Genomic DNA, 121,896 nt, shown 5'->3' with positions numbered 1-121,896 from the left:
CTAGAAGAATGAACAAAGAATAGCGATTACATATTTGGGCATGGGAACAGTTGTTGGGGAAGAGAGTCCTTTTACTGTATACCTTTTAATGCTCTCTGATGGATGAACCATATATACATACCGCTTAATTTTTTTTTAATTGATGAAAATCAGACAAACCTCTGATTAAGAAGCCTAGCAACTTTTGACATATTGAGAAGACAGCAGGAAGGGCTGAAAGATTTACCTGCCCACAAATTCCCACTGCTAGTGGACCAGAGCCTACCCCCATCCTGAGATGCCATCCTTCTCATAGAGGATTATCTCCTCAAAGTCTTTCCCAATATTACTGGGAGGTCTATTGCCCACAGTGCTTGCAACATAAAAAACATTTTTTTTTTATTATTGGAAGTCTGCAAAAAGCATTTTGACTATTTCCTCATTTTGGCCATGAACATTTTATACTTAAATGAAATCCTAAAGCCAATTTACAATTACTATATGATAAAAATTTGAGTAATGATTGAGCACACCTGCTTCAAAGCCAGAACACCTGGGTTCAAATCTCAGTTGTTCACTTATTAGTTGCTTACTTGCTGGAGGTTATTAGCATCTAAATAATTTGGGGGGAAGGCAATTAAGCACCTAAGGGTCCATGCGAAGATGGAAGATCGCAGGCTTACACACCAGCCTGTGCAAAAGCAATATAATCGAGCTGTTACGAAACGTTAAAATTCTTCTAGCACTCACATTAGAAAAAGTAAAAAGAAACAATGAAACTAATGTTTATTTCAAGATATCAAAAATATTACCACTTCAACATGTAATCAATAATTAGATGTTTTACATTCTTTTTTTGGTAAAGAACACACACATCTGAGTTTAACTAACACACCTCAAACTGCACTAGCCATATTTTAAGAGCTCAGTAGCCACAAGGGCTGGTGGCTGCCCGCATTGACTAGTGCGGCCCTAGCCAGTGTCTAGCACATAGTAGGTACTAAATGCTAATTCCCGTGAGCAGAAGCAGCATGGTCGCTGTTACCATACCTCCTGGATTTAACCTATCAGGTGAGTCCCCTAGAAGAGATGTCTACATTTTGAAAAAAATTAACGGGATTTTCTTGAAGCCGGTCACTTAGCCTCCATATTTTAGTTCACAGCTACGGTAGACGGTTACAACCTATGCAAATGAACAATTTACCTAAGTGGGGCCATTGCCCCCATCTCAGTATCTGGTTATCCCAGTTCCGGGGTGTCGGGGGTGGGCTCTCCTGTCTCCCCAAATACGGAAGCCGCTGCATCACTAACGCGTGGGAAAAGCAGGCGAGTGGGACGGTACTTTAAAAAGGGGAGGGAAGTGGGAAAAGGACGCCAAGCCCTGCGGGGAACAATTAGGGCCGTGGGGCAGGGCCGCGTTTTAGGGGGCGATGGGTGCCAGCAAGGGCAACAATGGGGGCGGGCGAATTCCGAGGCAGGAGGGTCTGCGGAGCAAAGCGAGCGTCCGCCCCCGCGGCGCGCGGGCCCTCGAAGGTCGCCGAGGCGCGGGGCCGCGGCGGGACGCCCCGGGCCCGGCACGGCGCTGGGCCGCAAACGCCGCCCTGGCCTCCGCCGCCGCGTCCGCTGTCTCCCGGCTCCTGAGTGGCTGGGGGGCCGGCGTTAACCTTTCACCGCCGCGCCCTGTCCAATCACAGGCTCGCTCTCATGCCCGTGCGGGACGAGCGGAGCGTGCGGACGCGCAGGGGCGGCGCGGGCGCCGGCGGGATTCTCCAAGCGGCCGTGCGCCGTTGCCGCGGGCCGTGGGCGGGCCGCGAGCGCGCCGGGCGCTGCGCAGTCTCCGCAGGCGCGGGCGGGAGGGGCCGAGGCGGAGGCGCGGCGCGGCGCAGGCTGCTCCAGGCCCAGGTGAATGGAGTAACCTGACAGCGGGGACGAGGCGACGGCGAGCGGGAGGAAATGGCGGCGGCGGCGGCGGCGCCGGGCGGCACCAGGAGGCCTGGGCTGTGACGCGCGCGCCGGAGCGGGGTCCGATGGTTCTCGAAGGCCCGCGGCGCCCCGTGCTGCAGGTGAGGCGGGCTCCCGCGGAGCCGCTTTGTGTCCGGGGCGGGCCCGGCCCCGCGTGGGCGCCCCGGCCCTGGGCCCGCGCTCCGGCCTGGCGCGCGGCGGCCGGATGGCGGGGCCGCGCCTGGCCCCGGGCGGCGCGGCCTGCGCGGCCGGCGTCCCCCCCGCCGGGCTCTGCGCCCCGACCCCGGCGCCCCTCCCGGGTCGCCGCTCCGGAGGGACTGCGTGCGTTCGCCCCGGCGCCGGATGGGGACGCGGGCGCCGCCGCCCGCGGAGGGGAGCGCGTCCTCACCGCTCGGCCCGGCCGGCCGCGAGCAGGGCTTTGACAGGTCCGCTCACGCGCGCGGCGGGCTGCGCGTCGGCTGCGGCGTCGGGGGAGCATCCTGGGGACCCGCGGCGGTGGCGCTCCCTGCGCTGGGCCTCCGTGGACACCTTCGCAAGGGCCGGGAGGGAAGGAAGCCGCTGTTGGCAGGAAAGCGCGAGCCTTAGGGGGCCCGCCCGGGGAGGATTGTTCGTGTGTGTTGGCAGGTGACCAGGTCTGGGTCCCAGGGGGCGGGTGGCCGAGGCCATCTTTCCGCCCCTCCCCTCCCCTCCCATGTTGTGTGCCAGAACATCTGGACCGTGCAAGGAGCCTTTCTCCGTGCTTTTTAACCTTTGGGACATCAGTGTTATGTTTTAAGGTAGCAGATGTAGATGATTTTAATTAAGTTATGTAGATGATTTGGAAAAGCTAAGCTGCTTTGCCCACAATGCAGAGCTCTAACCGCTTAATGTATCTTTAATAGCCTGAAGATTTGGGGAGTCCTTGGTCTATAGTGTTGTCAGTGCTTTTGTGAAGAAGTCATGTTTAAGAGGGACGCGTTACTGATCGTATAAGTCTAAGTGCTCTTATGACTAGCGCAGTTTAAAACGTTCATCTGATTAAAGAATATTCCTTTGAAGTCTGCTTCTTGAGGTGCAGCAACCGAGTGGAAAAGTGCAGAAGTTAGGAGTTAAGTAACTTAGAAAATATATGTGTATATATTTTAATGTGTTTTAATAAGAGGTTAAGTGGAAAACTGTATTGGTGCAAACATTAAACTTTTAAATAAAAATACCCATCTTAACCAAGAGCTCCAATAATTTACAGGATGGATGATGGTACAGCATTTTGGATGCGGCTGCTAGTGAATAGTCATTTTGTATTACTAATATCTTTAGGAACTAGGTTCTGGAATAATCAGTTTATTTTGCCAAGTGCCTTTAAAACTAGTTGCCTGTGGCACATGAATATTAAATGTAATATGTGCCATGTACATACAGATATGTAATTATTTTCAAAACAATATTAGGCCATCTTTTACAAAACTTATTCTGTAGTTTAGAAATACTAAAGATTGCTCTTAATATAGTCATTTTAAGTATTTAGATGATAACGGTTTATGGACTTATTTGTTGCATCAAAATGCTATTTTAAGAAAAGATGTATTAGTCACATTTTATTTGGGGAGAAAAGTCTCTTTCTGCAATTATTTTAATAAGGCCTTGCTTTATTTTTTACCCTACCGTATCATTATTAAAGGTTAACAGTCCAGTCTTCTGCATAAAAGTCTGTCTTGTATGTGTGAATTGTATAGTGAGGTTGTTTTGCCATCGCTGAGTTTTATTGTCTTGGTTTTAGAAAATGTTTTATTTTGATGTGGCTCATGATTTTATTTGATAGTGATTTTGTGGTGGTATCTGGTGGGTAGTACTCTTAGTGTAGAGCCACCTTCTAGGAAGGATGACTTTTATGGCATTGAGATATTTATTCCCTGCTACTGACATGTGAGATACTTGTTTCATTTGAGAAAGTAAATACTTCATTGATATTCTCTCACTTGTGATCTTAAGATCCTGTGGTCATTACTTGTGGTAAAGGAGAAAAGAGAAACATTTATTAATAAGAAGTGTCTTCTTATGTGCCAAGATGTTTCAGGTATATATATATATATATATATTTATTCTCCTTTCATCTGCACTGTGACCCTGTCCTTATAGATAGTGTTCTTATTTTACATGCAAGGAGACTAAGACTCAGAGACTGTTGCCCTGAGGTTGTGAGTGGTGGAGCCAGGACCTTCACGGTGTGATTTCAGAGTCCTTGCATGTGGGCTCTTTTCCTTGTGTGGCATTGCTGTTCCAAGTAGGTGTTTGGGAAAAAACCTGTATTACTTGTAGGTAAGTTGTTTCTTAATACTTGTTGAATGAATGAAACTCTGTCTAGCCTTAAATGTTCAGCTGACTTCTAATTATCTTACTATTTCATATTTTTTTCTCTTTTGTGGGCATATACATAACAAAATTGATCAGTTTAACCATTTTTAAGTGTACAGTTTTGTGGCATTAAGTGCACTCATTATTTTGCAAGGATCACCACCATCCATCTCCAGAACTTTTTCCTCTTCCTCAACTGCAATTCTGTATCCATTAAACTCTAAATCCCATTCTGCCCTCCTCCCAGCCCCAGGCAACCATCATCCTACTTCTTTCTGTGACTCTGACTACTCTTGGACTCTCATGTAAGTGGAATCATACAATATTTGTCCTTTTGTGACTGGCATATTTTGCTTGGCATAACATCTTCAGGGTTCATTGATTCAGGATTCATTCATGTTGTAGCATGTGTCAGGAGTGTCTTCCTTTTTAAGGCTGAACTTTTTAAGTTCATTGTGTATGTATGCACCACATTTATGTATGCAGTCTTTTGTAGATGGACACCTGGGTTGCTTCTACCTTTTGGCTTTGTGAATAATGCTGCTAGGAACATAGGTGTACCAATACCTGTTTGTTTGAGTCCCAGCTTTCACTTCTTTTGGGTATATGGCCAGAAGTCATCAGATTGTTTCTGGATCATCAAAACACTAGACTCAGAAGTTATTGCAATAAGACAGTTATACTTTCCTACAAACAGTTCCCTCTTTGTCAGTTAAAGACTTCTCCTCTCCTCCTGAGGCCCAGGATTGACTCCTTTTTATAAGTTCTTATCAGAGTCTGGCAATTGGATATTCAAATAACAATTTACTCAATCCATCACGGAGCTGTGTCATGCTCATTTCGATGCCAGGAGGATATGGGTAAGGTCTGTGTTTAACTTGTATAAATATTAAGTTGGAGCCGAGTGATTTACCTTGTTTACCTTGTGCTCTGCTTTTTGGACATTCAGTAGTTTAGCTCATTCTGAAAGCGCAGTGAATGTATGTTTTATTATTTTGTCTGCTTTGAGAAAGGATTTGGGATTGTCTTAAAATAATAGATATTGGAGAGGACTGTGAAAATGGTAAAGGTCGATGGAGGGAATTAGATGAGAAGCTTAGGGCAAGGATAGCTCAGCCATCTGCATGTAACTAAAGGGTTTTTTTTTTTTAATTTATTAGTCAAAGCAAAAGTACAAATTATATTTGGCATTGATTAATGGAAGGAAGTATACCAATTAATCAGGAGCAGGCTTTTGTATGAAGAATAGATAATTGAATTCTTACGTGAATGACATTAACAATGCATAGAGAAAATGTTTTACACTTTACAAGTGATAGAGAAACATTTTTCACATGCCATTTTAGAAAAACTGGATAAAAGCCTCAGGCATAATAGACAAGCTTTAATATATGTGTACATTGTTCTGGTAATTTGATTTATTAGAGTTTAGTTAATTTATCATTCAGATCACGTCCCCGAAATATAACTTGTCACAGGCTTTTGACAATTGCCAAATGACAGTTCATCCATTCACAAATTAACTATTTTCTCGACAATATAAGATTTCCCAATTTCTCTCTGTCCATCTTAGGAATGTGCGTTGGCCTAAAAGTAGGACCGTTTGTGTGGTGGTGTATACTCAGTGAATGAAGACAGAGAGAAAGTGTTACCGTTGACCCTTGAATGATGAGGGGGTTAAGGGGCACTGACACCTGCTTAGTCAGAATCTGTATAACTTGACTCCCCCAAAACTTAGGTTGTCCCTCTTTATCCACAGAGGTCTGGTTCCAGGACCCCCGTGAATACCAAAATCCCTGGATGCTCAGGTTCCCTATATAAAATGGCATAGGTCAGTGCATACAGCAGGCTCTCCGCATCTGTGGACTCCCAGCCATGGATCGAAAACCGTACAGGTATTTACTGAAAAAAATGCACGTATAAACGGACCCGGGTTGTTTGAGGCTCACCTGTACTTTTGAGGTGTACCTGATGAAATTGAAATTTTCAGTCCTGTAGGAAGACCTTTGTTAAAATAAATTCTTGGTACAAAACGGCTTTCCTATTTATCTAAAACTGTCAGAGAACTGTTAGTTCTCCTTTAATATGCAAAATTGCTATGCATTTTACATAAGTGACTAAGAAGATGCCTCAAGAAAACATTACCCAAGGATGTCAATAAGATGAGAAGTAAGACATGAGAGACTTAAATTTTGGTCTTAGCGATTTGATTTTTGAGGCTCAGAGTGACATTAAATGCGTTAAGGTTTATAGAATAGTAAAGATGGAACAGAACAGTGGCTAGCGTGCAGAAGGAGCTCACATTTGTTCAGTGAATAAATGAGTTTATTTACCTTTTGAAGTTCTTAGAAGCTAACACAGGTTTATGGGGAATAACATTGCTTATACATTAAGCTTTTAAAAAGTTCATAACTTTTGATTTTGGACAAACGTGCCTGGTTCTTCTCCATTTTTGAGATACATTTGATTAGCTGCATAGAAACATTGTGGACTAAGAGACGTTGAAAAAACTTCATAGAAGAAAAAACTACTTTAAAAATTGGGAGTTTTACTGGTATGGTAGGCTTTCTCAACAACCCCTGACACTGATGGTTGGGGTTGTTCTTTTTTAGGTGACAGCTCAATATGTACAATGAAGTAGGGATTTGGAAAATAGATTTGCAAATTCTTTGGGGGATTAGAAGATGTCAGTAAAGCATAATGAGAGGAGGATTTCAGTTTAAAAACTGATCTTGATGTAGAAAGTGTCTTCGATGAAGGGGTTAGGTCAGTAACTCTACTTGAAGAGAGAAAAAGGCAGTAGAATTGCCTGCTTTTTTGAGATTCTAGGATTTCTGGCGTCTCTGTTGGTGGCCACTTAGGAGGGCAAGGGCAAGTGGTGACCCCAAAGGCGGGAGTGGCCTCTCTGCCTCTGAGCTGTCCCGCTACATGGCCATCACTCACTGGTGGCTCCAGTTAGTGGTATTTTAAGCTTTTTTAACTTTGCAAAATTAAATATTAGTATTTTATTATAGCATTATAGGGATGTTTAAGTTGTCGAATAAGTTGAGTTTAAGTTGATGAGTAAGTTGTTGGCGTCGGAGAGACCAGGGTTCAAATTCAGATTCCTCAGTTTATAGCTGAGGAACGTGGGTATATGGCAGCCACCCTGAGTCTCAGCTTCATCGTTGGTAAACGGGTCATGATTTAGTATCTACTTCTGGAGGCTGTGAGAAAAAGTGAATTCCTGAAGCTCTTAGCCAAATTCTGACACATAGCTATTATTTGATAAAATTTAGTTGACATTTGAGATTTAAATATGTATGTTAGAGAAAATTATGCTATATTCTTGATGTGACTAGATTATATTATCCCCTCAGTCATTAATATTTAGATGTATATCCAGTACATGTATAATGGAGATGTAAAGGAAACGAGGGCTTCGAGAGCAGTATTCCACAGACAGGTTTTCTATATTGAGAATTGTCTATACTAGATCAAATAGTTCAACTATTTTAGTGATGCCAAGTGTAATAGTGCCTTAAATATTGCTGACTTTCCCTAAATAACCATTATTCTTCTGTCTTGCATGAATGAATGCATCATCTTTGAATCTATATTTTGAACCAGCCTAAACTTTTTATATATGTGTTACATAGACTTGATGTGGGCCAATGGTTTTTGCTCTTGGAGGCTTCTGATTTGATTGATGACAGATATAAATCTTATACCCAGAATAATGTGCGTATTTATAATCTTGTGTAAAATTATAGTAGCTACAGTGACTTCGCCTGAACACTATCCATAGATGCTTGATTTAGGCTGTGTCTACACATAGAAAGACAAGTAATAGTTAACCAAGGGACAACAGCAGAATTCCAGATGATCGAGGGAGGCCTGGGTTCCCCGTGATTGGCGAAACTGACTGAATAGTGCAAAATAATGAGTGGCTAAGAAACCTGTGTGTTCCAGTTTGGTTTTACTTCTGAATAAGTAGCTGCATTTTAAGGGAAGGTCACTTTGGCTTTTCTAGACTTAGATTTAATTTTTCTCACTAGTAAAGTGAGAACATTCACCAGTCCTCAGGATCTCTTACAGTCAGTCATCTTCGAGGCACCCGTGTAATGCAGGTCCCTCTCCATCCAAGCTGCGAATCTGAAGTAAAGGCGAGGCGTGGAAAAGAGAGACTGCGTTCGCCGAGCGTGAAGGTCTGGGAATGAAAGGACGTGATGGGGGTGTGAGGTGTTCCGAGGAGGAGCCGTGGGGTGAAAAGTGGGGCGCAGGCTTACCAAGTCAGGTCGGATTTCGCCTCGAATGAATGGGCGGCAGACTCTTGCAGAGACAGTTGAGTTCCTTCATTTTCCATCTCTGCGTCTGGTACAGGTCAGTGAATGTTAACGCGTGAGAATCTGACAAACTGTGTAACGCTTTCTGCCTGATCCGAATGGCGAAGTACAGGTAACCCATGAGAGGCCCTGGCACTGTTAATGAGAAAAGTGTCTAACAGGAACCCTGGTGTTTTAATTTTGAAAGCTTTTATTTTGTATATAACTGTATTGAGATTACCTATCCTTTTTACCTAAACAGCGAAAACTTTATATGTACCTACTAAATATAAACTTAATGATTTATTAACCTTAGATCAAATATAATTTTGGGTGTTTTAAGGACCATGCATAATTTTGTTGATAAAAAAAATATGAACAAGTGATAGAACAACCTAAATTAGGCATTTAAATGCAGTATATAAATAGAACTGGCATTAAGGCGAGCTTTAATTTCTACACACTACTATATTATCTTAAAGGGAGTAATTCTTTATTGCTTATATAACACATAGACTTTAGTTCCTAACACTTCAATAAAATATGTGAAATAAGGCATCGCCAAAAGGTGCTTTCCATTTTGGATATGTTTGTAAAACCTTTCCATTGACATGTGAGCAGGATTCTGAAGGAGAAAATTGTTTTTACACTCAATCTTTGTAAACCTGTAACTTTTCCCGTTTCTGAAAATTAGGGGAATTCCAGACATTTTTTTACTTAGGCGCTGGGTTGGCCCATAGTTTGGCCAAGAGTAGGAAAAGAAATAGTTTTCTTATAGCCCCTTCAGCATATGCACACACATATCCACATACAGTACACATGCACTTACACACGTATGTATGAATATATGAACTCTGTGTCTGGCCTCAGCAACAAATGCTCTGGCAAAGTGCTTACCCACACTGCCTATCTTGAGTGGAGAAAAAGGGACACAGTATGTTGTATTTTCTATAATATAGTTTGTTTCGCTAAGTCAATCCCCTTTGTGATAGCAATCTCTCCTAAGGTAGCACTTTTCACTAGAAGTCCAGATGTAGTGTTTCTGTAAGCAGGAAGTCTTGTTTAGTCTTCAGCTGAATGGAATAAAGATGCTGGAAAAAGCGGTGAGTCATATAGTCAGTTCCTGTGTATTTATTGAGCACCTATGTTCCTAGACTAGAGAGGTCTCACAAAATGCCAGTGGGCAGGGCTGATTTCAGTTGCTAAAGTTTTACAATTAAAACAATATTTACTTAGATGAAGGTTCAGTTAAAAATAAAATATTCAGTTATTTCGCTTTCGTTTATGTGAAATTGGGTCCCCCTTTTTCAACCCCTTGGGGAGATCAAAAGGAGCGTATCAGGATGCAGCTCGTTTTGACTGGCAGACCAGTGTAAATAGACACCTCCTTTGAGATCATAGTGAATTGTATGTTGTGGAAATAAAAGTTTGGAGTCAGATACAACTTTAGGTAGAATTCCACTTCTTCCACTTATTAGTCAAACGGCCGGGGATAAGTTATTTCGAATTCCTGTAAAATGGAGATACTTGTCTTAGTGTTGTTTTGAGGATAACATTAAACCAGATAATGGAAATGACGTGCTCAAAAAAAGTAAAATTTCTCCCTTCCCCTCTTACTCTGGGAGCTTTTGGTATTTCATACTCACCATGGTAAATGAAGATTTTTTTTTGCATTGTGTTAAGGATTGTTTTCTTTTTAAAAAATCTTTAAATGAAATCAGTTTCTCTTGACATACAGGAAAGTGCATAAATCACAAGAATATACCCAGCGAACAACCTGTAAGCACGTGCCAGCTCAGGGAACAGATGTGCCCAGTGCTTTAATACTTTTTTAAATTACATTATTAATTACAGTTGACATTCAATATTATTTTCGACTCTGCCATCTTAATTCTGCCCAGTATTTTATAAGCTCCTCTCAATGCTCCCTCCCACCCTCCAGCCCCGCCAAAAGGGGAAACCCCATACCAACTTTCTCTTATTTTTAACTTATAATGAAAATCATACAGTATGATTTTGTGTTGGAGTTTTGTGTTAGGTTTCTTTCACTTAACATTTTTAGTTTGTGAGATTTCATGTTGAATCGTCTAGTATTCTGTTATATGAATATATCAGTATTGTATTTTGTTGATGGGTGTTAGGCTCGTTTTCAGTTCTGGTTATTATGAACAGTGCAGTTTCGGGCATTGTTCATGTTTTTCTGGTGAATATACGCACATATTTCAGTTGGCCATACACTTAGGAATGGAATCACTTGGGATATAGGGTATGTGTACATTCAGCTACAGCAGATACTTCCAGATTTACAGTTCTACCAACAGTGTATGAAAATTCTCTAAGCTCCACATTCTCACCCACACTCGATATCGTCTGTCTTCATGTTAACTAATCTGATGGGTGTGTGGTAGTAGCTCATTGCGGTTTAATTTGTATTACTCTAATTTTTTAAGTTTGTTGGCCATTTTGATATCCTGTGCTGTGAAATCCTTTTTGCCTACTTTCTATTCGCTTGTCCACCTTTTTCTTATTGATCTGTAGGTGTTTATCTCCCACTCTGGCTTATCTTAACTCTCTTAAATCATTTAATAAACAGTTCTAATTTTAATGTAATCCAGTTTGTCAATTTTTTTTTGTTTTATAATTAGTGCTTTTTACATCTTGTCTAAGAAATTTCTGCTCACCCCAAGAACATGAAGGTATTCTCCTGTGTTCTTTTCCTAATAACTTTTTCGTTTGATTTTGTACATTTATAGATCTGTAATCTGACTGGCACTGATTTTTGTGTGTGATGTGAGGCAGGAGTCAGGATTTACTGTTCCCATCTGGACACACGGTTAACCCAGCTTGTGTTTGGAAGGGCCGTACTTTTCCCTACTTTCCTGCAGTATTGTTTTTGCCATTAACTGACCATATATGTCTGGGTCTGTTTTCATATTTTATTCTGTTTTGTTGTTTTTTCTCGTGCCAGCACCTAATTATTGTAGCTTTGTACTAAGTCATAATAAATCGATTGATTTTTTTGTGGGGGAGGGTTAAGCCATCTTTGCATTCCTTGTGACAAACCACAACCGGTCATGATGCGTTTTCCTTTTTATATATTCCTGGACTTGGTCGCTACTGTTTTGTTCAGGATTTTTACGTTTTTTGTTTGAGAGCTAGGTCTGTAATTTTATTTTCCTGTAATGTCCTTGTCAGGTTTTGGTGTCAGGTTTTGCGGGTCTCGTGGGAAAAGTTGAGAAGTATTCTCTCATTTCTGTCTTCCTGAAGAGTTTGCTTTTTTAAATGGCAGTTATTCTTTATTTAGAAGAATTCACTAGTGAAGCATAATTTTTAATAATCTGTTTAAAAGCTATAGGCCTCTTTAAATATTTTTTTCTTTGGATGTTAACTTTGGTAAATCATGCTTTTTCAAGGAATTTGTCCACCTCTTTTAAAGTATTTCCTTGAGTGGCCACTAAGAAGTAATTGATACTAAAAATAACCACATTAATTTTGCTCCACTTGAAAAAAATTACAGCTTTTTAAGAGATCATTAAGTAATATAAAGAATACTCTGTTGTGGTACAGGGAGGAATAGACAATGGTAAATGCTACTTAAATTAGGTTTTTTACATTTGTAGAAGTTAGGCACAAGTGTGATTTATGTGGAAAAGTTAATTCCGTGAAAACTAATGATATTCAAAAGCTATTGGTATGTGAAATCTAATTAGATTGGAAGCTAAATTTTTAATCTTTGACCAAAATTCACTTTGGATTAATCCAACTAGTGAATTGTAATTTAACATATTCTTTATTATTCTTTGAAGGAGTTTTCCTAAGTAATAGTAAAAATAAAAATAAGTATAAAATAGAAGTATCTTAACATTTTGGGAGAGGGACAGTCAATATTCAAATGGCCTCAGTGATTGAGGAGCAGTTACCCAGGGGATGGGAAGTGCAGAGGCTTTGGGATAAGCAAGAGCGTGGTGGCGGTTCTCAGAAATCCTGTGACTGGGAAGAGGTGGATGCAGGCACATGCGTAGTAAGGATTTTGGATTTTATCCTAAGTGCCAAGGGAATCCATTGATGGGTTCGAGCCAGCTTGCTGTACTGGTTTGATTCATTATTTTTCTCAGACCTAGAGTTACATGGTAATTTGAGCTCTATTAGTACTCTTGTTTTTAATCTCTTTTTTTTTCTGAGACTGATGCTCATTCATAGTCCTTGGCAAGAGGTTGAGTCTGGCTAATAACAAATATGAACTTGTGCTTTTAGTATTGCATCCTGTGTGTATCACATTGTATGTCTGCCACTCCGACAGTTACTTACTAAGTCCCTTAGGGTGCCAGACTTTAATCTCTGTGATAAGGTGTAAGCAGATGTGGAAAATTCTAAAGTACGCATTGCGTGTCCTAGTGGCTTTGCTCATGTTCAGGCAGTAGAGGATGTTAACAACACACTAGCTTGCAGGATATGGTGGCTGCCAGCTTTGCCCTTGAGTCCAGTACGGGTTCTTCCCTATTTTTTTTTTAAGAGGGGTAGAAATATTCTGCAGTTGTAGTTTTGGTTCTTGCTCCTTGTCCCATTCTTCGTAGTCCCAAAATTTGGTAGCAAAGTAGCGTGCTCTCATTGACCTTCACGCCGAGGCGCTCAGAGAACGTGCTTTTGTAAGACTCCTGCAGTGTCTCAGCTCCCTCCAAGACATGCAGTTCTTTTTGCTACACCAAACATCCTACCTGTTTTTTAGTGATTTGCATATTTGACGTGGTTAATGAGTTTACATGTATGTGTTGTGGTTTATGCAGGGGAGCAAAAGGAGCCTGGGGTGACAGCTTTGTAGGTCCCTTTATAGAAATGAGGTTGACCCTGGAAGGTGAGGCCGTTAGCCCCAGGGCTCACCAATGGATTGGGTCCCCACTCCGACTTTGCGCCTGCCCCCTTTTCTGTCTCATACAGATTCATTCTGTAATGTATGTAATTGGCTTTAATTGTAACACAGTTAACCAAGATAAGGGTCGTTACCCTAGGAGGCAGCATTTATTCTCATGTTTCTGCTTTTTTGAAACATTTCCAGAATTCCTGTAATGGAGAGTTTAATATTTTTTTTTAAAAAAAATTTATATTTAGCAGTAGCAAATCTTCATCTTTTTAGATTAGTTTAATTTTTAGAACAACCAAAAATTCCCTTGGCAGCTAAGTGTGGCTCTCCCAAGTGCAAATGGGAGGTAGGCAGGCAAGGCTAGAGAATTGGAGCTAGAGATGGGGTCACCCACCATCCTGGTTCTTCCTGAGTTGGGGTACATACATGGGTGGTTCCTGTGACGGACTTTCAGTGCACTATAACAGGGACAGGTCCAGGCAAGCCAGTGTGAGCAGAGGCAATGTTTGTAACCAGGAAAAGGAATGTCTTCTCTAAAGGAAAGAGTAAAGCCTGAAGTTTCTTCTTTGTCGTGTTCAGATGTTCTTGTCCTGGGCCTGGCTGCGGAGTGAGTTGTTTGGGCCTGCGTTAACTCGGCGAGCAGGAAGCCGGCACTCCGAGGCTCAGACCCCTGTAGAGCTGTACATACGGCCCTCTGTGATCTGCGTAGCTCCTGCTTCTCGCCAGTGCATGGTTCCGCCGTTCCGCGGCCCAGCGCTCCAGACCGCCGCGCTTCCCTCCGCCCGACTGCACGGTGTTCGTTGGTGTCGTACCGCTGGCACACGGGCTGTCTCCTCGCCCCACCGTGCCCTGTACTGTCCCCTCCCTGACTGACTCAGTCTACACAACCGACCTCTAGTCCGGTTCTCACTTTCTCCGGAGTAGATTTGCATTAGGGATGTCTTTCTCACTAAGCATTTGTCGAATGAATGAATAAGTGGCAGGAAGTAAAACAAAGGTTTTTAAGTGGGGAAAGCCAACTTCAATATTACTTTTTATACGACTCTTAAGTAAAATTGGGTAAGTTCCATTTTTCTGTATTCTACTGATAGCCAAACACATATTATTGGTATTTAGTGGCATTTTGTTTCCAACTTTGTTTCAAAGTATTTTAAGCTTATGAATAGAATTCCCTACATTTACCAATAGTTAACATGTGCCATGTTTGCATTCTTTTGCTTTCTGCATATCTTTTTTTTTTTTTTTCTGAAAAAATTTTTTAAGTAAGTTGCAGGCATCATACTCTTCACTACCAAATATTCGAGGTGTATTTTCTAAGAACAGAAACATTCTTGTACAGAACCACATTATAGTTATTACTGTCAGGGAATTTAACATCGACAATGATATTTAAATTTCACCTGAGTTCTTATGGGGGAAGGGAAAAACTTTTCTTCTGTATTCTAGTTCAGTGGAAGGGGACCGAATTAAACTGACAAAGGACAGGTTACCGAGGAATGGGTCACTGGAGGAAGTGAAAACCCACAGAAGTGTTTAGGCCTGAGAGCTCGTATAGTGTTCTATTGAAGGGCGATAGATCGTGGAGAAGTGACAAGACAAAGGAAAGGAGTTTGGGCTTCTGGGTGGCAAACCCGTGCGGGAAACTAACGGAAGGTAAGAACGGCTTCTTCCAGTCAGGTTTGTGTGAGCAGAGTCAGGTCAGGTGGGGTCTCCAGGGATAGGCGCCATCTCCTCTTCCCAGCTGGAGCGGGCGAGGGGACATCTTCACAAAGGGAAATTGTGGCCTGCCTTTAGGCAGAAAGGGGGAGGGCAGAGAATTCCCCCTGTGTTTGCTTCAGCTCAGAAATTATCTTTATGCCCAGTGGCATGTTTCGAGGTGGTGTGTGCTGCTCCTTCTCCATTCCAGGGATTTCCTTTTTAGCAGCTTTCCTTCCTTAATACAGGAGTCAGTCCAGGAGCGAGCAGTATGTTTAGTTGTCATGTCTCTTGACTTTTAATCTGATGGTTTCTCAGCTTTAACCTTTAATGATACTGACATTTTTGAAGAGCACGAGCTAGTTGTTTTGTAAATAAATCTCAGGTTTGGTTTTCATGTTTACTCTTGGTTAGATTCAGGTTTTATACTTTTGGCAGGAAAACTGTATAAATGGTATCTCACTTCATCATATTAGGAGGTACATGTTGTCACTTTGTCCCAACATTGATGATGTTAAAACTTTGTCACTTGGATTAAGTTAAAGTGGTATTTATCAGGTTTTTCCAATGAAAAATTTCACTTTTTGTTTGAATTAGTAGATGATCTTTGCAGAAATACTTTGAGACTTAGCATCCGTAAATAATTCTTGCCTCAGTTTTACTAATGTGATGGTTAAAAATGGTGATTTTTTTTTGTCATTCCCTCTACATTTATTAGCTGACATTGAATAGCATTTTATCTGGATTTTAAACCTAGTAAAATTCCCTTTCTAAAATAAAAAATTAATGAGAAGTATTATTTGAGCCTTTAGGTTTGCCCAGTTGTCCTTGAAACATTAGTTTTAAGTTGCTAAAACATTTTCAGGGTTAGTGTTGTCGACTGAAAAATATCGGTGTTCTGTCACCAAAAACCATTTATTTAGGAAAAAGAAAGGATTGCAACCCAGAGCATGGAGACATGGAGCAGTTAGCACCATAGAGTTTTACTATAAACAGAGCTCTTTGGGTAGGTGTTCTCCCCTCTCTCGTGATTATGCAGAGTGCAGAGCTTCTGTAAGCCCTAGCTCCTCCCATTGACCTTGCTGATTGATGATGTTTGCTTAAAGTTCCAGTTGGTCTTTGTAGGGAGCAGGGGTCAAGGATGGGGCGTTAAACGTGTTAAAATCATTTGGATTGTTTAAAGTCTTTAATAGGTAGGAAATAACTATATTGAATTTTTTCTTTGACCTATAAAAACATACATTAATTTAAGTTTAGATAAATAAGGTTTATTTTCATCATAGAATTAATTAATGAAAATTATTGATATTTCCAGCTTTTCTTGAATTTAGTGTAAGTCAAGTATGAAATTATCTTTCATTTCAAAAATCTTACACTTTTTGGGCTGGCAGCAGGGGATAGCAATAGCAATTACATCTGATAAGAGACAGAAGTTATAATTAAGCCCTGATTTGGATGATATAGATAGCCCATGGATGCTGGACAGACCAGAGTCAAGTGATAGAGGTTTTTAGGGGAAGCTTGGGGTGGTGAGTGGAGGTGGGCCCCAGGAGGAGGAGCTCATCTGCGAAGGCTGGGACACACTTACTTGTCGCATGGAGAGAAGGTAACATGAGTTGTTGCTCATAGCGCACACAGCTTGGAAATTCTAATAGGTTTGCTTTCCGGAGTCAACAGCGATTAAACTTCCATCACACTCAGCAGGCAAGTCTGTTAGGCTCACTTTGTTTCAGGACCGACCTCTCTTTAGTATTAAAATGTCCAGGTTATAGTGTATTAAAATCATTTGACGTAGAAAATATGTCTTCCTCTTCATCATGGGCGGTCCTCGTGGATGTAAAAGATAGAAGGTAGTCATGAATTGAGTAAAATTCTAGTGCTTGTTGAACAATGTTTTTGAGTCATGGACAAACTTGGAATCAGACATTAACTTTAAAACTCACCTTGAAAGCTAGTGGCATAGTAAAGTATTTACCTTTCTTGAAACAAAACTGCCGGGGTAAATGTCATTATAGGTAACTTGAAGGGGAGGGGCGGGTCTTGGTGCCAATTTGATGAGTTGGAGCATTGTCTTCTTAAGTATTCCAAGTAAGTGGGCCATTGGCTGGCAGCCTAGAGATAATTTTTATATGGAGATTTTGATGGGTGGGTGGAATTTGTTAAAATGGTATTTGACCTGCATTCAACTTCAGTTTTGGATAAATCTAATTTTAGGCATAATTACATTGAAATGTAAACATAATATGTTTATGTTTCAGATTTAGAGAAACCCAGAAATTTGCTTGCTTCATAGAGTAGTGCAGGAAAAGAAACTAGTGAATTTGTGGTTTAAGTTATAGAAGCTGGGGTAAAATTTGCCACATTTAGTGGCTTAAGAAGGGAGGTTTTTTTTTTTCCCTTCAGTACCTAAAACAGAATTATATCTTTACTATTGTCTTTAGACAATTCTCAGTTTGAAAGTTTGTCTTCCAGTTCTAAAAATAAAGTGTTCAAATTGTAGGGAATTTTAAAATGCAAAGAAGTTTTAAGGAAAAAGAAATTGCTTGTGCTAGTAACCCCATTCTCACTTTTTGAATGTATTTTCTCTCCATTCCTATTCCCTCTCTCCCTCTTTTTTTTTTTTTAGTGTTTAACTTGAAGACATAATCATGATCTTATTGTCAATAAAAATGTTATGTTTTCATTGAACGCCATAACTTAAGCATTTTCATTCATTATAAACTCATCATTTTTAATGGCTCATTTGAATTGCATCATGTAAAATGAACTATGGTTTACCAAACCATTCCCTCATTTCGTGTTAGACATTTAGATTTTAGGGGTGAGTGTAAGAGGGGCATTTTTTGCTGTTGTAAATGGTAGTGTTGAAGGGAACATTTCTGTTCAAAGTGTTTTTTTGTGTGTATGTGTTGTATGCTAGATTCAGATGCAGTGATTTCTAAATAATAATGACATATGACAAGTAAAAAATGCAACTGTTTCTCTTGTACTGTACATTTAACTATCTAAAGATACCAGTGTTTAAATTTGAAGTTATTATCCTGTTTCTCTTTGGTCTCTAAGTATTTGGTTTGACCATAGTCTTTTCATAATCTATATTGACCAAGTAGGATTTGATAAACCTCTGAAGTATTTATTTTATATACTGTAGAAGTTTTGGATATTTCCTATTTTTTTTGAAATTTTATATTTTTAAAATTTGTCCATTTTGTGATGATGACAATGATTTATTGCACATCTGTGGATTGTTTTATTGCCTAAGAAACAGTTAAGTGAATTAATGTTTACACTGATGTCCTAGGAACCAAATAGCATATAGTATTTTGATTTTTTCTTTTAAAGAGAACTAGTGGACACAAAGTATTTAGTTACATTATATATTATGTACCATGTTTTGTAATTTACTGTTTTTATCCTACTGTAATTTTGTAGTGACTGGGCAGTTTGGAGTTTGTGGGTTTTCATGTTTAAGTGGTTAAAATACTGTATGAAATCTTGTGCACTTTAAATTTATATGAGAATGCATTTTCCATACTGAATTTTAGGGTAATAAAACATTTCAGGCTTTCTTTAAGGAATTCCTTACAGCCTTAAGAATTGTTTGAAAACATGGGTCTAGATAGAGTTGGTAATTTATTTTTTTTTAAACTACCATTTAGCGAGCATTTTCTGTGTTGCAGAAGCACTTTTTCTTTGCTAGGCCGGCATGTATACATGACTGTATTTAATCCTCGTCATTGTCAGGAAACCACCTTAGAGAGAGGTAGTAAATCTGATAAACCCCCGTCTGTCTGACACTGGACCCTTTGCTGGCATTCACATGATTTTAAATGAAAGATACTTCATTCACTTGGCTTTCCACGTGGCCAGTGGCCTTGGTCAGTGCCCCTCCCACAGCAGAGGCCTCTCTGCGGGGAGGGGGGGCTGCGAAGGCGGGGGGCGCTAAGAGGTGAGAGCGGCAGCTCACTGAGGAAGTAACAGTTGAGACTTTCTCCTTTAACTTAAATTTAGAAAAGGAACTTGGATCCTTTCGATGTGCAGATTTCTTGTTACTGTAGCTGAGTGTTCGCCCACTTAGCTCTATCTTCGCTTTAGAACGCCTTTCCCCAGTAGAGTTGGCCAGCATGGTTTAGGGTTTCTCTAGTATTTAAGTTCCAAAAAAAGGAATTTCATTATTTGGCATGACTACTACTTGAGAATTGGACTGTTTTTTTAAGCCAATGTTGGGGAAATATAATTAAAAATAAAATCTCCTCCCACCCCAGAAACTCTCCACAAAGGTAGAAGGAAAGAAAACAGTTCTGTCATTGAGAAGACATTGAACCCACACGTGCTGTGCATCTCAGGCTAGCCACTGAAGAGACCGCAAAGACAGGAAGAAATCTCGTAGCTAAGTGGTTACCACCCATTACATCCCTGTTTTCCAGATAAAATTGCTAATTTTCTTGTATCTTTGTGGTTAGAGATAGGTTTTGCAGTTTGGAGTCTAGTGACAAAGTAGGCCCATCTCTTCCTAGGAAACGTGCAGATTGGACGTAATCTTTCTTATTACATCTCAGAGATGGCGCTCAGGTCCTTAGGGAAATATTCCTGAGATGGGAGATGTGGGAGGTTTCTGTAGCTTTATAGAGATGCACATCGGTCCGAAAGGGCTGAGAAGGAATTCTGTAAGGAGTAGGGAAGGAGGCTCTTCCAATTGTTTTCAACTGGCAGAGCTAAACCTTTTATTTTTAATTTGCCCTTATACCAAAACCATATAAACCAAATAAAGCTTGTTACTTTGTATTTGGAGCCAAGGGTGCCTTTAGCTGTTTAGGCTGGTTGGACTTTAAGTAATGCCTCGGATGCCATAGCATACTTTTATGTTAAACAAAAAATTTTAACTTCCATGGCTGAAGTCTTTTTAAAAGAAAGGGCTTGTTAGGCCATTGTTAGCAAAAAAGAAGACGAGTCTTGGGGCTTGGAGTTTAAGGCACCGGAGGCAGGGCCAGGCCAAAAGGACAGTGTGCCTTTGTCCAGGGCAGCATGGTCCTGGGGTTTTACAGGCATTTGCACATGTCACGCCGGGGGAGAAAGATGTAGCCGCCCCGAAGGAGTTTGCGTTAGCGGGTGGGAGAAGGTGAAACGCTGCTCCGGGGAGAGCGGCGCCCCGAGCCCGCGGGGAAGGGCTTGCTTCCGGGGACGGGTTGCGGGTTGCGGGCCGGGCGGGGAAGTTCATGAGTAAGTAAGAAGCGGAGGCTCCTGGGGTTCAAAGGCGCCTGGCTGTGTTCTCTCTTTAGAATAATCGGGGAAATAGCCAAGTGGAAATGAATCCGAAATTCCAACATACACTGAGGAGTGTGAGCCGTCTTTTGTCAGCTGGCTCACAGCTATTAACACGCTAACTTTTCTTTCTGTCTTTCACTCTTTAGCCACCGTCGTCTTAATTTAGAACATCTCAGAATTCTTTTTCTTTGTCCATTACTATGAGCTCAAAGCTCTTCAGACTTTTTTTAGTTTTATATGTTAGCTTACAGAAGTACTTTTGGCCCTGTTTTAATGTCACACTGTTCATGTTTTTTTTCTATTTTTTAATGCACTATGGGACTTTACAGTGGTTTGTGGCTTCATACAGGTAGAAATGGAATCAGGACAGTAATATTTGTAGAAATAGTGTCAGAATTTGAGATACATTTACAATAAAATGAATGAGTTGGAAGTTTTCTGTTACCACTTTTGAAAATGTGCACCAGGAAGCTCTGGATGCCTTTGGACTTCAGAAGAGTTAAGCTAAGTCTGTCGTTACACAAACCTTTGTGTGAAAGGGTACAGTGGGTTGCCGGCCGAGATGCTAATGTGGATTAAGTCTGTTGGTTTATACTGTCTCTTGACATATTGTCTGGTATATAGTGTGTCTTGTTCAGAGTTATCTTAAAAGGGCCTATGAAACAGGAGTTTGCACGTTTGGAATTTTAAGTCATAGTCATCAATTAAAACTAGCAAATGTGACCTGTTGGCTCTGTATCATGAATGTAAAAATGAGTTGTCATTGTACTTGGCATATTAACTTTCTAATGTATCTATACTGAATTGTCTTAGGGAAGTAATTTGGACAAGAGCAATAATTTTGAGTGGAGTTGAAATGAATTTTAAAGGATTATCAGCTTATTTTGGTTATGGTGCTTCTAGAAAAGAGGTGAATATGAATTAGAAAATATGTAAATTGTGATGTCCATGCATTGAATTTACATCTTACTCGGTGGCAATACAGGATGGCACTGAGGCAGCGTTAGAAAACACAAACTGACGAACTGGGAGGTAGGGAGATACTTACACGCTCATGTAAGGCATGATGCTGACTCAATATAATGTTCACGTATTTCTAAAGCCAGATTTTACTGGGGGGAAATGGTAATTTACTGCCGAGAATTCTCCCTTATGTCTATTGGATTGTACTAACAACTTAAATTTTTTCAATTGTATTAGAACATAATAAATGCAAATTTTAAACAGCAACTCTTTCAAACACATCCTGCTTTCCTGACTCCCCCAAAATAAATTATTTAATCAGGGACCTTATTCCGATAAGTAAATATGAAAATTTTGTTAAGTAGGAAATTTCTTAAAGTTGGTTTTTAAAAATGAGTTGTATGTTCTAAAATATTCTCTCTGTTGCTTTTAGGTTACCTAGGGTATGAATTAATACAGACTTGGGAACTGAAAGAACTTAGAATCAGCATTTTGAGGTAAATATGGACATACTTAAATAGCGTTAAGGTTTCCCCATTCTGCTTTAACTTACTGGCAAAAAGATCTGTGTGTGCAATGAGAAAGTTTAAGCTCCACAGAAATGTCCCTGGAACAACTAGACTGGACTTAGATAAGTGAAGACAGACCGCTGTCAGTTTGTCCTTCCCGCGCTTGTGCTAGTCCAGGCCTCGCAGTCAGTCAATGAGTGTAAATGAAACTGGGGTCACATCTAACAGAAACCGACGTTTGTTGATTAAAGTAAGCTTTTCAGCTCATTACTTCCTTAGTTTTTGATTTATAATCTCTTCTAGAACCACCCCTAAATTAAAAATTTCCCATAATAGTAACATTGTCGAACTGTGTTCCTGAATTCTTTTATTCATAAATGAATTCTATAAGAATTTATGGTGTGGATTTAACTGTTCTTTGAGTTTTTGTTTTTTAATTTCATTTTGAGAAATTGGAATTGTTCATACATTTTATATATGTATTGAAGACTTATTACCAGGTGATTTGGAGTTGTCAGCCAAGTTACCTTTTCTGGTGACCTCCATTATTTCTTTGTATATGTGAATTTAGGAAATAACACATACTTATACTTTTATTTTTATATTTCTTCATTATAGTCACTATAGGATTTATTTGCTTCGTTTCATTTCCTTGTATTTATTTTGAAGTCTTTTCTGAACTTTTCTCTTTTTCTTTCCCCCAGATCGCTGGGAGTTAGGCGTGTTATTGCTGTAGTTCATTCTCTTGTTCTTTGTTTTAGAATAACACTAAGGATCCTAAAATAACCCAAATGTCTTTTGTTTAAAATTTCATACAAAAATAATCGTCTTTTTTTTTTTTTAATTCTTCATATCAGTAGGACTCTTATAGGTGTGTTTATATTCAGTTTAAAGGAATCTTAAAATTGGCTATTTTTGCATTTATTTTTAGAGCAGAAGCTTGGGCATGCTGTGATTTTCCAATAAACTGCTATCACAATGTCAAAATGCAGTTCAGACAACAGCAACACAGAGATCTCAAACATTGAAACGGTAAATCAGTGATTTATCCTATGTGGAAAGAGGAAAATAATTTATTCATGTCTTTTATTAGGTTATATCTAAGTGAATAATATATAGAAGATATGAAACAACTTCACCAATTTGATGAGTGTAAATTGGCCAGAAATTTAAAATCTATGATTGAAAAACAGCCAGGTGGTTACTGTTGACGCTGCTAAAGCAGTTAACTATAGTCAGTTCATCTGTGAGGCTAGAACAATTACGTACCAGCAGGGATTCAGGGCTTGTCATTAAGGCCAAGTTAAGGGGAAAAAAATCTATTTCAACATGTGAAAGAGAGTAAAAATTTGCAAAATTACAGGTTTTTCTGTTTTCACATTATTGGATTACTTCAACGTCGAAGTTTTAAATCTTGGATTTGCTTTCCCTAAATAGGAAGTGTATTACTGGGGCTAGCTAGCCACTGTATACCAAATGAATGAAAATTCATTTAAACATTATGACCTTATGGAAAATAAAATCGGGAGAGTTAAATCGCTGTCCTCAATTCCTTGCAGATCCTCCCTCCGCACCCCCTTTCAAGGCGTGTAGAAGTGGAGCGGGTGTGGATTTCCAAACCAAATAGAAATATCTTTTGAACTGCCTATGATTCTGTTCTGTACGTTATTGTGTGGACATTCATGAATCTCTGATTCAGTTCATCAAATATTTATTTAACCGCACATATGGTACATTGCACCAGAAATTTAAGAGCTGCAGAGGATAAGAGAAATATCTTGTTCTTGGTATGTGCATGTATCTCTTTGTGACTGTCTGCAATCTGATATAAATTATGAAAGGCAGAGGCTGTTTGAAGAGTTTTACGTCACTCACGTGAGCATCGTTTGCATTCTACAAATCTGCATTGTATGTCTGCCATGTCCTGGGTGTGGTTTGGTTCAGTGGGTGACACAGATATGTGGGGGACATACAGCTCTGATACCAAAGGAACTCTTAGTCTAGTTGGTCGTGTTTATTTTTAAAACTATTTGGAAATAATTTCAACCTTATAGAAAAGTTGCAAGAATAAGAACAGGACGAAGAATTCATGCTTTACCCGTTTTGCCCCATTTGCTTTATCGTTTGCACACACACACTCTGTATGTCTACATGTGGTTTCCTTTTCTGAACCATTTGAGAATAAGTTGCGTACATCATGGCCCTCTACCCCTGAGTACTTTAGTGTATGCTTCCTAAGCACGAGGCCGTTCTCTTGCATAGCCTGCAGTCACACTGCAGTTATCAACGTCAGTGGATTTAACAGTGCTGCTTTCTACAGTTTTATCAGCGGTCTTCATAATGTCCTTTGTGGCGTTGTTCTGTTGTGTAGGACCCAGTCTGAGATGACTTTCTGCATTTAGTTGTCATGTCTCTCTATAGTATTCTTTAATCTGGAACATTTTCATCGTTTTTTTTTGTATTTTGTGATATATTTTTGAAGAATGCAGTCCTCCCTTTTAGAAAATAGAACATTCTTCTCATTTGTTAGCTTTTTTTCTGGAGTTATTAATATTACTAATGTCAGCTGTATGAGAAGTGGTGACATGGTGACAGGGAGAAGGAGGGTGCCGCTGGTTCCCGGCTGTTCCTGGTCTCTGGAGGTGGAGGAAAGTGTATTGGGGGATTTACGCTGTTGCTTGCTTCTCATTTTTTCCCATCCACCACCAGGATTTAGAATGATTTCCCATTACCTTCTGCTATATCTGTGGTTGGTCTTGGATTAGCATTTGGGTTGGGTGAAAAGTAAGGGGTCAGGGTTAAGGATAAATAATCCTAGACAGGCAGCAGCCTGGGGTAAGGAAGGCAAAGTATGGAAGGATCCTGACCCATGAATGGCAGCCAGTTGGAACATGCCTGTGGATCTCAGCCATGGGCCTTTAGAGTGACTTGTCAGATCTCAGGAAATCGGATCAAGTAGGTTTTCATTTTGAGTTCCTGGCAACTGTGTTGAGTAGAAAGCTTTGGCGGTGAACCTGAGCGTGTGTGTGCATCCTGTGGGTCTGCAGAATTGAGAAAAGTGAATGCTTAGTGTGGGGTGAAAGGAACGGCTGTTGGGGCTGCGGTTCACTGGGGAACCAGCAGATTGTCTCTTTGATCCAGGGAAAATAATGACTTGGTAGTTTTTCGTAATGTACTCCGGAAGACTTTGCTTGCCATCTTCCTCTGAGCAGCGTGATGAGAATGGTTGTACGGTCTGGTCCACAGATGTGCCTCTCTTCCTGAGGTCCTGGGCTCCTGCAGCCACTTGCCCTGGTACCACTTACTTGAGATCGCATGTACATTAGCTGGATGGTGAATTCTGGTCAGCCGAATTAATCTCCGAAATCAGAATTTGGTATTATGCCTATGCATGAAAGAGGACTGCACTTGAGACTTCTGATTGGATTAGATGCAATAGCTTAAGTCAGTGTGTTGTACCATGGTTATAAATTTCATGTGTCAGGAGATTCAGAGATTTTGCCGTCAAGGAACAAAGAGCAGTATTCTTCCTTTCCAGTTTCGTAGAGCAGCAACGGGGAACACTCCACAGTAGTCTAGGGAGAAAAGGCCATTCTGCGGGGCGTGTGCATTCTGCACAGTCAGGAAAGTCAGTCATGGGCTTTCGCATAGAGACTTGAAACCTTAACCCCCTACCTGCAGTTGAAGAATTTTAGAAAGACCCAGTATTGTTTTGTTGTTTTACATAATGACATTTATCTTTGAGAAAGAGTACATGACATGCAGAAGGGTGCTTAGATGCCATGCAAAGCTATCGCAGAATGGCGTGCTTGGTTTTCATTTATCTAGGATATGTATAATGTAAAGAGACATGCTGAAATAGTGGATCATCTCTACTCAGTTGTTAATTGAAAAAAAAAAAGACCCGTGTTTTTGGTCTTTTGATAAAAACGACTAAATGGTGGCAGACATTTGAGCCTTTCCTGTGTGCAGGCGCAATGCTCAGTGCCTCCTGCACATTTTCTCATTTTATCAATAATAACAGCTTTTACAAATAATATTTGAAATATATATTTACATTTTATATACATATATTTTAAAAGGCACCATGCAATACATATTTTCTTTTAAAGGCATATTATGCACGTGGTTCTGTGTCAGTAAATATAGATGTATATTATCTTAATGGAGTCAGAGTATTCTCTTATATAGCCATATAATAATTTACTTAGCTAACTTTTTATTAAGACATTTGTGATTTCTTATTCTTGTACTTAACATCTTTGTTCAGTTGTCTGATTCTTTTAGACAAGTTTCTGGGTGTAGGGTTGCTGGGTTGGAGAGTATAGAATGCTTGACTTTTAAAACGATCCCTTTAGATCAAGAAAAAGCTAAAACAGTTATAGGAAGAGTTTGAAAAGGCCCAGAGGAATGATGTTCTGATGTTTCTCTTGTTTCTGTGCTTTCTTTTGTTTTTAACCCTGCATGGTTGTGTAATGGTTATTCTTTTTCCCTTTTGTAGTAAGCTGTGCTAGAACAAAAATGCAATGAAAGAAACACTGGATGAATGAAAAGCCCTGCTTTGCAACCCCTCAGCATGGCAGGCCTGCAGCTCATGACCCCTGCTTCCTCACCAATGGGTCCTTTCTTTGGACTGCCATGGCAACAAGAAGCAATTCATGATAACATTTATACGCCAAGAAAATATCAGGTACTAATGAGACCACTAATACTGGAGCATTTTTACTAAAATGGAATAAATTAGCATATAGTTGACACAACTTATAAAACTCATTTACCTTTTCAAGCTTTCCTCTCTGATTAACTTTCTCATTCCAATACCTGTGTTGTTACTAGTCCTTTTCTTTGCTAACATCTGCTGGGTAATTGGTTGGTAGTCTTATTTGTGAAGTTCCTTATTTTTCCCCTCTGGAAACCTCACTGTTCCTTAGTCCCCATTTGGCTGTGTCTGTCCTCATGAGCTGGGTCGGAATTGAGATCTTTGGAACACCATGAACTGGCAGAACCACGGGTATTGGAAATTTAGTCATTCACGTAGTCTAAAGAAGTATTCTGTCCGTGCAAAAAACATTCTTAAAGAAATGGTAGATGCGTTTTGACATATGGGTCCACAGCAAAGCTAAGTAAAACAGGAATTTTAATGCCTCTGATTATCATATAAAGATGTAGAAAGTAAATTTTTTTGGCAAATTTATGGAAGATTTTAGAAAACAGTGAAATTTCCTGCAAAACAATCCAGTTTTCTAACTTTTGTGCTCAGCTGAGAAGTGTGTAATCGCCCTTTCTACTGTATTTCCAGGTTGAACTGCTCGAAGCAGCTCTGGACCATAATACCATAGTCTGTCTGAACACTGGCTCAGGGAAGACGTTCATTGCAGTGCTACTCACTAAAGAGCTGTCCTATCAGATCAGGGGCGACGTCAGCAGACTCGGGAAAAGGACGGTGTTCTTGGTCAACTCTGGTAATACAAAATTATTTTATCAGGTTGCGTGGAGGAAACTGGATGTGATTTTATGGTTAAGCAGATTTTCTCTTTGGTCATTAGGTTATATTATCGAAAGCGTAGAGAGTTTGACCAATAATGTTCCTGTTGAAACTCTGATAGAAATAGGAATCTTGTCTTATTTCTTTATTAGATTTCTCTTAAATGTCAGCCATTTTGTTTCACAGGTGTTAAACTTCAGTTTTCTCTTAAATGTAATTGCATTTAATTCTGATTCTGCATTTCTAGTGAATGGATTACTTTCGGAACATAATCTAAGTTGCTGCCGTTATTTTTATTTTCGATGTTTAGCTTTACAAAATATGTCAAAATGTGCTTGATTATGAGACATGCAACTTTAATATATGATTATGCAATCTTAATTGTAGAAAGAAAGTTAGGTGCTTCTTAATAGTTAGATATTCAGTAAGTTTAAAATACTTTTTGTTTTGTTTTGTTTTTTGGGTTTTTTTTTTTTTTTTTGCTGTGTGTGTGGGATTATATATTAAAAATAAAAAGTGTAAAATGTGAACCTGAGCTGTAAGGTTGCTAACATAACCATGTCGCTCCTCTCCTTTTTTTTAGATTGTCTCAGCATGCGATGCTCTCATGTGCTTTAAGTACTCATTAGACTGTCTTGTTTCTTGCTGAAACGATCTGATTTTATTGAAGAAAACAGGAGGGCTGGATCTGGAGTAGTTACCATTCCAGCCTAGAAGTTATATTCTTAGGTTGGGAAAAATCAGCTCTAAAGAAGGAAGGTGATATAGGGTTCTCTGAAGTGAATGACAGAAGGCAGGGTGGTGAGTCTCATAAGTACATTTTGGAGGATGTAACCTTGGAAATGTGATTTTAAGTGGACTATCTAAAAAATAGGTGGTTAGGTATAACATTTAAAAGTAAGGATTTCCGTAACTGTCTTAATTACTAGTAGTCCTGAGAGCCATCTAGGTAAGATCCCTCATTTACATGGAGTTTATATTTGTAATCAGCAAACCAGGTTGCTCAACAAGTGTCAGCTGTCAGAACTCATTCAGATCTCAAGGTTGGGGAATACTCAAACCTAGAAGTAAATGCATCTTGGACAAAGGAGAAATGGAACCAAGAGTTTGCTAAGCACCAGGTAAGACTTGTAGAGAAATTTGACACTATAAATCCCTACAAGTCCTTGACTTGGTTTGTGAGATGACCTGTAGCCTTGGTTGTCTGAGTTAGGCTTGAAAACTGCGTTCCTGTGAGTCAGCCACCTAAAACTAGCCCTTCGGCACTTTTTCTCACTGTGAGTCTCATCCAAAACCACACAAATTGCTAATTTGTGTTGCTCTCACTTCATAGACAAAAAACAGCTTTATCGTGTGGTTTTCTTGCTTGAAAAGCACAAATTCCTATTACGTATTTCCAACTGACAGATGACCATCTGCTTTCAGAAAATTTACTCTTGGGTTAAGTGTCTTGAAACTGGAGGAGTTTCTCGGTCGAGGTCTTTGGCGGAGACCTCCTCCAGCTTGACGTTGCCACGTCGCCCGCATGCGCTGAGGCCCGCGTGTGCTGGTGTCGGCGGGTGCGCAGTGGGGACGAGGCGCTTTCCAGCCGAATTTAAGCAGTCTGTAATCTCCTAGAATGTCTCACATGTGGGTTTAAGCCCTTTAAAAAGCGCTTAAATGTTCACAGAATGATAAGTATAAAAAGAACATTTAGCATGTATCATCGTCCGGAGAAACTTGTCAGTTCAACAGAAAAAAGCGAAACAGTGTGAATTGTTTTGTGATTTGCTTAAATTGACATGTGTCGTCAGTCAAAATATGACTGTAGGAACCTGAAAACCTGAAGTAAATTTAATACATTTATCATAAATACATTGTCTCCATTATTGAGAATTTTTTCTCTTAGTCTTTTTCATGTTTTTCTAGTTCTACTTCTTGGCTCCAAACTGTGAGCTTCCATACATTTAGAATTTTTGTTTTAATTTTGGTTAATGGATTTCTTAGTCCTCACCTACAATACAGTGGCTTAAGTAATCTCCTTTCATATAAGTGTATCGGGCAGGTAAATGGCACGTTTGTATACCGATGTTGATTTTATTATAGGTTCTCGTTATGACGTGCTATGTCGCCTTGAATGTTTTGAGAAATGGTTACTTATCACTGTCAGACATTAACCTTTTGGTGTTTGATGAGTGTCATCTTGCAATCCTAGACCACCCCTACCGAGAAATTATGAAGGTAAGTTTTTAGATTTTACCAGGCTTAATAACTCAGGCTGAATTTCTGAGTATATAAGCAGTGTTTTTATATATCAGAAGCAATAATTTTAGTAAACTTGTAATAAAATTTTAAACAGTATAAATAAATGAATTACATAACCTGCTTTAGCATATTTAAATATGCCTTTTTGATAAGTATCTTTTAAACAAACTACAATAATTCCATAAGTAATATTTTTAGTATTCTTCAGTCTTTTTGACATGTTTTATTTTAATACGATGATGTCTTTCGTTAGGGCCTTGCAAATGGAATTTCTTACTGTCAGTATCTTCTGTTGTTATGTTAGCTCTGTGAAAATTGTCCATCATGCCCTCGTATTTTGGGACTAACAGCTTCCATTTTAAATGGGAAATGCGATCCAGAGGAATTGGAAGAAAAGATTCAGAAACTGGAGAAAATTCTCAAGAGTAATGCTGAAACCGCAACTGACTTGGTGGTCTTAGACAGGTATGCACGTGAGATGACTTGGCTTTAATGAGATTGGCTGTAACTAATTTTAAGCCTTCAGTGTCTTTCATAGTGCCTTGCAGAGAGCACCTGTTTGACCAAATGGCGGTTAAAGGGAATTCGCTAGACTGACAGTTCTTTTGCAAGGCAGTTGCCTGCAAATGCAAAGATCTGACTGTTTCCACAGAGAGTGGTAGATGGGGGTGTTTCTGCCTTAAGAGACAATATTGCATAAATGTTGGCCTTTCATATTTGCTGATTTTGACAAGGACTGCGAGCTTGGACAGTAAACTTGTGTCCTTTTCTGTCAATGTATTTTGTTCTGACCTAAATGTGTCCCACATGATAGTTTGAAAGAATGTTTAGAGAATTCAGTATTTTACAGTATGCTCTCATATAATTGGAAACACCCCGTAGTTTTAAAAATGGGCGTGAATGTCTTAGAAAGATATTTATGATTTCTAGATTTGTCTCTTTTTGAGGAGGTTGCTATTTTGAGTTTCATTAAAATACACATACACACACCTTTTTTGATTTAAGCTGATGGAAGGAAGCCCGTATAAGTTAGATTTTTAAATAAATATAACTAATTTAATTCATATTAAAATGCCTTTATAGATATAGTCTTAAATAAGGCTACAGATTACCAAGTGGTGGTTCTTGAAACAGATCATAAATAGAGAAGACTGATATCTCAAGGTATGGAGTTAAACATGGGTTTGAATACTGGCTCTACTAGTTATAAGCTGTGTGACTTGAAGTGAGTCATGTACTGTCCCCAAACTTGTAAAATGGCACTGACAGTAGTTTCAGGGGCTTTTTAGATAATTAGTTGCATTGAGACATGAAAACACCTTGTAGTGTGCCTGTCATTTAGTAGAATTTGGGAAGAGTTGTCTTTGTAGAATGAGAGGAAAAGCTAATGCTTCAGGTTTGTGGAACTTAGGTGTCCAGAATGCCCTAGGAAATACAGACATTGCGACCATCGGAACATGCCATTTCTGACTTCCCTGGGCCAAAGCTTCAGCGATGGTGCAGTAGGAGGCCATCCGTCAGCTTTTATCTGGCCTGAGTTAGATCGGCAGGCCTGGCCTGCCGCCATCTTCAGGAGGAACAGGGGATCAGAGCATTTAAGTAAAGCTGATGAGTAATCTGTTGAATTTGACATTGCCTACTTCTCCCGGTGTGACTCTGGTTAAGTATAGATTCTGGTTGAGAATAATGAAAACTATAGTATTTCAGTATGTCTTACTGTAGTCTCCTTAATTCATCATTATATGTGTTTTTAGAATATTATGTGCTGTTCTCGTCATCTTTATGAAAGATCCAAGGAGTGATACGTAATTAATTGAAAGTTTGGGGGAGCTTTCCTTATGAGGATATGTTAAAAACACATTAAAAACAAAATTGACATTTGCAAATGTTAAAAGTCTCAAATAGTATGGAAATGGATAAATAACGATAACACTTTGCCCTGTAACGTACAAATCCCTTTCTGCTTCAGGGAAGTGATCATCATTCAGTTTCTTGAGTATTTGGACCAACATTGTTCCTAAGGGGCACAAGATGAAAGTCTAAACCTAAAACACAAAATAAGTAACCTGGGATAATGATGAAATCACAAAATTCGCAAAGTGCTTTGACTGTCAGCCTCCTCAGTCGTTCATGCCTCGAGCCCTACCAGGCCCACACAGCGTGAGCACAAGGGGATGTGGCGCAGGCTCATCGCGAGCCCGCCTGTCATCCCACGGAGGCGGACAGACTTGGCTGCGGGCCCTTTCTGTTTTGGTTTAGACACGTAATGGATCATTTGCTGTAGTGAATTGATCACGTATCAACAACTTTTGTTTCCGATGTTTAAGATACACTTCTCAGCCTTGTGAGATCGTGGTAGACTGTGGACCATTTATGGACAGAAGTGGGCTTTATGAAAGGCTGCTCATAGAATTAGAAGAAGCACTTAATTTTGTCAGTGACTGTAACATTTCTGTTCATTCAAAAGAAAGAGATTCTACTTTAATTTCTAAACAGGTAAGCATATACCAAGTAAGTAAAGGAAGTATAATAAAAGGCTTCTGTTTATTTTTAGTATTGAAATGAAAATATGTTTCTAATGAGGTTATTTTCTACACATTGTAGTTTAAGACCTTCTTGTCTCTTTGGACATTTTTCATTGAACATATACTGGATGAAATTTACTATTACCTGACAGACATTTCTGTTAAGTATAGCCCTCCCTGATTTAAGAGGTGAGGATTCATGTCACGGGTATTTAAATAAAAGGAGTGAGTCCAATTTTTTAATTTCTTGGTCAGAATCGGTTAGTTCTTAAACCCTTGTGCTAAACGAATTCTGCTATTTCCTTGTGCATAAGTGGACATGAGCCTGTCATTCCTAAGTGGGATCCAGCTTGGGGAAGAGATTCTTAGGGTAGTGGTTCTCACACATGTGGATCCCAGACTAGCACCCATGGAAGCTGCTGATGTGCAGGTTACATGTCTCACCCTTGACCCACTGGGGTGGGGTCCACCCGAGAGATTTGACGAGCCTTCCAGTTTTCCTGATGTATTAAAGCTCGAAAACCATTGTCCTAGGACTTTATAACCATCTGTGAATATTAGCACTGAACCTGCGTCTTCATTTCACTCCTGCTGATTTTTCCCGAAGCTGCAGTGCCCAGGCTCTTCTCAGGCCCTGAATTTTCAATAAGCCCATGTTCAGCTCTATCTTTGACTTGTCTTAGAGGATTCCTTAGCTATAGCCTCTCTGGATTCACATTCTGCTCTGAGCTCGGGTTGTAAGGTGTGGCTCTGGGCATAAACAAGTTAAGGGAAAATTGTCTTGCTCTTCGATACTAAAAATAAAATGACTGTGCCATATAATTCCTTGCATAGTTACCTGGAAGTAAATGACTCATTGTACTTCTCACTAACCACAGATCTAAAATTCCCTTGTATTAACTTTATACAATTGTATTTTTTATTTGTATTATTTGATAATTTTTGCTGGGGAAAATGAGAGGATAGTTTGTTTTGGATATATATATATATATAGTGAGCTTGAAAAAACCACTAGCCACTCCTCCAAACCTGGAGCATTAACCCCAGTGTTCATATTAGTGAGGTAAGTTTATTTTGGAGGAGCAGACTGAAGGCACTGTAAACCCCAGTTAAACCCCATAGGAAAATGCTGCCTGGTTGTTTAGCATTCGGCTCTCTGTCTTTGTCCGTAGATACTGTCAGACTGTCGTGCAGTGTTGGTAGTTCTGGGACCCTGGTGTGCAGATAAAGTCGCTGGAATGATGGTAAGAGAACTGCAGAAGTACATCAAGCACGAACAGGAGGAGCTGCACAGGAAATTCCTATTGTTTACAGACACTTTCCTACGGAAAATACATGCACTATGTGAAGAGCACTTCTCACCTGCCTCACTTGACCTGAAATTTGTAACTCCTAAAGTAATAAAACTGCTTGAAATCCTACGCAAATATAAACCGTATGAGCGACAACAGTTTGAGAGCGTGGAGTGGTACAATAATAGGAATCAGGATAATTATGTGTCTTGGAGTGATTCTGAGGATGATGATGAGGATGAAGAAATTGAAGAAAAGGAGAAGCCAGAGACAAATTTTCCTTCTCCATTTACCAATATTTTATGTGGAATTATTTTTGTGGAAAGAAGATACACAGCAGTTGTCTTAAACAGGTAAATCTCTAAGATCAGCGTTTTCCCTGCAGTAGAACGAGGCCGCTCTTTGTTCTGCGACGGGTGCGGTCGTGGCCTTGAGCGCTAGCGGGAGAGCGCGTAATGCCCTTCGCTTGGCGCCGCCGCAGGGCAGTGCCATGCACCGACCGGGAGGGCTGCCTGTGTACAGTGGCTTTCCCAAAAGGCGAGATTCGACATGGCCGACTCTTTTTTCCTAAAGGATGCTAAACTATTCTAATCCCTCTAAAAGAGAGAGCAAGTACAGAAAATTAAAGCATTCTTTGTTTTAAATTCACTTAATTGATTCAGTTCAGATATTTGTAATCTGTGATGATGCGCTAGGCATTGTGTTAAGCGTTCCCTACCAGGCCTTTTCCTGAAAGGAATCTCTAAATAAATTTTATCTGAGTATTATCGTGGCTAATTTTTTTTGTTAGCCTTTTCTCTTAACAAATGTTGATTCAGGTTTGCAGGTGTGCATTGGAAGAAGTTTACAACAACTAGATTTGCAGTACAGTTTTCTGAATCAGGAGAGAATAAAAATATTAGGGGAGGATTTGGAGGACGTTGACAAAGGTGACAGTGAGTCCAGCTTAGGCTGTGGGTTCCCACTCGTACCCACTTCTTCAGCAGAAGTGCATGTTTCCTGAACGCAGGCCTAGCCAAGGAGCTCCGCTTCAAGTTCGTGTCAAATGGTCACCTAACGTCTACTTTTTCGGGTTTGTGGATAGGTGCTCTGTTATTTATAAGGGCCAAAAACAGGGTTCTTATTTTGCACTTCAGACAATCTGCTTTTCTACAAGATCCATTAATTGGCCAGAGTTGATCCCTAAGAGCCTTTTGTGCAAGTAGTGATCTCTGAGGAGAAATTAAGCTTTGTTTCCTGAGGTAATTTGGGATTTTTTTTTTCTAAACTGCTTCTGACTGGTTTGGGGTTTTTGAAAACTTACTTGAGTAACGAGAAATTGGACTCTGGGGTCGTCATCTGGTGGTTTTCAGTCTGGTAATTTTCATAGTCATTGGGCCTGATCTTTGTGATGAATACAAAGTAAAATAACTTTAGGTAGTGAATTACACTGAAATCAGAAGTTTAAGCTTGGGAAGGGACTTCACTGACTCTCTAATCCAAGCCACTTATTTTTATAAAAAAGAGAAAGGGCCCCAGGAGGAAAAGCGATTTGCTGTGAGTTAAATTGCTAGTCAGTGGCAGAGACAATTCACGAATCCTGATACCTTACCTCCTGGTCTCCAGCTCTGGCTGCAGTCACAAGGCCCCTGGGCCTCGCAACACCGAGCCTGGCCCTGCGGTGGGAAGGCCGCCAGGAGCCGAGGCCGCCAGGAGCCAGGCCCGCGAGAGCATGGTGGGCGGTGGGGTGTTCCTCAGGGCCGGGGAAAGGCTCGTCAGTGGTCAGAGGAGGCGAATGTTCTAACCCTGGTTCTAGACATACTCCCTGCCTCCTCACAGGGTGGTTTAAGAATTAAATACACTTTCTAGGGCTCAGAAAGAAGAAATGGGGGTGTATTTTCTTTCTTGCCTCTGTCCTCTACCTACGTTGTTAAATGTGCCAGTTTTCATTGGAGGAATTTTAGTCTGAAAAGGTTTATTGAAAATCAGTTACTTCTTATATTGACTTTGAGGATCAGATTAATTGTGATCAACTTTCATAAAATGTGGCTGGAATTTAGTGTGGATGATGAATCAAGAGTGACTTGAGGGCTGACTTTATGGGCAGCTAATTAAATATACGATAGAGGTCTTGTTTCAGTAAGCTTTTTAATGAGCTTAGAAAGACTTCCTGGAATCCAGATTCTTTCCTTCCATCAATTTAATGGGAGGAAAAAACCCTTCTTCAGTGAACAGTTTTCATGGGAGTGTAAGCTATTGTAACACTGGGCAGTTTTCTGCTCTCCTGATTAAGAAAATAAATCATAGCCACATCTGTATGCAATGTAGGTGTGTGTACAGTCTTATGTTCACAGTTTTCCTTTTGCCATGTGTATATAGGGCTTTGTGGTGTATAGTTTATATATGTTTTTAAATTTCACAGCACTCCATGAGGGGGGAAGGTAGATAGATATTTTTACTCTTTTATAAATGAGGAAACTAAGACTCAGTTTGCTACCCTCCCGAAATAACACCGATGCCAAGTGGCAGAAAATGGCCTTCACGCTCCAGGTCTGGTGCTCTTTTCACTGTGTGATTTACTAACCTTGTGTGATCTTGGCATTGAAAAACCTCGGTTCACATCCTCTCCCTTGCCCTCTGCCATTTTCCTAGTAACGTTTTGTTTACAGAAACGTTGGGAAGATAGTACGGAGCTGCCCATCACCCCACCTGCTTCCCCCATCTCTTATGTTATTAAAATCTTACATTATCGTGGTACGTTTGTCATGACCAAGAAACTTAACATTGGTGTGTTACTATTAACTACACTCCAGACTTTATTTGAACACACCGGTTTTCCCATTAATGTCCTCTTTTTGACCCAAGGTACCATATTGCATTTTAGTTGTTATGGCTCCCTAATCTCCTTTGTTCTAGTTTCTCAGGCTCTCCCTGGTTTTGGTGACCTTGACCGTCTTGGTCAAGGTCAGACGTTTTGTAGAATGCGTCTCCATGTGAGCTTGTCTGATGTTTTTCTCAGGATTAGACTGGGCTTTTAGGGTTTGGAAGAGTACCTAGAGATCACGTGCCCTTGTCACATCATGGTACCAACGTGAAGTGTCACTGGTGATGTTAAACGTTATCAAATGGTTATGAAGTGTTTGCCAGCTTCCTCCACTGTAAAGTTATTATTCTGCCCTTTCCTACTTTATTCTTTGGAAGCCAGTATCAAGTCTGGTTTATCCTGGGAGGAAGGGAATAACCTTTCTTCTTGAAGAGGGCTGTGTCTGCGTATCCTATTGGGTTTTTCTGTAAGGAAAACAGGTCTCTTTTGTCCTGTTTACCTATTTATTTGTATTTATTGAATTATGTTCTTTTATCTGTGTGGACTCATGTTTGTTTATTTTGTACTTTGAGTTACAGTCTCACACTAGGTCATGTATTTTGTTGCTTAGATCGGTCCGCCTTGGGCCCTGGCGGGGGGCGGGGGAGATGCTCTTCAGCACGTCCCTTTGACATGCCCTCATCCTTTTGTCTTTGCATCACTCCCTTACTTTCTGGCACTACACGATGCTCCCGGCCCTTCTTTTTTCTCTGCTCCAGCTGTAGAATCGGCCACTTCTCCAAGGAGCTCTGGTTCCTTTTAGTTCTACCCACTTTTTAGATGTATATTTTGTGAGTTACTTTTTAAAGCCTCAGCATCTTCCTTCGTAAAATAGTAATAGCTTCCTCTCCTGTTGGATTGCTAATAAGTGACGTGTGTGTAAAAAATGATTCTTACCACATGACATAAAGGGGGTGCTAATTTCTTACGTTCTTTATGCATTTATTTGGGGAAGATAGCATCAGTGTGTTATAACTATGATAGCTGTTTTTTTCGGGGTAAAGTCATAAAGGAATTACATTCGATTTTCTCACTAATAAGCAAGTACAAGGAGTAAGATATTGGTGATAACGTGTGTCAGTACCTGGTAGATGTTTCAAGTGATACGTGTGTATCTTTGAAGATTTTCCCCCTCATGGTTGTCTGTGTAAATTCGCACATTTAGTCAAATCACAGTGTTCAATAGTGCGTCTACTAGTTTTTGGAATATAGCATACATATTTCCTGGTTTCAGCCATGCTATTTCCAATATAATTGGGGAGACAGTGCGCATATACATACAGTGCAGGTTGTGGGCCCGTGCCAGCTGTGACGAGTTAGGTACAGAGATTGAGGGGAAGCACCCCGAAACTCTTTTGTTTTGACAGTTATGTCTGCTGAATATAATACAACAGTAATGCTTTATAAGTTTCATTTTGTTAGTAGTTAATTTTCTTCGAAGTTTACAAAAATATTAATCTATGGTGGGTTCGAAATTAGGAAAGAAAACCAGTTCTTCACTGCAGATGGTCTCAGAAGTTCTGTGTGCCTAGGGAGCAGCTAGCTGATCAGTTTTCTTGTAGAGCAACTCAGGTAAAATCTGGTGTTGAGAGTCAAAAGAAACAGACTTTGTCTTAGCAGTTCTGTGGTACCATGAAACTACAGGCTGTCTGTGTGACTCACTGGTGAGCTCCCTGTTTTGTTTTTCCAGAAGCCTGGAGCTTTGTCAAGGGCACGTGATGAAGCATCTCTTAGAGAAAATTTTTGTCTAAACGTTGTCAGCCTCTCTCTCTCTCTCTCTCTCTCTATATATATATATATAGCATTTAATTATTGCTTATAAGGGATTTTGTTTGTAAATGTGCATGTTGTCTATTCTGTTCTTTGCAGTATGGATGTGAGTTTCATTAAGGAGAAATAAATTTAGTGTTTGCATTTCTCAGTTAATTGAAGTCTGCCAGATTGATCATTTTGGCAAAGTAAAATACATTCTTTGCCTAATTAGGAGTAACTTTAAATGCATTTCCTTTTTCATTTTTATTGCATGTAAATTGATGCTTATTTATACAAACTAAAATTTGGAAGTACATATTTCTAAGATAACTTCATATTTTAGATTTTGGGGCATGCTGTTTGTTTGCATGTAACGTTGTTTTCTGTTACTGACGTAAGTTTATTGTAATGACGAAACAAAACTTGGAACATATGAAGGAAGTTTCTGATTCTGAACATTTCAAGTACTTGAATTATAGACAGGCCCTCAGACTAACGTGGACATGCCCGGTTCTGCCGATGCAGAAGCAGGAAGATACTTTTGATAGCCACTCAGGGTTTCTTCTAGCTCTTTGATATTAGTCTGTTTCGTGTATTCAGAAGAAGAAAAGAATGGTTTGACTTAAAAATGCAGCTTTCTATTAGGAATTTATGCTATGTTGTACGACTTCAGAAGAACCGTATGGAATCACTTACATCAGGTGTGGAACCATTTATCCTGTGTGCTGAGTTTTTGAATGTGGATGTTTCCAAAATAGCTGTAATGGCAGCACTCACTGTTAACCTTCCGTCCCGGGTAACGTGATCTCATCCTGTAGCTCTTTTCCATTTCTTAGCCAGAAGGCCAGCCCCGGGGTACGGGCATTCTGGCTAACGCAGAGGAGAGGCCAGGAGAGGGACCAGAGTCCGGAGTCTTTCTCTTTCATGATGGGATGGGATGGGGTGGGGTCTGGCGTTGCTGTGCCCAGGTCCGTCTTCTGTTATGCAGAACAGTGGTCAGTGCCTGGGAACAGGAGGTGCTGGGAATAAAGGTGCTTATCAGCAGATGCAGGTGTTTCTGCTCTGGGGCTCCACTTCCGGCGACACGGTGTTGGGGTGAGACTGGAAAAACTAACCAGGCTTCTCAGGACGCACAGCTGGAACTCTCGTTACACGCGGAGGGGGTGGGTTTCCTTCGCTGTGGAAACTCTCCCCTGGACGTCAGGGTGTTTGGTGTGTATTCTGCATGGGCATGGCCATAGCGACATGGGCATGGCTGCAGCCACAGGCCGCATTTCTACTGCGTCACCACTGCCGGATTAGAAAGTTTGCGGTACTGTGACCATTCAGTCGTCATTGTAAAGAAACCCTGTACTTGGCGTTATCAGTATTTGGTCCACAGTTCTACTCAGTGAAGAGTGGCGTGATTTCTGTCTAAGCTAGTTGAAAAAAAATACTAAGATCATTTTGTTAGGTATGTTGGCAAAAAAAACCCATATATTTCCATTTTAAGGGAGACCTTACAAACAAAGGCTTAAATTATTTTTCCCTCAGCAATGCTTAACTTCTAAATGTATATAATTTTCCTAGATTGATAAAGGAAGCTGGCAAACAGGATCCAGAGCTGGCTTACATCAGCAGCAATTTTATAACTGGACATGGCATCGGCAAGAATCAGCCTCGTAACAAACAGATGGAAGCAGAATTCCGAAAACAGGAAGAGGTAACTTAAGTTAGAATAATTGTAAAATGACCACTTTCAGGACATAGGCACATAAAGTGTGCCTGTTGGAACTCCCTTTCTTCAGAGTTCCTCAGCATTTTCTTGTAATATAGAGTACTTGTTCACAATTAGAGCAGCTGTCTCCTGAGACGTAGCTCTGTAGTGATTCGTAAGTACAGAATTAGAATAGTTGTCTGGTGAATCAATTTTGTGTCTTAACTGCTATCAGCCATTTCATTTTCCTTTATTGGACTGACGGCACATAACTGCATTTTACAGAGAAACTCAGCATGTGTAACTCCTGTAACTCCTGTTGACTCCTTAGGATTCTGAAGCAACAGACTGAAAGTTTTTCACAGAAAGTGTTTTGTTTTCCATATAGATTTTAGCTTAATTTTTTTCATGCTTTTAAAGATTTTAATATAGGAAACAGCATTGTAAATATGCAAAAACAATATAGTGTTTAAGCTTGCAAACCAAAACTGTTTTTTAACTGTTATTTAACATAAAAGTAGCAGAATAATTCACATTGACGTCATTTTCTACATCGTAGCTTTTTGATAATATTCCAGCTTTGGGAATACCAGTAGACAGAGCTGTTAGATATGCCTAAAAACTCAGCTCACTCCATTATTTAACCTGTCCTGGATTGTGATACAATATTATTTTCAATCTAGTGTGAAAAACGTTGTCACTTCGTTAATTTGTTCTGATTTCTTAAATTGAAGATTCCTAAGATTCCAGGAAATAAGTGAAGCCTTGCTTATAATTCCAATTCCAAGTGATTTAGGGATTTTAGTGAAATAATTTTGACATTTTTGGAGGGATGTTGCTCCGTCTCCCAGACCTTAGCTACCTCTTTGGAGGGCGGGAGCGTCACAGGACTCCAGAAGTGTATTCCTTTGTCACCGTGCTGACTGGATTCCTTCGTGGTCGGTGAGGAGGCCAGCCCCTCGGCCCTGCAGGCTCCCTGGGGTTTGTAGGGGGCACTTCCGTAAAGTCGAAAGGCACTTTGCTTTTTCAAGTCCCGTGTGGTTGAAAACAGTCATTAACTCGTCATTTCTTCGGCCATGGGTTCATGCACCTCGAGTTTTGTTCAGTGTCGTCTTCCTAATCTTAAAGATGTAGCTTGCTCGGAGCACGTGTCGCCAACAGTTGTCACTTATTTTTACTACGTTATTTTCCTTGGTAATGTTCTTAGAATTGCTTTTTTTTGGTGGATTCTTTTCAGGTGCTTAGGAAATTTCGAGCACATGAGACTAACCTGCTTATTGCAACAAGTATTGTGGAAGAGGGTGTTGATATACCAAAATGCAACTTGGTGGTTCGTTTTGATTTGCCCACAGAGTATCGATCCTATGTTCAATCTAAGGGAAGAGCAAGGGCACCGATCTCTAATTATATAATGTTAGCAGATACAGACAAAATAAAAAGTTTTGAAGAAGACCTGAAAACGTACAAAGCTATCGAAAAGGTAGGATCCAAAAATTAATAGGATATTCTTAAGTTATTTTTTATGTGCATATAAATAGATAAAAACAGTCTGTCTACAGAGAATAGTCTTAGTAGGAGTGTGCAGTGTACACATTATGAGAAAGTCAAACATAATTACAGAGAGCCAGCAGTGCTTTACGGAGTGTTTGAAAGCTCACACTAAAAATAGCAATGAAAGTAGCTGGATGGATAATTGGGGAAGAAGACCTGGAAAGTGTAGTGTGGACAGTGAAGTAACAGTTGATTGAGTCGTAGAGTGATTTGGGAGTGGTGACATAGCTTCTGTACTCATGAAAGACAGTGTGTGCGTGTGCGTGCGCGTGCATGTGCGCGTGCGTGCACGTGCAGTACAGTGTAAACCCTTATACCTGTGTGATGAGCGTCTCTGCATGATTGAGCTGGGAGGAATGCACCGGGAGAAACTTTCTGAGCAGATAACTTCGGGGTACTGAAGTGTGTTTAGGAGAGAGAGGTCTCACATCAGGGGAACCTTTTCTGTAGGTGCAGAGGAAGGCAGCCAACATGTGGCAGAGGAGGCATTTGTTCTCATCATAAATTCTGTTTTATCAAATGTTCAGATCTTAAGAAACAAATGTTCCAAGTCAGTTGATACTGCTGAGACTGAGATTGAGCCCGTCGTGGATGATGACGATGTTTTCCCTCCATACGTGTTGCGGCCTGATGATGGTGGTCCACGAGTCACAATCAACACAGCCATCGGACACATTAATAGGTATGGCCTGAACGCATTTGCTTGGAAAGCCCGTGAGCATTGCAGTGCTTAATCTAGATCTGTAAGTATTATATTGCTGTATACCTTTTGCAAACAATCACCAACTTTCCATTTATAGCTTGTAATAGTTCGATGTGAGAAAAAAGTTGCTTTTTCTATTCATTCTTCTTTTTGGTCAAAAGGCAAAAAACAGAATTATGCAATAGTAAATGTTTAGTTCTCATTGACAAGACTGACGTAATGAAAGTGTGCTTATTTTAATTATTTTTAATTTAATTTTACAATACTCACTCATATTTTTCTGAAATTTGAAATTTGGTTTTGTGCTGTGAATGTTGGGGAATGTTGAATTTTCCATCAGCAGTGATTTAAGATTGCGATAAATTACCTTATATTTTTGAGTTTGTTCTGATTCGTTTCACCCTGAGTTGGTGATAACACTTCCAAGAACTAAGGAAGGCAGAAACGTACCTGGCTTACGTTCGCATTAGGGTGAATTGCATGCAGGGGCAAAATAAAGGAGCAGCAAGCATAAGGTTTTATTTTCAACTTTTAATTTTGAAGCAGTTTCAAACTTTAAGATGTTGCAAGAATACTACAGAGAACTCCCATACACTCTTCACCAAGAGACTCATTCACGTTTCACGAGAGGGTCCTTCTGTAGAGCAAGAATCCAGTCCAGGATTGCGGGTCGTCTCCATTTTCCCGTCACCTCTAGTCTCCTTCAGCCGGGAAGCAGTCTCCAGTCTTTCCTCGACCTTATCGATTGTGACTCTTTCAGCAGAGTGCAGGCTAGTCATTTCGTAGTCTGTCTCTCAGTCTGGGTTCATGCGCTGCTTCTCATGATTAGACCCAGGTTGTGCATTCTGGGGCCAGCACTCCGCAGAGGTGGTGCTGCGTTCTCATTTCATTTCATCAGGCCCCCTCGCTGTCGATTCGTGCTCTTGCTGGTGGTGGTGGCTTGGGTCGCTTGGTAGGCCTGCCAGCTCTGTCTCCTACAAAGTGACCTTTCTCCCTTTACAATTAGTGATTGATTTTCTGGGGAGATACTTTGAAAGTAAAATTTGTTTCTCTTCCCAGTTTTACCCATTACTTTTAAGTATCCATTGGTGTTTCTTGCCTGAATTGATTTTTCTTGTGGTAACTGCAGAATGGTGATTTTCTAATTCCATTTCTCTTTCTGCATTTATTAGTTGGAGTTCTACTGTAAGGAAGAGTTTTTGCTTTTTTTCCATTTATTTTTTCATTCAGTGTGAACTAATGGACTCATGGGTTATATAATCTATTACTATCATTTGTTATTTATTTTGATGTTAAAATTATCTCAAATTTGGCCAGCAGGAGCCCTTTCAAGCTAGCTTCTGTGTCTTCTTTAACATGTCACCATGGTTCTTTGAATACTTCCTTATTTGTGACCTACCAAAATGTTCTAGACTCAGCTCATGTTTTCCTGCCCCAGCCTAGAGATTGGCTGTTTCTCCAAAGGGCTCTGGTTCCTTTTAGTGAGAATGAGCGATCTTTAAAAACCCTTAGGTAAACTCATTGGCATTGAATATCGCTGCTGCCAAGCTCCTTAGCAGGTAGAGCTAGAACGTGTATTTTTGCTTATGCACATGGATATTCACATACATGTTTATATCTGTATTTATTTCTGTATCTGAATACCTATCTATCTGACATTTCCTGTTTTTAGTATGACACGGGAGGGTTCATTCTAGCTTTCGTCTTTTCCCATCTTTGATCCTGACTTCTTCGGTAATGAGAAACATGATTCCCATTGTTTTCCAGATAATTTTGCGTCCATTTTCCCAGTATGTAGCCGCTCCACAGGGCCGCCACCATGCGTGGGCGCCCTGAGTGCCCAGGCCCTGCCCTTGCAGGGCTGCTGCCCGGTCCAGCGCCGCCCTCCTGCCCCGGCAGCCTCCTTAACGTGGCCTCGCCTGGCTGCAGCAGTCGCCCGTGCCGCCGCTGCGCGGTCCTGTCCTCGCGTCCTCTGCCCGCGCTGGGCCGGCCTTCACCCTCTGCCACCTGCCTCGCACAGGCCCCCGTCGTGGCCGGCCAGTGTAAGGTTGTTCAGGAGCAAGCGCTAGCTTCGTGGTCCCTTAACGGGCTCAGGACAACATTTTCTACACTATCGAGTGTGGTAGCACTCAGCATGTGGCTAGTTAAATTCACATTTCAATTTTAATTAAAATTAAATAAAAGGAAATTTTGTTCCGTGGCTGCCCTCGCCACATTTCAGGCGCCCGGTGGCCGTGCCGGTGGACAGGCGCAGGCAGAACATTGTCGCACAGAGTCCTTCTGTCTTACTGGAAGCTCGAAGCCACGGAGGTGACACTCCACGTGTAAATGCCAGTGCGGTGGCGGGGAGCAGTGACAGAAATCAGGCTTCGAGATGTGAATGTTAATACGGTGGTTTTCATTGGTTTCTCACTTGTGGATTCAGCGTCGGAATTTCTTGTTCTTCACAGATACTGTGCTAGATTACCAAGTGATCCCTTCACTCATCTGGCCCCGAAATGCAGAACCCGAGAGCTGCCTGATGGTACATTTTATTCAACTCTCTATCTGCCAATTAACTCACCTCTTCGAGCCTCTATTGTTGTAAGTTTAGAAAAAAAAATGATTGTGCCTTTAATTTGTCATTAATGTGTTTTCTTTTTTTTCAGCTTCTCCAAGCCTATGCAATTTATAGGTAATCTGGCTTTAAATCTACTAAGTAGATTTACGAATCTCTTTTGTAGTCAACTACACACACGTTCAGATCTTTGGTAGACTGTGTAACTTACAGACTCCGGAGCGGAGTAGCTGACCTCTGAAGTGTCCTTTCCGATCTTATCAGTGCGAATGTTTCTGACAGAATGATTCAGCTGTGGCTTAGATACTGTAGTGACACAGAATTCGTGAAATAGAGTTGGGCTGCTCTGGTTATTTTGTTGTCGACTTGACAATCTGCCTTTGTGTAACTGCTGTCCCCGGTCCCAGTGCTGATTTCCAGATATTCCAAGAGGATCGATCACTGTATGTGAGCAGCGGTTCTGAGCTGTTAACGTGTGTGTTACAGTCACATCCTGATGTCGTTTCATTTTTGGTTACATATTTGTAGATTAGTGAAAATAAGGTCATTAAAGTCTTACTGAACTTTAAATTCACCAATACTGACAAATCTTAGTTATAACTTACTTAGTTTTTTACTGGGCCAGATTTTTAGAGATGGCTGTCTCACATACAGAGAGATTAGGATTTTTAAAAACTTGCTGACATTTTTCAAAATAAAGAACTTTGCTCTGGTAAATTTTAACTCTGAAGGTATTGGGGCAGTGCTTTCATAGCTGTTTCGGGTGTTAACGTAGCTATGTGCGTATATGATGAAAATGGTTTTTTTACTTTCAGGGTCCACCGATGAGCTGTACACGGCTAGCTGAAAGAGTTGTAGCGCTCATTTGTTGTGAAAAACTGCACAAAATTGGTAAGTGTTTGACAAGCATGTGCAAATAAAAATGAAGTTAGAAACATTGTAAAAGAAGCATATCAAGGACTTTAGAGGTCTCCCTGGACTTCGTGGCGCTGTGAACCGGCTGCCCTTGCCATGTGGCCTGGACCGGCGGGGCGGGGCTGGGCTGTGCGCTGCGCAGCTCCGTGTGCGGCTCGTACCTGAGCTGCAGCGGCTGGTTTTTCGCTGTCTCTTCTGAGGCCTTTGAATACATAAAGGTTTTTCTCGTACTGTTGAATCACGACTGTGTTAATATATCAGTCTCAATCTATATAGTGTAAAATTAACCCTTTTTTTTTTTTGAAATGGGGAGACTTGTTTTCCATGGTATTTGTAAAGCGATGGTTTTTATTTTTGAAACTTAGAACAAGAGTTTGTAATTCTGCTCACGCTGAATAAGGGAATGCCAACATAGACTTTTCCTTAGGTATCACATCTGGTTACTTTTTTACGGTTAAAGGTAAAGATTGCTTCCTAACAGCACTGTTCTGTATTATTTACAAATTAATTTGGCAAATTTTGGATTGTATATGTTAATTCTCCTTAAATCTCTTAGGGGAACTGGATGATCACTTGATGCCCGTTGGGAAAGAAACCGTCAAATATGAAGAAGAGCTTGACCTGCACGATGAGGAAGAGACGAGTGTCCCAGGCAGACCGGGCTCCACGAAACGCAGGCAGTGCTACCCCAAAGCAGTGAGTATCGGTTAGAACTGCGTCAGTGCTGGGCCTTTCTGACTTTGTTTCCTGCCGCCGCACATCCAGATGCCTCGGCTTGCCTTCCAAGCCCCTGCGTTTGGCCCACCCCGTGGACCTCGCGCGTTTCCCCACTGACGACCCCTCACACCGGCCCCTTCACTCTCCATCCTGCACTGTGCTCTCTCTCCCACTTCAGACGCCACCTTTGTTCTTCTTCTCAAGGGGTTCTTGGCCTCATCTTTCAGATTCTGTCCAGAATGGGTTTATCCCATTTAGAGAGACCTCTGTTTCATTCATTGTAGTGGTAAGAGTCTTGCTTTACTTCCATTTGGGGCTAAGACAAAAGAGGATTTGTATGCTAAAATAGGCAAGCGAAAAGATGCCTGATCAAAGTGAGGGGTGCACTGGCAGGTATGAGGACACTTGTTTGTCAGGAGTTAAGATGTGGCGTGCTCGGAGTCAGAATCAGGATTTCAGCGTGCGGTGTCTAGTGCGATCTGTGGCATGCTAGCAGGTTTCGTGCATTAAAATAACCTCAAGAGCAGCTTCCGGTTACAGCCGTCCTGGGCTTACTTAATTAAAAGGTGTAACATGTTTACCTCTGAAAACCCTAAGCAAAAGCAAAATTTTGCTATGTACTTTCATCTTAGCCTAAATGCATCACCCTTTTATTTTATTTTTGTAGTTTTATTGAGGTTTTACTTTAAAAATATTTGCGTAGCGAAGCAGTTTCAAGATTGAGAATCTTGTCAGTTATTCAGAAATCATGAATGTTACCCATTTTCTTGAAATGGTGGTTTCCCTCATACCCTGATGAAATTAAGAGGTCCTATAAATGTACTCTGACATATACCCCGAAGATGACTGGACTAATTTCATGTGACAAATGTTACTACTAAGTGTTTGAGAATCATGGCACTGCCTTACATCCTATTTAATTACTAGGTATATTCTGTGTTATTGGAGACTCTATTAATTATAACCATCTCTAAGCCATCATTTTCCTGCCTTTTAACTATAATCATTTATATCATTGAGTCTCAGAAACTGAAGGATTCTATTGGGCGGGGTTGTATGAATATTGAAAGTTTAGAAACAATTTCAGATTAGGTTCCGATTCACCCATATAATGAGGTAGCCATTAAAAATGATGATACTGATTCATATCAACCCTGAAGGATATTCTTATTTTCTATTCACATAGAAATTGGAGAGAAAAATCAAGCTGCGACACAGTCTTTGAGGTTCCGTTTGTAATGAATAACGTGTGTGTGTATGTTTATATACTTTGATACCTAGGAAAACGTCTAGAAGATGATACAGTATTTCAAAATGTTAATAAAGGTTATCTGAGTGATAGTATCATGTGGGCTTTTTAAAAATTCACCTGCCTTTATTTCATATTTTATGGTGAGTAAAGACTCAGGGAAGAAACGAGTTCTCAAGTCAAAAGAAATAGATCAAATGAGTAGTATTTTTTTTTAAATAAAAAAGACCCTACAGTGTTTGTTTTGTATAATTTTAGCGTTAGCCGTATAGTCAGCAGTGCATGTAAGGTAGGCAAACGTGGGCCACCTTGCATCCCAGACCTGAGGCGTGCTTACTCTCTAGCAGGTTAAGTAACTAGGAGGTCCTGTGCCTTGGCTACCCTTTTAGCTTTTCCTCATCAGCATTTGGTGAAGCCAGGAATAAGTTTGTTTCTTCGCCAGCATCTGGAAAAGAGGCCATTAGACTTGAGCTTGATGCTGTATTGTTCTTCCCAATTCTAGATTCCAGAATGTCTGAGGAATAGCTACCCTAGACCCGATCAGCCCTGTTACCTGTATGTGATAGGGATGGTTCTCACGACACCGCTGCCTGATGAGCTCAACTTCAGAAGGCGGAAGCTTTATCCCCCCGAGGATACCACGCGATGCTTCGGAATACTGACAGCCAAACCCATACCTCAGGTGAGACTCTCCAGGGTAACGATTTCTATCAAAAATACGTCATCTTTTTAAAAAGGAAAAACTGTTTAAGAGTAACTGCCTTTTGTTACCTCGGTGTGTTTAATACTAAAAAATCTAGATATCTTTTCTCTGATAGGAAGTGTCATTCCTCTTTTGAATTTAAATATTTGTGAAGGAATAAACGACCTGTTAACTTTGGGGTGCTTTTTCTTTTTGCTAAGATTCCGCACTTTCCCGTGTACACTCGCTCTGGAGAGGTGACCATATCTATTGAGCTGAAGAAGTCTGGTTTCACGTTGTCTCTGCAAATGCTCGAGTTGATCACAAGACTCCACCAGTATATATTCTCACATATTCTTCGCCTTGAAAAACCTGCACTAGAGTTTAAACCCACAGACGCTGATTCGGCTTACTGTGTTCTACCTCTGAATGTTGGTAAGAAGGAGCTGACTCTAAGGCATTCACTTATACTAGCCAAAAATTGCAAGTTTTACTGGACAATTAGCTTATTGCATATACTACAGAAATCTGTTACTTTGATAACTCTAAATTAGACACATATAAATATATAGCTCAAGTGAGAATCTTGTCTGTGTTATTTTATTATAAGCTGAAGTCTTTTTCTTTCTTAAGTTAATGACTCCAGCACTTTGGACATTGACTTTAAGTTTATGGAAGATATTGAGAAATCTGAAGCTCGCATAGGCATTCCCAGTACCAAGTATTCAAAAGAAACACCCTTTGTTTTTAAATTGGAAGATTACCAGGATGCAGTGATCATTCCAAGGTAGGCATTTAAGTGGACAGCAAAGTGGCGGTGATACTTTGTTTCAAAAGATTCACTTGTTCACATGGAAACGTGGGTGGGCTTGATTTTGACATGGATGCTACTACTAGGAAATTTAGGTCTCACTTCCTGGTGGACCCGTTCTCGCCAATTTACATCCTTAAAAATGAAACCTAAACTCTGGGTGAAGAAGGTATGTTTACTTGGTGAAGATTAGATAATCTGAATGGTATTAATAAACTTTCTTCTTAAAATCTTCATCCTTTTAATCCCAAAGTCTTCTAGAATTTAATCATAAATATTTCCTTTCTTAAAATTTTTATTTGTAATAATGTTACTAAGTGCAAAGAAAATAGTAAATCAGAATGCTTTTCTTCTTATTTTGTAAAAATTTAGAGGATGGAGATTTTTAGCAATAAAATTCAGTAAAGGCACTTTTCAAAGAATTAGAGTACTAGCTATAATATAGTTTTTCTCTGATTTTTTGTTTTTGTACCTCAAAGCTGTATTTTAAATGTTAGCTATCGTCAAACCATCAGAATTTTAAGTTGTACAGTAGTACATTTCATGTGACAAGTGTCTTTTATGTTTAGCATGAGTACATTACTCAATTTGGGTATTGGAAGTTTTCCATAATGTTTATATTGATGAAATTAGTAGGTCCTTAAAGGTGCCGTTTGCTTTCATGTGTTATCAAAGTATAGATGTTTAGACTCGTCAGTAGAGCAGGATAATAGGAAAGTAGGGGAGAAAAGGGAGTTGGTCCATTTTTACTTGATACAAATAGAGTTCTCATTTCAAATCCACTTGAAACATACTATTCAGAATTGAAGTTTTTGTTAATGTTATTTATTTTTAACCGTTTTCTTACTTGAAAATCGTAATGTGCATTTCTGTATTAAAAACAGTCGTGTTTTGAGAATAGTTAATTTAAACAAAGTCACTGATTATTTTTCTTTTTTTAGGTACCGAAATTTCGATCAGCCTCATCGATTTTATGTAGCTGATGTGTACACTGATCTTACCCCACTGAGTAAATTTCCTTCCCCTGAGTATGAAACTTTTGCAGAATATTATAAAACAAAGTATAACCTTGACCTGACCAATCTCAACCAGCCTCTGCTGGATGTGGACCACACATCTTCAAGGTAAGGCATTTCCGAAATGACATTTCAGCTTCACTTGAGGCATTCTCCCAGAGGTCAGGAGGCACCTGCAGAGGTTCTCGGTCCGTACCACCCACCCGTAAGCTGGGCAGGCAGGACAGCCTCTGCACATGGGACTGCTGGGTGTGGCCCCGGGTCCTGTAGTCTGGATGAGGTCTTCAGGTGCTGTGTAGGCCTGCCAACGTTGGCTAGTCACTGCAAGACTGTGCTCGTTTTTGTCTGTTTGATAAAATTATTTTGCAATTTTTATAGACTTAATCTTTTGACACCTCGCCATTTGAATCAGAAGGGGAAAGCTCTTCCTCTGAGCAGTGCTGAAAAGAGGAAAGCCAAATGGGAAAGTCTGCAGAACAAACAGGTAATGAGTTAAAGTCCTTAGCATAACTTACTATTTGGAGAGACAAATTTGCAGTTTCTATTAGCGAGTGAACTGACTGGCTTGCGAATATTTTGGAAATATCCCAACCCATAGGTTTTGTTTTGGTTTAACTAATATTATGTGTTGACTTTTATTTGAATGTCTTTTTGGTCAGTATGAGAGGTTTGGCTTTTATATTTGGTCCATTGATACAATTATATCATGAAATAATCCTTATAAATCCTAAGATAAATCCCATTTGGCCTTCAAGGATTATTTTAAAATATTCTTTAATTTATTTTTTAATTTTTCAACTACAGTTGAGCTTCTGTATTATATTAGTTTCAGGTGTACAGCATAGTGGTTAGACATTTATATACCGTATAAAGTGAGCCTCCCACCAAGTCTAGTTACCCCCTTGACACCAGACGTAGTTATTATAATATTGCCTAGATTCCTTATGCTGTATTTTACATCCCCGTGACTGTTTTGTAACTGCCAATTTATACTTCTTAATCCTGTCCCCTGTTTTACCCCTCATCCCTGCCGCCCTCTCATGTGGCAATCTTTAGTATCATATCGTTTTTTTGTCTCTGGAGCAAATATCAACATTTGGATTATTGATACAATTATATCATGAAATCATCCTTAATAAATTCCTAGGATAAATTACACTTGGCCCTACAGGATTCTTTTTGTAAATTAAAAAAAAAAAAAAGATTTGCTAGCACTTATGTTTATCTTTATTTCTTAGTCAAATTGATTTTAAATTTGTTTTTCATACTTTTGTGTGTTTATATTTGTTCACATTTTTTCGTATTCAAAGATACTGGTTCCAGAACTCTGTGCTATACATCCAATTCCAGCATCACTGTGGAGAAAAGCAGTCTGTCTCCCCAGCATCCTGTATCGCCTTCACTGCCTTTTGACTGCAGAGGAGCTGAGAGCCCAGACAGCCAGCGATGCTGGCGTGGGAGTCAGATCACTTCCTGTGGATTTTAGGTATGCCTGTGCTGTCTGCCGGAATGCGGGCCATGAAATCTGAAATCCTATTTGCAAAAGAACCAAATTAAGTTCAACTTTTAATTTTATATAAAATGGTTCTTAAAAGATTAATAAGAAAACACGGGTGTCTAATACATGAAATAAGTGCACCCTTCGATTCCTAAGTGAAAGTCGGTGTATTGGGGTCTTCGAGGCCTGTGCTCTTGTGAAGTTACAAAGGGAGATGAGATGCTAACGACAAAAATAGCCCTCCTTCCCTCCGTGGTGGCAGTTGAAGTGAAAATGAAAACAGTCTTTTGTTACTGTGCTGACATTCTGAGACTGCTTCGTCTTATAAAACTCAATTCATATTCAAAAGCAATTGCCTCAGTACATTCTTGGTCTTCATTATTTTCTTCCCACTAGTAAAATCTCCACATTCTAAGGAAGTTTTTGGTTTAACTACTCAAATTAATTTTGGTTATCCAATTGGCACAAGACCAAGATGGTTCTAGAGACTGAGGAACTTTAAAATATAATAGTAAGAATTGTTAGCCCCTCTTTCAAGTGCAGAAGCTCAGGCACAGAGAGGTAATGCAGATTGTCCAGCGTTACCCAGCTAGTTAACCGTAACGTAGCCCTGCAGGCCAGCCGCAGGCATCGTGACCTCACCAGCCCACCGCCCCCCAGGCCGGGGTTAAAGCAGTGCAGCGAACCGCGTCCCCTTCACGGTGCAGACGTCCAGTGACGTTGATTTCGGAATCAACTCGTTTTTCTTCTAAAGCACTAGTATATTTGTGTGGCTCTTTATTTTTCATTCAAATTGCTCTTGTTCTAAGCCTCGCCCTTTTGAAGGACCTGATGAAATTTATAAAAATGTCTTCGCAGATACCCTAACTTAGACTTCGGGTGGAAAAAATCTATCGACAGCAAATCTTTCATCTCAATTGCTAACTCCTCTTCAGCAGAAAATGATCATTACTGTAAGCACAGCACAATTGTAGTCCCTGAAAATGCTGCACATCAAGGTGCTAATCGAACCTCCTCTCTAGAAAATCATGACCAAATGTCTGTGAACTGCAGAATGTTATTCAATGAGTCACCTGGTAAGCTCCCAATTGAAGTTTCAACAGATCTGACAGCAATTAATGGTCTTTCTTACAATAGAAACCTTGCCAATGGCAGTTATGATCTAGCTAACAGAGACTTTTGCCAAGGAAATCAGCTGAATTACTACAAGCAGGAAATACCTGTACAACCAACTACCTCATATCCCATTCAGAATTTATACAATTATGAGAACCAGCCCAAGCCCAGCGATGAATGTACTCTACTGAGTAATAAATACCTTGATGGAAATGCTAACAAATCTACCTCAGATGGAAGCCCCGTGACGGCCGCGATGCCCGGCACTGCAGAGGCCGTGCCCGCGCTCGAGGACGGGGCGGGTTCGAAGCAGAGCCCTTCTCCCGGGCGCTCCTCGCGGACTCTCGGCCCGAATCCTGGGCTTATTCTTCAGGCCTTGACCCTTTCAAATGCTAGTGATGGGTTCAACCTGGAGCGGCTCGAGATGCTTGGCGACTCCTTTTTAAAGCATGCCATCACCACCTACCTGTTTTGCACTTACCCCGATGCTCACGAGGGCCGCCTTTCGTATATGAGAAGCAAAAAGGTGAGAAGCAATTCTTGTATTTTGAGTGGTTAGAGTAATTGTAAGTGCTCGGCTCTTTCAGAGGACGAGGAAAGTAGCAGCCGCAGGTGTGCGGCACCGGGCACGCGCAGCCAAAGCCTGCGGCACATCCACCCAGTGCTTGGCACGAATCTGGTTTTCACTGATGAAGCGCCCAGGTTTTGGGGGCTCACTGATCTGTATGTGTCTTATTTATTGATAGAAATTTAGTTCACATACAACTGTTTGTGAGGGCGCGTGCCCCTGCTAGATCCTGAGGATGATGTAATTGAGCAGCGTGGTTATTCCAGGAGCTTGTGCTTGAATTTAGTTGCGTTAAACGTTTATTTGGGAGGGTACTTTTTCGGCGTTTGGGGCGAAAGCCGGAGGAGCTCCGTCTGCAAGGTTTTCGAGGTGGGCGGGGACAAGCAGCGCCTGTCCCTCGCTCCGTGACTGACCGAGGAAGCAGAGCTTCCCAGACCGGAGGAAGGGCGTGTTCCCCAAGTCAGAGTGGGACAGAGGTCTAAGGAAGAAAAGTAATGGCAGTAAAATGTTGAAACGATAAGAGAGGTGTCACAAGGCAACATGGACTTGCTTGACAAATGACATACAAAGCCTCCGATCACCCTAAGCACTCAGAGGGAGTGCCACGTGTAATCAGGGAAGGCGGTGACAGAAGAGGTGCGTTTACAGTGCGCAAATAAAACCGGCGGCGGCAGCGCGTGGTGGCGCCCCGGATCAGAGGTGGCAGCAGTCGGCGTGTGGAATGACTTGCGGAAAGACGCGGACAGGCAGGTGGGCAGAAGCTCTGCCGTGAGGCTCTTCAGTGCCAGGCCGGGCACTTTAGGCATAAGGGTCCGTTCGTGTTGGTAAAGGAGTCGTTTTAAATGGTCGGTCTGGGAGCAGAATGCAGCGTGAGTTGAAAAGCAAAACCAAACCTCTCTGAGCAGTCAGTTGGGTGTTTGAAGAAGCCTAAGCCCAGGCAGAAAATGGGATAGAGCCGGAGTTCTGGGAGTGAGGAGAGCGCTGGGGTAAGTGATACTTCAGAGGAAATAATCATTTTAGCCCAACTTACAAAATGCTTACTCTAGCCAGACACTACCCTTTTTCTAATTTCATAGATGGGCGTACCGGGGCAGGAGAGGCTAATTTGCCCACGGTCACGTGGCCCGCAGGTGGCAGACCTAGCTCTCCCCCGTTGCGCTGACCTCTGGGATGTTACTCCGGCAGCACCAGGCAACGCTTTGGGAGGTGGAAACGTTGTGCAGATGGGAGGACCGCCGAGAGAATCCAGTTACGCGAAGCCGTCCGGCTTGTCCAGGGGGGTCAGGGCTGTGTCTGAGGCCGGAGCCCGGACCCTGCACCATCTTTTCTGCCTCCCGGGGTGGGTGGGAGACAGGCTGGTGATGCAGTGGTGACAGCCACACAATCTGGGGGGTTGGCGCAGTGACAGTGCTGCTGTGAGGTGTGCACAGAGGTGTAGGAATCAGGGTTGGAGCTGGGTTTTTAGACCTCGTGGAACATGAAGTGGAATGTTTGGGGAAACGTTCAGGTGACTGAGAATTTACGACTCACATGCAGTTTGGGGCGGGGGGTGGGGAGTAGTCATGAATGATGGTCGAAGCTCGCTGAATGAATGAGATTTCCTAGGGTGGTTGCAGAAAGACAGCATCAGAGGCTAAGAACTGGCAGGAAGTACCAGTATGTATACTCTGTTAGGTAAGAAGGACATTTCTATTTTGAAAATCCATCGTCTGCTCAGAAAGCTTCGATTCCTGTTTCCCTGCAGAAACCCTCCCCCAGCCTAGAGGTGCAGGCCCAGTGCGCACACCCCAGGCCCGCGTGTGCCCCCCGCGGGGGGGGGGGCCGCAGCCTCCTCCGTGCGGGCGCAGGGCCCCTCGCGTCCACGGCCGGCGATCCTTCTCCGAGCTCTCCCTCCTGTCTACCTGCTGGATTCCTCCCGTCCGGCGTGGAGCCTCACGTCAGCCCTCACTTAGTTCAGCCCTCCTCCGTCCCGCCATCGTCTGTCGCCTCCGCCTGTGATCTCCGCCCCCGTGGAGTCCCTGTTGCACTTTACTGAGCCTCTCAGTGGCCTCTGCGCTGTTGTGTTCTCATCGCGTGGGCAGGACACGGGCGTCCGTTTGCGTGCTGTGTCGGGCCGCGTGGGAAAGCCGGTTGGCACGCAGCGCGCGCGCACCCCTCCCCTTCCCGGCCGAGCGCGGTGCAGGGACCGCCGCCCTGTCTTGCGCTCCGTCGGGTGCCTGAGCCAGCGCTTTCCGTGGCGGGCCCTCTTTCCGTGGTGTTGAATTAACACGGGAAAAAGGCGCATGAGGTTCTTAAATAAAAAGAAACCCAGATTTTAGAAAATGGAAATGAGATAGTTCTAGACTCTAGTTTCCAAGTAAAAACAAGACAGAAATGCAATGATTTGAGTAAATTAGGAGATGGAGGCTTTAGAAAAACAGACCCAGAGGGTTTTATTGATGCGAATAAAAATGGAGGTTTTTTTAATTGCATTTTGCTCTATTTGAAAATGATTGAATGAAAATATCTCGAAGTACCATCCAAAACAAGGGAATAACATTTGAGAAAACAGTACAATTGAAATCATATTTCTGCCTAAGTTCTAGGAATACAGAATTATTTTAGCTATGTTTTGTGCCCATTTCCACTTTATAGCTTAAGTTTATGGAGTCTGCCCCCTTTATTTCTATGGGACATCTTGGGCTTTCTACAGCGGTCCCCAGAACTGGTGCTCCTAGGAGAATCTGACCCTGATGACCTGAGGCGGAGCCGAGGCCGTGGTGGCAGCGTGCAGAGCAGCCGCAGGTGCAGATGTGACTTCGGGGGCTGCCTGCCACTCACCTCCTGTTGTGCGGCCCATTCCTAACGGGCCTGGGTTAGGGACCCCTGTTCTATACGGATTCTTTTCTCTGGTAGTCCCAATTAGCAGTTTGCATTTCATATCATATTGTACTTTCAAAAGACTGAAATTTTCTCAACTGTTTCTTCTGACTTCATAAGGAATTTGCATATTTATATACATTTTTCTGATATGCATTTAATATTCAGAAATATTCATCTAAGTACACTAAAGGGTATAGAATACATGGGAAATTTAATGTTTCCTCTAGTGACAAGAGAGAAAAACAATACAGTTTTTATTACTGATGACCAGTCATAGTAATTTGAAGAACATTTATGTAAAATATGTTAATATGCATGGTATGAATTCCAGCAGTGGCCATTCATAGTTAGTGTCTTACACATTTTTTTCTGCTCAAGGTCAGCAACTGTAATTTGTACCGGCTTGGGAAGAAGAAGGGGTTGCCCAGCCGCATGGTGGTGTCGATATTCGATCCCCCCGTGAATTGGCTTCCTCCTGGTTATGTAGTAAATCAAGACAAAAGTAACACAGATAAATGGGAAAAAGACGAAATGGTAAGTTTTTGGTAGCTGGAAATTTTTATTTTTTGATGAGGGGGAGAATTTTCTATTATTTGTTACTTTTCCCTGGTATGTTTATGATAGAGTAGATATTCAATATATTGAATTAGTAACTGTAAATAGACTATCTTGTCATTGCATTTAGAAACAATGTTGCAATTTTGATGGAGGACAATTTCTATTATCTTCCTTTGCCAGAGGCAGAAGAGTATCTGATGTTGTGACTCAAAAAAGAGAAAAAGCAAAACCCTAAAATGTTTCACTGGCCTGTTCTGTGTTATAATTCATCATAGCTCCTTAGCTCTGTGTGTAATGAAATGACTTCAGTAACCTGTGATCTCCAAGTAAGCTGAGTCTGCCCGTGAGATAATGAAATTTCAGTAAAATCTTGCTTTTTCAGCTAAGAGTGTTCTTTTCTCTTATGAAAGAATAAATAAATAAATCTCCATATGTAAAGGTTGTAGTTTTCTGGAAATAGTTCACATCTGGCAGATGATTTCAAAAGACGGAATGTTAGCTGCAGCTGCTGCACGTTGTCTTGTCGTGGGGCCACCAGAGGGCACCGTGGAGGCCCTTGGAGCCGAGCCGTGAGGGCAGGCCGTCCAGTTGGCTGCAGAACTCTGGTGTCTCTTCCAAAGGGAGAGGCAGTTTCATTTTGCGGACTTTCTTTTTTTTTTTTTTTTTTTTTTTTTTTTTTTTTTTTTTTTTTTTTTGCGTTAATGATAAACTGCCTCGTTGTTGCTTCATTTTTACTTCGGGCCAACAATGAGAATGCCGTTTCTCTCACAGGTTATATTTTTTAAATATACATGCTCTTCTTTCTGACACGTACATCCTAGACATCTTTCTTAAGTGTTTCCAGTTCGTGTGCTCCGTGACTCTTTTTTGATTTTTATCTCTTTATTGAATATATTTTTAAATCATGCAGTATTCGACTAATTGCAGTAGTTAAACTTGTGGAAAAGCTTTAGAATATTTTAATGCAATCTGAATTTGAAAAAATCACATTGTTATTAATTTAGAAATAGAACCTTAAAAGGAAATGTGTAGATTTTGAGAACTTTAGAGAAAATATTGCATTTCTAGAAAAAACATTCCAGTCACAATTATCTTGCCTTGTAAATACTGTTTCTTAATATGATTGGCTCTTAAAATTAGCATAAACGACATTGGCATGCCCTTTTGATTAAAAAAAAATTTTTTTTTTAAGATAGAACAGAAAATTCTTATTTTCCTTGATGTTTCAGGTGACCTGGCACTTTGGTTCTTGGAATACATTAAAAATACTGTTTATATATTTACTGACTAATTTATTCTTATTGAAATAGGCCCTTACATGACATTGAAAAGCATGTTTGTCCCATTCCTGTTCTCCTTCCCCTGCTCCTCAGCAAACACGTTTTAGTGAAACCTTTGCATGGAAATGCGGACGGTGGTAATAACTCAGAAGGTCCACTAGAATTGTAAGAGAAGAGTCTCATGCTGGTGTTTCGTTTTTTGGGTTTTTTTTAAGAGCTTGAAGTGCTCTTGGAAACCATTTAGTGAGGTGGAATCCCACTATTTTGCAGATAAGAAACTGAAACCTAGAGGCTTAAAGAACTTTGCCCAAGATCACACAGTTTATTTGTGATAAAACCCAATCCTTTGCATATTTTTTGTGCTCTGCCAGTTGTAGCTTATGTTAGCATCTTACTAACGGTATATAAGGATTCTTTCAAATTAAAATATTGTCTGATTTTTTTTTTAATTGCAATTTGACTTTTTTTTTCTTGAGGACCAAACAATAGTCAAAAACAGCTCGTGTTACCTTGGCAAAGTGTAGGGTTTTTAACAGGAAATAGTTCCTAGAGGTCTGTCTACTGCTGTAGTTTCTTTTGGTGTTCTTCCTTATTCTTGAAAAAGCTTTATAAACTTTTTTCTTAAAAAAAATTTAGGTAGTTATATGGTTTGGTTCATTGTGCTTCTTTTCAAACAAATAAACTATTTGCATCTCTTTTGAATCTGGCTTAAAATGAAAATATTTGCGGTATTTGAAAAGTGCTCGACAAAGTTTGAAAACTCTTTATGTCAGAATGCTCTGGAAAGTTGTCAGCTGTCATAATTAAAGCACACTCTCCTGTCTTTTCCCCAAAATAAAGTCTTGTTTTTTTGCATTTTAAAAAAAATTTTATTGCGCAACAGAAATTTGGCATCTTGCTAGCATTGCAGAAAAGTTAGATCATTCCTGAATCTTGGCCTATTATTAAGGTTGTCATTCACAAATAAGCTTTTGCCAAAGAAATTGGAATTAGCAAGGATCTTCTGACAGAAATTGGATTGTTGTGTTTCATGTTAGTCTAAATTTTCTTCTATTTTTGTCAGTTATGCTATAATCTGTTACCCTGATTACCGTAGCTCAGTGGAGGGGAAAAGCATAATTTCTCAAATTCATAGCTTGAACTAAGTTTAGTTCAGTGACCACTTTTAGTTTTCAAGCAAAGCAATTTAGTTTTACATCGCAGCAAATGTACTTTGATTTGAAGTAGAAATAGGGACAAAAACCTTGTGAAACTTTTGCACGTTTTTAATGTTATAGAGATTTAAAATATAATTTTATCTGTTTTCTTCTTATACTCTTAATTGCAAAGGTAATGCTTTTTCTACATCTGGAATTGAATTTTATTAATTTGAAAACCTTTTTAAGACGTTGTAAGGCTTTGTCAGTGAAATCGAAGGGGCCCGTGCATGAGTGCTTTCATTGTGTGTCCTGCCAGGTAGAGTTCTCAGCCGAGGTTTCTTGCCGTGTGGACATTAACTTTATATCCACGTGTAAAATCCTTAACGTAAAGCTTCGTGCTGGATAAAAGGTCATTTTATAACTTAGAAAATGAGCATTCAAAGAACATGTTTTACTTTGTTTATATGATTAAATAACTTATTTTATGTTAATTGAAAACAAATGGCCATGATTTTAAAGTTGCCTTTTAGTATTTGTGGTTGTCATTTGAAATTATCCATAACCCTTGCTTTTATTGAGTCTCAGCCCCTTTTAAAAACAGCGGCTATGTCTCCCCTTCTTCCCCGTTCCCCTCGCGGCAGACAAAAGACTGCATGCTGGCCAACGGCAGACTGGACGACGACTTGGAGGAGGAGGAGGAGGAGGGCCTGACGTGGAGGGCCCCGAAGGAGGACACCGAGTACGAGGACGACTTCCTGGAGTACGACCAGGAGCACATCAAGTTCATAGACAACATGCTGATGGGGTCGGGAGCCTTCGTCAAGAAAATCTCTCTCTCTCCTTTTTCAACCACCGATTCTGCATATGAATGGAAAATGCCCAAAAAATCCTCCTTAGGTAGCATGCCGTTCTCAGCGGATTTTGAGGATTTTGACTATAGCTCTTGGGATGCGATGTGCTATCTGGACCCCAGCAAGGCCGTGGAGGAGGACGACTTCGTGGTGGGGTTCTGGAATCCGTCCGAGGAGAGCTGCGGCGTCGACGCGGGGAAGCAGTCCATTTCCTACGACCTGCACACCGAGCAGTGCATCGCCGACAAGAGCATCGCCGACTGCGTGGAGGCGCTGCTGGGCTGCTACCTGACCAGCTGCGGCGAGCGGGCTGCCCAGCTCTTCCTCTGCTCGCTGGGGCTGAAGGTGCTCCCGGTCGTTAAAAGGACTGATCGCGAAAAGGCCACATGCCCGACACGGGAGAGTTTCAGCAGCCAACAAAAGAGCCTTTCAGGGAGCCGGGCTGCCGCCTGTGCAGCCAGCTCCCGCGCGTCTGTGTTTAAAGACTTGGAATATGGTTGTTTGAAGATCCCACCGCGATGCATGTTTGATCATCCAGATGCAGATAAAACGCTGAATCACCTGATATCGGGTTTCGAGAATTTCGAAAAGAAAATCAACTACAGATTCAAGAACAAGGCTTACCTTCTGCAGGCTTTTACACACGCCTCCTACCACTACAATACTATTACTGGTAAGCAGCCCCACGGCCAGCTCGTTTCTCTGAGAATGAGACCATGTGTTAATCGCATTATTTGGGCCTTGTAAAAAAAATGATCTGTGCACGTACAGACTTAGCGCTTGGTATGCAGGGCGGGGGAGGAAGCAACAGGAAAATGAAAGAAGCCTTTATTGGGAGCAGGCACGGCCCCTAACCTTGCTGGGCGGGAGGGAGGATGGCCGTGTCCTACACGCGCCTGTGTGTCATTTCACGTGCTGCGTGGTCAGAGGGATTCGAGCCCTCGCGTTTTGTTGCGCTTTTCCTGTTCTGTCCACCCCACTCTCTCCGATGCCTGTTCAGCGCTGCCGCCTTCGGTTCTCGATTTATGTGTATATTCTGGATGTAATTCCACATCTTTTTGTGGTTCTTCCTGAACAAAAAGACCCCTCTCTTAAGGCCTTTTTAAATCTAAAGGTGAACAGATCCTAAGAAACCATTTCAGAGAAGGCGTCCCTGTCCTTGCTCTGAGTCTGCCACCGCCTGCTTTGCATCGTGCTCGGTTTCTTCCCCTTCTTTATTTCACAGGCTCCCGACCCATTAGATTAGAAGGAAGAACACGGGCCTAAAAATGAAAGTCAGCTTCAGCCTGTGAACCATAAAGTCTACATATCATTCTATCAGAGTAACAAGTACTCGAGTCCAGAATGCCAAAGCAAAGCATAAAGTTTATTTAAGAACAACATTGTAGGTTAAGTTGGTCTGAAAAATGTAAAGCCAAAAAGTGAAAAATGATCTAACGCTGGATAGAAAGACGCTGGTGAAAGCAGAACCTCTTTTTCTTGGTGGCGAAGCAACAAGGCAGGGTTTTCTTCTGCACTCCGCAGGGGCGGGAGCCGGGCTCCAGCAGCCCAGCACCCTGCCTCCCAACTCCCTGGGACGAGTCACTGTCCCGGCCTCAGTCTCCTCACTCGAGCGGACTCTCTTCACTGAGAAGGTCGAGGTGCTGGTTAGTACCGATAACTTCTCACATTCGGACAGCTGACCGCTTTCGCCTAAGGTCTCTGCGGCCTTTTTTCTCGGTCTCTTGGTTTGTGCCAAATTCAGCATTTCTAGTCCAGGTTGAGAAGAGGGTCCTCCCGTGCTGCCAGCCGGGAGTGACGAGGCAGGGCCTCACTCACGCGTCCCGGCGTGGGTGCGGCAGTGTGCGCTGAGGCAGCGAAGCGGAAGGCGCGTGCGCAGGGTGCGACAGAGACTTCAGGGCGGTGACCAGCACCTGCTCGGCCAGCACAGCGCCAGAGGAGCAGGGTTCGCTGATAATAGCATCATCTGGGAAAGGTGTTCCCTTAACAAGCACGAGTCTTAGGGCCACTTAGAGATTTTAGGACCCCAGTTATATGTAAGAAATGTGCTTAATTTGACATTAAAATTTAATTGCCAGAGGCTTCCGTAATGTCATATAGGCAAACATGTCAGGTAATTTTGTCATCGAGGACCGTATGTGAACATGAACCCAAGTAAAGGTCACTTAGCGGCCCTGGGGGTCAGACGTCTGTATCGGCGACTGTGAGGGAGCCACGTCCCGTTCCTGCCTGACTCGTGGCTGTGCTTCTCCCTCTCCGCGCCCAGATTGTTACCAGCGCTTAGAATTCCTGGGGGATGCGATTTTGGACTACCTCATAACCAAGCACCTTTACGAAGACCCGCGGCAGCACTCCCCAGGGGTCCTGACGGACCTGCGGTCTGCTCTGGTCAACAACACCATCTTCGCGTCGCTGGCGGTGAAGTACGACTACCACAAGTACTTCAAAGCGGTGTCCCCCGAGCTCTTCCACGTCATCGACGACTTCGTGCAGTTTCAGCTTGAGAAGAACGAAATGCAAGGGATGGATTCCGAGGTTAGTGCTGCTGAAAAACGCGTTAGCATGAGCGTTGGCAGTAAGCCACCCGACTCGGCCGTCGGCAGCTGCAGACTTCAGGCTGCACAGCTGTCCAGAGGGACAGCAGGGGTCAGGGCCGGAGGTCAGGGCCACGGTGCCCAGCAGCGGCACCACGGGCCCTGGGAGGGCCGGGGGCTGAGCCGCAGGCTCCGGGTGGGCCTTTTAAACTTGACCGTCCCTGTGTGGCACGTGTGGCCATGTGCGGGAGGAGAAGGAGCCCAACGGTCAGGTGTTTACCCTCCCGTCGGATCTGGGCCCTGGCCCCGGGCCAGCCCTGCCAGGCGCCACCCCCGGCCCCTACGTGACAGTAGCTGCCCTAGGACAGCTCCACAGGCTTCGTCATGTCCACCTTTCCGCTCACAGTGGATCGGGGGCATTTGCTCATGGCTCAGGTAAGCAGCACAAATCCACCTGCTTCTATGTGAAATGGGGAAATCTCATTTAAAAACCAGACTTCGGAATTTTTACCCATTGGAATTTACGGGCCTTCTAGTAAGTTCCTCCCAAAGGTTCTCTGGTGCCCGGAATGCGTGCGTGTGTGACTGATTTTGCGGTTTTGTCCAAAGGGGTGCTGCTTAGACCTTTCCCACATCCCGGCCCTGCGCCGAGGTCTGTCCGCAGCCCCAAGTACCCCGGGGCGGGAGGCACCCACTCGCCCTCGTTCTTCCCATTCCAGTTCCTTCGTTTCCTTGTTTTTGTAGGTTTCTTTCAAAGAGTTAAGGAATTTATCCAGCTTTGGTTCTTGAATGTGTACCTTCCCTTTCTTTAGTTGCACCAAACTGCTGTTGGGGATTTCGTGCATTCCCTTGACTTTCTGTGAGAGAAATTAAGAGTCTCAGTTTTGAAGGACAGCCAGCACACAGACCGCATAGAATACGTGCGGAGGGAGAGCTCACAGCCGGCGTCCTTGACGCCCTCCCGGGCTTGTCATCCGAGCTGAGCACAGCTGGCAGTGCGGCCAGGCGTTCGAACCGTCGTGTTCAGTGTTATTTCCAGTCTCATTCTGTAAAAATATTTAAGCTTAAAATTTGAGAAATTCACTAAAATTAGATTTAAATTCTCTTTCGATAACAGTGAGACATACTGGTCTTGTTTTTGTTCATTTCTCTTCCCTTTGTTTTTAAAAACCACGTATAGAAATTATAAAAAACTGAAAATGTCATGGTCTGGCTTTTCTAATTTACTGTTTGATCGTAAGAAAATATTTCCACCTTTTTGGGCCTCACTTTCCTCATCTGTAAAAGGAGCGAATTATACTCCATAAGTTTTAAAATTCCTTTCTGCCTAAAACCATGACATATGAACAATAACTCTCTTATTTTTTTAGTGGTCAGCGTTATAAATGTGTTTCATAAAACTTTCTGTGGCTAAACAATCCATTTAGAAATTACTATCTCACTTTTTTATTTCTCCATCACAAGTAATTTGTGTTTATTATAGAAAATGCAGATAAGCAAAAGAAAGTTAAAATTGCACTGAGGTACTACCTCGACAATAACCAAAGTTAATATTTTGGGATGTATTAACGAAAGGAAGGATATTCCAGCATAGATAAACACATAAAATGGAACGGTATTGTGCAGAATCTACTACAGCCTTTTCTTTTCACTTCGTGTGTAGTGGACCGCGTCCCCTGTGCTGATCGGCGTTATGGCTTTGAGCAGCTGCACAATAGCGCACTGCCGTGAAGTAACGTGCTTTAGATTGTCCTTTGTGGCTGGATGTTTACGTCGTTTTTATTTTGGGCTTTTAATAAACATGGATGTGATGGATATGCTTATACATCCAGTTACTTCCTTAAAATAAAATAAATTTCTAGAGAGGGAATTGCTGCATCAAAGAATTAGGAATTTTTAAAAGTTTTTGATACATATGTTATTACTCTATTAATTTGAATATGTGATATGTGTCAGGGACTCCGTTATAACTAACATGTATTAAATCGTTTAGTTAAAAGGGACCTTGGAGGAAAATATCTTCCAAAGAGAATTTCCCTGCCAGAAAAGCGGCAGTCCCTGCTCCCGGAGCAGCCGCGTGGCCTGCCGCGCCGTGCCCATCAGCGCTCTGTCTGGGCCTCGCCAGTGCTGGGCCGTAGGCTGTTCAACGTGCGCCGCTTTGATTACAAGTGAATTTGAAAAGTTTTTAAAATACATTCATTGACTCTCTCTGATTTCGTGTTAAAGTTGTTTTTGTTTTTATTTAGAATTCTTTCCTTTGCTGGGTATAGATATTAAATAGGAGGGGATATTTTTCCCCCTTTTTTTTTTTTTTAATTTGAAAACACTTTATTTTTAGATAATGTTTGTGAAGAACCTGTTACCACGTAGTAGGCATGCCATAAGGGTTGGTATTGTTACCTTTGTTAAAGATATGATAAAAGTCATATCCAAGAAAAGAAACACCCTCTGTGGACTGCCTTTCAAAATGGCCTTTTGCTTACAAGTCACTTTTCTCTCCGATAGCTCAGGAGATCTGAAGAGGATGAAGAGAAGGAAGAGGATATTGAAGTTCCAAAGGCCATGGGGGATATTTTTGAGTCACTTGCTGGTGCCATTTACATGGATAGTGGGATGTCCCTGGAGATGGTTTGGCAGGTGTACTATCCTATGATGCGGCCACTAATAGGTACTGTTGGCTCCCCTCCGAAAAAAGCAAAATCAGAATTACAAACTACCGCAAGGATATTATTCATATTATTCTTTCATTTTGATTATAGAAAAATTTTCTGCAAATGTGCCCCGTTCCCCTGTGCGAGAATTGCTTGAAATGGAACCAGAAACTGCCAAATTCAGGTAAGCAAAACTGTGTGTGGAAAAAATTTTAACTTTTAATTACTTAAAAACAAGGGGGGCAAGTTCTCAAAAATGCCATAAACCAGTGATTCTGGAAAATGTTTACACTGGGGCGCACACTCATGCCGTTTCCACTCGTAGTCTGGTTGACTTCTCTTTGTGTTTGTAAAGCGATGCTGAATTGCAGAGGAGACGGCAGCCCGCTGCCGGTGACGTGTGACAAGGCGCAGCGGCCCCCCCTTTGTGTGCCGTCAGCCCGTTCGCGGGGCCCTCGGCCTGAGGGGGCGCACTCAGTGCCAGCGACAGTGGTCATGAACGCTCTGCCTTCTAATTCACGCTCTGGCCTCTTTACAGCCCGGCTGAGAGAACTTACGATGGCAAGGTCAGGGTCACCGTGGAAGTGGTGGGAAAGGGGAAGTTCAAAGGTGTCGGCCGAAGTTACAGGATCGCCAAGTCTGCAGCAGCCAGAAGAGCCCTACGAAGCCTCAAAGCCAATCAACCTCAGGTTCCCAACAGCTGAAGCCTCTTTTTAAAATTAAAGAAGCAGAATTAAGGTGGAAAATATTTAAATTGAAAGGATGATTTAAAGTTGATATTGAACAGAATGAATTGAAGGCAGAATTTAAAGTTTCTTTGATAATAAGATAGATTACATTTAACATATGTATAAAAATTTTGGAACTAATTGTAGTTTTAGTTTTTTGCGCAAACACAATCTTGTCTTCTTTCCTCACTTCTGCTTTGTTTAAATCACAAGAGTGCTTTAATGATGACATTTAGCAAGTGTTCAGCATAATTATCGACAGTTTTTTGTTTGTTTGTTTAGCTTAATTTGTCACCTTTGCTTAGTGTTAGGGAGCCATGGAGCCGCAACCTCAGACAGTCCCTCGGGCTAGGGTCCCGTAGCACCCTTCAGTCTGTGCGGCGGTGCCAGCCTCGCCCCGTGCATCAGCCGAAGAGGATGGGGACGGGCGCGGGGCGCGGGGGGAGGAGCGCGCCACTGTCACCTTTCCTCCACGCTACGCTGTGCGAGACGCCGGTGCCCAGTCGCATTGCACTTGACGGGGAGGGACAGGTGTTGACTGAGCACTGGCTGGCATGTCGGCGAATCGGATTTTAGTGTGCCCATGCCACCTAGTCGTGCATCAAAAAGGTTCTTGCCTTAAAAGTAACACCCTCATGGATAGTCTTTAATTTCTGATCTTTTTGGAACAAACTATCTTACATTCCCTTCATTTTCTTATGCATTAGACATTGAGATAGCGTGATATTTACAACTCACTAGTGTAGTTGTAACTTAACTTATTACAGGATATGACAGTTTCTGTCCGATGTGTACTAAAGACAGTGTAAAACCCAGAATATGTAGTCATGGATTTTTAAAAACACCATAATTCGAAGGATCTTTGACTAAATACACAATTTTATTAAGAACCTCCTGCTAGGTCGTTCCACTGATGGAAATTGTTTGTGGCAAATAATTTTGCCCTGTAGGCTGTTTCTCTCACGAAATAAACTTTAGACATATCACACCTAAAATATGCTGCAGATTTTATAATTGATTGGTTACTTATTTAAAGAAGCAAAACCCAGCACCTTTACTGTTAGTCTTCTCACATAAATTTCTTACTGTACTTTTCACAATTTTGCATGCACATTTCACCTACCAAAGCAGTGCTGTTAATGCCATGAAAGTTTAATGTTTGCGATAAACTGCCGTAATTTTGATACATCAGTGATTTAGCTCATTAATTTAGATAAACTAGCTCATTATTTCCATCTTTGGAAAAGAAAAAAAAAAGACATTTTTAGGCATTTGCCTAAGTTTCTTTAATTAGACCCGTAGGCACTCTTCACTTAAATACCTCAGTTCTTCTTTTCTTTTGCATGCATTTTTCCCCCCCGTTTGGTGCTATGTTTATGTATTATGCTTGAAATTTTAATTTTTTTTTTTGCACTGTACCTACGATACCTCTTCATTTACCTTTATAAAAGCCGCGGGCCAGTCTCGCGCTCCCACCACCACACCAGTAGAGGTTCGCTGCGATTCGCCCCGTTAATTATGCTTGAAGTTTAAGGAAGCTGAGCAGAGGTGTCTAACGTTTTCCAGCACGTCCTTCTGAACGTGACGCTCCGTGTGATGCTGCACTCGCGTTTGAACTGCAGTCGAGTACTGTGCGTCTCGCTTTCTCTGCAGCCTTCGCGCCCAGGGACGCACCCTCTGCACGTGCCGCCCAGGAGAACACTGTCAGCGTCACTTCCTGAGGAGCCCGGAGTGACGGGGGTGTTGAGCTTCTCCAACGTTACTTGTTGTCTCCAGCCTCAAACTTAACATTGAGATCTAAATTGTTAGAACTGAGTTTTTGAGTAAGTTAATTTGGGTGGACTCGGTTTTCAAATATCGAATTCTGGTTCGGAACCTTAGATTTCTATTTGTTCTTTGAAAAAACCTCAATGTGAGATCCGGCAAGTTAAAAGCAAGAAATGCTTGAATTATATAACTGTAAACATGTACAATTAACAAGTAAGACAGCATGTAAATTTTACTTGTGAGGGAGGGTGATTTGTGATGAAGCTCTGTCACAAGCCTCTCGATAATTTTTAAACTACCTGATGCCAGGAGCTTAGGGCTTTGCATTGTATCTAATGCACTAATCCCAGTGTTAAGGGGTTCTCTCGCTTCCTGGCACCAAAATCAGATTGTTCCGCAGTTACAATTCCCGTTGGGAGAAAAATGCCTCAATATATTTTGTAACCTTAAGAAGAGTATTTTTTGTTAATACTAAAAAGTTCAGACTTGGATGTGATTAGGTCATACATTCTCAGGGGTTCAAATTTCCTGCTACCATTCAAAATACTTTATCAACAGCAAACTTTAGCTTTTTTTATTTTTTTATTTTTTTATTTTTTTTTTGCTGGAGAAAAATAGCTGATTTTGATTTGCGACTCACACTATGAAGCATTCTATGATCCCCTGGTTACTACATTAAAAAAAAATAAAAACTATGAGTTAGACACACGAAATGGTTATGAACGCTTTTGTGCTGCTGATTTTTTATGCTGTAAAGTTTTCCCCGGTTCAGCTTGTCGAAATGTTTCGCATCCATAGATTAAGAAAAAAAAAAAAAAGTCACTCTGTCGCCCCCACTCTCCAACCGCGTGTGTGTCATCCGTTTGTTCCTGTGATTGCAATGTGAGACCGAACGTCGTGGAGACCTGCCGGCGGGAGGCGTCACCGTGCCGTGAGCTCACGTGCAGAGGACTGGCGAGGCGCGTCCCGACAGCAGCTGCCCGCAGAAACTCGCTGCGACGAGCGCGTGGAGGCCGCCTGGCTTCAGCCCTCACTGTGAGTGTGCCCACCTTATGCTACACGTCCGGCAGTCCTGACTATGCTGCGTTTTGTAATAGCTTTCCCCTCTTCTGTTCATGTAGCACAGATGAGCATCGCACTTGGTACCATGCTTTACCTCATTTCAAGGAAAATATGCTTAACTGAGAGGAAAAAATGTGGTTTGGCCTCGCTGCTGTTTTGATTTACTGAATCTGAAAAAGATAATTATAATGCCTGCAATGTGTCATATACTTGCACAACTTAAATAGGTCATTTTTGTCTGTGGCATTTTTACTGTTTGTGAAAGTATGACAGAGATTTGTTAACTGAACTCTTAATTATGTTTTAAAAAATGTTTGTTACATTTTTTTCTTTTTCTCTTTTTTCTTTTACGTTATGTGATTAAATTTAGAATGACCTCTAACACTCCTGTAATTATCTTTTAAAATACTAATATTTTTATTTTCTTAATAATAGCTTGCTCTCAGAAAGATTCAAATTACCCTGCCTAAATCGCACGAGACTTGAGGCTGCTTTGGTTCTTTCGGTTCAGTTCATAAGTACAATTATTCACCCAGCAGTCAGCTCTTTTAGTCGTTACCTGAAGCCACATGGTGACTGCAGAGGGCAGAGAATAATCAAAATTCAGACCTACCGCAGTGCAGTCTTAAGGCCCAGCTGATTTAAAACTTTCTATCTTGCTCTGTTGGGTGTCTAATTTTTTTACACAAAATTTTAGCCACCAAACTGAGACCTTGATATTTTTATTTAAACTGCATCTGAAATTAACCAGTTCGTGTTATCTGCAGAAGAGAAACTCATGTGTTTATTCTCTCTATATGGTTATTTTAATTACATTTAAATAGGTATATTTTTTCAACCACTGCTTACTTTTCAGAAATTTAATTACTTCCAAATAAATTCTTTATATTGTACATGAAAAAATTTTAAGATATGTTGAAGACCAAGAACATTAAAATGATTTGAAAAGTCGTCGGAGACGCCAGTAGCCGTACCTAAGGAATTTGCTTTGAGACTATTGTATTTTCCACTAGCAGTGAAACGATCTTGCAAAACTAACTTGTAAATATATTTTAATCATTAATTGCTTTTTCTTTCTCATCCATTTTTATTTGGACATCAACCACAGACAATTTAAATTTTATAGATGCATTCAGAATTCACCTCAGGAGCAGGTTGCATTGCAAAAATGCAAAGGTGAACAAGAAATAACATTTCTGGCTTTTCTGCTGTAAATAGAGTGAAGGAAAATGACTAAAATCAAGTAAAACTAACACAGTTTGATTGACAGTGCTCTGTTTGCCATCACGCGCTGCAGCTGTGTGTCGGGAACACGATGTCGTCCGTGCACCGTAACCCTGCTGCAGGGACCTGGTCTGCGCCTTATGGGTCACAGTTACCTTTAGTTGTCCTTTTTTTTTTTTTTTGTAATAATTGTAGCCGAGTAAATCTCCAATAAAGTTATGGTCTGTTCACTTTGTCTTTCGATCTTTTTCTTTTCTCAATGATTCAGTTCAAGTGGGTGATAACCTCAATAGTCGTAGCAGGATTGATCTTTAAACTGTTTTAATTCCACAGTCCTGTGAAAATGCGGAATTTTGTTCACCAAGTTCCGCTTTGCATTGACTTGTAGCCTTGATATAGGAACGATTGTCTTTTTCTTTTCAAGGTTTAAATAATGCCACTGTGGTTTTCTGAAATTCCGCCACATTGACTGACGCGTTCCAGGTCCTGGGTTATTTATGACAGATTTGACGCATTCCTTAAGAGAATTTGGTTATTCTGAAACCAAGTGGACTGAATGTTCAGCTTCCAGGTTCTTAGGACCCAGTTCCAAATTGTTGGTCGAGAAGGAATTTTATTATTTTAAGCTTCGACTCAACCTTTTTGTAACCTTAGTGAACTAAGCGCTGATAGGAATGACTTGGCCGTAGGAACGAGACAGTGGGTATAAGTTTCTTAGAACGAGAAAAGAAAATTAGTTTTCCTCCGTAAGAGTTTACATGAATCCCTTCCTTTTCTCTCCCTCTCCCTTCTCTGAACCAAGGGAGAAAAAAGTGCGCGTGTTTTAGTCCCGAGGAATCGGGTTGAGCGCCACGTGCTCGCACGTGTCCGGTGTTGCTGTCCAGAGTTGACGGGGTGGTGCCGGCCGAGCCTTGGCGGCCCCGCGCCCCCTGCCCCGCGACCCCGCCCTCCCGCGGCCCGCGACAGAGAGCACGTCCAGGCCCTGCGCGGCGTGTCCAGTCCCACGATGTGCCTGACAAGACTCCAGATGGAAGTGAAACGTTCCCTCTGCACAGCCCCGTCAGCGCGACGCCTGTCGGGGCGGAATGGCCGATGTTGGTTCGCAGGGGGCCCCGTGTGATCTTCGCGGACACGCTGGGGCCACGGGGCACGCTCAGGGCGGGCGTGCAGGCCGTGCGTGACCCAGTCTTCCTGGTTCTTGTTTCTTCTTTTGTGGAAAAACATACATAAAACTTGTCACTTTTAGGTGTAAGGTTTAGCGACATCAGGACGTTCACGTTGTGCAATGTCACCGTCCATTCCTAGTGCTTATCCTCATTCCAGACAAACTCTTTCCCCATCAAACACTCACTCGCCTCCCCGCCTCCCCCCGCCGCTTGCCCCCACCATTCCGTCTTCCGTCTCTGAATCTGACGGTTCCAGGGGCCTCCTGTAACTGGCATCAAGCCATGTGTGCTTTTATGGCGTCTGGCCTGGTCCATTTATTTCACTCACTTCCGTACTTGATATAGCATGCCCATCCATGTCATATCAGATGTCAGAATTCACTCTTTAAGGCTGAGTACTAGTCCACCGTATATTTTTTGTCTGTTCATCTGCTAATGACGTTTGGGTCGCTTCAGCCCTTCTGCTGCTGTGGCTGGGCCGCTGTGAACGTCGGTGACCACACACCTGTGTGCGCCTCCACTCGCAGTTCTCAGCGTGCATATCCGAAAGTGGGATTACTAGGTCACGTGGCAATTCTACGTTTGATATTTAGAGAAACCGCCATTTTACGTTCTCACCAGTAATTCGCAAAGGTTCCAGTTTTTCCACATTCTCACCAACACTTGTTTTCTTGGTAACAAGTAGCTTTTTTTTTTTTTTTTTAATCTCAGTGCATGTGAGGTGGTAATCTTATTGTGGTTTTGATTTGGATTTCCCTAACTATAATAGTGATGTTCAGTATTTTTCTGTACTTATTGGCCATTTGTATATCTTTGGAGAGAGATCTATTTGAGTCTTTTGTCCATGTTTGGATTTTTTTGTGTTGTTCAAATTGTAGGCGTTATTTATGTATTCGGGGTATTAACCCCTTACCACATTTGTGATTCGCAAACATTTTCTGCCATTCTGTGGGTTGCCTTTTTACTTCCTTAGAAATTCTCTTGAACGATGTGGAGTCGCCGAGGATTTCGGCCAAGGGCTCCTGGGCCTGTAACAGCTCAGGTTATCGAGCCTGCGCCTGGCGCCTGACCTGCGCCGAAGCTTCACGCGTCAAATGCCATTTTTCACCGCAGTTATGGAAACGGCTCCTTTCGGAGGGAAGTAAAGCGTAGAGATTCAAACCGAGAACCGGCAGTGTCGGGCTACCTGGCTCCCGGCACTGTGACCGTGGACGAGGGATTTAACCGCCCCGAGCCTCATGGCCTGGCCTGCGGATTCAGTAGGAGCTCCCATAAGACACTGGGCCACACATCATAAGCCCGTGAAAAAAAAAAAGCCAACCGTCCCTACGATCACCATCTCACAGATGGGAACGGTGAGGGTCCTAGGAAAGTGAAGTAACTCAAGAGGTCACAGTGAGAGTCAGGGCCGGGCCTGGAAGCCACGTCTACCTAAATCAAAAGCATTTAACCGTCATTCAATGATTCTCTAACTTAGGTGGGCTTTTTGAGATAAAGGTGGAATTAAAATACGCGGTCATACATACGTATGATGTATGTAGTAGATGTTTCGTGCTGAAAGGAAAAAAAAAAACATAACAACCAGCAGAGGCAGCAGTCGTCGGATTTATGTTTTGTATGTAGCCCGCGTAGCTAATTTTTTTCAAATGAGATTTGGGTCTTCTTCGTTGGAGAGCCTGGGTTAGAACCTGCCATTACTATGTGACCCGACTCACATTAGCCTGAGAAGCTAGGGGCGTGCCCCGGGGGCCATGTGAAGTCTGTGTGCTTGAGGCAGGTTCAGGGAGAAAGAGCCATTGGTACCGCATTTCAAATAACGCTCCGCCCAGTCCAACGGGAAGCAAGCGTGTACTGGAACTGCTTTGCTTTGTTCCCACCTGCCTTTGCATTCCGTGTATTTTGAAGAAAGGAAAGCCCCTGTGCCTCAGTAAAGCCACTTCTGTGATGCCGCCCGGTGTCACTGGAACGACTAAAAAGCGAGTGCCACTGGGGTTTCAGTTCCAAAGTGTGTGTGTGTACACACACACACACACGCGCGCACGCACGGCTTCACAGCAGGAGCACGGCCCAGCGTAGCATTTTCATCCTGCAAAGGGGTGGTTTCTGGTTTTGGTACCTACTTCCAGCTTTTCCTGGTGGGGACCGAGGGTGGCAGTTGGTGCGTATCTGAGAATCCAACTAGGAAGTCACGAGATGACAAATAGTACTATAGGGTGCTATTTGGATCTCAAAACTGTTTTAAAGTTCTTCAGGAAATAATTTTGATGAGCTGCTTATTCGTGCCCCCGCCGTTCGTTTGCCTGTTTGTTTTGAGCATCGCCTTCCCTTTGTAATCGGCCATCCCCAGTTTCCTGTCAGTGAGATGGAGACTTGACTGGATTCCAGGGATGTCACATAGATGTGATATGGCTAGAGAGGGTTCGCGGTGACCTGAGTTTAGCGCATCCTGGGTTAAAGAAAACCTGAGGGCGCTTTGGAGGACTGCTCAGGTCCTTCGCTGTGCTAACGTGCGTGGGGACCAATCAGAGAGGGCTGCGCTTCCCAAGCCTGCTGGGCCACAGACCTCTCACAGTGCCAGCCCTCTGGGCGGCACACGAAGAAGACATGCCCTTTCAGGGGGGCCTGGGCATGTGGCGAGCCCCATCTCTGGTGGCGCCCAGAGACCCAGCCGGACCGGTCTGCCAGCCAGCAGGCCGAGGTCACGTGAAGATGACCAGCTGTCCCTGCGGGTGATGAACAGGAAGGGAACCCAGAGGTTTTCTACTCACTGGGTCGCTTTGGCTCCCCATTCGTGATGGGTGAGTCTAGGTCCTATGGTCTTGGCCTGCAACTAGTAGTCACAAAACTCTTACTAAGATGTATGTTTTATGTCAAAATAGGTTTTGCATGCATGTCCTGACTATCCCAGAGCAGGACATGATTCATGAAGTTTGCCTCCCTCAGAGGGTTGATGGGCATTGTCCTCCCAATAATCCCACATCTGCAGCTTGTAGGGCTCTTTCCCATGTGCTACGGACTGACTAAAACTCTCCTGGCCCCCTCCCGAGGCCCCTACTCAGGCAACCCCACCCCTCCTTACCGCACCCCCGTCCCCTGCACATGGATCCCCACCGCAGGCCCTTCCCCCTCCCACAGCACAGCTCACCCTCTTGCCACCATCTCGTCGTGCAAAGGATGGCCTGCCCTAAACAGCACCCGTGTTCCGGGTCCCAAATGCCACTGGGCTGCAGGGGAACCTCGGTCACTGCCGAGCTCACCCTGGTGCTGGCTGGCTCTTGGGAGGTGGGAATGACGTCAGGACACAGGTGACGTATGGGATCGGGGGGTCGGGGGAGGGCGCAGCAGAGGAGAGAGGGAACTCTGCTTTTTACCAGTGTTTTCTTCACCAAGGGGATTGGGACCCCGGTCACTCCTGAACGTTGTGGCTTGGGTGCAGGGTGCGTTTCCCAGGCAGCGACACTGTTGGTACATGGAGAGTTGAAGACCCAGTCGAGAAATGTCGAGAAGGACCTGAGCTCTGCCTGAAGATTGGGTTCGAATGGACACTGCAAACCTTGTGGCTGACCCTTTCCCTTTTTGCTTTGACTACTAGGCAGCTCAGCCAGAGTTCTACAGACCTCTAGTTCATCTACTTACTTGAGTACTTATTAAGCGCCGTCTGTGTACAGGCGCTGGGCCTAGAGCAGCGAATACCAAGAAGTTCTTGGCCCCGTTATAGGCAGTTACATCATGGTGGGTCTTAGTGGGGAAGACGGTGCACAGCCAAGCCAACGGATAGTTAATCTCTGCGAATGAAACCTGGTGTTCGTATTAGTAGTTTCTCATCTCCCCTCCTTCCCTGACTCCGTCCTGTCCTGCGACAGCATCGAAACAGTCGCTGCTGTCTTGTTGCCACGGAGCCTTTTGCGGACGAGAGGGGCTGTAACAAGCGTGGGGATGTGCCTTGCTTCAAAATGTGATCCTTCAGCAGCTACTGAGTCCTCGACACTGAGCTGACTTCAATGCCCGAGGTGGTTCTCGAGGAGGCAGACGACACTCCGCAGTCACAGCTGCGGACTTTGCGCTGGCTTTCGCTGCTAGGTCCCAGGGCGCCAGACTGTCGTTAAGTGGGCACGGCCACGGTGTTCACACACCGGGTCTGTGAGGACCAGCGAGGTGGCAGCCAGCAGAGGCGCTTCACGCGACAGGGGGCATTGTGCTCTCAGTTTTCTCCCATTGGGAGCCCCGGCTCGGCTATGGGCGGACACGTGGGGACCGAGGTCGCTTTCATGGGAAAGTGTGTGTGAGCTTTAAGTTGCTTTAAGAGCCGTAAGGCCACTTTGGGTTTTGTTTGGTGGTTAGTTATTTTTACTTATATTTACCTATTTTGGAATAAAGGGCTGACTGAATCAGTTCTCTTAACAAGCCAGAATTCCAACTTGAGGTTATATTTATAAATAGAAAATCTAGGCTTTCCAGAACTGAAACGCACTCAAACCAATTTTGTTGACAAAGGGGAGGGTCTGTCAACTGGTGGTCTGAGCCTTTCTGGGCATCTGGAATTCCTGAGTCCCAGACACGCCCCCAGGCCATCCGACTTTAACCCTCCTGCAGCGGAGATGCTGAAAGGAGGCGGCCAGCTGGGGCCCAGAGCCGGCGCTTAGAGTAGCCTCCATCTGCCCCTACCTGGCCGGTCACCAGCCTCGCCGTGGCCTCTGTCTCCTCGTCCATACAGTGAATGGGCTGGCCACGGTATCTACTAACAGTCGATAATACACAAAGCCACAAAGCTTAATTTGTGAATGCAGGAGTAATAGAGATCTGAATCATGGCTGGTCAAGACCCTAAGTTCCTAGAGGCCAAGGTCATGTTCTTGCTCCCTTGCTCAGCATTTCTACGCATTCACTCACGAACATGATCCAGCGCCCCCTAAGGTTGGGCCCCTTCTGGGTGCTGTGGAGTCGACAGGCACTGGTCAGGCAGGCAGGTCCATCAGGTCGCGGAAGCATACACGCCAGTGGGATGCGAGTGGGGGTTGGGGGGAAAGATCCTAAAGAAATCTGATAGTTTTAGGGAATGATGCTTAGGGAATCACGATTAAACAGGGCGATGCACTAGAGTGACAGGTCGGGCGGTATGGCCACGTTTACGTAATAATAGAAAACATTTATCGAGTGCGTTCCGTTCTAAGTACTCCTCCTGCATTTCCTTCGACTCAGTACTACTGCTCCTCTCACTTTAGAGATGAGTAAAGCTATGCAGCGATGCCAAAGGGACTCAAACACAGACCCTGCATCCGGGGCTCAAATTATGGTGGGGAGGGACAACTGTGTACACATAACCAAATAATTTCAGTCCTCTGTCCCCTCCAATAAAGGACTGACCAGGGCACAGTAGAAAAAGGCTGGGAGATTAAGAGAACGTTTGCTGAAGGGACATAGTTGAGCTGGGTTTTGAGGGATGAGTAGACGTTCCTACAGAGTGCCTCACCGTACTCGTCGGTCTGCGGTGCCATGACGTTTGCAGTCTCTCTAACAGACCGCATTATTCTTTAGACGATGGGTCCGGGGAGGGCCCTAAGACACGGCTCATGTTAGCTGCCCGTGTCATAAAGCCCTGAATGTCTTTGAGGAATTATTTAAGGCAAGCAGTCACCATAAATTTTCAAAATTAACTCACATTTTAACCCAGAGTTAGAATTTCAACGTAGATAATGCCATTCCTGCAGTCATTCTGAGAGCAGGCGTGTTTTGTTTTGTTTTGTTTTCTGGGTTGTAGTTTTAAGCCTGACCTTCCTAAGCAAATCTTGCCCTCTCAGAGTCTCGGATTCCTTAAATACAAGATGGGGGTTCAACCAGACCGGCAAATCTGAATTAGAATCGCGACAAAACCAGAATCTCTGGGGTGAGCCTGGGCATCTGCATTTTTTAAAAGTTGCCCAGATGGTCCTGTTGGGTAGCCAAGGTGGGAAACCACGGGAGCAGGCGGAAAGGGGTCGCCCACCGTGTGCTGCAGGGGCCGACGGCCGGAAGTAGGGGCGCTGCGGGGCAGGCCGCCTTCGGCTTCAGCCAGTCCCTTCCGATTGGTTCTATTTGTTGAACTTTCTTATAACATTGGAAGAAGGGGCTCCACTGCCAAACACGTTTGAAAATCACCGGGACAGAAGCCCGTTAGGGCCGATTCCCTCCATGTCTGTGGTCCCCTGTGGGGTTTCCCCCGTGGCCTGGGTCTGGTGCCATTTCTGTGTGCTGTACGGCACCCCCGCCTTCCTTCCCGCAGCCCCCGCCTTCCTTCCTGTAGCTTCCGCCTTCCTGCAGCCCCCGCCTTCCTTCCTGCAGCCCCGCCTTCCACCCCAGGCCGGGCTACCCTTCTGGGTAGGTGACTTAAACCTCAAATGTGGCTGCGGCAGCATTACAATGAGGGTTTTGATTACCTTGTTATGAGTTACGGTGGAGTGCCCTGGCGAAGGGTCGAAGGTATTTGAGATCCTTTGGGATCAAATGCGAGATATTACTAAAACGAGACTCCATTTAATAGGTGATAAATCTTGATATTGTAAATTTAATATAGTTTGATGGTTGTAAATCCAGTGAATCTACCGTAGGAATTTGCTGTGTGTTGCATTTATGAAATATTTAGTCAGGTGTTTTTAAAGGTACGACTTTTCTCATAAGGTACTAACTTTTATGGGCTTAACAAGAAAACTTCATATTGGTGTCAAGTATGCTGCTGTTTGCGGGCCTTTGAAATGAAAAAGGAAGAGGTTTTGTAGTCTCTTTTTTTATATTTTAAGAAAGCTCTTAGGTAATAGCCATAGTAATAGCCAAATCAAGAAGTAGATTTTAGTATATTTAAGAATATATTTTAGGATAAGAAAATGGTAGCAGAAAAGCAACTTCGAAGTTGGCTTGTATGTGATGTTTAGACTGTAACTATAAGGAAGTTTACAAATGGGGTTGAAATATGGCCAGCGTGAGGACGTTGGGACAAGTCCACTAGCTTGGTGGCCAGGAGGCCCTGAGTCCATTGCTAACCAAGTGTATTTGTTTTGCATCGCTGCGTAATAAATTCACATGAATTTGATGGCTCAAAACCGCACGCACTCACCCCCTCACAGTCTCTGCGGGTCAGGAGTCGGGGCACAGCGTGGCTGGGCCTCACAGGCTGTGATCACGGTGTCATCTGGACTCGGGATCCTTCCACGCTCACGTGGTTGTCGGCCGAATTCATTTCCTTGAAGGCGCAGAACCCGTGGCAGCTTGACTCTTCGAGGCCAGCAGGTGAGCGTCTCTCCAACTGCAGTCTCTCTTTTCAGGGACGACATGGACCCTTTTGTAAAGGGTTTACTTGATTGGGTCAGGCCCACCTGGGATAATGTCCATTTTGATTAATTCAAGGTCAACTGATTAGGGACCTTAATGACATCCGCAGAATCCTTCCACCGTTGTCATATAACATAACCCGACCACGACAGGGACATCGATCCTATTCTCAGGTCCCACCCACACTCGGGGAGGGTGTCACACAGGGCACGCACTCGGGGGGCGGAGCCTCTGGGGCCGTCTGACCGATCTGCCTGCCACAGCATAGATGTGACCTTAGATGAGTCTCTTTACTTCTTTTAGCTTTCCTTTTGATAACTGTCACGTGAGGATGTCGGCCTCGGTGAGATAACATGCGGGAAATCTGGTGTCACCTGGGCGCAGTGTGCTGCATGCAGCAGCCAGCAGGAAGTCCCTGAGGGAAAGGAGTGGAGAGTGTCGGTACGGCCGCACTTCTTAGGGCCAAAGATACCGCTGAACACGCGGAGTGGACGCAAAAACGAAGACGCCACAGCCAGGTCCCCACTCCCTTTCATCGCATCAGGGGCCCAAACGGGCGCTGTAGTTCGCTTTTCAAAGCAGTCGCCTTTTCCAAATCCCCACACTCTTAACAAACAGGGGCCACGGGCATCTTTTCTGGGTGAGGAGTGGCTGCGATGCGCAATTGTTTACGTCGACTCTCTAATCTCCTTCCAGCCAACCATTTATCGAGATCAGAATCAATACCATGATCAACCGCTCTGTGACGGACCATGAATGCCGTTGCGTGGGACACGTTCCCCCTTCTTCCCACCTACCCTCTGCCTCCCTGGCACCTCGTCCCCAAAATGGTCCCCGCCAATCGCTTTTCATTTCATCATTAATGTAGAACCCGACTGGACACAGATAGAAGACCACTTTTTTTTTTTTCTACACAGCTGCTGCAGGTAAATTATCAGTCAAATAATATTCGGAGCGCAGATCACTGTTTTTGCCATCGGAGCCACAAGCTTACTCTGCACGGCCGTAATTACAAACGCAGGGCGATGGCGGAAAAAATCCATCTTCTTTAGAAGTGTGTTAGTGTCAGCAGACACATCGCGATGCCATTAAGAAAGTTTTCGTTAAGGACACATTCGACTTGAGGTTTTTAATTTGTTTGAAGTATTTTGCTAAAACAGAATTATGTTGGAGTTTACATAAAAGTAGAGAATGACATGAAAAGTTTTAACTTAAGCAGCAAAATATAAAGGCTAATCTTATTTAAAAGTAATATGTATGTCTTGATTGAGTGCCCAGATATGTTCAGCTGGGAGTTTTTAGCAGAATCGGGTCTAAGCTGTTACACTGAGTTATACCGAGAAAGGTTTTCCTGAGCTTATATTGCCAGACCTGAAATACTCCTGTGGCTGCATTTAATAAAGAAACGAAAGTCTTGAGTAAGGGGATATGATTTTTTATGACAGAAGGAATGCAAATAACTTTTAGTCTCATTGCCTTGACTGGGTTTGGTTTGATTTGATGGCGTTTAATAATGACTTATAACCTGTGCTGACAATATGCAGGCCCGCACAACGTCATTTCGCTCATTTATTCTGCTTGCTGTAAAAACAAAGAGATGGCAAATAAATATATGGAACGTTCATTGTTTGTCAGAGGGCCCAAGCCAAGAGTTTTCAGTGACCTTTTAAAATATGGTCCCAGGCTAGTACTAAAATGTCTGTCACTCAACACACACACTTGCACGCTTTGACCCTTTCACCCACGAATCTTGTGTTTTTCTCTTTCAAATGGATGTATGAATTTCCAATCGGCTGCCCCGATTTAGGTTTTTGCATTGGAGGATTACTGGAAATTGCAGCCTGACAATTACAATACGCAGGGCACCAGCGAGTTATTAATGGGCTCGCCTACTGATGGCCTTTCAGCGCCGCCTTGGCCCTGCTGAGCCTCAGCCTAATTAGATCCAGGGGCGGGAGCCCCTGCGGATGAGGCCATCGGGGAGGGGGCTCCCCGAGACCCCGCCCCCCCCCCCAGCAGAGGAAGATATCAATTGATTATGGATGGCTCCTGTCCGCCATGTCGGATATCTAATGACTTGTATTGGCTTAAGGGGCTCTGCCTGATTTGACAGCGTCAAGCTCAGCTGACAAAGACCAGCAGGTGACTTTAATTGAGGACTTCTATTGCAAGAGATTTTATGCAAGACAGAGCAACAGTTCAACAGACACAAAAGAGGCCTGTAAAAAAAAAAAAAAAAAAAAAGAGCCTGTAGCTTTTCTCGAATGAGACTGGGACCAGACCTGGAGTTAGCTACTTTCCTTTCGTTTAGTTTACACTTTTTTTTCACCCCTCCAGTGGTGGGATCAGGAAGGGAGACCCCCTTTCCTCACCCCCACCCCCTCGCCCCTGGAAATTCTGCAGCCGTCTCTCCTCTCTTGGGTTTCAATATTTATCTTTAGGGATGAATTATGTCCAGGCATAAATTATGTTTGACACATCTCTATGCTGGGGGAAAAAATTAAATTTTTCACTGCTCTGAAAAACATTCCCCAGAACGTATCATGCTCGGAGTGCGTCCTGAAAGGTCCAAGCGTGCTGTTTAGTTTTACAGAATTAAATGGACGGCCTGTCTGAAGCCTCAGAATGGAGGAGGATAATGATCAGTAAGTGAATGAATGAAAAAAAATAAATGACTGCTGATAGGATCGCAGACTCGGAGCTCCAGGAGAGGAGGGGAGAAGGAGGGCTGAGCTGGGTCCAGCCAGAAAGCTCCTCTCGGGTAGAGTCGGCTAGAAAACTTGTCAGGAGACGCCCCGGTGTTTGGGAGCGTCGCGCCAACGAAGGGTGCCGTCTGTCCGGGTGGTGGCACGGCCAGCATCTGCTGGTGGCCTCTGCTGTGCGCTCCATTCTAGGGGCTGAGAGAGATGGTCTCTGTCTTCTTGGACGCTATACGGACAATCCATCCCCATCCAGCTCTCTGAGCTCCATGTCCTACTTGCCAAGCAGCCTACACATGGCCTCACCCAACTTCTCACCATATCTAAATATGCCAAGGACTTTCGTACTTCCAACCTTTGCTAGTGCTACTCACTCTGCCTGAATTTCTCTTTCTCCTTTCTCCTTCAACTTTGCAAACTCCTGTTCCCCCTTCAAGACACAGTTTGGTCACTTCCTCCAGGAACCTTTCCAGTTCTTCCCTTGCCCTCCCCCAGGCATTCTGACTACAGAGCCCACACGCCCATCCGTGACGCTGTGCGGCCTACTATGGAGGGGTAAGGAAACACTTGAACATCCCACAATCTGCACCTCGAGGAAAGTGTGAAGTCCCAAAGTTATAAAGTTGGGAGAGATGAATTCTGGAGGAAGGGGGCAGGAGCAGGATTAGGGGGACACCTGGAAGGGAGGTGAACGCCGAGGCCAAGCTGGACTCTGGGGCGGTGGTGGGAGTGGGGTATTCTGGGCAGAGCTCGGATTCTGGAAGTCGATAGTTCAGTGCCAGATACTTACGGGCTGGGAATGCTGCCCAGAAGGACTCCTGGTTTGGAAACTCCAGGGTCCGATTAGCTTAATAGCCTAGCTTGGTCCATAGTTACGAATAGGTTGGCAGATGTCCCCAGACCCTGAAAGGAGCAAATCCACACACCCCAGCCTCCCCACATCCCCCCGGGGCCATGGCCTCGACCTCGCCACCTCTGCTCTGCAGAACAGCCTTCCCTCTCCGCCGGGCAGTGCCCACTCCGGGAAGCCTTTCTGGATTCCGGGTCTGGGTAGAGAGCCACCCGTGTCCTCAGTGTGCCCACCGGACGGACACGTCTCCCACGTGCCGTCCATTCCTGGAGCCCCTCTGTGAGCTCCTTGGCGCGGCCACAGTCCGCTGCTGAATGAGCGAGAAAGCAAAATGCAGGAGCCGGTCCCAGAGAGCCGTCTCCCGCCCCGGATTTGGGAAGGTCGGCTGCTCGATTTGTTTTTTCGAAACTTAAAACTTGGGTTAATGGTTATGTGTCATTGGGGGTCTTTATTAGGCAGCTCGGCACTGTGATCAGGGTGACCTTATTTGGTGGCCGAGCCCCGTGGGGGTTGGTGGCTCCTGCCAGGGAGGTGACCGCAGTCCAGTTGGGGAGGTGGCGCACAGGGGCAAGCAGAGTAAGGCGCTGAGGAGAAACCTGCTCTCAGACCAAGGGGACGGGGAGGGATGGAGGTGGGGCAGATGGAGACGGGGCTTCCTGGATCTTGGCTCGGAGGAAGGAGACGGGGAGGACCGTTTTTGTCAATCCTGGTGCCAGGGGTGGGGACAGTCTGAGCTCCTGAAGTGCAAGGACCATCACAAAGTCATCTTGGTCTCCCTCGGTGTCTAGTCCAAAGCCTCAAACAGGTTTTCAATACATATTTACTGAATGAATGAATGAATGAATGAATGGTTGAATGTGCAGAATAGATCCTAAATCTACATTCCAGCCCTGACTTTAAGCCCGGTCTGATTTTCCCGATACCTTCCGCACTTTCCCCAAACCCAGCCTGTGCAGCGCACCCACGGTACCCCGTTTTTCTTGGCTGGATTGATGGACCTGCTCTACTCCCTCTGGGGACGTCAAGCGCCTTCCCCCGTCTTCCCCGCTTCTCACCCTCCCCTGGCAATGCCTCTTCCGCCTTCCTGCCATGACCGTGGCCCAGGCCTTGCCTGGCCCTTTCTCACTGCTCCCGAGTGGCCGCCCTGTCTTCGGCCTTCCCGTCTCTCCACCCCTGTGCTGTGCAGCTGTCGGGATTTTCAGGCGGAGGCTCAGCTCCGGCCCAGCCCTCCTGAAACGGCGCCCGCCTCCTCTCTCTCCCTCTCTCTGCTCCCTCCTTCCTTGCCGAGCGCGCCTCAGCGGGCCTGTCACAGCTGTCACCTGACTCGAGCCTTCTTCCTCCATATCCTCCTGACCCCCCCCCCCCCACCTTCCCTTGGCCCACACAGAGTGGCCTCCATCCATTTGCTGGTGACCTTAGACATGCTGCTTCGCCACGACCCTTAGTTCTCCTGCCGCGAAGACGAGTGGGTTGGTCGGCGCGAATGGGCAGAGACGGCGGTGGCGGGACGCAATAGAGAACAGCCTCGCTTTGGAGTCAGGCTGGGTTGGGTTCGAGTTCAGATTGTGCCGCTTACCCGCGGTGTGACCTCTTGGCAATAAGTGATCGCGACAGCAGCACAGTAGGATTGTCTTAGCGCTTAGCACGGGGCCAGGCACACGGCAAGTGTGGAATAAACAGGCCTGTTACGTGAGTCACGTTCGGCGTCCCGCGGGTGATCACGCATCTCCCCACCAGCCGGCCCCGCCCCCGCGGATGATCACGCATCTCCCCACCAGCCGGCCCCGCCCCCGCGGATGATCACGCATCTCCCCACCAGCCGGCCCCGCCCCCGCGGATGATCACGCATCTCCCCACCAGCCGGCCCCGCCCCCGCGGATGATCACGCATCTCCCCACCAGCTGGCCCCGCCCCCGCGGAGTGGCTCTTGGCTGGCACCTTATTTGTTTTGGGGTCAGTTTGGATTCCTTTTCCCAAAAGGGCCTAGCCCTTGGGAGCCATGAACCCCAGAATGGCCCGGAATTGCAGGCCAGGTTGGGACTGATTGCTGGCCCGAGGCTCAGTGAGGTCAGTCGTTCCATGACTGAGTTTGTTCCCTGGAGGTCATCTTTGCTCGGGCCTCCCCTCGCCACTGTTCTCTGGAAGGGCCTGCTTGGGCAGCAGCGTCAGACTCGCTCTGCTGGGCGTAACTCAGGCCTCGCCCGGGCCACTCGCCCTGGACTCCTGGGGCCCACAGGCGGCTGGAAGTCGGCTCATCGCTCTGGGGAGGGGAGGGGAGCTGGTCGCTGGTCTCCCTTCCTGCCGGGAGGCTTCCGAAGGAGGGTTTGTGAACTTCCTTCTCTATCCAAAGATGCCACTGTGATGGATGGGTGTTTTCTGGCCAAACCCACTGAAGTTGGACCCCGAATTTCAAAGCATTAGGCTGCAAAGGGCAAAGCTGGAGGATGGAGGGGCGGGGAGAAGGCATGGCGGGGTTGGTGGGCGCTCACCCAGGGGAGCACAGCCTGGAAGGTGGCGCTGCCGGTCTGGGCGTGGCTGTCCCTGTAGAGATCAGTGGCGCTTCCCATGCCCAGAACCTCCCTTGGCCCCTCCTAAGGAGGCTCCAGTGAGAGGCATCCAGAAAAAGGAGTGGCCTGTCATGGGGCGTGGAGGTGTAGCCCAGACTCCGGGGCCAGGCAGCTTTTAGGGGTGGGAGCTGGGGCGAGTGTTTCCTCTGAGCTCTTTGGGGACCTAGGGACGAGGGGCCTCCTCCTTTCTCCCTCCCCCTCAGGCCCACGGGATCATGCAAAATGAGAACTGTGTGGGACTTTCAGTTCCTCCAGCACAGTCCCTCCTTCCCTCCCCAGACCATTTTCTAAATGGGGAGACTGAGGCACAGAGCAGGGTCCAGGCTCGTCGCGTGTCCCCAGCTGCCTGGCTGTGGAGCTGAGGCAGCAGCTCGCCCGGGACGCTTTCACTGTGTACCACAGGCTCCTTTCTTCACTTCCGCTCTCCCCGCTCCGTCCTCCGCGTTTTATATTTTTCTTCTCCAGGACCCTTCTGTTTCAGTCATCTCCTAAGCAAAAGGAAGAAGGAGAGACAGAGAGGGTTCTGAAAAAGAGTGTGTACTTGAGAAATAATTGGGGGCGAGGGGGGGGAAGGGAGAATTGGAGGGAAAATCCTCAATGACAGGAGCCACCTCCTGGTGTGGGGAAGGGATTGTGGGGAGAAAGAGATGGCGTGGAAGTGGGAGAGAGGGCGCAAGACGGGGACCCAAAGGAAGGAGGCTCGGCCCCAAGGTTCACGATGGTTAATGGAGTTGTTTTTGAATAATGTTGGATATGAACAAATAAATGATGGCGATGGTGATGAAGATATAGGTGATGATGGTGATGGTGATAATGGCGATGGTGATAATGGTGGTGGTGATGATGATGATGGTGATGCTGATGGTGATGGTGATGGTGATGATGATGGTGATGGTGATAATGGTGATGATGGTGATGGTGATGATGCAGACATTGACGATGGTGATGAGGATAAGATCATATTAACTCACTGCGTGACCTCGGGTAAGTCCTTTATCCTGACTGAGCCTTAGTTTCTCTATTTACAAAATGAAGAGCTAGAGCTTCAGCCTCCTTTTTCCTCCTCTGAGATTCCATGAGCCACAGAAAGCATCGGAAGGACACAGGAAAATGTTTTAGGTAAGAAAGAAAAAAGTTAGGGGAAAACAGGCAAGTTAGGGCCAAACAAAGAGGAGCAGAGGGGACGTGTTTGTGCAGTCATGAGACAAAAGAGGGCCCCTCCTGAAAGTCCCTGTCAGCCCGGGACTGGGAAGGCCACCCCTGCCCTTCTGGGGATGCAGATCTCTGGAATGGAGGGGGCTCAGGCCCAGCCCACCGTGAGCTGACAGCACCTGATTTCCCAGCCCAGCCAGTCCTCACCTGCTAATTACATCTACCAGGCCTACCTCCACGGGAATCTGGCTCCCCGAAATCACAGCCCCACCCCCCAAAGGGTCTGGAGCAAGTCATTAAAATATCAGGTTTCCAGCCCCTGGGGGATGAGTAGGTGCTAAAAAGAGGCCAAACTGGATTTGTCAAAAACCAATCAGCTCTCACACAGCAAATATCCCCTGCTGGTGTAAGCAACCGCCTGGTGTTGGGGGGTTTGAGAGGCAGTGGGAGGGGTGCAGAGGGGGCTCTGGGAAAGCGCTTAACCCCAGGGCACTAATTAGTTGCCCTCAGGGCCAGACAGAGCCACAGGGGAGCTGGGGGAAGGCCCAACTGTCCAGCGGGGTACAGGCAGGAGAAATTACTCTGTGAAGCACCTACAAGGTCTGTTTTCCACCAACTGTGGGAGGTTTTCAAGCCTCAGGCTTTTGACCCGTAGAACGGGGTCAGTCTTGTCTGCCTCCTACAGGGGTCAAACGGGCCCATCGCTGTGGTAGAACTTGGCAAACTGCAAAGCACTGAGTAAATGCAATGCATCCATGCATTCCTTCAATCAAGAGAGTCTCTTAGGGCAACCGCTGCCTGCCAGCCGCAAGGCGGAGGTGGGGGCCTGATGTTCTGCCCTCACGCCAAGTTCTTCCTGGGCCTCTGCAACCACAGCTGAGTCATCTGTACCCGCTCCTCCTCTGCCCGATCCCTGTCTTGTCTTCCCAGCCTCTTCTGGTGGCTCCTGGGGGCCTACAAGCTATGCTGCCTCCTGATCTCGGAATTGGCCTCTGGCAGAATGCAAGTAAGACAGGCTGCTGTCTGCAATGGCAACAGTGAGAAAAACCACCATAACGACAATAAAAATAGCCCCCGACTGGCATGCTAATTATCTTCCAGAGTCATCTCCCTGTTTCCCCAGCAGTAGGTACTGTGCACAGTGGAGGAGCGAGGCGGAGAGAGCCTGCGCTTGCCAGGGGACTCACAGCTCTAGGCAAACGGCCACTTCGGTGCTGTGTGGCGGAACCACGCAGAAGCATGACACGGGGAAGCAGGTGGCCCATCAGCCGGGGGGTCCCACTTGCATGCGGGGAGGGCCAGGCAGCTGCCAGGACGTCATCCTATGAAGCCAGGAAGTCCCTAGGCCATTCCTCACGTGTGACCACTCTCTTTCAAACACTGTCCCACTGGACACAGATACGGATCACGAGGACACCTCGCTGTCTTCTCAACTTGCTGGAAGGAGGCAGCAGAGCCAGGGCGAAGGCGCGTGTTCCTTCTAGAAGGCAGAGCCGGCTCCAGGCTGCCGGCCGGGGCTTTCCACGGACGGCTCCAAATCCAGGTTTCTAGATGAAACTTCCCGTTCGAAAACACTGGCCACTATTAGAAAGCATCTGAAATCCTCCTTTTGGTAGACCAGTTATCCCCATCTGGGGTGCCCACGTGCCACCCGCTAGTGACTCTGACTGTGAAGGGGTATCAGCCGGAAGCTACAAGGGCTGCGTCTTCTCGCTAGGGAAACTCAGGTCCGTTATGCTGAAGGGACGGACCCCTCCTGGGCCCAGCCCGCCTGCGGGGAAGAAATCTTCACCAGAGCGCCCCTGTACGTGCAACCTGGGAAACTGAGGCTGGCAGGGGAGGACTGTGCTGCGTTCCCAGTCTCGCTCCAGGCGGAGTCTGAACCAGAGGGGAGCCCGCCCCTCCCAACCCTGCCTCCCCCGCTGTGGTCCCCACTGTCGCCTTGGCCCTGCAGGGCCGTGGAAGGTGGGTGCCCTGGCCTGAGTGTCTCCTCAGGCACCTCCTCGCTCGCCTCTGTGGGTGGCTCTGCCCATTGGTTAGTCTTCAGGGCCTGGGTGGCGGAGTTTGCTGACAGCTGCCACAGCCCTGGGTGAGCGGGTGAGCCACCAGGCTTCAGACGGGCTGCGGTGTTTATTTAAAAGTTACAAACAGTTTACAGCCAGCGGAGCAGAGTTTCCAGGCAGGGACTTCTCTGCTGGGCGGCCTGAGGGGCTGCAGGGAGGGCAGACAACTAGCCAGTTCCCCCCCGCCCCCCCGCATTAGGGGCTCTGGGGCATGTGTTTGCTGATGGGCTGCCTAGCCGGGCAGCCCCAGGAGCCCCCCACCTCGCTGCACACACTCTCTCGGTCCCCCCAGTGCTGTGGGTTGAATGGTGCTCCCTGCAAAGACATGCTGAAGTCCTGAGCCCCGATACCTGTGCACGCGACCTTATTTGGAGGTAGGGTCTTCGCAGGTGTAGTCGAGTTCAGGCGAGATCGTTAGAGTGGGCCCTCGTCAATAACTGTGTGCTGACTCGGGGACACACAGGGAGGCCAGGCAAGGATGGAGACAGCCGGAGTGACACAGCCAAGGTCGGCACTGTCAGGAGCCGCCGGAAGCTGGAAGAAGCAGGGAAGGAGCCCCCCAGGAAACCTCAGCGAGAGCGGGGCCCCGCCGATGCCTCGATTTCGGACGTCTTGCCTCCTGAACCATGAGAGGACACGTTTCTGTTGTTTTAGGACACCCCGTTTGTGCTTCCTTGTTACGCTGCCCAGGACACTAACGCAGCCACCCACCTCCGGGGCCCCGTGAGGATCCTTTTGTGGTGCGCCCGCAGCCAGGGCTCTCTGGGCTAGTGCTATGTGGGCAGGTCACCTGGATGTTCCTTGGCCTCCCCCCCCCCCACACACACACACACACGGCTGTAGGGCCTGGCTGTGCCCTTACTATGTCCTGGTGGGTCTTGGGGGCCTCAGTGTCTCCAAACCATACAGTCCTGCAGCAGGTGAGGCAGGAAGTGTCAGGTACATCTGGTGGCCCAGAGGACATGGTCCTGAGCATGTCAGTGACAACCTAAAGAGACTCCCGGGAGAGCCGCGGATGGGACCCGCAGAGAAGTGGACCTCCTGGCTTGGGGGTGGGGCGGTGGGAGGGCAGGTGACAGGCAAGCCATTCAGTGGGTGACGACCGTGCTCCTGGTCCTCCCCAGATGTGGGCAGAGTTTGCATAAGCCCCTGCTACTCGGTGTGGTCGGGGACCAATGGCATAGGCCTGTAGGTGGCAGGTCCCTAGGCCCACCCGGACTTACATGAGGAGAGCGTGCGTCTCACCAGCTGGGGAGGGCTGAGGGCGAGACGGCTGGACGGGCTTCTCCAGCCCTGGGCTCACTGGGCTTCCCCCGCGCCCGGGCGCCCTCTTGGTACTGGGGCCCGAAAGTGTCCGCGCTCCGCGTTCATAAGAGAAGAGGACGTGGACTCTCGGGAACCCCAGACTTGTCTTCCTCCACGGCCTCCATCCTCACGCTCCCAGCAGAAACCTAGACGTCACCCAGAATCCTTCTCTTTCTCGACCCTCCAACCCTGGCCTGGTCACCAAGCTCCGGAGACTGAACTTCCTAGGTCTGTCCTCTCTCCTCCCCGTGGCCGTTCTCTCCCCCTTCTTGCCTGGACGACTCTTTCAGGCCCTAAAGGTCTCCTGTCCTCTAGCCTTGCCTTCGCTAAGCCATCCTCCACCTGGCCGCCAGAAGGAGGGTAAATATTCTCATTCTCACCGAATCAGGCTCCTGCTTAAAACCCTCAGAGTCCCCTTCGCCCACCCCACTCTTCACAGAAGGCCCTAAGCCTCGCTGCAGACTGGAGGCTGGGCCTGAGATTGCCCCGCCCCGTCCCATGGTGCTTTGCAGGCTCTAGAAGGCTCCCTCCCTCGTGACTGCCCCCAGCAAGCCCCTTTCCCTGCTCGCGGCTTTTGCCCACGCAGCTTCCTCTCCCCGGCGCACCTCCCCCACGCATCCTTTCCCCGGTCGGCTGCTACCTCGTCCTTGAGATGCCGCCTCCTCCAGGAGGCCCGCCTGCACCCCAGACGAGGCCAGGCCTCCCCGGCTCGTGTCTGTGCGCCCGTGCACCTGTTACAGTGATCGCGTGCTGTGCCACGTGCGCTCGCTGGAGGCTCGCGCGTGCCAGGAAGGCCGAGGCTGAGCGCGCCTGCGTCGCCGCGGACCTCTGCCAGGCACGGCTGCCGCTGCGTGGCTCAGGGCATGCGAAAGGAACGTAGCAGCCTTGGCATCCGGCGTGAAGGGGACTCTGCCTGCTCTCTGCTCTGGAGCCCGATTTTTTTTCCAAGATGATCCTTTTTGTCCCTCTATGTGTTTAGACGCCGGAGGCAGAGGTGGGGGCCCTTTGGTTGGAAAAAGTTGAGGACAGTGGTTTCTATGGGTGCTTCTGCCATGAGCAGACTGGTGAGCATCTTAGGGATATGAATATCAACCAGGGTAGCTTCCGGTGGGACTTCTGGGGTGAGCTGGCTCCAAACGCTCTCCACTCTCGTTGGATAAGTCGGACAGACTTGCTAAAAATCAGCCAACAGGCTCACGAGCTGGCTGGCTGTTTCCTCCCAGTCGAGGGAGTTGGCTGGGAAACGTCACCTCCAGGTCAGAATCAAGGCTTCTTCAAGAGCAGAGAGGAGGAAGGAGGAAGCTCGGCCTCGTCCATGCCAGGCCACCTCCTCAAAATGCGTTTTCCTTCTGTTAAAGCAATGACGGGAACGGCTTCCTTAAAGAATTAGTGCATTCAATAAGTAATATCAAATATCTAAACAAACAAACAAGGCAACATAATCTTGGGCAGGTTCCCCTCCCACTCTGAGCTTTGTCACCCCTTCTGAGAAGCGAGGAGTGGGCGGCAGCCCCGGGCCCCAGTCCCCCTCAGGCTGCCGGCTCTGTGCTCAGTGGCCTCTCCGGAGACCTGGTCGAGTGGCCTGGCCTCAGATCCCGCAGCTCTGCTGTGTGGGGCGTGGGGCAAGCTAGTGGCTGGCAAGTGCCACATGTGTTTGGTTTGAGTCTGTCCACCCCTCGCCCCCGCCCGGCGTCCACAAATTCGCTTTTGTTTATTTTCCCGAGAAGCTAAACAAGCCAGTGAGACTGAGCAGCCCCACTCCAGACGTGCGTTTTCACTGTAAAAATATTTTCGTGGGTCAGAAAATTGCACCAAAATGTTTTCACAGGCAAAATGCTGCTGCCGTGCGCGGTTTGGCCCCGCGGCTGGCTGGCCGCTGGGGACGGCACTGTGTCTGTGCATCCTGGTGACACGTTTCAGGGCTGATGATATTAGCAACAAACACTCGAAGCACTTAGGATTTGTGCGGCAGCGTGCCAGGAAGCCTCGTGCGAGGTCTTCTTGCCTCCGCCCTCTGTGCTCAGTGTGATTGTCATCGGTTCTATTTTGCAGATGAAGGACATGAGGCCCAGGGAGGCCGAGTGACTTCCCTGTGGTCACACAGCCTGCGAGGAGCAGAGCCGGGATTAGAAGCCGGACCTGCCTGATTTCAGAGCCCGGGTCCTTACCCACTGCACTGCGCCTCTGAGGCCCGAATTCACATCTGGGATAAACCCCTGGGTTCACCCATCTTTTTTTTTTTTTTTTTTTATGGTTTCCAGAAGTTTTCTAGAAGGAAGATACCTGTGGAAAGTTTCACCACCACAGTTTGCTACCCAAAGAGAGCCCAGAACATTCCATGTGTCCAGGACTGTTAGAGCCGAAGAGACTTTGGAGATGGCCTGCTGGTATCTGCCCCCTGTGCAGACATGCGCAAGGTACATGACATGCCCCTGCACACCCGCGGTGGAACGGGGCTGGGACTCCAGTTCTCCAGGCCTCGTGGCTGTCCCTGTGGCCGTGGCCTGTGAGGCTGGATAGTTACATAAATGTAGCCCGCAGAGCTTGGCTGCATTGACTCAAGCTCTTGATGTGTATATTTATATACGAAGACATCCCAGAATCAATCTATCTATCTATCTATCTATCTATCTATCTATCTATCTATCTATCTATCTATCATCTATCATCTGTTTATCATCCATCCATCCATCCTCCATCCATCATCCATCCATCCTTTTGGTTCTGTTTCTCTGGAGAACCTTGACTAATATACCTTCTCAAGAGTGGTTGTCAGCAAGAGTAAGAGCCTAAGACTGGGCAACCTAAAATTGACCTCCCGCATGGCCCAGGAAGGAGGTCAAGCTAGAGAGCTGTGAGGGGTGGAATGGATTCGAGGGCAGGTAAGCAGAGCAGGAAAACAGGGATGGTGTCTCGGGGGCAGGACGCCTGAGACTGAGCCCGCCTCCACCGCATGGTAGCTCTGTGGCCACAGCCAAGCCTTTTTCTGCTGTCTGCTTCGCCTTTCCCCTCTGTGCAGGTGACCCTGTGTACCAGATGGTCTTTAGGGTCCTTTTTGTCTGGGGTAGTCGATGACCCCCAGCAGAATAGTGCAGAAATAAGAACCCCAGGGAGGCCCATGTCATCCTACCTGCGGGCACCTGTTGGGGCCTGCTTCTCACTTCCGCCGGTGTGGAGGTGTGGGGACAGGGCCGGCTCCACCGTGGGCCAGCCGCGTGACCTTAGGCAGACGGGGTTAAACGCAGCGTCCGTTTTTCCGCTCTACCGAGCGGAGCAGCGACGCTCCTTAGCTGTCTTGTTCTGAGGGTTAAGTAGTAGGTGAGAACGCAGGCCTGATACTTAATACATGTGTTTTAAAAGCACACTGGTGACTCTCACCAGACTCGTGGAATGGGCAGACATGAAGTACCTGACCTTGCCTTCCTTCCTCTTAAGGGCACACAAGCTCCCTCTCCCCATGGCCCCCGCCATAGGCTTCTCTTGGAAATACACAGGCGCGTTTTCCCAGAGGCCGCTGTCCTGGGTGTGCAGACGGTGTGCACTTTCTGTGTCTCTCCCTGGCCTCTCCTGTGCGTGTGCGTCTGGGTCTTCTTCTTTTAAAACACCAGTCAGATGGGTGAGAACCCACCCACGCAAACTCATTTTACCTCGATCACCCCTTTAAGGTCTCTGTCTCCAGATACAGTCCCTTTCTGAGGCACTGGGGTTAGAGCTTCAACATGTGAATTTTAGGGGTGCACAACTCAGCCCTAACACCTTGAAAGGTGCAGGGCTCGCTCGCTCTTCACTTACTAATTGGGAAACCAAGTCACCGAGAGGCAAATGACTTACCCAAGGCCCATCGCCAGCACGTGGCTGGGCTACGTTCTGTCCGCCTCCTTGTCACCAATCCGTGAGGCCTGGGAAGCAAAGCCTCTCACTTCCCGGCGGCTGGGTCCCACCCCTGTGGCACACCTCATCAGCGACAGAAGCCTGGCGAGAGCAGAGCCGCAGCCCCGCTCCCCGACCTCACATTGCATCCTGTGTCATCATCCCCTTGGCGGGGGCCTTGGTGTAATCAGACACCCAATTCAGATGTCGCAGAATTAACAATCCTCCACATGGCATAAACAGAGTCTAAATCAAATGCCAGCGAAAGGATATTGCCTTTTAAATCAGTCCTGACAGCTGTGGAAAATATTATGCCCAAACAGAATCCTTACAGACGACAGACATCCATTCTCGCAGAACCCCTGAACGGGTCCTCTGGATCGTTCGTAAGATTTTATTTTATTATGGATTGGATGTATTGAAGTAAGACTATAATCTTATTGTGTGCTGACCTCTGTTTTTATAGCTCTGTATAAACAGCAGTTACCGTATTAGATGAAGAAATGTTTACAGATGGAGAAATAAAAACACACGGATTTACTGCGCCGTGGAAACTTGAGAGCAGCCAGAGGCAGCGCCTGGGTTTTGTACGTCAGAGGCTCCATCCCGATGGGAGTGGACAGCCTCGACGGCCATGGACACAAGCTCGAGGCTCCCAATTGTTGGGTCCTTGCCTCTGACCACCCCGCGAATGCTCTGAGGGCCGGGTCGTTGGGATGCTCTGTTGGACAAGGATGAGGAGAAGGCTCTGGCCCCCGGGGGGCTGGTTTCTGTCTTGTGTGTGTGTTTTTTTTTGTCTCCTTCATGCAGATGCTGTGCAGACTTGGGGTTGATTCTGGCTCTGTGCCTGATGGTTCTGTGACGTTGGAGCCTCAGTTTTCAGGTCTGGAACACGGAAGTGAAAATACCTGTCTTGTAGGTTCTCATGTGGAATGAGGGACATAATACACAGAGGGTGCTGGGCATTCGAGGATGCTCCTTTCCTCTGTCCCTCCCCTGTCCTTTTAAAATCCTGTGATGATTCCCGTTATAGTGGAACCTGACAGCTCTCGGTGACTGGCCTTCGCCTGGTGGCCGTATGCCACTTGGAGTCCGCTGTGGCAGCCCAGACGAGTCTCCTACCTTTTTTTTTTTCATTTGCTAACTCACAGTGGCTGAATGCCAGCTAGGGACATGTGCAGGGAGGGTGGCCAAGGAAGGTTGACCCGAAAAATTAAACTGTGAGTGAAAACCCAAAATAGTGTTCTGTGTAAAACTACGTGTAAGCGGGGGACATGGCAGGGGCGAAGGCTGGGGGGCAGGCATAGGCGGGGTGCTTGAAGCCCGTGCGAGAGGACAGTGATGGAGGTGAAGCCAGTGACCCGGTGGGATAAAATGGGGTCAGGTGTCCAGCTGGGTATGTGCCTGTTGCACAAATGTATACGCCTGCTGGCTACGGCACGGGGTTGGGCACGGAGTACTCACAGCGCTCAAAGGTCAGATCACTGGAAGAGTTTGGGATGTTACGGACTGAAAGTTTGTGTCCGCCCTAATCTGTCTGTTGAAGCTCTACCCTCCCCGCCCCCCCCCCGCCCCAATGTGGTGGCACCAGGCAACGAGGCTTCTGAGAAGTGATCAGGTTCAGATGCGGGCAGGAGGGCGGGGACCCGCGATGGGATTAGCGTCCTGTTAAGAGGGGGAAGAGACACCGGAGTTCTCCGTTTGCTCACGCACAGAGAAGGGGTCACGTGCACACACCGAGAGAAGGCGGACACCTACAGGCCGGGAAGAGAGGCCTCGCCGGGACCCGAACCTGCCGGCACCTTGACCTTGGACTTCCCACTTCCAGAGCTGTGAGAAATAAATGTCTGTTGATTAAGTCACCCAGGCTGTGCCTTTCATTACAGCAGCCCGAGCAGACTAAGGTGGGCGTTCCCCAGGTCAGTCAGTCAGTAGCAGCCATGTCAAAGTATTGCCCAACAAGGCCTAAAAGCCAGCCCCCCATGGGGGAATGGGGTTTGTTGAGCAATTTCTACTCTAATTAATATCGTCTGGTTTATACACACATGAATAAATTAAATGTGCTTCAAATCTGTATTTTTATGTTGCTTAATGTATTAATTTATGTTTTCATAGTGGTTGATAAATGCATTGATGCTCACGTCCGCATAAGGGGGGCGGATGTCGCCCTAAGCTCGGGGCTGCCTCCGGCGCGCATCGATTGTCCCCTTCTGCCCCAGCACCGATGTTCTAGATGCCTCTTTCCCCCCAGTCCTCACCGCACAGCTCGGGGGGGGGGGGGCCTTCGCGCCTCGAGCGGGCGTCTCCACGCTCCCTTTGTCGTCTCCCATCGGGCGCGTCCCTCAGTGAAGACTCCCTCAGTGTCCTGCGTTCATGTAACGGGTGTCTTAGCATCTCTTTGGGCGGCCCCGTTGGGTTGCCAGGGAGACAGCCGTGAACGAGGAGAAGAGCCCACCTCATGGAGTGGACAATGACGGGGACGCCGACAACCAATGAGGTACAGGAATGTGATGCGCCAGGTGACAGGGACCGCTTAGGGGAAGGAGAAAGCGGGGAGAGGGGCTGCGGCTCGCGTTGGGGGTGGTTCGAGGAGAGTCCTCCGGGTAAGCGTTTGTTCTTGCTGACATAATGGATTTCCTGGGTCACCCGCCCCAGGTACTTTGTGACTACTGCTCAGTCTCGTTGGGGGATTTCAGATACGAAAGAGAGTCTGTGGGGAGAGAGGAGAGCCTTGCCGGTTTCACACCATCTCTACAGTGTTTTCGACTTAGCCTCACTTCTGGGGAGGTCCCTGCTCTGGAGGCCCCGCACAGGAAGTGTTGGGGCAGAGACGGAAGGAGGAGCGTCTGGCGGAGAAGGTGCGCGGGGCTCCCTCCATCGGGCGAGGGTGGGACTCCCCCAGCCCCCCGGGACGCGTCGGGCAAGGCTGGCGCCATTTCGGGTTATTGCATCGCGTGTGGGGCATTGTTCCTGGTGGCGCGTGGGTGGAGGCCAGGGATGCTGCCAACCATCCTGCGAGGCTCGCTGCACACCCGCCCCCAACAGAATTGCCCTGGCTCGAAGCGTCCACAGTGCCGCGGTCGAGAAGCCCACGCGTTGGTCAATGTTAAGATCTAATGAGCGCCCATGTTTCCTGTTTATGTGTTACATGTTCGTCTCCTCCCCCGAGCCGTGCGCCCCCCTACATCTGGACCCGGGTCTCGTTTGTCCTCTGCGGAGTCGCTGCCCGTGAACGCGCTGAGCAAACGCGCGGCCCCGCGGATGGGAACAGCCCCGCCCACCGCCGCGGGCGTCCGCCACCTGAGCCACCTGCCGGGGCTCGTCGCTGCGACTCGGGCAGCCCACACTGGCTGGACGCACCTGGCGACGACAGTGGAATTTGGGTTAAACAGACTGTACCCCCACACCACGGGCGCACGGCTCGGGGGAGGAGACGAGCATGTAACACATAAACAGGAAACATGGTTGTAAGGGTGGTCAGGGATTTAAGGGACAGAGCGGGGTTCTGGGAGAGAAGGGTGCTGCCTGGGCTCAGAGAGGTGACAGCGCCCGCCAGCCTCTACTTCCCCATCAGTAGAGTGGGTACAAGCATCATCTCGTGGAGCCGTTGCAAGGACCAGATGGGATGCAATGTGCATGGCATTCAAGGCCGCGGCTGATGCAGCAGGAGTCAGTGAGCTGGAGTCAGCGTCCCTCTTCCCCTTGCCAAGGGCTGGAGTCCCGTCTTGCTCAGCATCTGGCCAGCATCCAGCAAGTGCCGGACACAAGGCAGGTGCTCCCCGTAGGCTCATTAACTGCTTCTTCCTCCTTGGATTCTCTTGAGTCTTCTCATCCAGGGACACGTGGACAGAGCTGGGTGGCTGTAGGGCATGAGGGTGGCAGTGCAGGAGGCTCAGGGGACAGATTAGATTCCCCGGGGCCCTTCGGTGTGTTGGGCTGGGAGCATGCTCTCTCTGAGTTTTAGAGTGTGTGATTCATACGACAGGATGGCCGTCAGGACTTTAACAAGTGTGTGCCCGGGAAAGGGGTCAAAGATGAAGACTCTGCAGGTCCAAAGAGGCAGGAATGGGCTGTATTTCCCTCATTCAAAATGGCCGTTCTTTCTCTTCCTCCCACTTTTCAGCAAGGTCAAGATCCGTTGTGCATCTGAATGTGTATTTTGTGCCCCCAGACCTGTTGTTAAATCTTTCAGTGGATGATAGTTTATATCGAGGAAACGTGGCTGTGCTTGGCTTCCTGGCCCAAACACTCCTCGCGATGTGCTCAGTCACTGTGAATTAGACTGGACGAGCCAGACAGAGCCTGTCTGAAGGGTTTCCGAGTCCCCTGGCGGTCTCTCTTTGCTGTCCAAAGCTTCTGAGAGTAGATGGAGGTGTTTTATTATTTGGTGGTGTATAACTTCCTCAGCGGGGTCTCCTGGGGGTTATTACTGGTGAACTCAGAGACATTTGCTCCGCATCAGAGTTTATCCTCTGACAATGCAAACTGCTAATAAACGAGAAGAATTCCCGTCCATGATGTGTAGACCGTAGGAAGTGCATAAAAGCGAGATGTCCGTTGTAAGGCCAGCAGTCAGAGGCAAATGATTCTCTTCCCCTCTGTCCCCTGGAAGGGACTCATGGCTGTGTTTTCATGAGCGGCACAGAGTCTAGATGACCTCAGAGAGAGGCTGGTGCTGACCAGATGGGACTGGGTGCCCAGGTCAGGAGCTCCCGCACGGGGTCGGGATGCGTGCAGTGCAAGGCGGGTGGGGGTGGGGTGATGCTGGAGGGAGACACCCTTGGGTGGGTGGGAAGCCCTGCCCCGTGGCCTCGAGTCCCCTGCGCTTCTCCAGGTCAGTGGTGCTGGATGCCCAGGCGACAAGGGCGTCCACTCATCTGTAGGTGGTCCCGGTTTGTGGACACAGCTATCTGCAAGGCCGCCCCTCCCTGGCCTCAGTTCTGTGCTTTGGGGACACCATGGATCAGCCCCTCCCTTTGCCAGAAGCAGCTCCTCAGAGAGGTGGCAGTGCCAGGCATGGATCTGAGCTCCGGGCTGTCCCCATGACACACGGGGGACCACGGGACCCATCTCCTGGGATGGAGGGGTGCGTGGCGCCACAGGGGGCCTCACGGGCCGGGGATGTAGCTCTAGAAGCTGCCTCCAGGCTGTCAGGATGTTATCAGGACACCGTTCGGCACCTGGCAGTACGTCCCACGAGGACCCATGGGGGACGTTTCCCTTTCGCTTCAGTCACAGGCAGAGCGTGGCCCGCCCGCAGCCCCAGCTGGGCGACTGACCAGCACAGTGGGGGGACCTGGAGCTTGGGGGCCTGGGTGGGGGTGGCTCAGGGCAGCTGTGGAGGTTGGGGAAACAAAGGGGGCGGAGCTCAGGCTCCTGAGGGCTCCCCTCCCCCACCAGAGCAATATTATTTCCATTGGTTCTGAGAGGCGTAAAGGCTTCTGAGGAAGGCTGGCCGCTTGGAAGGTGCCAGCCCAGCCTGGCGTCCTCCGCGGCCCAAGGGCGCAGGACCCCAGCCTGGTCTCTACTGCTCGTCTGACTCCAGGCTTCGTTTTGCTCCTCTGGCTTATTTCCCTTCAGATGTTTCTCCGCATCATTTTTCTGCTACATTTGATGCGCCTTTTCCTGCTGTCCCCAACCCTCTTTGGGTTTGAGCCAGGCAGGGCAGATTGATGAATAAACACCGTGGCTGCTCCCATGCCCCCCATGTCACGCTCCTATTTGGGGTACAGGTCCAGGGCTGTGAGCAGCAGGTCGGGGGGCACATCGTGGGGTCTGGTCCCTCCGTGTGCTGCCTCTCATTCTGACACGCACCCCCATGTGGCACCCCTCCCTCTGAGCATGAATGCCTCCCCACCTCCGTGCCCACTCCCTGCTCCTAACCTGTCTGGGGAGCCAAAGGCTTGGGGACCCCAGCCCAGGCCAAATTCCTTTCCTAGAATGTTTGTTCAATTTTCTTTCTGTCCCGTAAACATTCGAGGAGCCCGCGGGCATGGCAGGCACTGTGTAAGGAGAAGTGAAGGGTGAGTGTCCAGCTCGGCGGTGGATTTAGGACGGAGCTGTTCTTCCTGGCAGAGGCCAAGACTCTCGGTGGAAAAAGTGGAGGATTTGGGCGTAGGAATGTGGTAGCACTAAGTGCGCAGGGGGCCCCAGGGCTGGGAGCCCGAAGTTCAGCCTTGCTGGCCTTCTCTGGGGTCCCTCCTCGAGACGGTGTGTGATGACCCGTAGCCCATCCCAGGGACCTTGTCCTGGCCATGTGGGCACAGGGCTTGCTTCCCAAACAGGGCCCCAGCTCCATCCCTGAGCCCCTCAGCCGGCCGCGACACAGGTCCTTCCCCAGATGCGGCCTTGGGCAGCGTGGCCCATCTTGCTTGTCTAGTGAGGGGGGGACGTAAAGGGGCCCTGTTGGTTCCCACATTGGTTCCCCTTGCTCCTTGCCATCCCCAGGCTTCTGGACGCCTCAGGGAAAGGGGGCAGTGGCAGGACCTCCTTGTGTGTGTCCTCCTGGCCAGCCAGACCCCACCGCCCACTGTGGACACCGGTGGTCACAGGCAGCCCCCACCCTCTCTGAGGTCTCCCCCACCCCCACGGGGCTGTACCCCCACTCCCAGCTGCTCACTCACATCCCACACTGAGCCCACACACATCTGTGCAAACTCTCACACACTCCTGGGCACCATTCCACAGCCTCCCAGCGCACGCGCACACACATGCACACGCACACGCGCACACGCGCACACGCACACGCACACGCGCGCACCCCTCCGCAGGCGTGCCTCTGACTCTTTTCCTCCCCAGGGGAGCGAGGGAGGGCCCTGCGTCCTGAGCACACTGCCGCTGGCCTGTGGGGCGCCCGCCCGCCCCCCGGGGCCCGGAACACACTTGTTCTCCTGGCATCGGTTTCTTTCGGGGATCTGACCTTTCCCGGTCTCGTTTGGCCTGGGCTGACCCCGCCCTGGAGTCCGCAATCTCTCTGGCCATGGCAGGGATGGGAGCATGACCCAGTTCAGTCGATGGCTCATTTGGTCGAAAGGCATCCTTTGGCTGGAACTTTCTGGACGGAGGCTGTCCCTTTGGTCACACTGGTGAGCTGAGAGCCCAGAGCTGCCTGGAGTAAGCCCACACATGGGGGTGTGGGGTCCAGACTGGAAGGCCTGTTCCTCCCACTCCCCTGTGGCCCCGGGTCACCCTGCATCCGGGCTGGGGCCACCCGAGGGCCCCCTCACAGGCACTACTCACCCCCTTTTTGTTGCAAATTAGATTGGGTTCCAGCCCTTGCTCCCAAAGGCACCGCGAGCAGTGCAGTGCGGGGCTGAGGTGGTGCCGAGCCTGGAGGCACCTTGGGGTGGAGAGCGGGAGCTGGGTGGTCAGGCCGGGTGAGGAGAGGCTGGGTCACGTGGCTGTCTGAGCAGAGGGTCCAGGACGGGCAGGCAGGGGCCCAGGCTCCAAACTCTTGCTCTCCCTTTGCCATCGCCCTTTCGGGTGCCTCTGGGCCAGCTTCCCGCTCAGAGACGTGCTGGCCTGAGCCTCAGGTGTGGCGGGCGCTCTGTGGCCCTCGGCTCTTCCTTGCCCATCGGTTTCCCTGCCTGGAGCAGGGAGGACACACACGGCTCCACAGGGGCCGTGCCCGCGGCAGGGCGAGCTGGCGTGGTACCAGCTGCGTTTGGCTTGAAGACGGTTTCTCCCTGTCCTTTAACAAACACGTCAGCTTCACATGTAAATAGATTCACATACAGCAAATAGACCCCGAAACAGGCGTCACCTCTTCGGGGAGGCTGTTCCTGCTCCAGAGCCTCCCCTTCGCCTGCTGTTACTTCCGTGCTTAACTTTCGAGCGACACTTGTCATTCAGGGCTGGAGTTTGCTTTTTACATCCTGCATGGCCACTTTGGGGACCTCCTCAGGGACGCAGATTGTGCCTTACCCACTGAGGTCTGCGTACATTTGCAAACTGGACGAACTCGGACAAGATCTGGCCACCTCTCTAAGCTAACGTTTCATCAGTGGCAAATGGGGTTAGTGACAAAAAAATTGCTTTTAGCCAAGTGTTGTAGCTGATTCTGTTGGTGTCTGGCCCCACATCCCTTAGGCCCATGTCCGAGTTCGCCTGCCGCTGCGGTGGACCATTTTCATCGGATGGCCGTTCCCCTTCTCAGGGGCCTGGGTCGCTCTGCTGCGCTGCCTGAGGGCGTTTTCTGGCTCCAGGTCACTGCCCAGGTTTGTCCCCATCGGACGATTGCAACTCAGAATTGTAGTGGATTCCTCACCCTGAGGGAGACGCCGCCATGGGGCTGGGGGGTGGACGGGACAAATGCACCGGCCTCCACACCCTCTGACAGTCCTGTTCTGAGGTACGACCCCAGCCAGGTGGAGCCCAATGCCTGCAGAGGGGACTGCGCCTCAATCCCTTACTTGTTCTCCCTGGGACAACCTCCAAATAAACAACTGCTCCCCACCACCCAAGAACTGGTCTCAGGGTCTGCTTTTGGGGGAGTGCAGATGGAGACAGTTATTCTGAGGGTAAAATGAGACGGTCCGTCTCAAGAATTTAGCGTAGCACCTGGCATAGAGTAAGTGCTTAACAAACATGGGCCACTGTAGCTATGTCGCTACCCTTGCTCCATCATCGACACTGTCACTGTCACCATCACCGTGGTCGTCAAAGTCATGTCTCCTCATTGGACCGAGGTGCCTCACCTAGTAGATTTGCTCATATTCCCTGTCCCCACCCCCAACCAATCCCCTGCGTAGAACCCAGAGGCAGACACTCAGCGCAATTGCGTCCCAGATCAGCTGCCAATCAGATGTTCCAAGAACTTGTCCCTGGTCCTGGCACCTGCCAGGGGCCATGCTGCAGCTGCTCTCTCTGCTTTTCCGCTTTTGAAGTGTAAGGTAGAGGCTCAAGTGTCCCCCTTGGAGCACGGCCAGGAGAGTCTACTCCTCCCTGTGGGCTTGGCAATCCCCTCCAGCCGGGTTCCAGAAGGAAGACGCGGTGACTTACAGAAGGCAGTCATTTTCCGGGCCCAGATGGCTCCCCGCTCCTACCCCTCCCCAAACAAGATGCACGTCCCTCTTGCTCCATGGTCCAGTGATTAAAGCAAACATATTCAAAGCAAAGAGTTACGCCAAATCAAAGGGAAAATGAAGAATGCATAAACCCCCAGCAGTTTAAGTTTCATATTGGAATATCAAAGGAATATTGAAATATAGGAATATCAAATACCAATTCGTTATTTTTTAAAATGTTTCGCATTTACAGACTCAATTGCAGTGGAATAAAGCCCCCTTTCCTTAAGAGGCTCCTGTATAATATGAACTTCACTGGTTTTAAAAGAAACAGATTGGAAACCCAGGGCAAAGATAGGCTTTCTTTTTCCCTTTCTTGTATAATTTTAAAGGGTCTAATGCAAGGAGACCCAGAGATCCTCATGGTTTTTCAGTTATCAAGGCCTCACAGAGATGCACAGAGATGCTCCTGAGTGCCCAGTGTCACATTAGGTGCTGGGGAGGGCGTGGGGTGGGATGTGGAGAAGTGGGTAGAGTCGTGTGTTATGGTTCCTCCCTTCAAAGAATCTCAGTCCTTCTCCTAGATAAGACTGACCTTTAATTTATTAGCCAGAGAAACAGAACCAATAAGATAAATGTGTGCATATATACATGTATATATATGTGCATGCGTATCTATCTATCTCTATCTATCTATCTATCTATCTATCTATCTATCTATCTATCTACTATCTATCTACCTACCTATCTATTAAGAGGTTTATTTTAAGAAATTGGCTCGTGCAATTCTGGGAGCTTGTAAGTCCAAAACCTGCAGGTAGGACCAGAAAGCAGGAAACTCCAACGGCAGCTGCTGTTGTAGTCCTGAGTCCAAAGGCCGTCTAGAGGCAGCTTCCTCCTCATGAGGAAACCTCAGTCATTGCTCTTAAGGTCTTCAACTGATTAGCTGGGGCCCACCCATGGTATGGAGGGTCATCTGCTTTGCTCAAAGTCTACTGACTTAAGTATTAATCAAATCTAAAAAATACCTTCAGAGAAACATCAGCACTGGTGTTTGACTAAGCTACTGCGCATCGTAGCCCAGCCAAGTTGACACATACAATTAATGAACACATTTCTCAGATGACCTAAAAGAAGTATGAAATCCAGTCCAGAATTCACCCAGTTGTCAGGCCCTTCCGCTGTGGCTGGCACTGTTCTAGGTACTGGAGAATGAGAGGTGAATGGGGTGGCGAGGCTGGAGGGCGCCTGATCCTAAGGAAGGGAGCAGACACATTCGGGAGTTAGTAGTTTAGTTATATTTTAAAGCTGATGGGACAGCTTTGGAAAGCGATAAGCAAGGCAACGACATGACCTAATTTGTGGTTTTTGAGATTCACTCAGGTTGTTGGGCGAAGGATGGATGAGGAGAAATAGGTGGCCAATGGGGAGCCCAGTCACGAGGATGTTGCAAAAGTCCGGGGGAAAAGAAACGGCTCTGAAATAGTGGTGTGAGGAGCTCTGTGAACCCTCTTGCCAGTGAAATAATTATAACTGATAAAAATGATTAAAAAGCAACTATTAAAATTTCTGGAAATCGTGCTAAGGACAAACAACAAACGAAAAAACATTTATTCAAGAAAATCTATTAAACCCGTGACGATGGATGTACAACCTGCTACCTCTTCTTTACTCCTCAGTTCAGTGTCACAAGCTCCACTGTGAGCAAGTGCAGCCAAGAACACAGGATCCTTCTCTCTCCAGCTCCCATGTGAAGCTACGGTACCTCCTCAGGACGGACAGGCCACTGGCGTTTCTCATCCTCCGCACCGCTGTGCCCCAGAGGCTCTGTTTGAGGCAAGAGCTGCTGAGGGCTCTGGGTTCCTTACTCCCCACAGGCTGAGTGAAGCTCTACCCAGGTGAGGCAGGCCAAGAGTCCTGGGGCCCCACTTGACAGCTTGCTCATAAGGTAGAAATTCTGCTAACAGAAGGTCCACAGGAACACAAAAGGCACAAATGGCATTATAAACCAACGAACTCAAACAAAAATCCATAAAACGTGGGACCCAGCGATAGCAGAATATGCATTCTTCTCATTGCACATTGCACGTTTTCTAGAATAGACCACATGCTAGGTCATATGATAAACTTCTGTACATTTTAAAATGGTTGGAGTAATGCAAAGTATGTTCTCTGGCTATAATGAAATGGTATTGGAAATCAATAATGGAAGGGAATTAAGGAAATTCACACATATGTGGAAGTCAACCTATTCCTAAGTAACCAATGGGTTAAAGAACAGATCACAGGGAAATTAGGAAATATCACGAGACTAAAGAAAATGAAGATACAACATACCGGAAACGTGGGATGCAGTTAAAGAAGTGCTTAGATGGAAATTTATAGGTGTAAATGTCTATGTTAAAAATAAAAAAAAGATCACTAATCAAAATCTTCATCTTCCACCTTAATACACTGGGAAAAAAAAGCAAACTAAATGTAAAGTGAGCAGAAGGAAGAAAATAATAAATATTAGTGAAGAAATGAATAAAATAGAGAAGAAACCAATAAAGGAACAAAAATCAAGGGAACCGAAAGTTGGATCTTTGAAAAGATCAAAAAGATTACCACATCTTTAGCTAGACTGACCAAGAAAAAAAGAGAAAAGACTCAAATGGCTAAAATTAGGACTGAAAAAAGAGACGTTCGACTGACTTTATGAAAATAAAAATGGCTACAAGGGTATGGTCTGAAAATGACGCCAACAATGTAGGTAACACAGATGAAACACATTTCTAGAAACACACCATCTCCCAACACTGAGTTGAGAAAGAACAGAAAATCTGAAGAGACCTCTTCCAACTGAAGATGTTGAATTAGTCATTTAAAAACTTACCACCCAGAAAAACTCACTCAGATGGTGAGCTCCACCAAGCATTTAAAGGAGAATTGGTGCCAATTCTTCACAAATTCTTCCAAAAAAGAAGAGGGAACGCTTCCCAACTCATTCTATGAGGCCACCATTACCCCGACATCAAAACCAAACAGATATTATAAGAGAACCACAGACTAATAACTCTTGTGAATGTGGATGCAAAATCCTGACGGGGGAAACAAACAAACAAACAAACAAAAAACAATCACCAACCAACCTGGCAATATATAAAAAGGATTATACACCTTGACCACGTGGGATGGATCCTGGGAATGCGCTGGGTGTGATGCGGGGCTGGGCGTGGGAATCGAGGGTAACTCTGAGGTTTTGGCTTGAAAAATTCAGGCCACATACTAGGGAGCAGCATCAGTTTTGGGGGACCACTAGGAGTCCTGGTGGGGCATGCGTGAACAGTATGGGAGCCGTCTTAGCGGGGACAGCAGTATCATTGAGCAGCTGAATTCACCGACCCAGGGCCCACCCCACGTGGACATCACTGTGCAGGAGGGATGTACACGGTGCTCTTTTTCCCGTTCCGTAAATGAAAGAAATGAGGCTTGGAAAGGTTCAGGCACTGGTTTAAGGGGCATTTCTTAAAGGGACCCCGTCCTGGGTGGAAACAGGAAAGGATCTAACTCCTTGATGTATCATTGAGCAGCTGAATTCACCAACCCAGGGCCCACCCCGCGGGGACTTCTGTTTGGATGAGTGAGTGAATCGCTGTTTTTTTTGTTGAAGCCGTTCTGAGCGGAGATTTCTGTTCCCTGCAGCTGGAAGCATCCCGACCATCACAGCGGTCTCTGAAATGTGCTCCAGTATTGTCCCATAGGATATTCTCTGTATCAGCCAGCTCTCCCTGGACCTTGGAACAAAACCAAGTCGCAAGTCTGGGGAAGGATGGCTTCAGACATGGCTGGATCTGAAGCCCCTGACCATGTCACTGGGACGTCTCTCTCGGCTTCAGGACCCACAACTTGCCAGCTCAGTAACCCCGACAAAAAGAGGACCTCTTTATAAACAGAGCCAGCAAAGAGTCTCCAGGAAAGACTCTTTGGGGCCAAATCTTAATCACCTGTCCATGTTTGTGATGAGGCTGATGGGAGAGGTTCAAATTCAGCTCCTTCCAAACCACCCCGGGAACAAGAAGAACCTGTTACTCGGAGAAAAGGGAAGTAATGCCGGGCAAGCAAAAACGAATGTCACAGGATGTCACAGACCGTCTTTGTGGGCCTCAGTCTTGGAAATGCTGTATACTATGTCTTCCTCTTAGAGCTTCGCAAAGCACCTTGGCATGTCAAAGGCTCTGAGAAGTCCTGCAGAAAAGGATAAAAACTCTTGGAAAAAATAGATGCAGCATCTAATAAGAACTTTCATTTTGTTTTGTTTTGAAGTCCACTAATTAGCATCCTGTGAAACCCAGTTTCGAGATAGGATTAGGCAGTGCTGGGCTACATGACACTGTTCCCAGACCCCAATTCTCACATTTGAGAATCCTTTAATGTTGCGGAGAAGGGAGAAAAAAATAATAAGGTGCTGGGCTCGAGGGGGACACTGTGTATGTGACAAGCAAGCGCATGGAACCCGCGGGGCATAGTTGTGGCATGGCTTGGGAGAAGTGGCTGTCCCCCAGCATGCCCACCAATGCGTGTGGCTGGAGGAGGGAAAACCCTACGCTGCCTCAAAGATGTTCCTATAAAATTTCCAGAATACTGAAACGATCCCCGACCCAGCCCTAGACAGTCTGAGATGCACGGCCTGGGTTATAAAATGGTTGGAAGTTTAGACTAGTCCTCTTGAAGTCTCTGAGGTTTGTCCATATTCACAAACTCAAGACAAAATATATGTATGTGTATGTTTCAGATTTGTTTTATGCAAATGGAAAAAAAACATCCCGTTGGTTGTAACTTCATAAGGCTGGGAGATCAGCTTCCAGATCTGCATCTTAAGATAAAACGGGGCAATTACGGAGGCAGGCCATCTCCTGGAACGGCTTCAGACGGAGCCCTGGCAGCCATAATTGAGGACTCTGATGGAACGGCGATGTTCCAAGAATGTTCCCCAACCGCCGTGATTGCATCAGCCCTGTCCCGGGGAGTCAGGACGGAGGCTCCCCCTCTCCGTGAGGAGGCTGCCTCCACTGAAGACATCAGGCTGGGGTTTGCAAAGCTCTGCCTATGCTCTGCCCCAACTTGGGGGATCTCTGCCCCAGTCACTGGCAGCCCAGTCTACCTTTGTCCCGGAGTGAGGGAGAGGCAGGCACCCAAGACTGCACCGAACTCCAAAGCCGAAAGAGAGGAGAGGAGACGCCAGAAACGGACTAAGGAGCCACCAGGAGCTCGGTATCCCCCGCATAAGCGGGATCCCCTTGGCCCTGTGGACCCTCAGCTCTCTGCCCAAGGTCTTTAAGGGTCCTAGATCCTCCTTCTCAGGAAGAAGACTCTGCAGACATGCTGGGAGGCTCATGTGTCTCCCTTGTCACTGCAGAAAGGCTGTCAGATGGGGCCGCGAGAGCCATTGGGAGGCACGTTCGTCAGACACTGAGGCATCGTGACACCCCCAACATCTAGGTGTCAGCAGAGACTCCATGCCCCTTTCCTTGGGGGGCAAACACACACACACACACACACACACACACGCACACACATGCACACGCACATGCCCAAGGCCTTTGAGTGTGTGTCACATTTCATTAAATCAGATTTGCTTATATATTAAAGGGCTTTAAATCCTTGTAATTCTTGTTTATATAAGCCCTCATTTTTTTCCCCTCTGCATCTCAGGAACAAAACCCCCACCCTATTTATTTATTTTTTTTATGCAGTCATTCCTTTATCCCTTTGTTCTGCTTTTTCTTTTCAGACCCGATCTGAGGCTGATCTGTCACGTTCAAGTGCTTTTTCAAAAGTCCCAAATAGTTTGCATTTAGAAAAGAGAGTGAGTTTAAACTATTTTTTCCCCAAATTACGTAGCTAGTGAACACTGTTGGGGAGCTGAGATCAGGGCTGGGGGGTTAGTGGGGGAACCTGCTGTCGGCGAGTGGTCTTTCTCCTGCTATAGTCAGCCTCCAAGACAGACCTCAGCGATCCTTGTCTCTTGGAATTCACGCCCTCGTATGACCCCTCTTCTAGAATGGGCTGGATTTAGTGACTCACTTCTAACGAATGAACTATGGCAGAAGTCATGGGATGGCACCTCCGAGATTAAGTTACAGAAAGACTGTGGCTTCCCTCTCGGGCACGTGTTCTCTCTCTCTTTCGGATAGCTTGCTGAGAAGAGGCTGGCTCCGTGGAGGCAGCTCTGTGGAGGGGTCTGAATGAGGGGGACTGGGGGGGACCTCTGCCCACAGCCAGTGGGGAGCAGAGGCCCAGGCGACTGAGTTGGGAAGCGGACATTCTCCTAGCAGAGCCCTCGATAACGCCGCGTCCATGGCCAGGCCCAGTTTCTGACCCACAGAAACTGTGGAATAATAAATGTTTATTGCTCTAAGCTGCTGTGTTTTGGAAAGTTACGGGTCACTATCATTTGTGAACAGAAATGCAAATATCCTAAACAAAATGTTAGTGAGCCTGATCCAGAACTCTTAAAAAAAAATTAAACCAGATATGTGAGGCTGACTCAACATTAGAAAATATATTAGAAAAAATCGATGTTAATAGCTTAAAGGAGACAAACCATATGATCGTTTCAATATTTGCGGAAAAAGCATTTGATTAAATTTATTTATGGTAGAAACTCTTAGCAGTTATGAAGAGAATTTTTTTAAGTCGATAAAGAGTGTCAGCCAAAAACCTATATCTTACTCAATGATGAAACATTAAAATCTTTCCCTTTAAAAACAAGAATATGACAAAAATGTCTTTCATTACTTCTGTTTAACATTTATTTGAGGTCTTAGTACAGATAGTAAGAAAAAAAGAATGTAAATAATGGAAGAGAAGAAACAGGAGTATCCTTATTCACAGATGATGTTCTAGTCCACATAGACGACCTAAAAGAATCTATTTACAGATTTAGCAGAATTAACAAGGGAGCTCAGCACATTTGCTAGATGTTATGAACATAACTTTGCACCTCCGCCCCCATTCATATGTTCAAGTCCTGACCCCTCATGTGACTGTATTTGGAGACAGGCCTTTAAGGAAGTAATTGAAGTTAAATGAGGTCACAAGGGCAAGGTCTAATCTGATTGGACTGGGGTCCCCGTAAGAAGAGCAGAAGACACTAGAGATTTCTCTCTTCATGTGTGCACACAGGAGAGGCGACCTGAGGACGTAAAGAGAAGGCAGCTGTCTGCAATCCGAGGCGAGAACTCTCACCAGAAACCGACCTTGGCAGTACCTTGATCTTGGACTTCAGCCTCAAAGCCGTGGGAAATTAATTTCTGTTGTTTAAGCCATCAATCCGCGGTATTCTGTTATGGCAGTCTGAGCAGACTAACCCTCTAAATATAAAAGCAATATTTATATATGTTAATTGTATTTTATATATCAATAATGAACAAGGATACAATAAAAAGATGCCATTTGCAGCAGCAAGAAAAATTAAGGTATCTTAGTTTGATCAAGACTAAGTAGAAAACTATAAAATGTGTTGAAAGGCATTAAAAATATCTAAATAAATGGAACGACGTAACCTCTCTATGGATAGGAAGACAATATTTATAGACATCAGTTCTTTCCAGATTGATTTATTGATTTGATGCTATCCTATCAAATTTCCGGAGGTTTTCTTTTTCCTTATGTTTCTTTTTAAAGAAATCTGATAGCACATTTTAAAATTTATATAAAAGATCAAAAGGCCAAGAATAGCAGACTCTCCTGGAGAAAAAAATAGCAGTTCATGTGAATTTCCCTGGCAGGTGCTATGAACATAATAGGAATGTAATTAAGACAATGTTGTGTATGCACAAGGAAAGACAAACAGATCAAAGGAACGGAAGAGATATCCGTAAACAGATTAACACATTTTGCGGACCCGGTATGAGACAGGTTGGCACACAGACTGGGGGAAAGAAAGGCTGGACTGGTCAATCAACTGGTAATTTGTATTAGAAAAAGATATGGATCCCTACCTCATGCCATGGAAAAAGATATGGATCCCTGCCTCACGCCATGGATCAAAAATTTCAATGTGACAGGCAAAAATTTTAAAGTTTTAGAATAAAATTTAAGATAAAATTTTGATGAAGTCAAAGTTATCTATCACTCTTTTAAGGCTTGAGATTTTGGGGGTCATCTTTAAGAAATATGTCTCTACCTAAAAGCCATAGAGATATAGAAGTTCTGATTCTCAAAAGAATGCCATGAAAAGTGAAAAGACCAACCCGAACTAGAAAAGACTAATCTGGAACAGCACTGTCCAATGGAAATTTAATAGCAGGTACATATGTAGTCTTATAATTTTTGGTAGCTTTAATTAAAAAAAAAAGGAAAAGAAATGGGTAAAATTAGTTTTGATTAATGTTAATATGTAATATAATATAATAAAGCTTTAAAGAAAAATATTCTACACTGCTCCAGTTTTTAAATTTAAATAAATTCAATAAAATAAAACATTCAGTGTCTCAGTAGCACTAGTCACATTTTCCATACGGTGGTGGCTCAGACTTCGCTCTTTTGGCATGAAAATTACATTTTTTAACGACGCAGACACATGCCTTTTCTCAGTTAACTGTGCTGAGGAAACAAGAGCAGAATTATTTTATTTTGAAATTTCAAAACTTTACTTTAAATGTAATATGACAACTATAAGAGAACTTCGAACAAAGGGAAAGAACCTCCCCAATCCTACCTTGCGTATTCCCAGGGGGCCCCTGTGCATACCCTCCACATCACACACATCATTCCTCTCATCGCTCACACCCCCGTGCGCACACACACATGTTCAGTCCCGTTTGGCACATTCGACGGGTTACCTTGGGCAATTCTCCCTCAGATACCCTCCCGGGGCCTCGCCCTTACCCCCGGCAGCTGGTACACGGCAGGTGCTCGACACTTGCCCGTGGCTCGAGCAGCCCCCTCCACTCTGCTCTTTAACATCTGTTGCTCTAGCCGAACACATGTCCGGCGTGTGGCACTGTCGTCACGCCCAGAGGCTGAAGAAGGCTCGTGCTCTGCTAAACCACTGGCACGTCACGAGACCTTTACAAGCGTTGGCCGTTCCTCTAGACAGCACTTCGAGGAACTTGTTTCTATCTGCATGTGGCTTGGTCTCCTGAATGGTCTGGTCAGCATGCAGTCTCCAGGGTGTTCAGACCAGGCCAAAACCTGACAGCTTTTGAGATGCTTGCCAAGTGGCCTTCCAGAAAGGTCATGCCAGTTCCTCCTGCCAGCAAGCCCTGGCTTACGACAGCATTGCGAGCAGTCTGTGTCCTGTAAAAAGGATTTCTTTTGCTAAATGAAATATACAGGTTGAAGATTGCGTTTGGCCTCATGTTTACGTTTCGTTCCATCAGACTTGCATGCCTTTTCCTTTGCAATTTTCTCTTTGGCTTCAAAGCTTAGAAAATAACTACTTCTCCAGGAGCCTGACAAATATTTGATTGTATTTTCTGCTAGGCTTTGGGGATAATTTAATTTTTTATGTATAGCTTTTTTTTTTTTTATTGTTATTGGAAAAACTAATCTAACAACATTGCAGAACATTTCGAAATGAAGAAAAGCGTTCCTACTCGACGTGGCCACCCCGTTAGAGCCGCTGTCACTTCTCCGTATTCCTCTCAGTGTTTTTCCACATGCGCACATATTTGACATAGTTTTAGTCATGAACAGAGGTGATGTGATATTCTGCTTTTTCACTTAACGTAATAACATAAGCATTTTTCCATGTCGTCTTCTAGTCTCTTTAAGAATGATTTTAGTTGCCGCATAAGATTGCATCGAGCGAATGTGTTTTACGGCTTGATTAACCATTCTCTTTTTGGATACTGAAGTTGCTTTTGACTTTGTACCGTTAAAAGCAATTCGGCAATAAATATTTTTATGCATAGGGTCTTTTTGGATTATTTTCCTCAGGATCGAGTCCTGGAGGGACATTCCTGGTAAAGGGTATTAAGCCACAGCAGACATGGTTGCCGACTCAATATCCCTTCTTCCTTCTGAGCAGCATCTTGGATTCTGTTCGAGGTAGCAGTGTTAAAACAACTTCCCCAGACACCCTTGCAGCTGGTGCTGGCTTTTGCCTCAATGAGAAGCAGACAGCAGGCTGTAACTTCAGATTGCTGGGAAAACTACTGCCTTCTGCTTTAAGAAGGAAGGATTTTGAGACCGGGAGGATGGAAGCCACCGCTTTCGCTAGTAGAGCAATTGGGCAGGCCTCTGGCCATTGAGGACACTGCGGAGGTGGGCCATCAGCCCTGGACCCTATCTCTGGGCTCTTGGAACATTTCTCATTAGACTATCATTCTTGAAGAGATTTTAGAACATCACATCAGACTCCCTGTGTGGGTGGAGGATGGGAGGCATTCAGGGGAAGGAAATAACGTGTACTAAGCCTCTCTTGGCTATGCACCAGGTGCCTTACCTACAGCACATCCCCTATCCACCTTGAACAGATGTCATTCTCCCCATTTACAGATCAGGAGGTAGGGCCAGACAGCTGAAGCAAATTTCCCCGGTCTTTCGGCTCATAAGTGTCAGGACTAAGGCCCAGATCAGATCTATTTAACTAGAAGTTCCATGACCTACGAGAAACCTGGCTGCAGCCTGGAGGGGAAGGTGAACCCCATTCATTTGGAAGGCAAATGCCGTTGGGGTTAGAAGGTGGAAGCAGAGATGAACAGAGACTTGTTTTGGAGCTGGGGGACAATTTGTGCCTCTGAGTTCATTATCCCTTAATAGGTTCACTTCTAGTTCATGTTCACAACTAGGCCCCATGTCTGGTTTTGACATTTCCCTTCCATTTGCCTTTTTTTTTTTTCTTTCTGATTTCAAGAGCAATAAATGTCCATTATAGAAAATTTGGACAATGTAAAGGGAAAAAAATCGAAATCATTCAGAATCCCATTTCTAAAGTTAATCACTGTGAACGTTTTAGTCTTGATTCCTTCCAGTCTTTTTTTCTATATTGGTATCATTTATATATTTAGATTCAATTTCTTCCTAGTGCCTTTTATACTGCCTGGCTAGGAAAACTTCAACAAATTCACTGAATGAATGGATAAATAAACAGGCGATATTGTATCCCAGATCTAGGAGAGTGCCTGGTACATTCTGGGAACCATCAATAAATCTTTGTTCAATGAGTAAGGAAATGAACTTTTTTCCCAATCTCAGCTCCTAGCCTGGCACATAGCATCTTCTCATTTGAAATGAAGAAAGTAACTAAATGCTATTTTTTCATAACGTTTTATTAGAAATACTTTCTCATTTCATTACAAACTCTTTTGTTATTATTTTTGATGGCTGCATAATATTCTAACACTCAGTCTTTACTTGTCTCCCATTGTTATATATTTAAAGAATTTAAGGTTTTTTACCATTATGTAAAATTTTTTGGCCGCCATCTATGTGCATAATTGTTCATATATATTTTAAATATGTTCCTCAATGTGGAAACTATGGGGTCAAAGCTTTCTGACATATTATTATTGACATAACTCTTCAAAAATATTGTTCTGATCCATGTCCAGACCAACAAAGTACATGCATGTGTTTTATTTTATACTCAACAGCCCTGAAGACTATAAAATTTTTTTTTCACTAAACTTGCATTTTTTCTGACAGCTAAACGTTATGTGAAGTCCCAAAATGAACAAGATGGAGAAAGCCCAAAATGGCTATTTTTAAAAGCAGGGTCAAGCTAATCCTCCTAAGTTCAAGATAGTTTTTATATTTCTAATGACAGGGTTCTAAGGACGGGCTCAGTCCCCTTTTCTGTGCAGTGAGAAGCAGGGGGAAGGGTCTTCGCAGTCCTTTTCCATTCTGGTGGGCTACACTTCGAGAACTTTCTCAGGCACCCATAGAAATGTAGGTTTTTTCCCTTGCTCTACTCTGGTTCTTTTTGTCAAGTGTGAACTCATCTGAGAGTTAATGATGTGCTTTAATTGGGCTTAACAGTCCTCCGTCTTAGCTCTGACAAGGGCCCAACCTTTGGGTAACGATTAAAATAAACAATGTTTGTAGACTTGATTATAATTTTCAAATTGACTTCCTATTCCTCAGCTTCTTTGCACCTCGATATTCCCAAGAGAAGGTAGGTATGACTATTACATCCATTTTTGAGAGAATGTGAGATTCAGGGTGTTCTGCTGACTTGCTTGAGATCACTCGGTCACACACTGGTGGGACCAGGCGCTTGAACTCAGGTTTTCTGACTCCAGGTCCCTAGGTTTTCCTACTCTTCTAGGGATTGAATAAAAACCCACACCTGGCCACAATGAGCAGTACCTGCGCCCTACCTGATTCTTTTTTCCTCCCTAGGTATATGGAGACCGCACTTCCCAGCTACCATACAGTTAGGCAGGGTCACATGACTGGTTCTGGCCAATGAAGGGTGAGTGGTAGTGACAGGTGCCATTCTAGGCTGAAGCAAAGAAGGGCTCTTTTGTGATTGATTTCCTGTCTCTCCCGCTCTGAGGTGATGATTAAGGAAGACCAATGTTAGCTGCTGAGGTCACAGAGAAGCAGCCTCCTGAATCTCAAGTCACCACACATGGAGGGCGGCTGCCCTCCCTGGAGAATCGCCCAGACCTGCACTGGAGCTTGTGCAAGGGAGCGATCAATTTTTGTGTTAAACTACTGAGATTTGGGGAGTGTTTCTTACTGCAGCTTAGCCCAGCCTGTCCTGACCAGTACAGGAAATTCACATGTAAATGAATGTCCTGCATGAGGACCTGTGGTGTGGTGCCACCTGGCTTCTGGGCTGATGTCTGTCCCATCGTGCCTTGCACATTCACTTTCTGAAGCTCCGTTTTCTTCTCTCCAATATCAAGTGACTGGATATCAACAGTGCATAAGTATGTGCTTTATTAATATTATATTTTAAGCCAATAGCTCTTTTCTGTTGTCGTTGAATGATACCTTGTCATCCCGGTGCACGAGCTAATAAGCAGAGCTTTGCTCCTTGGCAGGTGAGGACACTGAGTGTGGCTTCCTGGCCCAGGCCCGCTTGGCCTTCCCTCTGCTCGACATCTCCCCCACTGGGTTCAGGAGTCTACCTGATGCGGCTCTGTAATGTCCTGTGGATCCTCGGAGCCCCTGTTGGAAAGGCTGGGACCCGACGGGAGTGGGTTATTTTCCGGTCCTAGCTTTGGAGACACTGGGCATGTATCCAGACGGTGGGCCCTGCGCATTTCCTTCCGGAAGAGCAAGGCTTCTCCTCAGAAGGCAGGTGACGGTCTTCATGAAGCCTGTGCTCATTCTCTGCCTGTGGCAAACGTTTCCTGAGCATCTACTATGTGCCAGGCCTTTTTCGAAGCACTGGGGATCCAGAAGAGACTAAGAGAGTTTCTGTCCTGAGGAGTAAGATGCAGAATTGGAGGTAAAAGATAATACATATTATTTGTACCTACAATTGTACGTACAATTGTACCTACAAATTACTGTTTTGCTTTTGAGTGCCGTTGTGCTCTGGGCAGTATGGATAAGTTATTTTGAGTCTTCATGACCACCCAACACATCCCAAGTATTAGCCTCCCTAGTGTATTCCCCAATATTGCCTTTGAGATCATCTTTTCTTCTCATAGTTAAAGGAGAGGGGCTTGAACCGCCACCCACGTGCTACGGGGCCTTCGCCAGCGCTCTCCACCCAGTTTCTCCGCAGACTTTCAGCGTGGGGTGTCCGGGGTGTCCGTGTCTCCTCCTCCCGCCTCCTCTAAGCTCCGCCCATTCCTCGTGTTACCTCCACTTGAGCCCCGGTGTTCTGGCCCATTATCCCTGGTCCATCCCTCCACCCGAATTTCCCCCGAAAACCCCGGGAAAGGCGAGTGTGGGAGCTTGAGCACAGGGAGGTCGCAACCCCCGTAGCACAGCAATGCACGTGCCTTAAAACGACATGTGGACAATGCGGTGCGATGCATCGTCCTCACAAGGACTTGTCCTGGCCGCGCATCTCTGCGGCTGTCCCCAGGCTCCTCCTTACAGCTCCCCCTCACCGCCCACCTACCTCGATGAGCTCTCTGAGAACCCCAGAAACCTCAAATTGTCTTTGCTTCTCTTCCATTCTCTTTCCGGAACTTCTCCCTGACCTTTTGGACAAAGCCTTTACGGCTCATCCCTGTTTTTTTTTTTTTTGTTAAACAAAGCGCTGGAGAACCGCACATCTTAGAATTCACCTTTCCTGTGACGTGATCGAGTTCTTTGTCATGACTCGGGTCCCTCCTGGCTCTGTAGGTGGCAGGAAGCAGTACCGAAATTTATCCTTCCCTGACACAAATTACACGTCGTCCTCTGTCATAGCCACGCCCTTCCCCGAAAACGCTGCGTGCAAGGTAAAGCGGCTACCTTCAGTTTTGTTATTTTATTTTATTTTATTTATTTTCGATGGATCGAATTTTTATTAGACCGGATTGCATGCTATTCATTTGACAATGGGGATTGCTAAACGCCCCCCTTTTCAGGCCTGTAAGGCACAGTCGGCCCTCGTCGTTCTTGAATTCCATATTTGTGAATTTGCCTCCATGCTGAAGTTTATCTGTGACCTCCGAATCGAAACTCCCGCCGCTTTCATGCACATGCGCAGAACGGTGAAAATTTTGGGGTTTCCGATGCGTCTGTCCCCTCTGGGGCTGGAACAAGCGTGTGCTCCATCTGCAAGTTTCCCCTCTCATGCTGCAAACAAGGATCCTCGTTGCAGTCTATCAAGTGCCATTTTTTTTTTTTTGGCATTTTCTCACTTTTCGTTAGTGATGTCCCTCTTATAAAGACCCCACTCCGCCCCAAGCACAGTGCTGGCCAGCTCAAGATGCGCTTTACCAGAAAATAAGTGCGTTCGTTCCCGCGTGAGTTTCAGTACGGCTGGCCATGAGTTCAGTGTTAATGAATCACCCGTGTATATTACATAAGGCGTCTTTAAACAGAAACGCGCAGGAAGCAAGGTTATTTCTTGATCGGTTGACGCAAACGTTGTGACCAGGGGCTCCGAGGAGCAGCGGCTCAGTTTTGGCCAATTCGGTGTTAACGACGACTATAGAGAGCATAGCTCCCGTGAATAATGAGAATCCACTGTGCTTACCGATCCTTCTCATTTTATGCAAAGGAGAAGTGAGCTCAGAGACGCCATTTGCCAAGTTCATGCCCAGTTTGGCCGGCCCTGAGGCCCCAGCTCTGCCCCGCCTCTCCTGTCTGAAACCTTTGAAATGCGAGGTTTATTTTCTATCCCTCAAGGGGTCATGAAAAAATTGCCCATCCTGCCTGTCCCCTGAATTTTAATTGTCCCAGAAGGGTCTGGGGGTTGAAAATGATAACCCGTCCCTCCACCCCCAAGCTGGGCAGGGTACAAAGGGTCCCCATTTCAAGTTCTCCCATCCCCAACTTTGAAGCTTAATAGCTTTAAAATCTTACAAGTTGTAAAAACAATTAAAGCAATAATCTTAAAAAGAAGCAGAATGCAGCCTTCAAAGGAATGCAAGCCATTCACACTTCGTGGTTAAATGCAGCCTGTAGCTGGCCGGGCCTGAGAAAATGCAGAGGCGCCCTGTGAATTTGTTGATGCCAGTTTGGACAGACTGTTTATTTTCATGATTTCATGGAAGAATTTTAATTTAATGAGTGTTTTATACTCTAATGTAAAGCATCGCTCGAGCCCAGTAATTACTGTGTCAAAATAAGCCTTCTTAAGCGGCAGCAGCTTGAACTCCGGGGCTGTGACTTGCATCCGAATCAGGCCCGTGGAAGGGATGGTGGGGGCCGCTCGGAGCAGATAGGCGTCTTAATGGAATCGGAAATTAACTCCAGGGAGCAGCAGGGTGGGGGGGGGGTGTGGAGGGGTGTCTCCTTAAGCTAATCCCCCCCACCCCCGCCCCCAACTTGTGACTTACATGCTGGAGCTGATGGCCTGGAGACAAGGGTCTTAGGCTCCTTCGTCATTCTATTCGGAGTCTTCTAACAGGAATCATTTACTTCTGTAAAAGCGTGTTTATCCGTCATGGCTGTGCCGCGAGGTAATTTCAGACACATATTTCATCATTTTAGCCCCTACCCTTTTTTTTAAAAGAGAGGATATTTTGCTTTTGGCTTTATGCCTGACCCACAAAAATTATTTGTCCTTTTTTCGTTTGTTCATTTTAGGGCATGGAAGAGGTTGTTGTGCAGCCCAGAAGAGGGAAGGGGTCTCTGGGTCAAAGCTGAAGGTCGAGTGAGAACCTCTAACCCTGGTGGATTCCCCATCCCTGTCTGCTACCCGCTCTCTCTGTCTTCTCCTCGACTCTACCCAGGGCCGGTGTTTCTGCGCGCCTTGCGCTTTTCCCGAACAAAGCACAAAATGGTTTTTCCAGATGCAGGCTGAGAACCTGGTTTTTCGTCACCCCCGCCTCGTCCCTGGACGGGGGATCCCCTAAACAAGCCCTTGGAACGTCTTCTCTGGGGATTCTTTTCTTCATGCCAAGCGGCCCAGATTTGTGCTCATGGTTCCAAGCCCAAGAATCCAACAGTGCAATTCAATAACTTGCCGTCTCCGTCCCTGCTGAGGAATACGTGTGTCATCGGGATGCTGCGTGCTCTTCTCGGTGAGGGAGGGAGGGACTGCTCACTCTGGGTTTCTTTTTTGTTTTTGCCATTTGATGGCACTTGAGCCGCAGCGAACATTAGACCAGTTCACAGCGCCCACCGTGCTGTCCCGACTCACTGTCCCCTCGGACCCCACGATTCAGGGCGGGCGTGACCATTTTACCGCTGGGGATGCTGCAGCTCCAGGGGGTGAAATGCATTACTAAGGTGGGGCAGGACTACACCTCCGGGTTTTTTTTGTTTTGTTTTGTTTTGTTTTTGACTCTCAGCTTTGAGTTCTTTCTAATGAAGACTGCCAGAGTTGGAGGCAGACGCAGAAGCATGAGCAGAAGGAGAGGGAGGAGGAGGGTAAGAGGGAAGAAGGAGGAAGAAGGAGAAAAAACTCCCAGCTAAATTTAGACTCAGAATAACAATGAGTGCTTTGAAAATATGCCCATGTGACAGTTAGAACTTCCATATACTAAAATTCAAATTTAACTGGGCCTCTTATATTTCATCTGACTTCCCTTAAATATATGAAGATATGAATCCTTCGCGTACACACCGTCGGCCTCTGGCTGAGTCCACTAGCAGCTAAGTTTGTTTTGGCTGCTGTCTTTGAATTTGGGGATTTTTAACTAGAGCAGGTGCTCTTCAGGCACCAGGATCCCCTCTTTCTATGCAGCACCCACAGTTTCCCAGATATACGTGCTGCCTGGTCTTCACGTCTTTGAGTTGGCACCCCGGTTCCAGCCTTCCCCGGCCTTGTTCCCGCTCGGATTCTGGTCGGAAGCACCTAGTGCAGGGTCACGAAGTCCTGTTGCGTCCCATCTTTTGAAGCAAGCAAATGTATCAACTGTCCATAATGTGCCAACGCTGCTTTCATGGCCACGGTCCCAATTACACTCCAGGAAGTAGGCACGATCACCCCCATGGTGGCTGATGAGGATCTGGGGTCCCAGTAAAGATACAATCGCTGGTCAGGTCACATGTCTGGCAGCAGGAAGGGGAGTCAAGCCGGGTTGCCTGATTCCACTGTCCCATATTGCTTTCTATAATCTGTTTGTCTTAAAATTTATTCATTCACATCTGCAATCAACATTCGTTGAGTGGCAGCCACAGCTCAGGCCCTGCTGGGTTGATTGTCTAGCTGGCTATTTTTACTTCTTCCACTTGGGAAGGACCGAGTCCAAAATCGAAAGGCATTTGCAGAGAGGTCTTCGGCTATCCTAATCCTGCAACTCAGGGACGGACGGGTCTGGGGTTTTATTTTTTAAGCACATCCCATCTTGGTGGAAAACACTCTTCTCATTTTGCACCTACGATGCCGCTAAATTGTCCCCTGGATTTATTTCAAAGCGAAAAGAAGCAGCAAAGATTGCAATTCTTAGGCTGTAGTTGCTCTTTTTAACTCAATTACGTTTTGACAATTCGGAATGAAACTTGGGGGCATGGCTTTGTTTAAGCCGTCGGCCTCGCATCAGAACAGTCAGCTCAAGGTACATGGCTAGTGTCAGGACTAACGATCTTTGACAAGGGCATTTAGCGGTTGTAATTCAAATCTAATTCAGAACATCTTAGCACCGGACCTGTCAGGCCCTTAAAATGCACTGTAACTACAAAACCAAGGGCAACGGAGCCGGAGCCAGCTCTGTGCGGCCTCAAGTTGATATGTCAACAAGAGCAGTTACAATTAGGGGTTCTTTCAAGCATACTAAACTAATTTACAGTACTCTGGAAAAGTGGGAAAAGGACCTGAGGCTTAAAATCCCAGGACTTCTAGATTTCAAATCCACAGCACATAAAAATACAATTAGAGTTCAGCACCAAATAGCTCAGGCTTGAGTCTGTCTGCCTTTTCTGTTCCATGTGTATGTTTTTCCCTTAAAAATAGATATGCTTAAAAATGCATGCATATGTGTAGCTAAAACAAAATAATAATAGTTGATTCTCTACCAAAAAAAAATAAAATAAAAAAATAACCCTTGTCAGGTCTCATTAGGATCACGTTGTGGGTTTGTTGAACCCTAAATCGGCAACACATCTATTTATTATTTATGAACGCTGCTTGTAATCAAATCTGGCTTAATTGGGGAGTGTTTCTTCTTGATGGGGTTCCACATTTGGCCACAAAGCACCCAGAATCAGTGCGGCCTGGACGGTTTGAACTGAAATGAGAAGCTGGGCTGGAAAAGGGGGATTCGGAGTGTGGCCAGACCCCTGGACGCGGCCAAGATTATGGTGACCAAGATGTAATTTTACCATCAAGATAAAACAGGGTGCGATTTTCGAGCGCTCTGCGGAGTCCGGGCCGCTGCGCACTTTTAAAGGCACTGCCTCGATGCGGGGACAAAGGCCAGTAGGGATGTGTGCAGATTTGGCTTTTATGATTTATCTACTTTTTATGCACAACAATATAGACCCTCCACTCGGGGGACTCGTAAATGTGATTTTACTTCCCAAATTACAAAGCTAGTCAATTATTTGGGAATGAGTCATTCATTCAAAAGTGTCAGTAACGTGATGTGTTAACCATCAGGAAATTTTACACCAATTGGAATTATAAACACCAGATTTAAAAAAAAAAAAAAGTAGAAGAAGAAAAAGAGAAAACTTAGCCAGCAGTTAACTCTATTTATGAATGGTGCCTCCTGTGAGGGTCTACATTTGGGGGAAGGCCGAGCTGGAGAACAGATGGGTGGTTTCCTCCCTTCCCGCCTCCTCATCCCTACCCCAAATCAAAAGCTCTTTTAACATATTTGTTTGCAAGACAGAGACTGTTGGCCAGCCGCCCACCTTGGTGTCAGAAGGGATGCTCTCGGGCCCTCGTCAGCCCCTGCGGCCCTGGGATGTGCCTGGAACCCGCACTGTAGGGACGGAGCTGGGCTGAGCTGTTTCCGCGGAGCCGAGGCTTGTGCGCCCTCCTCTGTCGCCCACACCGTCTACTTGGACCCCCCTCCTGGGGTGCTGCACCCGCCGCGGGGAGCCAGCCTTGCAGTAGCCGGCCCCAATGGCTTCGGTTTGGTCCCGACATCCGTAAGCTCTTCCTTGCGGCCGGGCCTCTTGGAAAGCTGCGGTGTGGCGTCAGCAGGGGAGTGTGACTAGGAAGGGTCACCACGGCGACTGGTCGTGGAGGAAGCCGATGGGGGAACCATGGCGGTCTCGTCTTGGCGCTGTTTCCCGGATAGCGATGGATCGGGGTCCGGGAGCCACAGTGTCGGGGCTGCATGTGGCCAGACACCGTCTCCTCTCCAGTGACAGGGGCCTGCCGGCCCGTGTGTGCCTACGAGACTCGTTCGTCCTCTCCGATTTTCAGTCCAGCCTCCATCTCCCAACCACTTGCCTCCTCAGAGGCCCAGCAAGTAACTCTGGTTCTAGATCTGTGTCTGGTGGTGGAGTTGCTGGATTTCTCTTGAATCCACCTTCACTGTTTCTCCCAGTGAACAGCGAAGGTCAGTTCCTGCCCCCACACTCTCCTCTTCTGCTGCCCCAGATCTGGAGCCAAACCTGAGACTCCAAGACGTCCATCATCGACTCACAGACTGCATCTGCCATGCCACATCTGGATGAGGAAGAAGACCCGAGTCCCAGAGGTTGAAGGGACTCAGCTAGGCTTGCCC

General features: G+C 45.6%; 1 protein-coding gene across 6 annotated transcripts; it reads left to right on the top strand.

The window, feature by feature from the left end:
• The first annotated feature begins 1,902 nt into the window (after window positions 1–1,902).
• DICER1 (dicer 1, ribonuclease III) lies at window positions 1,903–68,168 on the top strand. Of its 6 annotated transcripts, XM_036217999.1 has the most exons (29): window positions 1,911–2,042; window positions 21,791–21,854; window positions 22,798–22,898; window positions 26,368–26,556; window positions 27,166–27,328; window positions 28,342–28,472; window positions 29,437–29,571; window positions 29,900–30,060; window positions 31,923–32,091; window positions 33,293–33,765; window positions 39,576–39,708; window positions 40,940–41,182; window positions 41,781–41,935; window positions 44,407–44,539; window positions 45,329–45,404; window positions 45,985–46,124; window positions 47,897–48,076; window positions 48,298–48,511; window positions 48,710–48,863; window positions 49,829–50,011; window positions 50,282–50,387; window positions 51,214–51,389; window positions 52,260–53,043; window positions 56,326–56,481; window positions 59,566–60,448; window positions 62,042–62,310; window positions 64,815–64,977; window positions 65,069–65,144; window positions 65,499–68,168. In XM_036217999.1, exons 4-29 carry the CDS (start codon window positions 26,413–26,415, stop codon window positions 65,662–65,664), a joined length of 5,766 nt encoding a protein of 1,921 aa, XP_036073892.1. In that variant the 5' UTR covers window positions 1,911–2,042; window positions 21,791–21,854; window positions 22,798–22,898; window positions 26,368–26,412; the 3' UTR covers window positions 65,665–68,168. The 6 variants fall into 6 exon arrangements, with proteins under 6 accessions (XP_036073896.1, XP_036073892.1, XP_036073895.1 ...); XM_036218002.1 differs by lacking the exon at window positions 26,368–26,556; XM_036218000.1 differs by lacking the exons at window positions 21,791–21,854; window positions 22,798–22,898 and having other exon boundaries at window positions 1,935–2,042.
• Window positions 68,169–121,896: the final 53,728 nt, after the last annotated feature.

The sequence above is a fragment of the Rousettus aegyptiacus genome, unplaced genomic scaffold (genome assembly GCF_014176215.1).
Source record: "Rousettus aegyptiacus isolate mRouAeg1 unplaced genomic scaffold, mRouAeg1.p scaffold_m13_p_3, whole genome shotgun sequence".
Taxonomy (NCBI): Eukaryota; Metazoa; Chordata; class Mammalia; order Chiroptera; family Pteropodidae; genus Rousettus; species Rousettus aegyptiacus.
Note: the sequence above shows the minus strand (reverse complement) of the source record. Positions and strands in the feature narration are given on the sequence as shown.

Excerpts from the sequence above, each read along its gene's own strand:
- DICER1 (XM_036217999.1), top strand. The coding sequence starts at position 26,413 with ATGAAAAGCCCTGCTTTGCAACCCCTCAGCATGGCAGGCCTGCAGCTC. Across the intron at positions 39,709-40,939 it reads AATTCCGAAAACAGGAAGAG|GTGCTTAGGAAATTTCGAGC; the intron begins GTAACTTAAGTT and ends GATTCTTTTCAG. Across the intron at positions 51,390-52,259 it reads TCACTTCCTGTGGATTTTAG|ATACCCTAACTTAGACTTCG; the intron begins GTATGCCTGTGC and ends ATGTCTTCGCAG.